Here is a 144,179-nt window from a genome sequence, read left to right on the forward strand (position 1 = left end):
ACATTTACTCATGTGATGAATTGTTTATTCTTGAAGCACCAAAATTTTGTGGTTGTTTTCTTTGGTGACATCTTGGTCTTTTTAGCAAAGACAAAGAAGAGCACGAGAAACATGTAGAGATGGTATTCAACCTTTTGGAAGAAAATCAACTCTCTGCCAACCCAGACAAGAGTGAGTTTTATCAAAAAGAAGTTAAATACCTTGGATTCAAAAGGAATTTGTATCGATCCCAAAAAGATAGAGCCCATTAGATCATGGCCTAGACTAAAGAACATTCATGAGTTGAGATCTTTTGTTGGTTTATATTCTTATTATACAAGATTTGTGAAAAAATTTGCTTACAAAGTATATTATTTGACAAATTATTGAAAAAGGCTAAAGTTTTTCTTTGGATTGACATGCATGAAAAATCTTTTCATGCACTTAAGTACACACTTACCCATGCACCTGTATTAACATTACCTAATTTTCTTAGACCATTCTTTGTGGTAGTAACTTATGTATAATACAACAGTGCAAGTTAAAGTACAAAGGAATGGGACCATTCCTAGTGTATGAATTCACTCCTTATATGGATTCGCATGCATCAAAACACTTGACGGTGTGGAGATGAAAGGATTCTTCAATGATAGCAAACTTAGATGCTACTATGGTCCTTTAACTGCAAATTCTTTGGAGGCCATTCACCAAAAGAAAGAGAATAAAATAAAAGAGGCTACAATGAAATACGAGGCCAAGTGAGAGGCTAAGACTAGGCAAGACAAGGTGCACAACAAACACATCTCTATTAACATAGACCAAGTCATTGACCTAGAAGAAAAAGATTGGGAGGTGAAGCCCACTAGGGGCATGACCATAGAAATTAGTCTAGAACAAAGCTAATGCTCGTGGGGACACGGGAGCTAGCCATTATAACCTAATGTTCCATAAGACTTGGAACAATTATCATTAATCCTCACAAAAGCATGAGTGGAGGGCGTGAACTCATTACTAACCACATGCATATAGGAACGTTCACTACCATGTTTCACATTGGGAATAATCCCTTAGAGGGGAAGTTTTATGGCATGCCTGCTCTGCAGGTACTACGCATGAAAAAGTGCTTCTTGGACGAGGCACAATCGACGATGCCAAATTGAGTGGGATTCGCGAACTGCTACCTTGCAAATAGCCTCGGGACATGTAAGTGTCCTACAAAACCTCAACACTAAATACCCATCCTCCTAGAGCAAAGAAGTGCTAAAGCTAATCAAGCCACAAAGGGCACCCATACTCCAACCATAACACTCAAAAAGAGGCTAATTCTTTTGAAGTAACCAAGTTCCTTCAATAGCCTTACCCACGATAGATCAACCTTTGTCTTCGTATACCTCCCCAACATGTGGCCAAACCTAACTAACATTATTGCTACTAACATTCCCAACCTTGCAAAATCAGACCCAGCAGGTGCCCAAGCCCACCAATCCCCAACAACACCAAAGTTTCTATAATGAAGTGATAAATGGTGGGTGACAAAAGAGATACTTTGGGCACAAGGATACTATGACAGTAAAAATCAAATTTGGATACCTAAGAGAAAAAGGCCCCTCATAAGCAAGTAAACCAACTTTGAAATCCTAAGATAATCATTTACAATTAGTTTCTCTCCACGTGGGGCGAGATGGAGCCCCCCTCGTCTCTCAAATTTACAATCGTAAGTAAGAGGATAAAGAATCCATCATAGATTACATTATCAAAGAAAAGTATCTCCCTATGAGAGGTAACCCAAGAGTGGATGACGACGAGGACACTCATCTCCTGATTCCTGTATTGGGCTAAAAAGTAATAGACTTCATGACCATATCTACAGGTCTAGACATTACTTATTTTGATGAATGTTGCTAAGAGGCAATCAATCTCATAAGACATATGTGAAGTGGATGAAGACGAAGACACTCATCTCCTGATTCCTTTATTGGGCTAAAAAGTAATATTCATGACCATATCTACAGGTCTAGACATTACTTATTTTGATGAATGTTGCTAAGAGGCAATCAATCTCATAAGACATATGTGAAGTAATCGAGTAACCAAGAGTAGGTGGAAACATCGTCTAAAGCATCCATGTTAAAAGGGGGTGTAATATCCAAAGCAAGAAAATTCCTTAGTCAAGGACACAGATCAATTGGCATACAACTTGCTAAACCGATTAGGCCAACATTGGCAAGGCAAATCTCAGAGAGATTAGGAAGGACACCCTCACCTCTACCCCAAGAAGAGATATGGACATCCTCACCTCTACCCAAGAAGAGATATGGATATCATCACCTCTACCCAAGAAGAGATATCGACATTCTCTACCCAAGAAGAGATATGGGCATCCTCACCTCTACCCAAGAAGAGATATGGTTCGGTGTGCGGTATATATGTGGCCAAAATTGTGTGCATTGTCAATGATGCTATGCGAACCATGAAACTTCTTAGTGTTAAAATCAAAGAAATCTTCAAGGATGGAACCTAGGATAATGTCCTAAGCTTCCTCCACCTAGGTATCCTCCAGCACTACCAACACCCCTAAATGCACCAGAGTAGACACCTATTGTTGTGCCAGTCACTCCATACCCCTTGTCGAGAGACCTATACCACCTCTGGTATTGTCGAGAGACCTATACCACCTCTGGTATTACCACCTTCACTAAGACCTAGGTTGATCCATTAGTATTTTATGACATTACTAACTGACTCCAATACTATTGACTATGACTAATATGAGAAACTTGACCAATATGGGTATCCCAAACAGGGAGAGCCCATATATTATAACTATACCGCGTTCAAGGCAGTTGTTCAACATAGAGCTAAAGATAGGAACAACATGGTGGGAAGGTAGATGCTTCAATGATTTAATTACAAAGATCTACAACACATTAGTGAATGTCCCCATAAGCCTCCAGCCTAAAACACTACAACTCATGTCCCCAATATGAACATTATTATCCACCATGGAGGACATGCTACAAATGTGGGTTCAAACATGCATACAAGGATAATCTAAACAAAGTGACCATTTTCCTAATTAGAAGTGTCACATGCAAGCCTAAATCTCTTGTGTGCAAGGTGTACTTCTTCAAAGGTTCTGTTGAGAATGCTATGGTAAGACTCTAGGCAAAGTCACGGTGATGAGCAGTAGCCAAAGAGGTAACCAAGGCCGCTCAAAAGCAAAAAGCTCATGCTTTAACTTCAAAGAAACCTACTCAAATGTGTAGGATGCAAGCCTCAAAGGCTAAAGAAAAGAAAAGGGCCAAAGAAACATGCCCAAAAAAAAAAACCTCTAAGAGCACATAAAAACACAACATTCGATAAGTGTCAAGAAATATTTTCACAATTAAGAGAGGTTCTAATGAGAATTTAGAGGCAGACTCCTAATTAGGCCTTGAAGAAGAAATCACACTCAAACTAGCTCTGGATAAGGGGAAAACCCCAATGGATTCAACACAACTTCCCAAATTTTTGAGAGAATACCCAAACCCGATGATGGAGAAAGCCCAAGTTAACCAAGCTCAAAAGCTTGTTAGAAAAGCCCAAGTAAACAAGCGGTTGAATACAAACCACAAACTCTTCTTGAACACATCCTAGATCGAATTTTAGAAATAGTCAGAGGCCCTCAAAGTGAACAAAAGGCTTTATTAGATTGATGTTTCTCTAAGGGAAGATCTTAGGGGAGAATGATTTGAGAACTAAGCCCTAGAGCCACCCAAACCAAACAGAGCATTACTCCTTATTGCAATAATAGACGTAATAATGAGACAAAACACTCAATGGTTCAACAAATAATGTTCTTTGAGGTGATCAGCCCCAACGGTGACTTTCTTTCATCCCCTTTAGAGGCTCAACAAATCAACACGCATATACTATTTAAGTTTGTAGGTCCAAGCTTACCTTAGAGTAAATGCAAACTTTGTTCAAGGTACATAGCAAGATTAACAACCTTCTTATCCTTAAACCTAAGAGTATGTTAACCACATTGACTCTAATATTCCTCCAAACGCGCGGCAACATTTTCGGGCCATACTTTTTGTACCACACAAAGCGCTTCATGTAAATGATTATGGGAAAACTTCAAAGCTTACTACTTGTGTAATGCCAGAAGATAGTCAAAACCAAGTTTACGACGTGTGATGCCGGTAGTATATACATACGAAATTAACCTAGTATATATAGTATATACATAGGAGTCTTCGAAGCTTACTAATGTAAAGCCGAAAGATAGTCAAAACCGAGCTTACGACTTGTAGGACGTCGGTAGTATATACATAGACTAGGAAATTAGCCTAGACTAGCTTTTGGAGCCCTAAACTTCTCTCTCCTCACGCATGCTCTCACTCACCAAGGCATTGAAGTAGAGAGCTAAGCTTTCAATAGCTCTCTCTCTTTGCTCCCCACCCATTTTCAAAGCTTCCTTGTAGTGACAACAAGGAAGACAATGTTGAGGACCCTAACTCTCCACAAGAGAGGGTTTCTCTACTAAGAGTGGGGGACAAATCTTGATGCCCAAATCTCTAAAACTAACCCTTGTTGAGAATTCGTTGACACTCATAACAATCAATACCTTGTACTTTATCGTCGGACATCACCAAGGTTTCTCGATGGGACCGAAGGAACTTTGACATTATTAGGATTCTTAGATTTTCCATCATGATCACTATTCAAGTATAAACACAAAAAGAAAATAAAGGTAAACAAGATTAACTATATTTAATAATCAAAAGTTGAACTTCAGGGGATTGCATTCCGAGAAAAAGACCTTTCTTCCATTCTGGAACTTCCCATATCTTGAGTTTGACCTTGTTGTCTCTTAGGCGGTGGAAAGTTGAAATCAGCTTTCGGAGCTAGAAATCTTTTGAAAGATGATGGTGTTGGCTTCAATGGGATCTTGACATCAAAGGTCTTGGCGAAATCCTTCGCCATCCGCACTACTTCGACCATGGAAACTGACTTGGCAGTCTTCACTAGGATATTCAAAGGTTCATTCAGTCCCTGTACATATTGCAACTTTATATAAATAAAGAAATATTTTCGAAGGAAAATTTCCTGTTGTATAAGTGATTGTTTACGGATTATGTGCTTTTGCCGCACAGGTCGTAGCTGGGGACTTGCCAAACACCGTATGCGAGCCACAAATGGCTGCAAGCATACAACCAGGAAAGCAAGCTCAAACAGAATGCAAAAGGTGTGTCACTCACCGCTCAACCGCCGCCTTGAAGGATTCCCGCGTCGCAGTGAAGAAGGAGCCGCCAATTGCCGCTCTACCGCCTCTCCGCAAAACAGGGAAGTAGAGTGAAAGTATGCTAGAATTCAAAAGATATAAAGTGTATAAATTCAAGCATGTTAGACCACAATGGATGTTGCTATGAGAACTTAGTTTAAGGGTCACATGAATGAGCTAGTGTAGCAAATTAACAGGAGTTTAAAATTATTAAAAGTAAATTAAGAGTTAGCAAGGTGTCAAAGGTTAATCAAGGTTTATAACTGGCTTAAGTCAAGAAAAATAACCAAGCTTAATAAATAAACAAATGACCACACTATGTCTAGCCTAGGGACACAAGAAACATCAGAGTTACAGGAGCCTTTTGCCTTTATTTCTTTACGCACGTGATAATTTTTATACACAATGGCGACCTTCTTAAGGCAAAACTAACATCGATCCTGGTACCATGTTTAACACAAGGCATTATCCAAGAATCTATTAGCTCACTTTAGGCAAGGCTACCTCCTATCAACCAAGGCATTGGTGTGGAGTAGAATACTCCTCGCCTACCAAGTATCAATAAGGCGATAGGCCAACATTAAAGCACATCATAGACTTGTATTGCCATTTATTATAGGCTCTTTTTTTTTAATAATTTCTTTTAATCTTCGCTCCTGAACTATAATTTGTCTTGCATACTTTCGACAAAGGGGTAAAAGCTATGTCCTAGAGGTCAACACACACATGGCCAGGTGTCAAACATTAAGATGGTTTGACTCTAGACCTAAGACAATCGTATTCCAAGGTTAACTAAAGACATCATGCATTCTCAGGAATATATCCAATAAGGTTAAGCTCATTAATAATTTACACTAGCACGTCAAGTAACTTCAAAAACTAAGTAGTACATTGACAATTTCCATGTGGTCATGCATTATAGTTCATGCAATTAATTGAACAGAAAAAACGAAAGAGAGTGGGTATGAAAGAATTACACCTGTATTTTGGAGATCTCCTTGATTCGATGAGAGAAATGCCCGTAATTTGATGAGATATTTATGTATGAGCGTTGCGGCTATCTCAAGACTTGAAAGCGAACCCACCTCAAACTTTTCAACCTATACAATCAACTAACAAGCACTATACCTCGAGAGGCACATCAGTGTGAAAAATTAAAGACTCGTTTAAGGAATCCAAACTAGAAAAAACTTGAAAACACTAACCTACCTACCAGTCACCACACTACTACTGAGGATACGGTAAGAGGATGTTGTAGAGTCTTGGCTCTAGCCCTAAGGCTAAGCCTCTATCCGCATCATCCAAATAAATAAAGTCAACCTCAGTAGTGCCATGAGTTTCATCCGTCCATTCATCATTGTCAGATATTTCCTTTTCATTTTCCCATCCGCATAAACTCATCAAGAATATAACCATGTGAGGATAGTCATCTTGTGGAAAAGGAAAGCATTGGGCTATCGGGGATATTTTCTCTACGGAGTAGGGGTCAATCATGGTCAATAGGCGAATTAACCATTCTAATTCCTCAACATTTTTCTCTCTGGCTAGTACATCTATATGATCCCATTCAGTTTCAATTACATGATAGCACATGTGAAATATCTGAGAAAGGTACAGATGATACCTCTCACCAAAGGTGGGAGTGGATGAAGTGTATGATGATCGTGCATCTGCCATATCTGCAAACACAGATATAGCATCAGTAGGTTTGTGACAGGTCAATCTAGTTCTTGATTGTATACGGATATTTATCCTCTTTTTGTGCTCTTGCTCTTTTACTATTTTTTGTTTTTCTTTTCTTTGTTTTTTTTTAAATGTATGAAGCTATATATATATATCCCCTTGAATTTGGCAATTACATGGTCAGGGGAGAAGGTTAAGGAGGAAGCATTAGAATGTCGAGCGTGAGTACATGCTCCCCCTTTCCTTGGGTAGATCATATTATTTGCAATGATGTTGCAGCCTCTTGGAACCAATTTGTCCAGCAGGTCATATGTTGTGATGTGGACAGATAGCTTTTTATGACCCTTGTGGCCACATCCAATTGTAGAGATAGTAGTGTACGCTCCCATTGATGAATGGAGGAAATAATTTCCAACGATACTATTACAAGGGGAGACGTAGACTCATCGGTTTTTTGTTGGGTGTTGACAAGAGTAGGTGTAGAGCATGTAGAAACTTCTATATGAGTGCATGCCTGGCATGAGGAGCTAGAAGCTTCATGTGGCTCCCCCTTCCTGAGCTAGGTGGTAATGATCTATATCGTTTGGGAATCCAAACTAACTCTGGAAGAAGTGGTGCGGAGCACTCTGTTACCTTTCCCTTACCACGGTCTTGAATTGTCATTGGGGTGGCAACAATTGGTTTGCAAGGTTTTACAGGTGATGTAGAGGGATTCAGCTTATGTTTAGGGACCCAAATCTGGTTATTCCCCTCGTAGTACCCTTGGGCTACTAATAATTTTTTAGGGATCCATCGCGATATTACATTGCCCTTTCTCGGGTGGTTAGTTGCTTTCCTTTTACGAGGCTTCTTGGTGGGGCTGAACGAGATTGAGCAGGGGAAGTAGCTGTTAACGAAGCTTTTGGGACCCATTTGTATATACTCTTTGGCATAGTAAGCAGAACCTTAGAGACCACCTTGCCTGTTTCCACTCTTGGTGTTGAAGCGTTAGAGGGATGGCAAACAATCAAAGATGGTTTTGCCACTGGACTTTGTGATTTTTCATTATCTAATATTTGAGTGGATGACTTAGGTGCGGGATTTTGAGCGGTCAGACCTAGTGTTGGTTCTTGTGTTGTGACTCGTCTAGTTGCCCAATCGATATTGCACTTGGTGGCCATCATCCATTTGCGCCCTAAGTTTACAGTCCCTTCCATGGTACCCGCAGGCATAACCAAAAAGCTTTGAATTATGGCCCCCTTGTCATAGGCAACCGGAGTGTGCAGAACTCCTGAGACAGGGGTTTTTTTCTTGTTGATTCCTTGAACTTGGATAGCACTCTTGGATAAAGGTGGTTTTCCAAGTTGACACCGCACGCCATATGATAGCAAATTGTGTTGAGCTCCTGTATCCAATAATGCATTATACAGCACCTCCCCGTAAGAACTCTGTAACTCAATTGGGTATCTTAGAGGCGGGTCAGATTCCAGTGCATCCTCCTCTGCTTCCTCGAAAAATACTTGCGTAATTCCCAAGTTGGCTTCTCGTTGTTGCCTAGCACGCTGTTGACGTTCTTTGGCTTCGACTCTCGCTTGTATCTTTTTAAGCTCAGCTTGTTCTTTAGCTGCCTTCTTTTGATGGATTGCATGTAACTCCTCTTGGCTCAGGGGGTCATAGTATCTTTTGAATTTATTCCCATTAAGGAATCCAATGGTTTCAACTCCGTCGAGAGTCTCCACTCTAATGGTACCTTGCGGGGTAATTTCACATACTCTATACGGTCCCTTACCAGCATATTTGAGCTTCTTCTTTTCGTTACGCACTCCATACATCAGAACTTTATCCCCAACCTTGATGTCCTTGTCTTTCAGGTGGCGATCAAACCATTTTTTCCTTCTACCCTTCTCCACAAGGGCATTGTATACAGCCAATTGTCTTTCTTCGTTTAGCCGCTCAAGGATATATAGATGCTCTACTAAGGGATTACCATCCCAATCCTCTTGAGTAGCAACACGAAGACTAGGAATGACAAATTCCCACGGCATGACTGCTTCTTGGCCATATACCATTTTGAATGGTGTGCAATTAATAGCCACTTTGTATGCAGTACGATAGGTCCATAAAGCTGTCGTAAGCTTTAGATCCCAATCCGTGCGATGTTCTTCATATCATGAAATTTGTTGTGAGCTCCTTAATCATGTCATTTATAAAATGTGTCCCATTGTCGCTCACAAGTTCAAAAGGACAACCGAAGCGTGTGATTATATGTGTCCCATTGTCGCTCACAAGTTCAAAAGGACAACCGAAGCGTGTGATTATATTTTCAAAGAGGAACTTGGTTGTTGTCCTCGCATCTGCCTTACGTGTCGCTTTCGCTTTAGCCCATTTGGTCATATAGTCAGTGGCCACAATAATATAGCGAGATTGTGTGTTTCGGGCCGCTGGGCTAATTGGACCTACAAAGTCTAAACCCCACTTTTCAAATGGTTGGTTTACTTTGATTGGATGTAGGGGCATCTGATCTTTCCGTTGGGGTTTCTTGTATCGTTGGCATTCATCGCAACCCTTCACAAAGAGTGATGCATCTTGGAACATAGTGGGCCACCAATACCCTGGTTGTAAGATCTTTCGCGCAGTTAAGTCTCCTGAGAAGTGACCACCGGCTATGCCCATATGTGCCTCTTGCAAAATGTATAGATACTCATCCTCTCGGGCACAACGCCTAAGAACGTCATCCTTTCCTCTTTTATAAAGAGTCCCGGCTATCAGGCAATAGGGTTTGCATTCTTTGATCAGCTTTCGAGCTAGATCTTTACGAAGCTCCTTGGGTGGAAAGCCATTAACCAAAAAGTTAACAATCTTCTCACTCCATTCAGGCATTGTCTCCACCATGAACAGGGAAGTGTCAGGTAAGTCATCATCAACCCCCGTAGGAGCCTCACCATTAGGTATGCGAGACAAATGATCAGCCATAACATGTTTTTTGCCAGGTCTCACAACAACAGTGAAATCAAACTCAAGAAGAATCAATAGCCATCGTGTGATTCTTCCTGTGGAGCATGGTTTGTTTACTAGATACAACAATGCTTGATGATCCACATAGAAAACAAACTTGGTGGCAAGGAGGTAATAACGAAATTACCTTACTGCATATATCATTGCCAACCCTTCTCGCTCCGTAGTGGTGTAGTTCATCTCAGCATTGTTCAACTGGCGACTGGCAAAGCTAATGGGGTAGTCTAGCTTGTGTTCTCCAGGTTGAGTTAACACACACCCAATAGCAAAGTTTGATGCATCAATATGCACGTGGAAGAGTAAATCCCAGTTAGGCATTCTCAAGATTGGAGCACTCGCCAAGGCCTTCTTTAATAGCTCATAGGCACGGTCACATTCTTCGGTCCAAATAAACTCAATGAGAAGCTTATACAATGGTCAAGCTATCTCGGCGAAGAAGAGAATACACCTTCGATAATAACCAACGTGGCCCATAAAGCGTTGGACTCCCTTGTAGTTGGTGGGTGGGGGGCAATTCTAGAATGACCTTGATTTTACTCTCATTAGTGGAAATTTCATTTTTGGACACTATATGCCCTAAGATAACTCCATGTTTAACCCAGAATTGGCATTTGAAAGGATTCAATGAGATGCGATATAATCTACACCTTTCAAATATTTTTCGTAAACACATCAAGTGCTCGTCCCAAGAGGAATGAACACAAAGATCATCTAAGAAAGCTTCACAGAAGTCCCTTAGATATTCCTTAAAGGCCGTGTTTATCAATCGTTGGAATGTTGCAGGTGCATTGGTCAAGCCAAAAGCCATGACGCGAAAGGCAAACACTCCAAACTCCGTGATAAATGCTGTTTTAGCTTGGTCCTCGACTGCAATTGTGATCTGATTGTAACCCGAGTACCCATCTAAAAAGCTATATGCCTCCTTGCCTGCCACTCTTTCAAGCACATGTTCAAAATATGGCAAGGGGTAATGATCCCTTCTGGTGGCTGCATTAACCTTTTTGAGATCAACGCACACTCTGAGTTTCCCATTCTTCTTTGGTACGATGACTATCGGAGAAACCCATTCTGAGTGCTCAATAGGGTATATGAGATCAACGCACACTCTGAGTTTCCCATTCTTCTTTGGTACGATGACTATCGGAGAAACCCATTCTGAGTGCTCAATAGGGTATATGAATCCACATTTTACAAGCTTTTCAATTTCCTCTTGTACAATCTTTGCGTACTTAGGATTCATTGGGTAGGGACGTTGCTGGACTGGTTTAGCAGTGCTAATCATTGGAATCGTGTGTTGCACCACCGAGGGTGGAACACCCTTCATATCATGATATGTCCAAGCAAATATGTCCTTGAATTCTTTAAGAAGCTTCGTAAGTGCAGCTTCTTCCGCCTTGGTGAGGTCTTGAGCAATAAAAACTGGTTTAGACTCCTCACTCGGATCTGCTAAGTCTATCTCCTTAACTACTGCAGGGCCATCGTAGACACCGCTACTCCCATTGGTAGGCGTTCGTTGGGCTTTTGTGTAGACCACTTTACGTTCCCCTATGGTAAATGATTTGAAATTCTCGGGTGCGGGGTGTAAGTCTACTGGTTCTTGTTGTGCCAGGCTTTTTTCTTTCAATTCTGCTTCCTTTTGTTTTGCTGAGCCAACTCTTGGTTTTGTCGCCTTCTTGCAGTACGACTTAGTTTTGGCTTCTCTTCGATTTCTAATTGGGCGACGTCATGAGGTTGCGGAATACACCACATGACACTTTGGAGGTATTGTCCCCAATTATCCGCTAACTTCCGCATCAATGGATCCTACATAACTAAGCCATTCTGCAGTGGATCTTTCCTTGTTTATTGCAGTGCGTACATTAGCTCGATAGCGTTGGCGCTTATGTCTCGTTTTCGTCTTACCAAGTTTTTGATTTTTGTTTCTATCAGATTCGGACTCACTTGGTCGATCTTCACTTGTGTCCCCCTCACTTTCGGATGAACTGCAGGAGGTCACTGTCCTAGGCCTTGAGCACCTTGCTTCCACATTTGGGTGAATATTTGATTCATCCCCCCCATCAGGCTCAGAGTTAGTTTCTTCTTGAGATTTATACTCAGAGTTGCATTGGTCAGAGTCTTCGCTACTTTCGGTGTCAGTGGAGTTTGCCACTTTCTCGCCATCAGGAGTCAAGTGCATAACACCTACCATGTTTATTGGCACTAATGGTGGCATATCTTGCCCCTCAGGTGTTACCCAACTTGTGCCTCTATTTCCCCATGTGTCTATGGTTGCCGCTAGGTGTACCCAATCCATGTTATCCGACTTAGTCATACTCGGTAGGACATCCATATAAGGAGAATCTTTCCCATCATCAGTCTCTTTTTTGCATGTATAGCAATACCTTAATGGGGCAGAGTGAATAGTGGTATCCGATCGATTATCAATGATAACCTTGCTTCCTAAAGGATGTGCATGACCATTCTCAAGATCAACTCGAATGATAGAGTCCTGGAATTGTAGATAGACATGGTTTTTCGACCAGTCATGCACCATTTGTGCTTCCCTCATGAAAGGACGTCCTAAGATCATTTGATATGACATAGGATGCTTGGAGAAATCCATTACAATGAAGGTATGTCTTACCTTGTATCCCAGAACCTTGATCTTAAGGTCCCTTAACATTCCAATAGGTTTAGCAATAGTTCCGTTTGCCATCTTAACCATTATGTTTGTGACTTCGAGGTGAGGTCTCCCCATAGATTCCCAACAGTTTTTAGTCACAATGCTCACTCCAGCACCACCATCAAGGATTCCCTTTAGAGTTAATCCCTTGGTAGTAATGGGGAGGGTTGCATTAGATTCGTCACCTTCAAAGTACTATCCCAACTTGTTAACAGGTATTTCAACGACCAAATCTTCATCTAAGTTGGGTTGTAGATCCCAATTCTCCCCTTCATCTTGAAGCGTGTCGGGTCTATCCATATTTGCAAATTGTGGTAGCCCCGCCTTTAGTTCTCCATTGAGAAATGCCCGAAGAGCTAAGAATAGCTCCGGATCTCCGTATAATTTGGATATGATCGTGGTTCTGATTTCAGAGGACATGAAATCCATTAGCTTAGACACATTCAACGGTACTTTTCGAGACATCGCCCCTTGACTAGGGACTGGTGAAGATGGAATCACTTCCTCTTCGATGGGGTCAGGCATTCCCTCACTAAACATTCTTTCAAGCAAAAAGGGTGGTTGCCCACTTCTTCCTGATGTCCTATCCTCACTTTCTTCCCGAACGATACTAGGTATAGCTAACGGTTTATGGTTCCTGTGAGGCTGAACTTGCGTAGGAAACACTGTGTCTGGAATTTTGATTTTTCTCGGGTTTGGCTCCAGTTCTCTTTGTGTTTCTTCCACCAAACCCCGTAAGTGTTGCACTTGTTCAATCTCCTCAACTAGGTTTGGGTAAGTTCCAATCTTTTTCTTAAGGGTTCTTGGCCCACGTGGCTTGTCTTGGGGAGTCACAGTCAGTTTGGGTGGTCGAGAGGGCATTAACTGACATGGTTGTGGGGCCGAGGAAGTTTCCTTCTATTTTCCCTTATTTATGTACTCGCTTGATTCTCCTTCATTGAGCTCCCGAGAGTGGGTTCCTCCCTTAAGGTAGTGGCTTTGGTCCCCATGGTTTCTATTGAATCAGAATCATCTTCAGGATCATTCATATACACGGGGTCGTCTCCTGTCCCTATGTTAGTCTTTGAACTAGGCTTGGAGCTCGTGGCATTAAGCGATCTCTTCCGCCGTGTTTTCTTTTTCTTTGCCTGAGCGATTGATGCAGTATCCCTCTCTTCAAGAATGTAGTTTTGATTTTGAAGCATTGACCGTGTAACTACATTTGCGGGTACAACGGGTGTGGTTCCTCGTGCTTGGTTGGTGACCTCAACCAAATTCAATGGCGTAATCTTGGGTGCATTAGGATTATGTAGACATTGAGCGATCAAATGATCTATGCCACAACGATTACATGTAAGTACCGGCATTCCCGATGTGCTCCCTTGATTTGGTTGCATTTGAGTAGCGATCTTCTGTAACCTATTAGAGCACTCCGCTACACGATGCAGTCCACCACAATCGTAGCATTGAAGAGGTGGTCTCCTCGCCAAGTTTTGGCCTCTTGTGGCGAGAGCAGCCGCTTGATATACAGGCTTGACTTGCTTGAAATGATCCTCCATGTAGTACTGGGGAATCATTTCAAACGTATCAATCCCATATGGAGCGGTAGGGTCTATCTCCTCTTCATAATCCCCACACGTACTATGTGACTCACCACCCATCTGGTTTATTGGGGTTATCCTTGGATGTGGAGGTTGTGGTCCTAGCACTGGCGGTGGTAACGGCACAGACTGGACTACATTCGGATTCCTTGGAACTATGTGCTGTGACGGTTGCTCGACAGGTTGTGCAGGCATTAGCGCGGGTACTTGAGGTGTGTTTGACCAGGCTAGTGGTGCCTGGTTCGCCAACATTCGCTTAAGTACTAGGCAATCTTTAGATTGATGGCCATACTTACCACATGCATTGCAATTCCCATTGAATTTGACTCTGAATGTGGGACATTCACTCGTGCTATGTGGTCCTAAGCACACCGAACACCATTGTTGCTCTCTCCTTGGGTACATATGGCTATTCTGAGGAGCTCGATTACCCCTAAAGCATTCTTGGAGAGCCTTAGTAAGGTCGGTCTCATAGACATTTCAGATATCTTGGACTCCTTGGCAATAGGTTTTACCGTCATTGGCTCGTGCCCAGATACTTGCGAACTAACGGATTTTGTCTCCGAAGACACCTTTTTACCTGCAATCATCAAGTTGTCTTCTAACTGGATTGCATTGGCAGTGACTGCTTCCCACGTTGTAAGACCTCTAATGACTAGGCCATCGTGGCACAATCCTCGGATGAATCTATCGAGCAGTTAGTTATTATTGAAGCGCTCATCGGGAGTGCAGCGAGAATTTAGATGCTTCAATCGACTTATAAAGTCTCTCACTGACTCCCCTTCCTCGCGTTCAGCTTTTTGGAGTTGAGATGCTACTCCCCAAAGCACACCCTCACGTATGTATTCTTTCAAGAACAATCTCTTGAGAGTGGGGTAGTGAGTGCGCTCTTCAACCCTCCTTAAGGTTCGATACTAATCTCCGGCCTTCCCACTCAAGGTTAAGCCTAAGGCTTTACACTTATGCAGCTCATTGTGTTCTTCCAAGGAATCACACACGTGTTCAAAGACTTCAATGTGCTTCCTAACATCCTCGTTTACCATTGAAGTTTTGAGTGAGCTTAGTCACTTGTACTGCCTTGCTTCTAGGTTCTCTCTCAGGCATACCCCGCATGTTTTCCGCAATAGATCGTCCGATCGTCTGAGCAAACGCTGCGAGATCACCTAGGTGAGCAGGCATAGCTGGTGGAGGCACTTCTGGGATAGCTTGGTTGATAGGAGTTGGCATTGGTCTGGGTATGTTAGCAAATGACGTAGGATATAATATGTGACTAGGCCTAGCTCCTCTTGGATAAGGGTTGTGATAAGGCGGTCGTGGAGCATATGCCATTGGCATACTAAGAGGCGTAGGAGCTACATGAGCATGAGTAGCGATAGGTACATATGGTCGATAGGCACTGGCACGCACTGTTGTAGGTACTGTTTCACTAGGTAGCGGTGTCATACTAACTACAGTGGTAACAGGTGCGCTTTCTGTCATGCTCATCATTGGGGTAAGCATTGTGGATTCCTTAATGGAAAGTTAAGCCAAGGTTGGAAAGCTAAAGTTATTGCTCGTGGGCTCAACCTGCATTGAGACTTCAGGCGAAACAACATACGAAGGGTCTATGGGACTCACCGAGGGAGTCTCCAATTGTGATAGGGTTGGTTGTTTGGCCTTGCCCGTATCCAAAAATCTCATAGGGCCAGTGGAAACTAAGTTCACTCCTCCCCTATTTTGCCTCTCAATTTGGATAATTCTATGAATAACCTCACATATCATTTGTTGTTGCTCCTCTAGATTAGTGGCGCTAGATGTAGATCGTAGGACTTCTAACCAATCTACATGGTATGTGTAACCCGTGTATAGGTCAGTTAGAGTCTCTGTGTGTAGATCATATTTCTAATTTTCATTGAGAAATATCCCATCTAGACTTGGTGTGCCAAACGGTTCTCTTGAAGTGGACGCAATGTCACTTCTTATGGATTGGCTTCTAGGGACCTCTACTTTAGGAAGAGCATCGGAATGTGGTAGCTCAGTAGGGCCCTCATTAAACGAAGTGGATAGAATATCCACATGGACACTCTTTGGGAGGGTAGGGTCTACATAAGATGTGAATGACGAATCTACTACCCCTCCTTCCTCATTTACTTCGCTTATCGCATGTTCAGAGCGTGTAGCTCTACTAAAGGTCTCTATTAGATGACTAAACATGCTAGATCCGGGTTGTGGGGCCCAAACTGGCATGTTTTGGCTTGTCTCCTCAGGGTTCTTGGTAGGGTGCCCTTCCATGGCTTCTGAGTCAGAGGACGAGTCACTATCCACTATTCGTGGATCTTGGGTTGCACTCCCTTGGGTTCCAGCCAAAGGCCAAGATGCCAACGTGGAGGGATGGTGTGAGCTTGCGTAAACTGAAATGCTTTCTAGTGGTTCAGGCTCTAGCACCCGACCAGAACGTAGATGCATGTGACGTGGGTACCTTACGGGCGTTGGTGACTACCCTTGAAGTCCACACAAGTGGTTTCTTAGGTGTTTCACACCCCGTTTTTACTTATTTTTAGATTGTTTTTAACTCGTTTTTGACCCCCTTACTTACGGTCGAACTTGGACTAGGGCGTGTGATAGCTCGAAACGAGCGTATCATTTAAAGGATCCTAGCATGCTTTACAGCACTGTGTTCGCCTATCCAGAGCTCCTGTGGTCCTCAAAACAGTCCGTTTTCCTATGGGGGAAGGGGGAAAAGCCTATTTGCTTGTGGAGGAAAAGGTGAGGGCTTTATCCCACATGCTCACTTTACTCCTTGGGGAGTGGGCTACATATAGGGCACAACTTCCCATAAGCTCTCACTTGAAAGAAAGCTATGGAGGCTCACTCTCCTATATATATATATCAAAAGACCGAGACCGAGACCGAGGCCGGGGTCGGGGTCAATTGGAGGTTTTTCTCCACACGTTTGGTTTTTCTTTAGAAATAAAATTTAATTTTTTATTTTTTATTTTTCAAAATTAATTTTTTTTCCTTTTTTTTGAGATAAGTTTTCTAGGGTTTCTTTCTAGGGTTCAGTCTTGGCCGCAGCGCAGTTCGCACACAGCACAGGTCTGGGGATTCAGAAATCCCCCCACGCAGAAAACCAGATAATAGAACGCACGCCCATACACGGAGCGAAAAAATAACAAAAGAAACAGAAATGCAGAAGACAAATTGCAAAAATAGATTGCAAAACACGGAAACACCTCAACAACAAACACACAATCGCTTTCCTACAGTGTAAATTAAACTTCACGCAGCAGCCCGAGCTGCAAACTGGAGCTTGGTGCAAGGCAACTCCCCGACAGCGGCGCCAAAAATGTGCGCTTTTGCCGCACAGGTCGTAGCTGGGGACTTGCCGAATACCGTATGCGAGCCACGAATGGCTACAAGCATACAACCAGGAAAGCAAGCTCAAACAAAATGCAAAAGGTGTGTCACTCACCGCTCAACCGTCGCCTTGAAGGATTCCCGCGTCGCAGTGAAGGAGGAGCCGCCGTCGCCTCTCCGTCGCCGTGCCGCTACACAGTGCTCGATCGCTCTCTCACTCACTCTCTCTCTCTCTCTCTCTCTCTCACGCAGGAGAAGGAAACCAAGGAGATAAGGCAAAAGCACTCTTGTATTCACAACACATGAGAATGAGGGTTTTAGGGTTACATTTGACTCTTATAGGTGACTTGGCCGTTCACACATGGGCACCCATACATGGCCGACCGATCCTAACCCTTACCCTGCTGATATTCAAAGTGCGCCTCTCATCGGCGATCACCCAATCCCTTTATCCTTAACATATGGTACCGACAAGCCCGGCCCATGACTCAGAATATTTAAATTAATGACGTAAAACATAGTACATCTCAATGTCCGTCTCATAGGTTAACACGGACAATCTGATAAAGAAAAATCTGTTATCGGACATATGTCATAGATCTCTAATAAGATCATTGTCTTTTTTAAGAAATTGTTTTCCGAACCTCTTGTCTTAGGATCTCGTAGATAATATCAAAATAAAAATTTTATAATATATAATTTTTTGGCAGAATCATGAGACGAGAAAACCGTGGCCGTCAGCCAGACCCTGTCTCAGAAGATGACGAGCTTGATCCTGATGTTCGCAAGGCTCTTCATAGGACTCAGCCAAGACCCTTCAAAAGAAGAAGAGAACCTGAGCGAGACTGTGGAGAAATGGGTGGAAGCCATGGAAGAGCATTTTGACGTCACAGGCTACAATGAACGAAGCAAAATGGCTCTTGCCCGGCTGAAAATAGTGGAATCAGCCAGGGTAGCATGGAGGAACCACTGTGACACCAATCGTCTAGACAGAAATACTCAGTCCTGGAATGATCTAAAAACCTATTTGAGTAAACTCATTTAAGATAAACAAAATGTTTTTGCAAGTTACAAAATCAACATCTTTAATGTTATAGAAGATATACATTAACCGTATTTAGTAATCACATGCATTCAAACCCAAGAAGCTGAGATAAACATTTCACTAGCAAAAAAAGATACACACAATACGTTAAAGATGTTAAGTCATTTAAGATATACAAAATGTTTTTGCAAGTTACAAAATCGACAGCTTAATGTTATAGAAGGGTACAACTCTATTCGTCATGTAGGTAAGGACGAAGGCTTGAAGTTCTAACAATAGAGCCACCCAAGCTTTGAACACCACAAATAGTGTTAGATGTATCATGATCTATAGGTCTCGTTTTAAGATCTAGATATTCAAGCCTCATGTATAAACTTTGACTATTCTTCACTAAAACCCAAGTGGTGGTGGTGGTGGTGCATTCATCTCCTAACAAAGAATAGATTTCTTGGGCTTTGGAGAAATGGGGAGGGTGTGTTGAACCACTCTGAATGCGACGTGGCAATAGTTGTCACATAGCACTCCCTCAGGTCACTGGCTTGTCATCCGGGAGTGGTGGTGGATATGTCTTTCTTTGTGGCCTTCCTTGATGTACTACTACATCATGCCCAAGTGCACTAATCCAATATAAATATCATCAAACTTTCTTGATCATGATGTTCCTAGCATGCAAGTCATTGTGTAGCAACTTGTTATCAATGGATATACTAATTAGTTTCCATCAATCCATTGATAATGTGAAAGATGTCTTTTGTTTGAAGCGTGCGAGACTATTTCTTCACCTAGCATGTTCTCAATGTCTTTTGATGTCGCCTTTGAGCCATCTACATTCATCAAGTACAACCACCTAGCCAAGTGGCCATCATTCCAATACTTGACATGATCATGGGCTCCTCTTCGCATCGGACTAGACCAAGAGAAGAATGCATAACACCCTAATGAAATATATAAAGCCAAGTAGCCTCTCTGCTGTCGCATGCATCTCTTTGTGGTCAAAAACCATCACTTTTGACTATGCACTTCGCAACATGCGTGTCATCAAATAATTTGGAATAATTCATATAGAATTATTACATTTAGAGTTATTACATCAATACACATTGTTGAATGATAAGGTGGTTTTTTGGCTTGCTTCCTGCCACTCCGTGTGTCCCTGCCCATCAATCTCAAAATCACTATGCGCGTATTGGCTGGTATATAGTTATTAAATGACCCGAATCAAATAATTCTTATAGAATTATTACATGACCCAAATCAATGCAACTTAGCATGGCATGACATGCATAGTCAATCTCATTGCCATTCAATTCGTCAACCCACACATAGTTTTCCAACCTCAGAGAACAAAGAGATGTTTTACAAACGACCAAATGCAATACGTTACATCCAGCCAGTAAAAGACCATGGGGATCAAAGACTAATAAAATCCTGTTGTGTTTGGCGTGTTAAATGAGGATTGATTACCAACAAATTCGAACTTTAATAGCACTGTTTCACTGAGTTGTTGGAGCTACCCAACCCCCACTTACACCAACCTTCTAGTATCCCTCTAGTGATTCTCTGACTACTCAGATTTTGCAGGCTTCAACTTGTTATCTATAGTTGCAATGCAAGCTTCGAGTTCATGAATCTACCATCTTAGGATGATAGTCCATTGCATTTGAGAGTGAGTGGCAATGACAAAGGCTTTTCATTGTCTTGCTAGAGCACCCACAAAAGTCAGCTTCCTCTACAACTTTTGTTCTCACTTGCCCACATGAATCCCTCTTCTTCAGGCTTAGTCTTTGCTCTACTGTCGTCGAGCCAAAACAGATCAAGGGGAGGGCCACTAAATTGGCCATAATTTGAGGTCCAGGGTGGACTGCTTTGTAGATGAGGGGAGAGTTTTGCCGGAACTGGCTAGAGTTTCTTGTTGAAGTGTGCCTGAGACTGGCATTAAACCCCCCACAGGGTGGCCCAACTGGGAGCTGAAGAGAGAACCCTGGCGCTGGTTCTGGCACCGGCACAGGAGAGGGTGCAAGAATCCATGTATGAGACCAAATACATAAATGAAGACCATAGAGGCCTTATGCCAAATCTGTGCTTGAGGACAAGGGAACATCAAATAGTGTTCTTCCTCTATTATACCATTGGGAGATAACATTTATAAAAAATACGACAGAAAATATTTCAAAGTTTAAACTTGGGGGGGAAAAACAGTTTTGACCAAGAAGAAAATGCTCGGCGAGCCTACCATGGCAAACCCACAGCTAGAGAATAGGACAAAGAGGAATAACAAGACAGCACCAAAGGGTAGAAAAAGGGTTCAAATTATTAATAACTGTGGAGCAGTGTGTCATAAGAAGACGACTACACAAATTACCTGCCCAAACTGAAAGCAGTTGGCATTACACTGCAATTCAAGAAACCCTTGTACAAAGAAAGCATCAAAGTCCAGAGCATTTCTCTATATATCAAATTCCATGAAGGGTATTTACTACCCTGATGGCATCTATGATCTACTTGTACACATGTTTCTTGTAAAATTAGACAGTATATGTCTATATATTCACAAGTTAAATGTTCTAGGCAAAACTGAGTTTCTATCAGTACATATCTATGTATTCACACGTTAAACCAATATAAGCAAAGCTACCCATATATACATATTTATTTACATGGTTCACAGGAATCTAAATATTTACTCCCTGCTCGTACGGTACCACACCTCATAGCAGGGACACTGTACAACACATAGTAGTGCTTTCCAGCTGCTCTTGGAGACTGCCTTCAAGTAATAATGTGCAAAGAATTGGCTGGAATTTATGAACATTACTGCACGCGTACAACCGTAAGATTTGGAAGGGATGAAACTTGGAGTTTTTCCACAGCTGGCCATGTCACTTTGCATGCTTGCAGAGCAAGAGAGGTTAAATTACGGAGTGGCCTCAAATGTTGGAGTCCGGAATTTGTAATTCTTGAATTTGAAATATTCAGAGAAACAAGGCCAGTCATACCTGCATGTACAAGACTTTATTAAGAATCTCTCTCTCTCTCTCTCTCTCTCTCTCTCTCCACAATGCACAAATTCCCAAGCCTATTGCAAGATCCACATAGAGCTTACTACACTGTCGTCCAGCTTTGTACGGGGCACCTTATGGGGGCCTGACCTTGGACAAGGATTTAAAGGTTGCAAATTATGATGTTTTCAGGCCCATTAGAAGTAAGTTTTCACTGCCGCCTGATCTTATCCTTGTAGAGTCTGGAGCTTCACCCCTTGAAGTCAATGCAATCTATCTTAAAATCAATTATCTGCCTAGCATCGCACTTGCTTCATCCATACAATTGGCTAGCAGTGGGACAAAGTAGTATTATACAACTAGTATATGGCTTCTCTCTCCATGTCATATAGACCACAAACTTGGTGCCACATGAATGTCTGTAGATTCAAGTGCAAGTCCCAATAACTATTTTGGGGATTGGTAATGAGCAATGAGCATGTTGCGAGTCCCAGTCAAAGGACCAGCCACAAGTTGCCATCAGGATTAGGTAATAGGAGTTAAAGTTGGTGTGATGCAATCAACTAGGATTATCACTTGTACAAGTGTCCAGGCAGCTAGCTATGCCAAGACTTAAAATTTACAGTTTAGTGCTTTGCCAAGCAAACTTGGGATGCGCTTGCTATGCTTTACCAAGTGCGTAACGAGGCACGAGTGGCCTACTTGGGCAAGCAGTTAGAGTCCGAACATATGAATTGAGGGGGATTTAATGGATGAGTTCCTCACAAGGATTAAAGATCTCAAGGGGCAGCTTGCATGTATTGATGAGGCATATCCGGACAATTCATTGGTGTCTACTATTCTCACAGCTTTACCAGATTCATACCAAGATTTTGCATCCACACTTCGGCTCATTAGGAAGGGTAACCCCAATGCCCTTACGTTTGATGAGTTAATAGCAATGCTCTTGCAAGAAGAGCAATCTCAATAAATCCAAACTAGTATGCATGTCAAAAAAGCTAAGGCAAAGCCTTTTCTCCAAGTGGCAGCCGAGTCTTTTGGCAAGATTTTGTCTACTATTCTCACAGCTTTACCAGATTCATACCAAGATTTTGCATCCACACTTCGGCTCATTAGGAAGGGTAACCCCAATGCCCTTACGTTTGATGAGTTAATAGCAATGCTCTTGCAAGAAGAGCAATCTCAATAAATCCAAACAAAGCCTTTTCTCCAAGTGGCAGCCGAGTCTTTTGGCAAGCATGCCAAGAAGAGGGGCGATGTCACCAGCTTGAACATTTCCCAATATGAAAGGTGCCAATTGGCTACATAAACTTCTCGTGGAAGTATTCTTTTGTATGGCTATGGTTGGATACTACAGATAGGCACAGGAACTATAGATAGGCACAGGATCTGCTACCTTTAAAGAGTATGGTTGGATACTGCAGATAGGCACAGGATCTTTTCGGTACTAGACTTTTGGAAAAAGCCGACACACAGAATGGAACCAAGGTGAGAGTGGGGATTTTCCACAGAAGAAGGGGTGAAGCTAAAGGATTCACTGGCATGGATATGCCTGAGAGATGGTCACAAAGTATGAGTATCATGGGCATTGGGATTTTAAGCATTTATGTGACTTATAAGGTTTATGAGTCAATGTGTTCAGACATCATTAAAGTTTGGCCGGACATCTTACTGTTTGGGCATGGATTCATGGACAAACGAGGGCGCCTATGGTTGAGGGCCAAATTTGGTATACAAAACTTGGGCATGAAGATAGAGGAAGCTAAAAGTAACTTTCCCATGTATTTTAGAGCTGGCCAACTGAAAAGGGGAGGGATGAATTGTCAAAGGCATGAAGGGACAGTTTTTTATCAAATCCTGGCTTTATAGAGTGTCCATCACCCCGTGATTCTTGGAAATCCCCCGTTCTCATCTCTCCACTCGATGTCCATCGTCCACCATCCGACGTTCTACAACTGCAAAGAGGACCAAATGGTGACATTCTACTTGGAAGGCAGAGGGGATGTCACCATTTTGGCCTTTTTACCAGCTTTGATCAATGTTTTAGGAAAAGCCCACACAGAACGGAACCAAGGTGAGAACATAGATTTTCAACAGAAGAAGGGGTTAAGCTGAAGGTTTCACTCGCATGGATAGGCCTAAAAGATGGTCACAAAGCATGAGTATCATGGGGTTTTAATCATTTATGTGACTTATAAGGTTTATGAGTCAATGTATTGAGACATCATTAAAGTTTGACCGGCTATCTTATTGTTTGGGCATGGACAAAAGAGGGGGCCTATGATTGAGGGCTAAATTTGGCGTACAATACTTGGGCATGAAGATAGAGGAAGTTAAAAGTGACTTCCCTAGGTATATTTAGAGCTGGCCGACTCAAAAGGAAAGCGTTGAATCGTTAAAGGCATGAAGGGGCAGTTCTTTTTGGGGGAAGGCGCATAAGTGCACATACCAACAGCAGCTACTGTTCTCTCTCTCTCTCTCTCTCTCTCTCTCTCTCTCTCTCTCTCTCCCACATGATATTGTACCCCCTCACTGTACTCCACTCACCTCCATAGCGTACCCCCCCCCCCTCACTATATTCACACCCTATAAGGGTTTCTGTTTACCTTCCAGTTCCAGTTTCATTTTCTAGGTGCCAGTAGTAGTATCTTTATTTTTCATTTTCTGGTTTTTAATCCAGACATTGTATCAGATCCACCATGATGTAACTTTTTGGTCTCATAGGTCACTATGGCCTTTTGAAGACGTTAATATAACATTTCATTTCTCTCTCTCTCTCTTTTCTCCCTATTGGCTGACAGCAATGTTGTGAGCCCTCTTCTTGCTAGCAAGCTGACAACAATGAGTATCTCTCTCTCTCTCTTGTTTGATTGGTTGCTACAGAGGTGTAGGCCGTATAGCAGCACTCCTCTCGCAAGGAGGAGGCCATACAGCAATAGAGCCGGGTCTTATCAATTACAGTGGTATCAGAGCTCAGCTTCTCTAGTTGACTAGAGAAAAACAAAGATCTTGGATGGACCCGACTATTAGCATAGGCTTTCTCGGAAGCAGAGGCTTCCTTCCAACAATGAAAAAGAAAAGATCAGAAGAGGGGACCACATTAACCAACAGTTTCACTATTGAGCATGGCCAACTTATTCGCTTATGGAAGCAGTCATGAGAAGACAACATATTCTAAGGATTCATGGATATCCTCGAAGTATGGAGTTGACTTTATGTGCCCATGTTTAGCACTCTTTCCATATGGATATTGTGGATTATAAATCGAGCTTACAAGCAAGCTATATGGAGATATATCTAAAGATATCTTATGGATATGGTGACGAGATATTTCTTTTGGCTTCATGACGAACCTGGCAAAGAAATGCTGAGAATAATTTGAGTTTGAAAAGTTGGTGCTTTTGATGTCTATCATAAAGTGTTTTTGATCATCACTAATGCTGGTATACCTGTACAATGAGAATAGTCTGTTGTTTCTTGTCTTGAGATGGTTTTAGGGAAACTTTGTTTATAGCTCCCTTTATTGGGATGGAGTATGTTTTTGGCTCCCTTTATTTGGGATCTTATGGAACTCATGGATCAAGGAATTTTCTATGGATTTCTTTTCGCAGCTGAAATGCTTGTAAAAGTATTCGCAACCGGAATGCCTGTAAAACTATACGTCACATAAATGTTTATGGAACGCCAGCATATCTATGCATGTGACTCGTTCTTATCTTATGTTCAATACTTGAGCCCACCTCTCCTTCTAGGTCTGTGATCAGAATACCACTATGGAGTGCACGTAGTAGAGTGAACTTGAGTCCACCTCTCCTCTAATGTGTGGTCAGAGTACCGACACGGAGTGTATGTGGTAGAGTGAACTTGAGTCCACCTCTCCTCCAAGGTGTGTGCTCTGAGAACTGTCACGAAGTGTATGTGGCAAAGTGGACATGACGCCTCGTTTGCAAGAGACTCTACCGAAGCCTGGCCTTCTCAAATTTCAGCAAAACCCAATCACCTTCTTTGACTTGCATGTCCCTTCTATGCTTGTCAGCAGCCATTTTATGCTTATCTTGTGACCTTGCAATGGCTGTCCGCACCTGACCAAAGGCTACATCCAAGTCGCGAACATATTCATCAGCTGCAAAAATCTCATCCTTTGTACGAAGGATGGGTGGCAATACCACTCTGCCATAAATAATCTTAAACGGAACCTTTCTCGTGGAGGCATGGATTGTATTGTTGTAGGCAAACTCAACAAGTGGAAGATACTTCTTCCATGCAATCTTTTGATCTGCCACATAACACTTCAATAAATCCAAGACGGCTGAATTTGCAGCTCCACTTTGGCCATTCGTTTGGGGATGATAAGCTGATGAAAACTCAAGTTTAGTACCCATATTATCAAATAAAGCCCTCCAAAAGAGGCTTGTAGTTCTGGGATCTCTATCCCCAACAATGGATTTAGGCATACCATGATGCTTGAAAATATTAGTAAGAAAAAGCTTTACCATATGATCAACTTTAATGGTTTTCTTGACGGGCAAGAAATGAGCTTGCTTGCTAAACCTGTCCACAATGGTCCAAATAGCATCATTCCCATGCTGGTATCTAGGCAAATCCATAATAAAATCCATAGTAATACTTTCCCAAGGTTGTGAGGGAATAGGCAATGGCTGAAGCAAACCTGGAGGTTTTTGCCTGTCAAATTTCACCTTTTGGCAAGTAATACATGCACGCACATACGCCTCAATGTCTTTACGCATGCTTGGCCAAAAGAAATATCTCTCAATCATGCGTGTAGTAGGCACGATACCTCTATGACCAGCATAAGGTGGAGCGTGACATTCCTCCATAACCTTTGGACGCAAATCCTTCACCACACATAGGCAAGTATCCTTCATAAGATAACCGTCGTTGGTAACATAAGAGGTATGTGAATGACCAACCAACAAATCAGTCCATATATGGCAAAAATCAGCATCCAAATGATACAAATCTCGCATAGCATATTTGTCCCCATGAGAGGCGGGGCTCAAGCCTATGATGCCATGGCTTTGCCCAACAATGCATCACATCCATTTAGTGGTGCAACTAAGAAATGTTCATTATCAAGGTAGCCCTGGATATGTATGCGCAACTTCTCTATCAATGGAGTAACTTGCACCTCTTTACCAACAAATGGAGCTTCGGCTTCAATCTGAGGTCCCATGTTCTCAACCTCAATACCCAATGCAGCTGCCATTTGTATGGAGATGAAATTATTGGTTGCACAGTCATCAAACATGAATAAGGCGGTCTGATCCTTGATTTGATCCCAAGCCTTGCATACCATTCGCTCTTTTGCATCATGTTCAGTGTTTCCCTGCACATCGGGAACTACATGTACATTAGCCTTGGTCTGCTTGTCCTCATGCTTTGGTTTGCGGTCAGGGCATTGTTGAGACATGTGCTCCTTGCTACCACAAGAAAAACATTTTCCCTCCTTGGCATATTGCTCTCTTTGCTTCGGGGTCAAGCCGAATTTGTTCTTCTTTGGGTCCTGATCTTTAGATGAGGTATTTTCAGCTCTATCTCCCTTGTGGGTCTCCCGGAAGTTCTTTTTAGGTGGCTGTCCACCTTTTTGCAGATTCGGGACAGCCTTGTCTTTCCCCTTTAAACCGCCTTAATCCTGCTTAATTTTGAACACCAATTGCTCCGTAGCAAGAGCAGAAGCTGTGAGCTGTTGCAAAGTATGTTTCGGATGCAATTCAATGCCCGAACGATAAGTTGGTTGCAATCCGGAGCGAAACTTCCTCTTTCTTTCATCCTCAATGATTTGCATAAAAGGAGTTACCTCAAGCAACACTCTCCATAACTTGTTAACATACTGTTGCACACTTTCATTATCTCTTTGCTCAAGTCTATCCCACTTTTGGGTGAGAGTTTGCTCCGCATTTGGTGGCAAAAACTGAGCATAGAATCTGTCCTTAAAATCCTTCCAGGTGCAAATGGATCCTTGGTGATCTTTTCAATGATCCACCAATAAGCAGCGGTTCCTTTCAAAAACATGCTAGCAAGGCGTACTTTAGACTTCTCAGTGAAGTCCTCATCGCTAAAAGCAATGTCAAACTGTGCCACAAATGCTAACACTTTGGAAGCATCATGCTCTCCATGAAAAACATCAAACTTAACAGACTTGTCACCTGCTTTAAATTCCTTGAGCTTTCTGGCATAAGGCTCATGGTCTTCTCTTTTTCTTTTCCCCTTATTCAACGGGGCAGTCCTATCTGCATGGGCTCCATGGGCCATCATGGAAGCTTCATGAAGCACGGTGGCATGTGCTCCATGAACTTGAGAATCAGATGCATGTGACTTTCCTGCATAAGGCAATGTCTCTCCATGAGACAACTCAGAAGGCAAAATTCTTCTAGTGGGAGACCTGTCACCCCTACCATGGGATACATGTCTTGAATGCATATGACCATCATGCCCTCCATGGGCATTAGCATACATATACCTATCAGGCTTTGTACCTTGTGGAGAAGATGCATGACGAGAGGTGACTGTCACCTCTTCCTTTTGCATAAAAGACCTCAACCTTTGAGATGCGGGATCTCCATGCTTCAAGCGAGGTGGATTTCTGAATTTCAGCTCTCCGACTTCCCCTTCTTTGATGTCACCTTTGCGGAGGAGGTAGGAAAGTGCCAACTCCCTTGGCTTCTTGCCCACTTCCCGTGCCATGGACTCAAAAGTCACATCAACCATTGCATCAGCTTTCCTTGCTTCAATGGCACTTTGCACATGGGGATCTTCATGCAAAAATTTTAGCTCTTGCTCTTGTGCCTACAAAAGCTTTCTCATATGCTCCAATTCAGCCCTCATTGCATCAGGCTCTTCTTCTAGCATGATTGTCTTTCCTCGAGACAGTTGACCCTTTGAGTCACTATCATTCACCCTTTCAAGGGGCTTGTGCCTTCCTCGTAGAGCATCAGAACCACGCGAGGCACTTCATGGGCCCCTCGAATTAGGCACTTCCAAAGGCTTGCCTTGGCTGTCCATTGTGTTAAGTGTGCTAGAAGCGGGGTGTCCATTACACAGGTCGTTTCCCCACTAGGAAGAACGAAACAACCGTGCTCGGATACCAATGAAACCAATCCTGTCAACTGGGATTAGACTCCGATGGACACCCACGCGCGTAATAGCACAACTTAATATCACAATTTGAAATGGACTACTTAATAGCAATTGGAATTTGAAATGAAATAGATGGACACCAGCACTGGGGCCGGAACGGGCCGACCCCCCCCTCAATATATGATATATTATTGGGAGTATTTAACAAATACAATGCTTCATGGGTTCAAAGAACCAGATGATGTCCATGTACAAATGAATACAGTACCAAACAAGAGATTCGAAGTCGACGTTCGAAGTAGAGCGACCACTTGAGTGGTCCAGTCTCTACGGTCCTGTGCCTTCACTGGACTCCGCGGAGAGCGCCCCACTAGTGTTCCAGGACCACGCACAGAAGACGGGCGTTCCTGTACTAACGCCTGGCTCTCTCGATCTCGGCACCTTTGGACCACGGTTCTCCAAAAGCTTGGACTACCCGGCACCGAACGGGTGTTAGCCATAGAGAGAATCCCTTATCAGATTTACCACAAAGTTCTTTACTTAAATCTGAAATTCACTTACTTGTAGATTGCAGATGGAAGACCAATACCCATGGTGTCTATGTGCAGTTACTTGAGAGGGACACCAAGGTGCAGCAACATGTCGAGAGGAGTAGCTGCCTGGGGAAAAGTAAAACCTCCTGAAGAAAGGAGATGCCGCCTATGTAAAGGAGGCACAACCGCCTACCAAGGAGAACAGCCACCTGCTGTGCAGGACACAGCTACCTGCTGTGGATGAAGAGGAGGCGTAGCCGCCTATGGATAGGTGGAGCAGCCCGCTGGAGATGGAGAAGTAGCCGCCTGTTTTTGTAGAGCACAGCCGCCGGCCGCCTAGCTGTAGGAGCACAGCTGCTGGAGATGAACACATAGCCGCCTGCTGTGGTAGGCAGCGCAGCCTGTATGGCTGCCTGACTGGGGATGCACACACAGCCGCCTTGCTGAGAGGAGATGGAGGCGCCTGCAGTAGACAGGCGCAGCAGCCTGCTGGACAGAGATGAAGCAGCCGCCTTGTTGAGAGGTGTAACACCTGGCTGCAGCTTGCGCAGCCGCCTGCTGTGTAGTGGGCAGCCCACTCGATAACCAACGCAGCCACCAGTAGAGGGTACAGCCGCCAACAGAACAGAAGCATCCTAAGGGGTTGCAGAAGCGCAGCCTGATGAGAGGAGGCGCAGCAGTTCTGAAGTGGTGGAGGCACCAGTATGCAGAGCACAGCCGCCTATGGAGTGGCTCAACCGCCAATCTGAAGGGGAAAAGTGGCGCAGCCTGAAGAGACGTGGAGGAACAGAGTCGCCGGCTGTTGAGGTGGTGACGATGGAAGCGCACGATTGTGTCTCTTTTTTTTAGAAGGGTGGTCGCCATCTTTTTTAAGGTGTTGGAGGGGGAGTTGCACGACTACAATTGGCCGGCTCCCCAAGGTTGCATGGGGGCGGCCAATTATATGGTGTGGTGTGGGTAGGTGGCCATGCGCCCACCCCCACACACACAAGAGTTAAGTGTGGCTCCCCACCTTGGCCCATAAATGGGTGCCCACTTTTAAGTGAATGTGAACATACAACCTTATAAAATGAAAGGTTAGAGAAATAAACTATTAAACCAACATGTGCAATACACTTACCACCTGCAAACTCGTCAGAAGACAGCGCAAACTTCACGACTCACTGACAGGCGTTCCCACTCAGTAAGTGACACGTCAAGCAGGCAAACACAAAAATACAAGTGATGCGAAAACAGTTTCAAACATGCAAAACATGAGTGCATGTGCAAATAGTATCATGGACATATATCCCGTTCATGGAACAAGTACAAAATATCTGTCGGTACAAAAATGGCACGACGTAAAACATAAATCCTAGTCTTCCTATGGAGTGACAGTCCCATAGGTAAGACACAATTCCAGGCACGAGCCTCCCTATGGAGTGACAAACCCATAGGCAAGACACGGCACGAATACTGGTTCTTCCATGGCGTGACAATCCCATGGGTAGAACACAGTCGAGGTCATACACGGGTGGCACCAGTCTGGCTCCCGTCCATACGACACCTTCCTGCTAACACACGGGTTTCACGAGTCTGGCTCCCGTCCATGTCAAGCAAAAATATTGGCCTCTTCACATGAGACACCGGCCTGGCCTCAAGTGAACGAGACACAAAAACTGGAGATGGACCAAATGGTCGGCCAATTGGTGACAGCTGCACACCTGAGGCTGAGAAAAAAAGGCGGTGGACTGTTCTAAGCTATGTTAGAATGCTGTAAATGCTTATGAATGATAGAATACCTTTACCAGATGGCTGGTGTATATGCCTGGATGATGCACTGAATGCTAGATACTTATGTAGACTGATAAACCAAGGCTGAAACTGCTGGGAATCTGCAAACGCAGGCCTGTAGGGCTGAATACTGGTGTAGGACTGATGCTGGACTGAAACGCACACTATAGGGCTGATGCTGAACTGAAACACAGACTGTAGGGCTGCTGTAGATCTGTAAACGCAGGGCTGTAGAGGACTGAACTGCAGGCGGTTGGTTTATATGCAGAAAACGCAGGTGTGTTTGCTGATTTGGGCATGTGGATGTACTGTATGGCTGTGCTTATGGCTGTAGGGACTGCTGAACTGCATGCGTTGGAGAACCAAGGCTGGCTGAAGCAAAACTCAAGTACTCCAAGGGCTGGATGAGACTAGTCTAGTGCTGAAGGCAAGGGTACTCCTAGGGCTAAGGAGGAAAGCTCTTAGCAAACTGAAGACTAAATGAGAAACTAAGCCCTATGCAAGCCTATTTATACTAGATAGGGGTTGGTCAAGTTGGCTGGTCATAATTTAATAAACTTTATGTTTATAAATGACAATAAATGCTAAATAAATACCATAAAATATGAAAAAAATACCAGATAAATCCTAGTAAATTCCCTAAGGCTTCTGGGCTGTTCTAAATGATGCACAGGCATATGAATGCATATTATGCAGGATGCAGAGTGCTTTCTAATGCAAACCCTAAGGCTTCTACTGACTCTACATGCATGAATGATTCTCTCCAAGTGGGTTAAGGGACTTGACTGACTGATTGACCTGCTAAGGCTGAGTAATGACCTACGTAGCTCGTGCCTGACTTATCCTGGACTGAGGATGTACAATGGGGTCACGACGTACGACAATTATCATCCTACTGGGTTCTAATAATGTACAACTGTTGCACTGCTGATGATGAGCCAGTTTGTCACCATGCACTGAGTGCAGAGTGCAGGTGACATGCAGGTTCATGGCTTCCAAGTAGTCCGCCCCAACAACTGGGGGTACTCCTGGAAGAACTCCTCGTCAAGCCATACAGCTTCGTGGGTACCTCGATCTCGGAATTTCGTATAGAACTGACGTATCCGTCGACCGGAACCATGCTTGCATCGATGAAGAAGGATCTGCTCGGGCTCAATAACTTCTGCTTCGTCTACCATGTCTGGTTGCTGTTCATCTGAAACATCAAACACTTCTGGACCAACATATGGTTTTAGCCAAGAAACTTGGAAAACATCATGCATTGTCCAACTGGTAGGCAACTTCAACTTCATGGAGAAATCACTTAACTTCTTAACTATTGGAAAAGGGCCAAAACTACGGAATGAAAGCTTGGGACAACGTTTGCCCACTTGTTTCAATCTCTGATACGCAATAGACCCAATCCCCTTCCGTGAAGTGGACATCTCCTCTAGACTCATTAGCCTGTCTGCTATATGCTTCCTGAGCTTTGGTCGAGCGTTCCTTGACTGACTCAATGATCTCGGAAAATGCTTCCGTGGTTTTATTAGCCTCTAAAGATGGACAGACCATTCTCGTCAAAAGAGAAGAAAAACGGTGACCAAAGGCTGCTTCATATGGAGTCCGTCCGACACTGGATGAATGAGTGTCGTTCAAGATAGCTTGGACCAATGGAAGATAATGTTCCCATTTGGACTGCTGGTCATGATAGTATGACTCGAGAACATCAAAGGCCAACTGGTTATAAATTTCTGTTTGGCTATCTGTCTACGGATGGAATGCACTAGACAACTGCAACTTAGTTCCGAAGTTTTCAAATAATGCCCTCCAGAAATGCGAGGTAAACTTGGAATCTCTATCTGATGTTATGGTGCTAGGCAAACCACAAACTGGATACCAATGCTTGAGAAACAGACGGGCTACGTCCTCGGCTGTGGCCGTATGCTTGCATGAGATGAGCATGCCGAATTTACTAAAGCGATCCACAATAGTAAAACACTGAGTGTTACGAGATCCGGTGGATGCTGGTAGAGCCCTACAAAGTCCATAGATATGTCGATGAAAGGTCCGTCGGGGATAGACAAAGGTTGAAGTAAACCTGCCTTCTTTGTATAGGGAACCTTGACTTTTTGACAAATCTTGCAGACTTGTACATGTGCGTAGATATCACGCCTCATCTTTGGCCAATAAAAGAGCCATTCTAATTCCTCAAGGGTACTGTTAATACCGAGTCATGGGCATCGTGGAGAAGAGCGGAACGCTTTTCTCGAGTAACACAGAGACAGTTCTTGTAGAACAACCAACGCTTCTGTACTGAATAGTGACCAGGCTCGGAATTGAGGGCCAAACTGTACTGAGTACCAAACTCAGGGGAGTCGACATATTGGTCTTTCATACTATCTAAGTCCTTCCTCGTGATTTCGAGAATGGTAGATTCTTGGACTCCCTGGATGCTGGACTTTCGACTAAGAGCATCTACTACTCGGTTATGCTTACCAGGGATGTATTCAATTATACCTCCAAACTGTTGGAAGATTTGACTCCACCTGGCCTGTCAATCACTCCACTGGGCACTTGGCATAGTTTGAAGCCACTTAAGTGCTTGGTGGTCTATAGCTATTTTTGAAATGTCAGCTTCAAAAATGCGGACTTGATGGTAACCACTCTTGAGGTCAATCTTAGTAAAAAACTTAGCACCATCTAAACACTCCAAAATGTACTCTATCCTTGGCATAGGAAACTTATTCTTGATAGTGAGTTTGTTTAATGCCCTATAGTCTACACAAAGGCGTGCAGACTTGTCCTTCTTTTGGACAAATAGGATAGGTGCAGCAAATGGAGAGGAAGAAGGCCGAATGAATCCGGCTCGGAGAAGCTCAGCTAACTGCTTTTCTAACTCGCCCTCTAAAGTCTTGGAAAGACGATAGGGAAACCTGCTAGGAGGATCTGATCCAGGGACCAAATCAATGTGATGGTCCTCAAGGCGAGAGGGTGGGAGACTGGGCGGGAGATCGTCTCTAAGCATAATGTCCTGATGTCTGGATAGGAGGTGTGCTAACTGAGGGACTGAAGATGTAACGGATGCTACTAATGAGGGAGGGACTTTTTGAGCACAAACATAAAGGAGTGCCCCTTCTTCTCCCTTGCGGATAGCTCGTCTGGCCTGGAGACGCGAAATCAATGGGATGCCAAAAATGCTTCTATCCCCACGAATCATGACAGGCTCAGGAAAACCTTTACAAATAGTAAAAGTGTCCTGCTCCCAAACCGGAATAGGCTCATACTGACGGAACCAATGAATTTCTAAGATCATGTCACACCCCAACAGAGGTGAGATGATGAAATCTCGTTGAAATGAGGCCTTCTGAACTTCAAAGGCAAATTGCTGTGCCTTCTGGGAAATGTGGGCGCGAAGACCAAGTGTAAACCCATCCACATCCAGATGATATGGGACTAATGTTGTGCAATTCAATTTATTAGCCAACTGGGGAGAGATGGCGTCTTCAGAACTACCCATATTGAAAAGGCCTACAAACTGTCGGCTCTAGACGAGCCATAAGCTCAGATGAGGCTCTTCTGAGCAGCATCGCTCTCACCCTCCTGCTTAGCATCAAATACCACGGATGGCATAGGATGCATAGAAGGTAAAAGTTGAACTGCATTTGAGGTAGTAGGCGGGGCTGGAGAGGCTGGGGAGGCTGTGGCAACTGTGGCAGAAGGAGCTTAGGCAGCTTGTGCCGCTTGCCACTTGTGGCAATCCTTCTTACCATGCCCTATAATATGACAGAAAAAACATCTATTTTATGACTGGTACTTCCTTTGCTCCTCTGGAGGAACCTCCAGTAATGCCTGCTTTAGCCTTTTCATCAGGGGTTTTCTTAGGTTTAGATTCTTTTCTTTCTTACCCCCTGAACTGGAGCTATCACTGCCGTCCTTCGTAGCATCTTTAGAAGAAGCGTTACCTTTCCCTGTCCTTACTGGAAAACTGAAGCACTGGGGATCCGTTCTGTCTGAGTCCATAGAACTCGTCTTTCAGACCAGTCATGTACTCGGGCGAGAGAAATCTGGTCTTCAAGTCATGGACAAAGATGTCCCAGTCAAAGGCTATGACACCTATGGCCTGGTTTGTATGAATACTAGACCAATACTGCCACCCAAGTGACTGCCTCACCAGTGAGATAGGGATCCGCTAAGTGGACTTTATCTTGTGGGTCTGTGATCCTAGCTAATGGAAAATGAGCATTAAACTGATGAATAAATTGATTAACTGATGAATGATCACACTTACCATCATACTTACTGAAGTTTGGTTGATTGCGAACGACGGTGGTTGATGCTGCTGCGGACTGTTGGCTGGTGACACCTATGACTGGGGAGACTGAGGAGAGCTGCTCATACCTCAAGTGTATGGCCTCCTTTTCCCGTTGGTGCTCGAGTAACATACGTTCTCGATCAAGCTCACGTTGGTGTTCCCGAGCGACGAGTTCAACCTGACGCCGGTCTTCGTCGATCCAGCGTTGGGCTTTCTCATAGTCCAGACTTTTTGCTTTTTCTTCTTTCCTTCGGGCCTCATCCTCCCTCCTTTGTTGTTTCATCTAAAAGAAGAGGGAGATGTAGTCAGGTGCTGCTGGAGGCGGAGAAGGACGTGCTGCTGCTGCCTCCAAGAGTTGGAGACGCTCCATGAGCAACTGGTTCTTAGCTCTAAGAAGAGCTATAGCGGAAGAACATGGTCTCCTTCGGGGGAGACGTCTTCCGGCTGATGAGTACTCTCTTCTGTAGACATGATGTTGAGGTCGGTGGTCATGCCGGAACGCAATCTAACCATCCAAGGATGCCCCGATGCTAGGATACGGTGTGTGTGGACAATCTAAATCTGATACCAATGTGATACGCAGCGGAAGTCTTTGTATTGGAAGATCCTGTCACACAAATGCTCACACCGTCTTCTATATCCTGAGTTTCGTGAGTTTAGCAATCCATTTTAATACTTCAAACTTGAAAGAGATGAGAGAGAGAGATATGAGAACTGTACACCAGATTGGGTCCCAAATTACCCACTGAAGGGCCCCCTATCCCGACAACAAGATAGTATTTGCTTTATTACTTTAGAGAGAGTGACTGTGGACTGTAGATAAGCCAAACGCAAGATCTCGGAGGATCGGAAGCCTGGCTGAACTGTACACGGCTGTAGAAACACCTCAATGAACTGATCTCGAGCCTATGCACTCTTCCCAAGGGCATGAGGAAGGGCTGCACACCTGAGGCTGAGAAAAAAAGGCGGTGGACTGTTCTAAGCTATGTTAGAATGCTGTAAATGCTTATGAATGATAGAATACCTTTACCAGATGACTGGTGTATGCCTGGATGATGCACTGAATGCTGGATACTGATGTAGACTGATAAACCAAGGCTGAAACTGCTGGGAATCTGCAAACGCAGGCCTGTAGGGCTGAATACTGGTCTAGGACTGATGCTGGACTGAAACGCACACTGTAGGGCTGATGCTGGACTGAAATGCAGACTGTAGGGCTGCTGTAGATCTGTAAACGCAGGGCTGTAGAGGACTGAACTGCAGGCGGTTGGTTTACATGCAGAAAACGCAGGTGTGTTTGCTGATTTGGGCCTGTGGATGCACTGTATGGCTGCGCTTATGGCTGTAGGGACTGCTGAACTGCATGCGTTGGAGAACCAAGGCTGGCTGAAGCAAAACTCAAGTACTCCAAGGGCTGGATGAGACTAGTCTAGTGCTGAAGGCAAGGGTACTCCTAGGGCTAAGGAGGAAAGCTCTTAGTACACTCAAGACCAAATGAGAAACTAAGCCCTATGCAAGCCTATTTATACTAGATAGGGGTTGGTCAAGTTGGCTGGTCATAATTTAATAAACTTTATGTTTATAAATGACAATAAATGCTAAATAAATACCATAAAATATGAAAAAAATACCAGATAAATCCTAGTAAATTCCCTAAGGCTTCTGGGCTATTCTAAATGATGCACAAGCATATGAATGCATATTATGCAGGATGCAGAGTGCTTTCTGATGCAAACCCTAAGGCTTCTACTGACTCTACATGCATGAATGATTCTCTCCAAGTGGGTTAAGGGACTTGACTTGACTGACTGATTGACCCGCTAAGGTTGAGGAATGACCTACGTAGCTCATGCCTGACTTATCCTGGACTAAGGATGTACAATGGGGTCACGGCGTACGACAATTATCATCCTACTGGGTTCTAATAATGTACAACTGTTGCACTGCTGATGATGAGCCAGTTTGTCACCATGCACTGAGTGCAGAGTGCATGTGACACATTGAGAGCAAAGTCAAAGGTTTTTACATGCTTTAGACACTTTGTTTCTATGGCTGAAAATGTGTCTGCATGTAAAGTTGACACCCTTCATATAGATCAAGGGAGAGAGTATATGTCAAAGGATCTGCATGTATGTATGTATGAACATGGCATAAAACATCAATGTAAGGTGCCTTACACACCTCAACAAAATGGTGTGGTTGAGAGGAAAAACAGATCTCTCATGGAGATGACACGTTGCATGGTTAAAGGCCAAGATTTGGCTCATGTTTTTTTTGTAAGAGGCAATTATGTATAGCAATTTTTTTGTTTTCCGAAAAAGAGTTTCTTCTATTAGTTACCAAGAAAAACAACCATGCAAGCGAAGTACAAAATCAACTCCTTCGAGGCAGCAACGATAATCAAAGTGACAATAAAAAAGGAGAGGGTGCTCTCCTTCCTAGGAGAGCACCCTCCCCTCATTCTAGGGAGAGGAGGTTACCTCATACAATGTGTGTGTGTGGAGAGAGAGCGAGAGAGAGAGAGAGAGGGAGGCGAGAAAACTGCCACTGTCAATACGAAAAGGACCATGACGCCAAGTCTGCACGAAGACCTCACGGTGCTTCTGCATGCGATCAAAGCCACCCTGAAGCTTTCCTAGTGGGCACAGAGGAGGTGAATGATATCGAGCCATATTATGTGTGCCACTGATGTGCTAAACAAATGCTCCACCAAGGCCTTGTAGACAATTACCCTTTATGAAGCTTGGAATGACAAGAAGCCCTCTGTGGCTCATTTGTGTGTTTTTTGGTTGCCTTGCTTATGCTCTTATGCCTAAGCAACAAAATAAGGTAGATAATAAGGTAGTAATATGCATTTTTGTGGGATACAACTCATAAAGCGAAGAGTATAGACTCTACCATACATCCATAAGGCGGATTTTGATGAGTGGAGATGTTTTTTTGTTGAGAACTCAGTTCAGCCCATGCTTTTAAAAAAACAGCAAAATGTATTGCTCTCATAACATCTTTAATACACTCCTACCTTTGTATAATGCCGGGCAGCCATATGTGTAGGAAGTGAATACTCAACAAGGTGCAGCAAATCAGTCCATACCGGCTGAAAATTAGCTCAAATTTCAGCCCACATACCAACCTATTGATGAGGCAATTGTGGATGATGCACCCGATGAGAAAAGGGGAGACATACAAGGCAACTACCAGTAAAGGAGAGCCACTGCATGTCGCAAAGTGTGCACAATCAAGCGGATTATATGAGTTGCACAAGATACTCAATGAAAAAAGGAAACCAACTCTCCTACACTCTTTGCACTCTTGACCATAGTCACCAGAAAGGAGAAACAGGAACAGAAACGTTCGAGGAATGGAAACCGGGAAACAAGTTTTTAGGGGTGGAAATAGCCATTTCCTGGGACAATATCACATGGGAAATGAGAAATGGACATGGAAATGGATGGGGTCCTGAAACGGAGAAACGCGTTTCTAGGGACTGAAACAGAGAAACACGTCGTTTCCTGTGACTATGCTCTTATGCTCTTGACACATACACATGCGTTCTGCTCACCCAACAGCCAACCTGCCTATGTATCACTGTCTAATTCACTCAGAGTTCCTCATGGTGAGGAGGCTATTCCATCAAAATGACAAGAGATCGAAGAACACATCACTAAATCTTTAAAGTTCCCTTGCATACCCCTCCTCTCTACCCCCCAGTCCCCTCCAAAAAACAGAGAATAAAAAAGACTTACCACTAAGAAACTCCAGGGCATGGTCTGTAAGCAGACAGTTCTGTGACAAGTTCAAAGAAGTCATAGCTGTGAGGTCTTTAAGGTTTCTCACACCCGAATCAGTTATCCCTCCTCCACACAGCTCCAAAGATTGAAGCTTCTTGAAATCTGAAATTATAAATTGGCATGCATTAATGATTATGTTGAAAACACACGATGCAACACTAAGTTCCCTTGAAGTAGTAACAAGTCTTGAATGCAGAAAATGAAGACATCTTGATCCAAGCAAAGGCACATTAGAGTGATACATTTCAAATAAGCTGCACCATAGTCTGTAATCCTTGCTCCAAAAAGATCCAGGTGCTTCAGGTTAATCAAACCTTCATTTCCAAAAAGCACGTTAACAAAGGTTTTTAAAATCCAAATATTAAATCGATTATTCTAGACAATTTTTATCCACAATTGTAGCCATCATACTAAGAAAATGCACTTTATATATTTAAGTTTATCCTGCTTTTACAAGCATTGTTCAAAGAATTTTGGATGTTAAACCATGACCGCATGCTGCATTGACAGCCCCTTAAGAATAGTGAAGATAAGCCTTACTTGTAAGAGCAGCAAGTCCTGTGTCTGTCACTTGCCGTGTGTCAAGATTAAGGGAAGTAAGAGAGGTTAACCCAGCTATCCTTCCAAGACCACCATCCGTCACACTTGTAAAAGACAAGTTGAGGCTTGCTAGCTTTTTCATGCCTGAAAAACAAGCATAATTCATTCCTTAAAAATACTGGTTCAGACCTGGGCATTCATCACTTCACCAAATACTCAAAGATGTGTTCCATGTACTGGCATCAATGAATCCAAGCAATGTTGCTTTTCCCAGCACAATTAGCACATGACCAGGACAAAGGAGAGCTTAACCAGATATATAACGAAGGCCATTGCTGACTACTTCTGAGTCTGAGAGATCCAAACTCCTTAGATTCACAAGACCTGTCATTATCATGCCCAACATGTCAATATTATGCCCAGCTGCTTTCACACATGACGATGAAGCACACCTCCCCCCTTTGGCTCAAAGCCCAACCCCCACCCCATAATCTATGCAAAGAAAATAAATTAAGACATGTACTTTAGCCAAACATTAATAAAGAGACTCCATAGAGAACCATGTGGCTATGGCTACTAGCTAGAAAGGAAGAGAACTACCTTTGAGATTTTCAAGACCACTGTCACCAATTTTGCACGAGTCGAGATTGAGGTCCTCTAAATTAGTCAAACCTATGGCAAAAATAAAATAAAAATTATGGGATTTCAACAATCAAAACAAGAACAAAAAACTAAATTTGTCAAACCTATGGCAAAAATAAAATAAAAATTATGGGATTTCAACAATCAAAACAAGAACAAAAAACTTGATCAAATATCTTCTCATAACACCGAGTTCTGCAAGATATCCAACGCAAGGAAACTTCAGCTGTCACACATCCTCAACTATACAGGTCGTGGGTAAAGCCATTTTTATTGTTTGCAACCTCAGGGGACCGTGACACATCCTTAAATAGATGCGAAACTGCCAGTCATCCAGTCTAGGGTGGTGGGCAGCACAAATCCACATACATGTCCTCGTACTCATCCCTTGGCTTCTGGTGCAACTCAAGGTTCCATTTCTAGAAAATCTATATCCAATGCTCCAACTATTCCTTGGAAAAAGTCTTGGGATCACCTCGCAGTCTTGAAATCTATGCGGCATGCAAACCTATACAAAACTATGCTAACCTAACACAAAGACCTACTGCAAATGACATTGGCAAAGACCTTTGCTGCATGAGCACTTGGCTACAGAGAAAACCCTTAAAAAAACTAGTTCACGACACCTGATAACGCACCTAACACAAGGACTCATTGCAGATGACCTAGTGCTTTGATACCAATGCTATATACGGATGCAAAATTATGCTTGCTTAGGTAGTAATTAACACTGACTAGAGATCTAATTAATGCTACTCAAAGACATAACCCTGCAATTACACAAAGACCAGAGAAGTATTCACCTAATCTATTGTATATTCCAAAGATGAACTGCTCAATGGCTGTACATGTAAAGTCCTTCCCAAAATTTGCCCTAAACACAGCTGAGAGCACGATTAGTACCAAGGTTGGATGTAGGTCATGTACGGAATCAGGCAGGCCATACAGTTTGTACGGTTGTACAGCACGTACGGAAACCGTACAGGTCGCGTGTGTTTCAACCTGAAATTGGACCACATTCTGAACAGTCCGAACGTGCTGACTCATTCTGCACGTTTTGAAATTCTTAGTTTTTTTTTTTCAAATGCCCAAAATCTGGTCGCGATTAGCTTTAGATGTGTAGGATTTGGGCAACGGCCAAGAAAACCCAAAATTGAGGCTTTTTTCCAAGAAATCCCTAAAATTGGGGATTTTTTTCTTGGAATGCTCGCGGGTAAGTGGACGTTTCTTGCGCTGCTTTCCCTTCTGTGCACTTCTGCCGCCTGCGCTCTGCCTACCCTCTGTGAGCTCAGCAGCTTCTTACCCTTCTCTACCGGAGCCCTCTCTCTCATCTTCTCATCTTACCCTTCTCTCCCCGAAGCTCTCTTACTGCTCAGGCTTCAGCCTCTTCCTCTCTCTTCTATTCGCCTCCAACCTCCTCCCTCTCTCTCGCGTGAGCACTCCTTACTGCTCAGGCAGCAGGCTTCAGGCCCTGCCTCTCTCTTGCTCTCTCTTCTATTAGCCTCCAACCTCATCCCTTCTCTCACATGAGCACTGTCGGCCATGCGCAGGAAGCGCCATCCCTATTGGAAGATTCGCGCATTCACGGATGATGAAGGTAGCAATGGCCAGCACATGAGATGGTGGTGCCACAATTGCAAAGGCGGGTTTACAAAAGGCCTCATGTGAATGATCGCAGCTCCAATACAGGTGCAGGTTCTTCTTCTATGCATGGTGCTGGCACACGTTTATCAAATACACAGGTCTTTGGTAGTCATCAAACGACTTCTCCATCTCACATTTAATCGAGTTCGTGGGTGAAGGAGCGTCAAAGAGTTGTGGAGATAAAGGTTGCAGGCACTCTTATTGAGTGCAACATATCCTTCAATGTTCTCCACACAAACCAATGGAAGAGAATGGATTGTCAAATGGTTGGACTGATATAACGAGACACCATATGATCAACATATTGGTGTCCTCATGTTTTGGCACATGCTTCCTACATGAAGGACGTATGGATGCACCATATTGTCAGATGGTTGGACTAATGTAAAGAGACGCCATATGATCAACAATTGGTGTCCTCATGTTTTGGCACATACTTCCTACGTGTCGTAGATGCACGGAAAGCGGGACAGGCGGTCCAAGGTGAATCCGCCATATGATCAACAATTGGTGTCCTCATGAACAATAAATTTGTGCCAAGTGACTTGAAAAGTGATGTCCAAAAATGTCTTATAAACTTAGGATCTCGATCTGAAATAATGGACTTTGGCAATCCATGTACCTTAAAACATACTGAAGAAATAACGAAGCAATATCCGGAGCTTGAGCTATCTTCTTGCATGGTATAAAATGTGCCATTTTGGATAATCTGTCGACCACCACCATTATCTGTGTATTACCTTTTGAAGAACGAGGTAAAGATATAATGAAATCCATACTGATACTTTTCCAACGTTCATTTGGTACTGGAAGTGGTTAAAGAAGACCGGCTGGAGCTTGTCTATTTGCTTTCATTTGTTGACAAGAGAAACATGCTCTAACAAACTTTATAACATCTTGCTTCATTTGAGGCCAATAATAAGAAGCTGTCAGCAACCGATAAGTCTTATTGATACCAGGATGAGCTGCATAAGGAACCTCATGATGTTCCTTCACGAAGAGTTTACGCATACTTGTGTTATGAGACACACAAATGCAATCTTGATAATATAATAATCCATTGACGAGAGGATAAGCTGCATAAATCTTTAAATCAAAAGGAGTAGACTGCGGAGTCGTAATCACTCGAAAAGCATTTACAAAATCCCGATCGCCTGCATAATGATCCACAAAAGATGTTGTAATGTCAATTTGAACTGTAGAAATCGCCATTACTAAGGCTTGAGGCATTCTACTAAGAGCATCGACAACCACATTAGAAAGACCAGGAGCATATTCAATAGCCATGTGGAAGTTTACCAAATACTCCACCCATCGCCTTGTCATCCATTCATAACTGATTGAGTGAAGATATACTTCAAGGAATGATGATCTGTCTTCACAACAAAGTCTGCTCCTAGAAGATAGTGTTTCCAAGCTCGATAAGCATGAACAATTGCCAAGAATTCCTTATCGTATACTGGATAACGTGTTTAAATTGATTGTCAAAGGCAATGGCACGGCCTTGTTGCATGAGAACTGCGCTAGTTGCAATATCAGAAGCATCTATCATGACTTCGAAAGGAAGACTGGGGTCTGTAATTGCCATTACTGGGATTGTTGTCAAAGCAACCTTTAACTTATCAAAGGCGTGAGAAGCATCATTTGTCCATCGAAATGCAAGGGCTGACTTTAAAACCTCTGTCAAAGGTGCTACAATTTCCGAAAACTTAAAGACCTTTGTATGATAAAAATTAGCAAGACCCAAGAATAATCTGACATCATGAGTGTTTTGCGGTGTCGGCTAAAATCTTTGAATAACTTGTATCTTCTTAGGATCCACAGAAATGCCATCAGCTGAAATGATGTGTCCAAGGTACTCTAGTGATGTCTTGAAAAATTCACTTTTCTCTGTGTCAAATCCCCACCGGATCACCTCGTGATCGTTCTCGGTACGAGACTCGAAACCTGCAAACAAACAAACAAACAACAAGGGGGTGCAAGCCTAACTCACCTCCCAACCATGACAGCCGTGGGCAAGCCCGCAGACTTGGCTGTCCCCACCGAGCCGCGAGCTAACTAGGTTGACGTACCGACCAGCCTCTACCTCATGACATTCCATATTGCCACGAAGCTACCCTCGCGGGCCTCGAGACTACTGCCGGCCTCAGCTGCATAAAGCAGGTGCACGTCTGCACTAGATCCAGGCTCCAAGACCATAGAGCTCTCACAAACTCGCGAGACTCTCTATATCACTAATGACTAACCTTGGCCACCCTTTTATGGCCGGTCATCAGGCGTCCACACTTGGGCGCCCGCCCATCCATACTTGGGTGCCCGCCCGTAAGTCTATCACTAACTGAGCTCGCCAATCAGCCTACCTAGCTCCAAGCTTCCCCAAACCTCGAAGCTAGTCTTGCGTGCGTGTCGCACACGATAGATACACCCTGTGCACATGACATACTCTCCTTCCTCTAAGAGCTCACTCCTGAGCTCACTAAAAAGCTAGGGTAATCTCTCTGAAGAGTAGTTAATGTCTCCCATGTAGCGTCCTCCTCAACATGATCCTTCCACTTGATCTTGTATTCCGTAATAAGCGTATTACGCAATCTTCTTTCACGAAAGCCAAGAATCTTTTCAGGTTCGTGCGGAACAAATGTCATGTCCTCGACATCTATAATTTCTTGAGGAGTAACTAACTGATCTGTTCCACCCAATACTTCCTTAAGTCTACTGACATGAAATACAGGATGAACTTTCACATGAGATCCCAAGGTGATTTACTTGGACGGATCTAGCCCATCCTCAAATAATCTTCGAGTTGTTTAGCCAACTCATCTTCCTCAGCTTGGCTCATGCTGTAAGGTGGAATACTCACAGGATGAGTACCAGAGATCAAGTCAATACGATGATCTACGGCCCGTTCAGGTGGTAAACCAGATGGCAGTTCCTTAGGAAATACGTCTTGAAACGAATCAGGTATCTTCTGTAATTCTTTGCTTTCAAACACACTTAATTCATTGACATCCATAGAAGGTATGAGAAATGAAGAAAGTGGAATCAATACACAATGGAAAGCGGTATACAAAGAAGAATCCAATATATTTCCAAAATCAATTGTATTTACAAGAGGTCCCTGAGAGGGATGTATACAATCACTTAAAATACTATACTAGGTGTCCTTATGCTGAAAAGAAAAAATATGACTAGACCAATCTATTTGGACTTGAAGAGTCTTAAACCACTCAATCCCTAATAACAAGTCCACATTTTCTAGGTGCATTACATAGCATTCCAGAGTATCTTTGTAGTCCTGAATCTGGATTGGAAGCATCTCCACCTTTCGATCCCATACTTGCCTTCCCACAGGTAGGCGTACCTCATAGGTGTGATCGTTGGGTGTTGTATCAAGACTCAATTTCTGCACAAGTTTGTAATTAACAAAGTTGTGTAAGCTACCAAGGTCTAGAAGAATGTGAATCTTATGGCCATTCACTTCTCCATAAACTCGGAGAAGATCATGCAAGCCAAATACTTTAGAGTTGAATAGACAATTAGAAGAAGTACTAGAGCAAGAAAGTACAGTAATTGGCGTACCTGTCAAAGACAACTGATTAGCTGCCTTTGGCTTGGGTCCTGCGTTGGTCTTTGCACCCTTTTGCTTTGGGCACTCGTTACGCATGTGTCCTTTTTCTTCGCAGATAAAACAACGTCCTTCCTTCTTGAGGTTTAAAGCCCTAAGGAGTCATTTCTTCTTCGCTGGAGTCGAACTTGAATTCTTCGAAGATTGGTCCGAAGACTTTCCTTCAGTCGTGTTAGCCATAGGTGCGGAGAACTTTCGTTTATGCTTGCTCCCTGCTTGGTAACGGGTTTCGACTTGGAAGAGATCATTGTATCATCATAGATACGAGCTGAATGAATGGCCTCGTCCAATGTTTTGCATTTGTTATTTTTAACCTATAAACGGTATGAGTCTGGTAAACCAGCTACGAAGAACCCACTAAAACCTGTACTCGTATGCTTAGTACTGTTATATGCAAATTCTAACATAGGAAGATAATCCTCCCATGAACTCTATCTTTTGGATACATATGCTCAAAGCATATACTCCAAAATCTGAATCACTCTTTCAATCTGGCCATCAGATTGAGGATGATCAGAGGAACTCAAATTCAAAGTTGTTTCCAACTTCTCAAAAACAAGTTTCCAAAAATCACTCGTAAACTTAGAGTCCCTATCACTAACTATGTCCTGCGGTAACCCGTACAGTCTAAACAATTGCTCAATAAACTGCCGTGCTAATTGCGTAGCTGTAATAGTCTTCCGGGTCAGTAAAAATCTAGCCATTTTTATCAAGCGATCTACCACAACCCAAATAGAATCGTGGCCTTGATGTGTTCTTGGCAATCCGGTAATAAAATCCATGGAAATACTTTCCCATTTATTACCTAGGATTTGTAAAGAATGCAACAACCCAAGCTGTCGAAAGCGTTCAGCTTTATTTACCTCACAAATTTGACACTTGAGAACATAATCTTCTACATACCCTTTCATCTTTGGCCAATAAAAAGTGTGTTTCACTAACGATAGCATCCTGTGTACCCCAGGGTGTCCAGCAGAAGGGGCATCGTGACACTCCTTAAGAATCTTGGACCTAATGTCTAGGATCTGTGGTACACAAATTTTGTCATTACGGAATAGTAAACCATTCCGAATCATCCACTGGCCTCCTACAGCCTGAATGGTAGACTACTCGATCATTGAGTCTTGGTCAATCAATGAGCTCCCGTCCTGGATCTTCTGCCAAAATGGACCAAAATAACTATCGGTCCTGCAAAGCCCTCTCAATGACTGAAATAAGTCAGTAGAAATCTCGGTGAACGACAAAGTATTCACCTCTCGAATTCGACTAAGCACATCTGCAACATTATTCATGAACCCTTTCCGATAACGAATCTCAAAATCAAAATCTTGCATTAACTCAGCCCAACGAGCTTTCCTTCCTCTCAAATCATCTGCATCACACATACTTGATTGACTCATGATCAGTCAATACCACAAACTTGGAGCCATATAAATAATGTCTCCAAACCTTGAGAGCATGAATCACAGCATAAAGCTCTTTCTCAAGGGTTGGCCAACGAGATTGAGTGTCGTCTAGCTTTTTACTTTCAAAAACAACCAATCTACCATCTTGAAATAGAGCAGCCCCAATGGCATAGTCACTGGCATCAGTTTCAAGAACATAAGGCCGACTAGGATCGGGTTAAGGCTAGGATAGGTGCTTCCTTGACTTTATTCTTCAAAAGTCTGAAGGCCATATTCAAATCGTTATTCCAAGTGATAGGCTGATTTGACTTACGTCCACGACCTTTCAATAAGTCGATCATCGGTAGTGTGAGCTCAGAGTAGCACCGCACATATTTCCGAAGAAAAACAACAAAACCGAGAGAAGAATGAAGTTGTTTCACTGTGCGCGGTATAGGCCAGTCCAGAACCTTCTGAACTCGGTCATAGTCAATGCTCAATCCATCTCGAGTGATCTTGTGTCCCAAGTAAATGATGTCGGTCTCATAAAAAACTCACATTTACTTAACTTAGCATATAGTCGATTCTGTCTTAAAATAGATAAGACAATCGTGAGGTGTCTAACATAATCCTCAAGAGTACGGCTATATATCAAAATATCATCCAAGAACACCACCACAAATTTTCCAGAATGGTCACGAAAAAGATCGTTCATCATTTGCTGGAAAGTGGCTGGAGCATTGGTTAACCCAATAGGTAATACGAGAAACTCGTAATGGCCATACCTAGTCCGAAAGGCGATTCTTTCGACATGCCTTTCATGAATACGTATCTGGTGATAGCCAGTATGTAAATCTATCTTCGTGAAATATTTCGCTCCTGCTAACCGGTCAATCAGGTCATCTGATCGAGAGAGAGGATAACGGTTCTTAATTGTCAGCTTGTTCAATCTCTTGTAATCTATACACATTCTCCAGGTGTTGTTCTTCTTTCTTCTAAGCAACACAGGTGCACCCCAAGGTGATTTACTTGGACGGATCTGGCCCATCCTCAGATAATCTTCAAGTTGTTTAGCCAACTCATCTTCCTCAGCTTGGCTCATCCTATAAGGTGGAATACTCACAGGATGAGCACCAAGGATCAAGTCAATACGATGATCTACGGCCCGTTCAGATGGTAAACCCGATGGCAGTTCCTTAGGAAATACGTCTTGAAACGAATCACGTATCTTTTGTAATTCTTTGCTTTCAAACACACTTAATTCATTGACATCCATGGAAGGTATGAGAAATGAAGAAAGTGGAATCAATACACAATGGAAAGTGGTATACAAAGAAGAATCCAATATATTTCCAAAATCAATTGTATTTACAAGAGGTCCCTGAGAGGGATGTATACAATCACCTAAAATACTATATTGGGTGTCCTTATGCTGAAAAGAAAAAATATGACTAGACCAATCTATCTGGACTGGAAGAGTCTTAAACCACTTAATCCCTAATAACAAGTCTACATTTTCTAGGTGCATTACATAGCATTCCAGAGTATCTTTGTAGTCCTGAATCTGGATTGGAAGCATCTTCACCTTTCGATCCCATACTTGCCTTCCCGTAGGTAGGCGTACCTCATAGGTATGATCGCTGGGTGTTATATCAAGACTCAATTTCTGCACAAGTTTGTAATTAACAAAGTTGTGTGAGCTGCCAGGGTCTAGAAGAATGTGAATCTTATGGCCATTCACTTCTCCATAAACTCAGAGAAGATCATGCAAGCCAAATACTTTAGAGTTGAACAGACAATCAGAACAAGTACTAGGGCAAGAAAGTACAGTAATTGACGTACCTGTCAAAGACAACTGGTTAGCTGCCTTTGGCTTGGGTCTTACGTTGGTCTTTGCACCCTTTTGCTTTGGGCACTCGTTACGCATGTGTCCTAAGCGCCGGCCTACGTAGGCCTGGCCGACTGCATAGCCTCCAGCCCGCTTGTCTTCCCGCCTGCAACACATCACGACCAGCAGCTCCAAAACAAACGCATCTCTCTTCTCTTAATCTCTCTCGCGTTCAACAAAAAGCTACATGCTTTTTCTTTTTTTTTCCTCTGTTTTCTCCCAACGGTTCATGCGACTGCACAAACGAATTTTCAGCCTACTTCTTGCAAAGCAAATCGACCCGTCTTAGACCACCATCTCCATCATCATGGGTTACTTTGACGGAAAAAGCACATACTTTCTGAAAAATCAGCAGCATGCACAGAAAAAACAGCAAGCTTTTTTGAACACATACCTTTCTTCGATCTCATCTTCTCCACCTACCGACTTGCTCATTCACGAGGCATGCTCTGATACCACTGTCAAATCCCCACTGGATCACCTCGTGATCGTTCCTGGTACGAGACTCGAAACCTGCAAACAAACAAACAAACAACAAGAGGGTGAAGGCCTGACTCACCTCCCAACCATGACAGCCATGGGCAAGCCCACAGACTTGGCTGTCCCCACCGAGCCGCGAGCTGAGCTAACTAGGTTGACGTACCGACCAGCCTCTACCTCATGACGTCCCATACCGCCACGAAGCTACCCTCACGGGCCTCGGGACTGCAGCCGGCCTCGGCTGCATAAAGCAGGTGCACGTCTGCACTAGATCCAACCTCCAAGACCATAGAGCTCTCACAAACTCGCAAGACTCTCTATATCACTAATGACTAACCTTGGCCACCCTTTTATAAGCTCTTGGCCAGTCATTAGGCATCCACACTTGGACGCCCGCACTGTCAAATCCCCACCGGATCACCTCGTGATCGTTCCTGGTACGAGACTCGAAACCTATAAACAAACAAACAAACAAACAAGGGGGTGCAGGCCTGACTCACCTCCCAACCATGACAGCCGTGGGCAAGCCCACAGACTTGGCTATCCCCACCGAGCCGCGAGCTGAGCTAACTAGGTTGACGTACCGACCAGCCTCTACCTCATGACGTCCCATACCGCCACGAAGCTACCCTCGCGGGCCTCGAGACTGCTGTCGGCCTCGGCTGCATAAAGCAGGTGCACGTCTGCACTAGATCCAGGCTCCAAGACCATAGAGCTCTCACAAACTCGCGAGACTCTCTATATCACTAATGACTAACCTTGGCCACCCTTTTATAGGCTCTTGGCCGGTCATCAGGTGTCCACACTTGGACGCCCACCCGTCCATACTTGGGTGCCCGCCCGTTAGTCTATCACTAACTCAACTCGCCAATCAGCCTACCTTGCTCCAAGCTTCCCCAAACCTCGAAGCTAGTCTTGCGTGCGTGTCGCACACGATAGATACACACTGTGCACATGACACTCTGGATTGACAAAAAGACTAAAAGTGTACTATCTCGCAAAACCTAGAAAACTTCATGTAGATGCTTTTTGTGCTCATCGATTGAAGCACTAAATACCAGAATATCGTCCAGATAAATAATCACGAACTTGTCCAGAAATGGTCAAAAGAGGCCATTCATGAGACTCATAAAAGTTGTCGGGGCATTGGTTAACCCAAAAGGCATGAAGATCCGTGCGCAATGTGGGAGTAAGTCCCTCGACAAAAGCATGTAGCTTGTCGTCTTGGGACAATGTTGAAATCTCTAGTACCAAGCTGGTAAACTGTGAGATATAAGAGGCCAATGATCCAGTTTGTGGATCAAATGGCGTAAACGAGATCCTGCTTGAAAATCCGCATTGGCAGGTATGAACTGCTTACGGATGACACGCTCAAATTTTCCCCACGTGCTAACAGTCTTCCCATCAGACAGTCGTCGTTGCCACCATAAGAATGCATTGTCTTTCAGCAAAGACGCGACGAAGGTAATCTTTCTTGCATTGGTGAGGTCCATAGAATCGAAGTACAAGCGAAGCTTGTACAGCCATTGGTCAAGTGTATGCTTATTGTGTTGGCCAAAAAAGAGCTATGGTGGTTTAATGTCCAATTTCTTAGTTTTGGATGCTTGTAATAAACGATAAATAACTTTTAAGTCATCGGCTTCTACCTCTGGGGGTAAAATGTCGGCGTCTAGAACTGGTGCAGCGATTGAAGCCACCGAACTTGCAGGTTGAGAGTATCGGGACTGCATCTGTGATGTGAGAGACTCCAAAGTCTTTTGGAATTGACTTTGCATAGCTGCCATCTAGTTTTGCATCTCCTGCTACCATCAGGCGAGAACAGGTTCATCTTCAATGATGGGTTCACCCTCCATGGTAAGGAATGAAACTGGATTGCTCTGCTGCAACTCCTGTTGGCGCTGTTGTGCCCTAGTGAGAACCATCGCGGGGAGAGTGAATGGGTGCCATGGAGAAAGGTCGGGGCGAGGTTGTCAAGGGGGGAGTAGGAATAGACCACCCGATGTAGCGGAGACGACCATGAGGAGAGAGTAAGGGACCAGGACTGGCAGTCGGTGGCGAATGAGTGGGTGTCCGAGGAGTATATGTCGGTGTTGCAAGTCGGACACTCTAAACCAAAGGAGCCTGGTCCGAGTATGTACTAATCCCGTGGTAGATGAGAGATGCCTCTGGGATAGGGAGGCCAAGATAAGGGTGTCGCTCCAAGAGGAAACTATTATGTGGCAAGGCTCGTGGCGAGGTATGCACCCTAAAAATCCACACATCGTATTCTCGAGGACGGGATGTGGGTGTGGCTATCTGGATACAAAAATATGATAGAGGAGCAAGGCAGGTACAGGTTCAGGAGAAGACACAGGTGCACTAGAGAGTGTGTCCTGGATATAGCTCAACTCGTATGGGCCCTCGGCCATAAGCCACTGCCATAAGAAAAATTACTTAAAGACGATGAAGTGTGTCCAGCGGATATAAGGTGGTGTCTTCCGCCCGTAGAAGATAATGTTGGCTCCCGAAGAGTGTTGTGCCCGTAGAAGAATGAAATGCCGGGTTTCTTGAGCAAAGAAATACCACTTTTTTTGTGTATTTATACAGGCACAAAATGAGAAACTAGAAGGAGCACACTTGAAGTGTATGTGTTTGAAGAATCTCAACTATTAGAGATACTGTAGGTACGAGGCATGAACCAAAGGTTGAAAATGATGAAGAACCGCAACCACTGATTTCTGAAAGATATCCATCAAAGTAAGTGATCACCAGCGAGAGACCAGAAGGGGGGGGGGCTGAATCGCTGCCAGATGATGCACGAATCGGTGTCGTTTTTGTTCTTCGCATGTGCACAAGTGGTAAAAACCAATGGGTTTTGTTTTTTTTTTATTAAATCGGCGCTCGGGTTGGTCTGGCTAGCCGTTTTTTTTTTTGCTTTTTTGATGTTCACTATTTCTTTTCTTTTTTTTTGTGTTGGTCACGTCCTGGCCGTCGGCTGCATACGTGGCTGGGGAAAGGCTTTTACAAGCCTTAAGTTACAAGGCTTAGGATTAAAGCCTTTAAAGTTTGTTTTTTTTTGTTTGTTTTAAAAAAAAACTTTTAATATGTTGTAAGCGTGGCGTTCCAAAACGGAAGGAGGCGACTGTAGAAGAAAGACAATTCAGTTTGGAGAGCCGCCATCACCACTCGACGCTTGCAAAAAGGTGGGAGAGAAGACCCAATATTACGCTATGAGTACTTTGGTGAGACTACAGCTTGCGATCATTATTATTTTTTTGTGTGGTGGAAAATTTGGAGAAAAAGCTAAAATTGGGCAAAATTAGCAAAATTGAATGGATCACTCTCTCCTTCTCTTCCATACAACTCTTGCTATACCTAATTCTAAGGTTAATTTTTTGATTTAGGGTTTCTGATTTTTAGGGTTAGGGTTAGGGTTTCTGAATGTGGGCATCCTACAGGTTGGAGCTTGTTTGCTCTGATACCACTATGAGGGCTTCCTAGTCTATTAATATTTTAAGAGACATGACTAAGATTGTATACAAGAACTAAAGACAATTGAGACGCAAAGGTACAAATGAAGAGGCACATCCCTAACGAAAGGGTGTGACTCTTGAATGAATAGTTATGTCCTTTGGACGTAGAGATGTATCCTTTGATCAATAGATGTGTCTCCTTGAAGAAAAGTGTCCTTTGACGATGACCCATGTGATAGGGTGTGCCCCTTCACTGGTGTCCCATCAATGATTAAGAGTAATTAGGAGTAATTTAAGGATAATTAAGAGAGATTAAGTCACAATCGTGACAACGCCAATCTACGTACTCGCCATGTGCATGGCATGAGCATGTCAACTCTCCTAGCCCAAGCTAGGCCTTCACTAATGCATCCGCACAACTGTGTCTCATAATAACCCAATCTCTCACTTATATAGTGATAACTACACCATAAATAGCTAACCTGCTATAAACAACCGTTAAGTCTCTTTTACTAATCCATGAAGTTTAGCCTACTATCTGTCTTCTAATCCCTAATCTTGAGGCCCCCTAATCTTGTTGAATTAGGTCCCTAATCGGTAAAATAGTATACCGGTTCATAACATACTTCTCCCCTTCAAACATTTACTCTTAAATGAAATTAGGAAAGCGCTTACTCAAACTAGCTACTGACTTCCAAGTTGAGTCCTCCTTCGCCCTACTTATATTCATGGATCAACGTGTTTCTAAGTTGTCGTTCCTTGAAATCTATCACCCTCTCAGGTTCATGTGGAACATAGGACAAGTCCTCAGCCTCAACAAGATTCTAAGAGGTAACAATTTATCCTAAGCTCCCAACATCTCTTTCAGTCAACTAACATGAAAGACTGTATGAACTTTCACATTCGGAGGCAACTCTACTCTATAAGCAACCTCCCCAATCTTTTTCAAGATGTTGTAAGGTGCACAATACCCAGGGGTTAACTTCCCAACCTTCCTTGTGCGTAACGTCTCAAAACTCTTGGACACTCAAATAAACCAACATCCCCTTAGTAAACTGCCTCGATGAACGCTACCTACTATCAGTATAAAAACGTGCATGATCTTGTAGAATCCTAATAGCCTCTCATGCACTCACTAGCATTTCTTGCATATCTACTAAGAAGTCTCAGCCGCATCAATCTGAATACCCATAAGTCCAACTGTTATTGGAGATCTAGGTCGGTATCTGTACATCAGCATAAACCGATTGTAACTAGCAACCGCATGCTTAGCACTATTACAGTGCAAACTCAACCATCGAGCTGTACTTCTCCCAATCTGATGCTCCCTTGGAGACCTAAGCACGAAGCATATCCTCCAAAACCTGATTCACCCTCTTTGTCTGCCCATTAGACTAAGGATGATCATAGAAACTCGTACTCAGCGTAATCTCCAATCTTTGGAAAACTAGCTGCCAAAAATGTCCAGAAAACTGCGAGTCCCTATCATTAATTATATCAAAAGGCAGCCCATACAACCTAAAAGGCTAATCAACAAACTGTTCCGCCAATTCGCATGATTGTTGATCACCAGTCTAGAGTTGGTGGGCAACACACATCCCCGTAAGATGTAGCACACATCCTTATAAAAACACCCCAACCGTGTAAGGTGTTCTACACTAATTAAGCATAATTATAGATATTTAATACTCATTAAAGCTCATTAACACGAGAGATAATGATACGAGATGAAAAGTTGAGATCGTTTGCATTGAGCCAGAGGCCTTTCTTAGAAAAGGCCCGAAGAGGTACTACAACTGAAGAGACACACCCCTTCGTGTAGGGTGTGGTCCTTTAGTGAGGACCTATGTAATAGGTGCGACCCTTCACTGGTGTCCCTTCAATGATTAAGGGTAGGGGCATCCCTTCCATTTAAAATAAGATCCACAATGATGAGAATGATTGTTGTCTTCGTGCTCTGACTGTCAATGCAATCATGTATTCTCACAGATATATGAATGTCATTTGAATGAAGTTCCATGCCAAAAGTAGTGCACTGTTCAACAAAGCTATCAAAAGCATTGAAGATAGGATCATCATTGTCAAGAACAGTATCCAACACTATGTTAAGCAATCTTTGTTGTGTCAGCTCTTCAAAAATACGTTGAACAGGTGCTATGTCAATCTTTGTTACTTCATAGGATTCATACAGTAGGTCAGGAATCATCTTCTTGAGATAACGAATCCAAAAACTTTACAATCTCATCTAGTTGTTCTTTTGAAGCCATGCTAGAAGAATCTTCATTTGTATCCACTGGTATCCAAGGAGAAGCTGGTAACTCTGAGATCTCTGGGAAAGTCTGAAGCAGGGCTAGTACAAGCATGAATTCCATGAGCTATTGCATGCTTGCCTTCTAAATTATGTGAGCATTGAACATCCGACTTGTCTTCTAAAGTTGAAGGTTCCACATTAGTATTCTGACAGGCATTCGAGTGCTGCGCGCACTCAAAGCATCTATGGTTACAGACCAGGTAACGAAGCATCTTTTGAGTTGTGGTTAACTTGTCGGTTCACTTGGAGGTATTGCCATGCGACGACTACTGTTGGGATTGAGAAAACAATCGCTTTTGTCATAGTGTCGACGATCTTGATTTTGATTTAGAGAGAAGGTCAAAGAGAATTTTGATGCTGAAAATAATAAGAATTCCAAGACTCGTCAGAGCTAGAAAACTTGCTATTGAGATAAGAAGATCATCATCACCCCCTATCCACACTAATGATTTCTACAAAGACATTACTAAAAGAAGAAGTTTGTGCCAAACTCCCAATCCGAAGGACCCCTCCTATCAGCATAAAGGAGATCTGTAGGCCCCATATCCTTGAAGCTTGAGCCCCCAACATGAAGGCATTTAGGAATGGGCAGATTGAGTAAAGAGAGCACCTTGCACCTCTCTAGTTCACTGCTTTGTCCCCCATCAAAATGACAAGTTTGAACAACAGAGGCATACCTTTCAAGTGAGCCATTCCTGCATCAGTTATATCATTGTAGGCAAGATTCAGGATCTGCAAATTCACAAGCCCTGCATGTATTCAAATACCGGAGTAAGTTAGACAGATTCAAAGCCACAGCAGGTCTAAGAATGACAGAGAATATGTTAATTGGAATCTAAAATTTAATGAACACAATGGACCTCTCAAGGCCTAGATTCAAAAAATCTGAAATTCATGTGGCTGGGGTGTTGCAAGAGACACAGACTGAGACTTTTTTTATAAACGGGTTACCTCTGGACTACCGGAATGAGTGCACGTTCTCTAGGCTTCTACAAGAAAGACATTATAGTTGTCGAGGACTTTCCATAAGCAGCCCAACAACTAAGTCAAAAGGAAGAAAGTTGTGGATGAATGAAGGCTGAGGTACTCCCACTATTGCTAATTAGGGTGCCTTACATTCTCTTCATTGCAGAACGACAATGCTTCACTATAAAAGGCAGAATGGCTCACTACACCACAGGACAGCCCTGCACATAGGCTCAAGACAGCCCTGTGCATAGGCTCTTACTTTTTGAATGTCATTTGCACAAATTATAGTTGCACGTCAATGCTACTCAATATGGAGGGAGAGTAACACTGAGGGCCTATAGCACCATCTCACTTCTGTTCTGTAGGTACAGCTTGTGGAGGACAAAAATTGTCTAGGAGAATGAAGGCTAGGGATTAAACTGCCACATTTTCCCATAGCATACCTAGTCCACAGAGCCTGCTACAATGCTTTTCAAGCATTGATAAAATGAATCACTAAGCGTGATAAAATCCAAGAACAGTCCCGCATATACTAGAACCCCAAGAATTCCTATTCATACCTTTGAGCTTTTCGCATCCAAAATCTGGTATACCACATGACTTGATGTTAAGGGACGTCAACGAAATAAGACCTGTAAAAGGAGATCAATAAATATCAAAGCTTTTGCAAAAGGGACCGAAAACATGATAGACCCGTGGGGGAAAAAAAAACGTGTTTCCTGTAAAACATTTCTATCCCAAAATGTTTTTGAAACCCCCAAAACAAAGTTTGCGCAAATTTTTACATCAATTCTTTTTTGCTTTTTGCCCCATTTTCAATCACCAAATTCGTTTGCCTGTTTTCAGCTTGTTTTAGCCCGTTTCAAGCTTGTTTGCAGCGCATTACCTGTCATATCCCATCTCCTCTCTCCTCCCTTTTTCTTCCTCTCCTCCCTTGGTGTTCCTCCTTTTTTTTACCTCTTCTCCCTTCTTAAATCTCTTTTTTCATCTTTATTTTCTCCCTTTTCCTTCTCTTTCTCTTCCTTTCCTTCTTTTTCTTCTTCATTCTTCAATTTTCTCTAAGGTTTCAAGAATTCTCATCTCTTGAAATTTTTCACGTCTCCTAGTGCCTCACTAAAATCCAAGTGATTGTACAGCATTGCCATAGTCCAAGTGATTGTGCAATCTTTTTTTTTCAAGCTTCAAAGTTGAAAGTGACATATGCATCCTGCACTTGGATGCTACTTGGACATACTGTACAGACAAGTGCAAGGATCTAAGGCCGGACACTAGGCATTTTGTGAGCCTTTGTCCAAGGACGAGTCGCCAGTGTACCACAAGGGTGGTCAGCTCCAGTAGTGCAAGTACCGTGTTGAGTTTAGCACAGTCCATGGAACCCATGAGCAAAATCTAATGATGTACAGGGTGTCAATCTAGTCTAAGCAGATGCTGGCTTGAGTATGAACACTCTCCGGAGTCTCTAAATGTCAGTGTAGGGAAGACATGGAGCGAGGGAAAAGGCTAAAGCACAGAGGCCAAGGCAAAGGGCAAAGGCTGCTCACTTAGGTGTCCATAGACCAGGCCAGTTGGCACCCCTTGACAAGGTTGTGCTGGTCCGACCAGCTGACCAGGCCTCCCAGCCCCTATAAAGGGGAGAATTCCAGCCTTATTCTCCCAACTCATCCCCCAGCAAATCAGCGTTGAAATCCACCCTTTCTGTCAGCCTCGGGCAAAAATAAAAAGGTAATCACAAGGGCAAACTGAGGTCAAACACAGGCAGCCATCTGGCAGCCAGGCGAGATCGTCGTGATCTTCCAGAGACAAAGAACGCAGGTCCAGTCCACCCAGCATTCGTGTACTCATTCATTTGCAGCTACAAAGCAAATACACCATCCAAGGTTGGATTCAATGGGTGATTGGGACACAAACTCGTGCACTATGCAGTATATCTATCTTTCTCTTTTCTCTTGGATAAAAATGAATGAATGTTCAAAGATCCGCACATGTTACAAAAAGTAATTTGATTTTTGTTTGGTCATCTATGTGTGTAAAGGTTTCTAAAATCTTTAAACATTTGAATTTTTGAAATGAATGTCTTTTTGCCGAGAAACAAAAGGTTTCTACATGAAGTCTACAAAACCTTGTAACATTTCTTGTGACTGCGGATAGACCTAAATTTGTCATTGCAAAGTTGACAAAGCAACCCATCACACTCCATGCTCATGAGCCACCTTCCCTTTACCTATTGCACCTCCAATGAATGCATCTTTATTTACTACAGACTTAATGCTCCACATTATTTACTCAAAAGGAGAAGCTTGTTTCAAATTTCTTATTTAAGAAAAGCACATAGAAACACACACCTGCAATTGTCTCCATGCACCCCAGAGACACATGGCATCCTTCCATATGGAGGATACGAAGCTTCTTCAGACCTAAATAACGGCAAAGAATGAAACATGATGCAGTTGAGATATAAATATATATTACGTGTCATGTGATATGTATCTTCAAGCATGCCTTTGGCATTGAGGTATCCAAACCAGGTTTGGCTTTTGAGATTGAACATTGTGTTGTAAAGAATTTACTAAATATTCAAAATATAAAAATCTTCCTTCTCTAATTACACAGTGACAAGCCTCACAAAATCATAGGTTGTGTCCAACCACATGGCCCTGTATATTCAGGATAAGATACCTTTCAGAAATTCAATTCCTGGATCTGTGACTCCGCTTCGTGATATCTGCAACTCTTGCAGATTCAACAACCCTGTGTCAAGCATAATGCAAACCTTAAGACAAGTCCATGTGCAATAAATGTGTGTACAAACCAGAAAGCCAGCACATTTATTACTTGAAGACCATGATTCTAAGATTTGCATTACATACAAGATACATTCAGGCATCAAATACTCTCCTCTGACCAGAGCTACATCTAGGTAGTGAATCAAAGAAAAAGTTATATCCACTCTATTGGTCTCTCTACCATCATTACCCTGATTCAGGTCTACCCTAACAATTGTGAAACACCCTCCCCCCCACCCCCCCCAAAAAAAAAAAAACAATTCTCCTTTCCTTCAGCCTCATCCTCCTGTTTTCAACGTCCCCCTTTTTCCTAATCTACCGCCTGCCTGTTGTATACCAAGGACACCTGGATGTTCTGAGGAAGTTCCCTGCACCCTCGCATGAGATCCACCTCTCAGCCTACCTCTCACAGTTATCAAAGCATCCCAGCTAAATTACACCAAGAACCCTCCATACGTTTTGAATACAGCAAACAATCAAAACGCCGCACCACTAATTCACAACATAGGGTAGGAATATCAACATGAACACAAGTATTTCAGAGTTAATTTTCCTAAAGCAAGCGAATTGAAAATGCATGGAAACACAAAAGTGCAAATGTTTATGCAATTGAGTGCAAATGCTTTGTTTATTTGTTCAATTTGGGAATAGTTGTTTGATTGAATGCTTTGTTTATTTGTTCAATTTGGGAATAGTTGTTTGATTGAATGCTACTGCAAGGGAATTAGGTGTGTATTTCTCGTGACCCCTAGGCCTTAGTGGCCCTAGGAAACTTTAATAAATATTACAGTTTGGGCCCTAGGATATTTTTGGAGGGAGGAAACTCCACTTTTGGTACACGCCTCCCTCATCCCTTTCTCTCACTGCTTTTGGGAATACGTGCAAGTTTCAAGCGTGGAAGCGAGGAGAAGCTAGTCAACTGCATAGAAGAGTGCTGACTGCTGTTTTCCGTACAGACAGTCCGTACAGTCCACGTGGAGGCTGCCCATACAGTCAGCTCCTGCAAGTACAGCGTACGGCTGCTGCAGGTACAGGCGGCGCTGTCAGAAACTAAAAACAGGTACAGTCTGCGCTGCAGATTTTGGCGACAGTTGTACTGCTGGTACAGGTGTACGGACAGGTGCACGGTCTGGCGGCGCTGGTACAGTCTGCGCTAGCAGGAATAGATAGCAGGCGGCTGCTGTGCAAGTGCTGTCCTGTGTACGGTACAGGTGGCTGCAGAGGCTGTACGGACAGGTACAGTAGGGTTTTGCTGACCTGTACGGACAGGTACATCCGATTTCAGATCTGTTCAATTCTGAGCAGTAGCAGGCAGTGTATCTCTAGTTGCAGGCAGAGATTTTATCAGAGTTTATTTGGTGCAACAGTCAGGTGGTTGCAGGGGGAAGAGTACAGACAGTCATTGTCAAGTACAGACTGGTATGAACTGTCCCACGGGTGCAGAACCACGCACTCATTTGGTAAGCTCTGAACTTGTCCATCTTTCTTTCTTTCCATTGGCTTATGTCTGCTACAGAGTTGTGCTATCTGGCCCCTTGTGAGAGGAGGGGTATGGCAGATCGAAAGGGTGGAAACAGAGATTGGACACTGGATGTATATGTGAACTGAATTGTGGAACCATGTACATGGGATATGCTAGATGTGTGCTCAAGGCTGCCCTGCTAAATGGTCTTGGCTGATCAGAGAGAAACACAGAGTGTTGCTTTTGTGGGACACAGATCTGTGTGAATCCTCTGTGCTAAGAGGTCTTCTGGGCTGCCAGATTGGACATTCAGGTGTATTCTCCTGGCTGGTTGTGTTGTACTCGGTTTTACATCACTTTGAATTTGAGTAAAGAAATACCGAAAGGGGCGCCAAACTTTGGCGCCAACAGGTGTCGTTCTCATTTCAGTTTTGGGGCACTCTAGCTCCAATTAAATTTGTTTTTATATTTGGACTACAAGTGGAAGGGTGACTGCTAGTCTACCGCACTTTGGTTTTTACCAGAGGCCGGTTTCAAGGTTCCGTTGCCGGGACCCATCATCAACTTTCTTAAGGGGGTGAGCTCGTGGTTGACTCGAGGAAAGTCATTGCTGAAAAATTCAGCAACATGTCTGATACAGAAGACGAATATTTTTATAATGAAGAGGAAGAGCAAGAGACCTCTCCTGAGAGAAATGAATCTGAGGATATTCTTGCAGGAGAACAGGCTGCAGATGATGAGCAATATGAGGATGTAACACAGCCAGAAGATATGCCTAGTAAAGAGGAAAATGATGCTCAGTTTAAAAATCGTTTGGCCGGTGTTATGGATGTGTTTATGCAACTCACACAAAGTGAGAAGTTTGCTGAATTTATGAGATCCCGTACTGAGCCCGAAAAGAAGAAGAAGAATGTTGGGTTTTATGCTGTGTATGCACACAGAGGAGTGCTAGTGATCATCAGTAGGTTACTGGGGCACTTTTTACTTCAGTTAGTGGAGGTTTTTTCCCCCAGCTTTAGCTTAGTTCCACTTATAATAGTTTATAAGTGATTTGGTCCACCTGGCACACTTTATGACCGGACCATGTGAACACACCTTTTAGGTCACTTCTTTATGTGGCTATTGTACTTCATTTTATCACTACTCAATACAAGAGAAGTCGTGTTCCTCTCTCTGTCACTCACGTTTCTTGCTGAAGTACCCTCCAAACCCTAACCCTAACAGCTGAGCTCCTTCATTTGGTATCAAAGCACCCAGGTTGGCCTGCCCTGCCCGTACTGCTCCACGCGCCCTGCCCGTACTGCTCCACGCCATCAGTGTCCGTACAGCTAGTCGCCTTCAGCTGCAACCACGTACAGGTAGTCGCCTTCAGCCGTACACTCGTACAGGCACCTGTACTGTTCCGTACTCTGCTCCGTACATTAGTCGACCAGCTACTGTTCCGTACACAGCACCGTGCAGGCTCGCTATCAGCTATAGCCTTCAGTTGTTCGTACAACCAGGCGCCTGCTTTGCTCCGTACACAATCGCCCAGCCCCCGTACAGTACCTACAGGCGACCTACACTCGCCGTCAGCTACTCGCCCAGCTCCGTATAGTACCTGCTACCAACCTGTCGACTGTTGTTTTCGTACAGTACCTGCTGCGTGTACCTGCTCCGTACAGTCGCCGTACAGTCGACCTGTTTCCGTACAACTGTTCCGTACAGCGTGCAATCGACCTGTACCTGCACTGTACCGTACACTTACTCTGTACAGTCTACAACCGCCTGTACTTGCAAAAGTCACATTTGTGGTAAGCTTTACAAGTTTTGAAATTTGGGCATTTTCTCTGTGAAAATTTTCTGGCAAATACAGGCAAATTTTCTTGCAAAGAAATCTCTACAGGTTTTTTGCAAGGTTTTGGGTGCAGTAACTTTGGGCATTTTTGGGCATTTTGGCAATGTAAGCCATTTTTGCTGCTCTACTCAGTCAGTGGTGCATTGTGTTGCACATTCAGAGGATTGAGAGTGCAAGCATATTTGGGTTAGCTGTATTCAGTGGAGTACAGTGGCTTTCAGGGTTGTTGCTATTGGGTTTTTTGATACACAGGTACAACATTGTGCATTGGCATAATGGCAAATCAACAGCAGAGTGATGTATTCACGTATTTGTCTAAGGAAGACAAGTTGGACGGCATGAACTACTCCTTGTGGAGTTTTATGCTGAGAAATGTGCTCGTGGCAAAAGGTCTTTGGGATTTTGTTAGTGATGATGAACCACGTCCAGGTCCATTAGCTCCAGAGACTTCTCCCCAAGGGGGTGCTCGTGGACGAGGACAACAGGTACAGGCACCAGGTCAGCCATTGCCTGTTCAAAGAACAAATGCTCAGAAGACATGGGATGCCAGAGATGCACAAGCCTTGTCACTTATTGCATTGTCAGTACAGAGGTCTATTATACCTCATATTCGTTCAGCTGGCTCTTCACGGAATGCATGGGTGACTTTGGAGCAGATGTATGCTGCTCGTAATGAGGCTCGGATCTCATTTTTGAAAAGAGAGCTGGAAAATCAGAAAATGCATGAAGGAGATGATATGTCTAGCCACTTGAACAAGCTGCAGGATTTGAGAGAGCAACTCATCAATGTGGATGAGATTATTCCTGAGACACAGCTTGTGTCCACCATCTTGAACTCTTTGCCAAGATCTTACTTGGCTTTTCATACCTCTTTGAACCTCAGCATGAGGAATGCTGTTGAACCCCTTAAGTATCAGGAACTTGTTGCTCTCTTGCTACAAGAAGAGCAAATCAGGAAGAACATGAATATGAACACAAGTGCTGAACAAGCATCTACTACAGGTCAAAAAGGGAAAGGCAAATCTCAGCCAAAGAGTTCAAATCAGAATTCAGGTGATGGTGGTTCATCTCAGGATACCAAGAAAGGTGATGGACAGCCCAAGAAGAAGGGCAAATGCCATTACTCTAAGAAGCCAGGTCACTACATCACAGAGTGTAGGAAGAGGATTGCCAAAGAGAAGGCAAAGGAATTTGGGATGTCTGTAAATGATGCCTCTAAAGCTCCTCCGGAGACTGCTTCTTTTGTTGAGGACAGGGATTACTCTTTCTACACATGCAGCTATGATGCCTCTTGGTCTTCACAGGCACTCAGTGTGACAGAGCATGCATGTACTTGGTATTTTGATAGTGGTGCTTCAAAGCATATTACATCTCGCAGGGATTTGTTTTGTCATGTAGGCCCTGCCCCTGTTGGCAAAACTGTTCAGTGTGCCAATAATGCTTCATATCCAGTTCGTGGCATTGAGGAGTTTCAACTCACAGCCATTGATGGCTCTATTCTTCGCCTTACAGATGCCTTATATGTACCAGGGATAAAGAAGAATTTGTTGTCCATTTCTTCTTTAGCACAGTGTGGTATGCAAGTCCACTTTGATGATGACAAATGCATGGTCAGAGACAAAGCTAATGCTTTGACCTTGATGCTTACTGGTACATTAGGTCATGGACTTTATCAATTGGATGCATTTCAGCCAGTGGATCAGTCTGCTTATAATGCATTCACTCTTACTCCAGCTATGGTTGATGCGGAGTTATGGCATGCTCGCATGGGGCATGTAAATTTTGGTAGTCTTATGCTTATGCAGCGACATAACATGTTGACAGACCTACCTCTTATGGAGAAGCCTCCAGATCACATATGTGAAGGATGTATTTTGGGAAAAATGCATCGGTTTTCCTTCCCACGTGATCAGGCTCTACGAGCAACTGCAAAGTTGCAGCTTATACACAGTGATCTTTGTGGTCCCATGTAGACGAAGTCATTAGGAGGTTGCTTCTATTTTGCTACATTTATTGATGACTTCTCTCGTATATGCTTGGTCTATCCGTTGACACAGAAATCACAGGTATATGATGCATTTTTGGCCTTTGTAGCACTTGCTGAAACAGAGTCAGGATGCAAGGTTAAGACTCTCCGTTTTGACCGAGGGGAGGAATATGTGTCACACATGTTGAATTCCTTTCTTGAGAGTAGAGGTATCAAACATCAGTATACTACTCCTTATACTCCACAGCAGAATGGGGTTGCAGAAAGGAAGAATCGGTCACTCATGGAGATGGCCAGATGTATGTTAAAGGCAAAGAAGCTACCACATATCTTTTGGGTGGAAGCTGTTATGTGTGCTTGTCATATTTTAAATCGATGTCCCACAAAGGCATTGGTTTCTATTACTCCTTTTGAGGCTTGGCATGGCCACAAGCCTTCGGTATCACATTTTCGTACTTTTGGGTGTCTTGCATATGCACACATACCCAAAGAGTTGAGGAGGAAGTTGGATGATAAAGCCACAAAATGTATTTTGTTTGGGTATAGCCGTGAGAGCAAGGGCTACCGGTTATATGATCCACTATCCAAGAAGATATTCACTAGTCGGGATATGATTTTTGATGAAAAATCAGAAATATCCATGGCTGGTTATGATGTAAATCAGGCTGAAAATGATGTGTTTGAAGGTCTACTACCTATGGAGTTTCATTCCACAGTTGGTGATCCAACCCATGAGGGTACAAGACAGCCAGCCAATCATGAAGGTGGTGCAGAAATTCAGCAGCAAATTGAGCCAGAAGTTGAGCCAAATATGGGGCAGCAGGCTCCACAGGTCAGACACATACCTAGATGGTATTTGAGGACATTACAGGACAGCCATCTAGAGGGTCCTCTTGCTGGTCGTACTCGTAGGGAGACACGGACCAATGAGCATGCACACATCATGGATTTGAATATGGTTATGGCAGCCAGTTTACAGGATGATGATGAGCCTGATTCATTTGTGGATGCACGAGACAATGTGCATTGGAATAAAGCCATGCAGAATGAGCTTGATTCTATTAAAAGGAATCAAACATGGGATTTGGTTGATCTGCCCAAAGGCAAGAAAGCCATTGGTACTAAGTGGGTCTATAAGTTGAAAAGACATGCAGATGGATCCATTGACAGGTACAAAGCCCGTCTAGTTGCAAAGGGCTATGCACAGAAGAAGGGCATTGATTATGAGGAGACATTTGCTCCTACATCCCGTATGTCGACACTTGACTGTGTCATTGCATTGGCTGCACATCGTGGTTGGGTTGTTCACCAGTTGGACATCAAGACTGCTTTCCTACATGGGGACCTCGAGGAGGAAGTTTATGTATATCAGCCCATAGGTTTTGCAGAACATGGTCATGAAGGGAAAGTATGCAGGCTGAAAAAGGCCTTGTATGGTTTGAAACAGGCTCCACGAGCTTGGTATGCAAAAATAGATGCTTTCCTGCTCACTCAAGGCTTTGTGAACAGTCCATCAGAAGCCACTTTGTATGTAAAGAAAGAAGAGAAAGATCTGCTGGTCATCAGTCTTTATGTAGATGATCTTTTGCTCATGGGATCAAACGATGACAAAATTGCAGCTTTTAAAGAGATACTGCAACAGACATTTGACATGTTTGATTTGGGACTCGTACACTACTATTTGGACATACAGTTTGTGCAAGATAACAGAGGCATTGGGTTGTTGCAATCTCGGTATGTTGCTAAAGTTCTGGAGAAGTTTAAATTTCAGGGTTGCAAGCCTATTAGCACTCCTATGGAGCCTAGTATGAAACTGTCACTACAAGATGACAGTATTTTATTTGATGCCACTACATATGCTCAAGCTGTTGGGTGCCTTATTTACTTGTGTACTACACGGCCAGATATTCAGTATGCCGTATCTCAATTGAGCAGATTCTGTCACATTGGCAAGCTGTGAAGCGTGTATTTCGGTATTTGTAGGGTACCTTGTCTCTTGGATTGCTTTATCCTGAGGGGGGTGACATGCAGTTATATGCTTACAGTGATTCAGATTGGGCTGGTGATTTTGATACCAGACATTCCACTAGTGGAAATTGTTTCTTTCTTGGCTCTTCATGTATTTCTTGGCTAAGCAAGAAACAGACCACAGTGGCCACTTCGTCTTGTGAGGCAGAGTACAGTGCAGCTTACACTACTACCGTTGAGTGTGTCTGGCTGCGTCGTCTCATGACTGATATGGATATTTCAGTGGAGGAGCCTACACCTATCTATACTGATAGTCAGAGTGCCATTCCTGTGGCCAGGAATCCTGTGTTTCATGCTCGCACGAAACACATTGAGATTCACTATCATTTTGTTCGGGAGAGACTCCAGGCAAGTGATATCAGTCTGATCTACTGTCCTACAGATCAGAATGTGGCAGACATCTTCACCAAGGCATTACCACGTCCGAAATTCGAAGCATTCCGCACTGCTTTGAATTTGTTTCCTTTTGGTGGATGATGTACAGTGATCACATATCACTCCAGGGGGGTTTGTTGGGTTTTATGCTGTGTATGCACCCAGAGGAGTGCTAGTGATCATCAGTAGGTTACTGGGGCACTTTTTACTTCAGTTAGTGGAGGTTTTTTCCCCCAGTTTTAGCTTAGTTCCACTTATAATAGTTTATAAGTGATTTGGTCCACCTGGCACACTTTATGGCCGGACCATGTGAACACACCTTTTAGGTCACTTCTTTATGTGGCTATTGTACTTCATTTTATCACTACTCAATACAAGAGAAGTCGTGTTCCTCTCTCTGTCACTCATGTTTCTTGCTGAAGTACCCTCCAAACCCTAACCCTAACAACTGAGCTCCTTCAAAGAAGGTGCGTTCTAAGAACCTTCCTCAGGGTCATAGTGCTGCCTTCCCACAAGATCCATCTTTTGGACAGTTTCCGAACATGCAACATGCTTTTGGTGCTAATTCTCAGAGTTCTTTTTTCGAACAGCCATCTGTTCCTCAGCAGACTATGCATCCAGGTTATTTTGGTGGTGGCTCTGTGTTCCAATCCATGACTCGAGGTTATCCTCAGGGAGGCATGGGTATGCCAGGGACTTTTGGAGCTAATTTTCAGCCTGGGATGCAAGGAAATATGTATGGTGGTATGCAGTCCGGAATGCAAGGAAACATGTTTGGAGGCATGCAACCAGGGATGCAAGCAAATATGTATGGGGGCATGTAGCCCGGGATGCATAATGGTATGTTTGGAAACATGGCTGGAATGTATGGCATGCCAGGTGTGGGAATTGGTAATGTTGACCCTATGATGGGCATGAATGCTAGGGGTAGCAATCTTGTGAAGCCACTTCCTTACGATAATCTAACGCCTATGGGTAAGGCGAAGGATTATAAGAAAGGGGGAGCTGCTGTGAAATTTGATACATTCAGTGGGGCCAAAGATAAGTTAAAGGCACTTACCTTCTTACAGCAGTTTGATGCTGCTTTTTTTGGTGGTAATTACACGGAGTCCTCAAAGGTGAGAAAAGCTGCAACTTTTCTCAAAGGCAATGCATTGCAGTGGTGGTCTACTCTTCTTTTGCAGGGCATAGCACCATCTACTTGGGTACAATTTAAACAGGTGTTCTCTTCCATATGGCTCACATCTACTTTTGAGGTGGATGTAATGACCGCATGGCACAAGTTGGATGCATCAAAATGTGAAAATCTGGAAGATTATAATAAGAAGTTTTGGGAAGCTTTACTCCCAGTCACTTCTTACCGTGCAGTGCCTTTGTCTGAGCAGGTAGAGAAGTATTGTTGTGGGCTGCCCAAGGAAGTACGTGACTATTGCATCAAGACTCGAGTAACAAATATGTCACAGATGATAGAGAATGCTATGACAACTAATGCATTACTCACTGGAGTCTCCTCTAGATTTAAAGGCAGTAAGAACTCGAGCAAGAAATCTGAAAAGTCTGGGCATGCTTCGCGTGATGCAAAAGGGTCTACAGAGACGCAGTATAAGAAGTTGCCAATGCCCAAGAGAACTCCTGAGGAGAGACAGGCTTTGAGGGATGCTCGAAAATGCTTTTACTGTACAGAAGAGGGACATATGTCTTTTAATTGTCCCAAGAGAAAGTCCCAAAAGGACTCTGATACCAAAGGAGAGCCCAAGTCAAAGAAACCAAAACCTTCTGCAGGGTTAGTTCCTGATCTTGTTGGGGAACAGCCAGGTGGTGAAGAGACTAAGTTGTGCAGGACATGGGGCAAAGTAAGAGATCAAAATGCCTTGATATTCTTTGACACAGGTGCTAGAGCCAACTTTATTTCACCGGATTTGGCTGGCCGATTGGGGATTCGTGCAGAGGAGATGGGGCTGTTATATGAGGCTAACATGGCTTGTCCAGGGTATGCAGAACCCGTCACTCCTATTATTGGGAAGCTCAGCTTCATTTGCAGGGAAGAGTTTTTCATCATGCCACTTGATGGATGTGATGTTTTGTTGGGTATGCCATGGTGCCACAAAGTACATGCGGTGGTGGATACATACAATAGAAAGATTACTTTGACTCATAGAGGGAAAGAACATGTTTTGGATGTAAAACTTAAAGGGGAATCTGTTCCTATTGTATCAGCTTCAGCAATTTCATCAGTAATGAAAAAGCATCTTTCCGCGTACTTGATTTATGCAAAGGATGCAAAAGATGATGAGTCTAAGTCTAATTTGTCTATGTTAGATAAGGACAGGACTGATTTCTTATGTGGGTTCCAAGATTGTTTTTCGAGTCATTGCCAGGGGAACTTCCTTCGGAGAGGCCAGAAGATCATGCCATTGATCTAATTCCTGGTGGTACTCCACAAAATAGACCGCCGTACCGTGTTAGTGCAGCCCAACAAGAAGAAATTATGAGTCAGGTACAGGAGCTGTTGAATAAAGAGTTGATACAGCCTAGCTCATCACCCTTTTGCTCACCTGTACTCTTAGTGCAAAAGAAAGATGGATCTTGGTGCATGTGTATTGATTACAGGGCGCTGAACAAGAATACCATCAAGAATCGATTCCCCATTCCAAGGATCGATGACATCTTGGACCGCTTACAAGGCTCCACAGTTTTTAGTCGGATTGACTTGAAAAGCGGGTATCATCAGATACGTATTAGACCCGAGGATGTGCATAAGACAGCATTTCGAACCACGTTTGGGTTGTATGAGTTCTTGGTTATGCCCTTTGGTTTGACAAATGCACCTGCCACATTTAACAGAATGATGGATAGGATTTTCCGGCCTCATAGAGGGTTGTGGGCACATTCTTTGATGATATGATTGTGCATTCACAAACTGAGGAGGAGCATAGAAGGCATTTGGCCATTGTGTTTGCAGAACTCAGGAACCATAGGCTGGTTATTAATGGCAAGAAGAGTGAGTTCTTCTTGCAAGAGATACACTTCTTGGAGCATATTGTGTCTAAGAATGGAGTCCGTATGGATCCATCGAAGGTGAAAGCAATTCTTAATTGGCCAGATTTGAGGACCGTGCATGATGTATGCAGCTTTTTGGGATTGTGTTCCTATTACAGGCGGTACATACGGTATTTTGCTGAAATTGCTTCGCCCCGTCATGCCTTAACAAAGAAGGCAACTCCGTTCAGATGAGCTTATCAAGAAATTACAGCCTTCAAAAAGCTTAAAGAAAAGCTTACTTCGGATCCAGTATTGGTATTACCGGACCTCCGAAAGGCTTTTGTTGTCCAGTGTGATGCATGTGGAAACAGCATTGGGGCAGTTCTCATGCAGGAAGGACATGTGATAGCCTATGAGAGTCGAATATTGCAAGATACCGAGAAGCATTTACAGGTTTATGAGAAGGAGATGTTGGCTGTAATTCATGCTCTTTCTACATGGAAACACTATTTGCTTGGGGCTGATTTCACTGTGCAGACAGATCATCAGACCTTGCGTTATTTCCTCACGCAAACTAAGCTTTCAGAGAAGCATATGCGATGGGCCAACTTTTTGTCTATGTTTCACTTCCAGATTGTTCATGTGGAAGGCAAAAAGAATGTTGTGGAAGATGCTTTGTCATGCAAGCCCCACAGGTATCAGCAGTTTCACTTGCTTATCATCATGAGCTCGATGAAATGAAAGAGCAGTATGACTATGATGAGGATTTTGAAAGGTTGTATGATCAGATATATGAGGGTCAGCGGCATGAGCACTATACTCTCAGAGATGGGTTTTTGTTGATGCATGGTAGACTGTGTGTTACCAGGCACTTGCGCCTCAAGGTTATGATTGAAAGTCATGCTCCACCGTATGGAGATCATAGAGGTATTGACGCCACAGTAAAAGCAGTGGAGACTTTCTTTTATTGGCCAACCTTGAGAAGAGATGTTGATGCTTTTGTTAGGCAATGCATCGTATGTCAGAAGGTAAAGTTTGACCGTCAAAAGACACCAGGGTTATTACAACCTTTACCTATTCCAGATAGACCTTGGGAGAGCATTGCCATGGATTTTATATTTGATCTTCCACGGACACAAACGAGCAATGATGGCATTTGGACTATCATATGCAGGTTCAATAAGCAGGCTCATTTCATTCCCGTGCGTAAGACGATCAAAGTTGATCATATGGTGAAGTTGTTCATGGCGAACATCTTCAAGCATCATGGCTTGCCTACGTCTATCATTAGTGACCGTGATCCACGGATGACGAGTTTATTCTGGAGAGGATTGTTTGACAACATGGGTACAACTCTCAAGTTTTCATCTTCATTTCATCCACAAACAGATGGTCAATCGGAAGAGGCTAACTCTACAGTGTTAGATCTTCTTAAGTGTTATGTGTCAGAGCACAAGCAACAATGGGAAAAGTATCTTCCTTTGGTGGAGTTTGCATATAACAACACTGTCCATACCTCGACGGGCAAGGCCCCTTTTGAGATTGTGGAAGGGGGGAAGAAGGTACCACCCATTTTGCACACAAAGGATAAGATCTTTGAGGCTGATCAGTATGTGGAGAATATGGATGAAGCTTATCGGAGAGTTAAGTTGGCACTCCAGAAAACTCAACAGAAGCAAAAGAAAGCCACAGACCGTCACAGACGTGCTTTAGAGTTTGCATTGGGTGATTGGGTTCTTTTGCAATTTGAAAAGGCTAGACTCAAGAAGATGAAGGGTAAAGAGCGCTTATTCCCTAAGTTGAGCATGCGTTATTATGGGCCTTTTCAAGTATTAGAAAAGATTGGTGAGGTGGCCTATCGCTTGAAGCTACCAGATCACTGGAGGATTCACAATGCATTTCACGTGAGTCTCCTTAGACCTTTCCGTGGGGATGTGCCTGAGGATGTATTAGATGAGGCTCAGCCGGAAGTTGAGGAACTTGATGAGATTCTTATTCCAGAGCAGATACTGGCACATAAGGAAAGAAAGGTACGAGGTAAAGTTTCCCGTCGCTATCTTGTGAAGTTCAAGAACTATTCACCGATGGATGCGAAGTGGATGGAGGAAGGTGACTTAACAGATTCACCTCAGGTTTTGCAGCTTTATCTCGATACCTTTGAGTTGGAGCCGACGCTTGTTTTGGCTCATTCAAGTTCAGCAAAGCATGGGTCTCGAGCATTGCCTAATGCTCAAGAGGGGGGTAGCACCTCCACTCCCTTGATACAGACAGGCTCAGATGACATCTAGAGGTCGCTTGGTGCAGTTTTTGTCTCACCCGAAGGTACTGATGGCTGACAGTACATCTGTTTATGGGACTTCTATGATATATGTGTACTAGTCACATTGGATGTTGTGGTTGTGTATGGTTCACAGTGGTATACAACTTGGACTACTACTACGCCATTGGTTTGCAGTGAATGATGTTACATGTGCATGGCTTAGAGAGATTGGGATGCTGATCTTGCCATATTGTATATTTCACTTTGGATATTTTGTTGTATCACCAGAATGCAATCGAGGACGCTTGCCATTTTTCAAGAAGGGGGTATGTCATGACCCTGTGAAAATGGAACAGCACAAGTGTGGGCATGGTGGTTGCTGAGCAAAAATATTAAATGATTCACATTTGGGGTGCCCGGACAAAGAGAATGATGTGTGGACATCTTCAGGTGTGAAGGGGGACCAGAACATTAATGAATTTTAATGTTTTAACCTTGGGGTGGCCCCTAGGCCTTAGTGGCCCTAGGAAACTTTAATAAATATTAAAGTTTGGGCCCTAGGATATTTTTGGAGGGAGGAAACTCCACTTTTGGTACACGCCTCCCTCATTTCTCTCTCGCTTGCTTTTGGGAATACATGCAAGTTTCATGCGTGGATGAGAGGAGAAGCTGGTCAACTGCATAGAAGAGTGCTGACTGCTGTTTTCCGTATAGAAGTGCCCGTACAGACAGTCTGTACAGTCCACGTGGAGGCTGCCCGTACAGACAGTTGTTGCAAGTACAGGGTACGACTGCTGCAGGTACAGGCGGCGCTGACAAAAACTGAAAACAGGTACAATCTGCGCTGCAAATTTTGGCGACAGTTGTACTGCTGGTACAGGTGTACGGACAGGTGTAGGGTCTCGTGGCACTGGTACAGTCTGCGCTAGCAGGAATAGACAGCACGCGGCTGCTGTGCAAGTGCTGTCCTGTACGGTACAGGTGACTGCAGAGGCTGTACGGACATGTACAATAGGGTTTTACTGACCTGTACGGACAGGTACAGCCGATTTCAGATCTGTTCAATTCTGAGCAGTAGCAAGCAGTGTATCTCCAGTTGCAGGCAGAGATTTTATCAGAGTTTATTTGGTGCAACAGTCAGGTGGTTGCAGGGGAAAGAGTACAGATAGTCGTTGTCAAGTACAGACTGGTACGAACTACCCCACGGGTGCAGAACCACGCACTGATTTGGTAAGCTCTGAACTTGTCCATCTTTCTTTCTTTCCATTGGCTTATGTCTACTGCAGAGTTGTGCTATCTGGCCCCTTGTGAGAGGAGGAGTATGGCAGATTGAAAGGGTGGAAACAGAGATTGGACAGTGGATGTATATGTGAACTGAATTGTGGAACCATGTACATGGGATATGCCAGATGTGTGCTCAAGGCTGCCCTGCTGAATGGTCTTGGCTGATCAGAGGGAAACACAGAGTGTTCCTATGTGGGACACAGATCTGTGTGTGAATCCTCTATGCTAAGAGGTCTTGTGGGCTGCCAGATTGGACATACAAGTGTATTCAGAACTTTTGAAGTGATTTCGAGTACCATTACAAATCTTCATCACTTTGCCAAGTTGAATCCAACTCATCCAAACCTTTCCATTATACCAAGAAGTCTATGATAATCTTCTTTCTGTCATACATTAAGAATCTTTTCTGAAATTAAAATCATGAACTCATCTTCAATCTGGAGAACATAAGCTAGAAAACCAAATCTCCTTGAATATAATTCTTGATCCATGATAAGTGAAGAGTCGAACGAATTGTTTCCCATGAAGGAGGTGGATCCAATTTCTTAAAATTCATCATGTCAACGATGTTTGGTAGATGTTCATTGATATTGTTCTTGCTCTCAAACTTAAAGATTAATGTCTTGCATTTCTTGAACTAACTAATCGGCTAATGCCACCTTGTATTGAAGAACAAAGTTGGATGACACAAGTGTTGTGTTATAGCCCCACAAATCTCCTAAACACAAGACACGAAATTAGTACAAAACCCTGTAGAGGGGTGCAAGGCTAGGTCACCTCCCAACCGCAGGTTCTATGCTTCGAACCACCTCTTGTAAGTCCGACTCCCACATATCTATGCCAATCATTCGGCATGCCAATCTATGCTCTGCCACATACGTGGCTGGAGTCTTGATCTAACTCTGACCAAAAGCGAGGTTACCACAACAATAACCCATGGTTCACTTATATAATGCCCACTGCTACTATAAATAACCAAACTGTTAAATAGCCAGTACACATGGATTTATTAATAATAACCTTAGCCACCCATACTAGCCCGCTTTCTCCTAATCCCAGGCCTCCCCTAACCCTGTTGGATTAGTAGCCAAGTATATAATATGTTGTATGACAAGAAGCGACTTGAAAAGGAGTCACACCAATTGATGTATGGTGAGAATTGTATAAGAAAATTCAACAAATGGTAAGTAATCTTCCCAAGATATCTGATGTCAAGGCATCTCTTCAAGAGTTTGATTAACTCTTTCAATTTGTCCACCTGATTGTGGATGATATATTATACTGAATAGTAAATTTGTGCCGACAGACTTAAAAAGTGAAGTCTAAAAATATCATGCAAACTTAGAATCTCGATATGAAATAATGGACTTTGGCAATCCATCTATCTTGAAAATATACTAACGAAATAATGAAGCAATGTCGAGAGCTTGAGTTGTCGTCTTGCATGATATAAAATATGACTTCTTCGACAATTTGTCAATTACCACCATTATTATTATGTGTGTGTTACCTTTCGAAGAACTAGGTAAAGAAGTAATGAAATCCATACTAATACTTTCCCATTGGGTCATTTGGTATAGGAAATGGTTGAAGAAGACCAGTTAGAACTTGTCTATTGGCTTTCATTTGCTGACAAGAAAACTTCTACATCTTGCTTCATTTGTAGCCAGTGATAGGAAGCTATCAACAACCTATGAGTCTTGTTGATACCAGAATGGGCCGCATAAGGAACCTCATGATGTTCCTTTACCAAAAGTTTACGCACACTTGTGTTACATCCGTCAACCAATCTTGAAGGATCAAGAGAAATACCATCTGTTGAAATTTTGTGTCCAAGATAATCCAGCAATGTTTTGAAAAAATCAATTTTCTCTAGGTTGATAAAAAGTGCATTATTGCGCAATGTCTCACAAAATTGATGAAGATTCCTTTTGTGTTCATCGATTGAAGCATTAAAACCAAAATGTTGTTAAGATACTAATTCAAAAAAGGTCTAAAAAGGTCACCCATGAGACTAAGAAAAGTTCTCAGAGCATTGGTAAACCCAAAAGGCATGACCAAATACTCATAATGCCCATATTTCATGGGAAAGTCGGTCTTGTTCTCATACGGATCTGATGATATCCTAACTTTAAATCTATTTTTAAAAATACTTTAGCATGAAGTAATTAATTAAATAATTCATAAATCCGAGAAAGAGGATATTTGTTTTGGATAGTGATGAGTTTGTTAAGGGCACAATAATCCATGCAAAGTCAAATCGACTTATTCTTTTTTTTCACAAGCACAATTGGTGCACCAAAGGGACTCTTATTGGGACGAATATGACCCCAAGAGCTCTGTTAACCGACGTTGAATTTCTTGGGATTCCACATATGAGAGACTCAAGAAGGGGCACGAGTCGGAGGGGAATTGCCAGAAAAAGGAATTGGATGATCCACTAGTCCATGAGGACGTAAAACTGGAGGTAAATCTATCGAAAATAAATCCAAATGTGGAGCAAAGAAGAGTTGAGCCAAATATGACACCTTAAGACTTGGGATCGGGTATCATATCTTCAATAGAATATATGTCAAAAGCGTTGTAGAAGTATCAACCTTTCGAACCCAACCCTTTGCTTGAAGTGCAAACGAGGTCGATGCAAGGAAAATGCTCCATTTTCAAGAAGACACAATCTTCTTTCTTGTTTGCACATAAAATCCTTCTACTCTACCTAAAAAAGAGTTCGCATTGACATCATAATAGAACATGAGTTCTGTTTGCATTCATGCACCAAAAGTGCCTTCTACGGTCAAGCTATTTTCTCATGCCCTCCCTCTCCCTTCAACCTAATCAAACATAGAATTCTGAAACATTCAATGTTTTTACAGTTTGCAATTTTTACCAACAAGTGATTTCATATCATGGTTCTTGATGCTATTGCACCATCCCAAATTTAATCGCTCCAGCTTTGTCAGGCCTGTTGCCAAAAACCAAAAAAAAAATCAATATATATGTACTTTAGCTTCAATAATATTTTCTAGAAATGTAAGATTCCATGACAGCCTGCATACAACGTGTAACCAAAAATTACAAGAATGGACCACATGGCAGAAGGTGGTTGTGTCACTTGGCAGAAGCACGTAGCACCACTTGGAGGAAGGGACAAAATAGATAAACCTTTGATGTGATGAAGTCCACCATTAATCCGGGGACATCTCTCTAGATCCAGGTTCTTCAGATTTGCAAGCTCTGCCAAATGACGCATTCCTGCCGAGGTGATCGCATTGCTTCTCTTAAAGCTTAAGCTTGTCAAGTTTTTGAAACCTGAGATCATCAACATCTCCCATCTACTGTCAAATCAGACTTAAGAACACACTTCAAATACAATCATAATAGCAGAGGCACTAATAAAAAGTTTATCCTGCAATGTGAGATTGACCTGCCAAACAATCCAATCCTGCCTCCGAAATGTTGTCACAATAATTTAGATTTAAAATTTGCAAGCTTCCACACTGTTGGATGTGTGCTAGCCCCGAATCAGAGATGGCAGATCTAGAAATATCAACAGCTAAAAGTGAAAGCCCCTGGGAGCCAATCACCTCTAGCCAGGTGTCTTCAACCCCAACATAGTCGCCAAGAAGAATGTCCTTCCAATCAACCAAAAAAAAAAGTCGATTCAGTAGTAACAAACTCCTGTGCCTTCACAAAAGCCTCTTTTGTAAGCAGTCTAAATTCAAAGCATACAGGACATGACTACACACACCATAAGATGTGAAGGAGTTGCCTTCAGTTTATAAATAGCGATAAGCATACAGGACACCCACCCCCACCATAAGATGTGAAGGAGTTGCCTTAAGTTTATAAATAGTGATAAGCATATGATGGGATCCTAAAATGTAATTGTTCCATTCTCATACCACATTTCAAGTGGTAATGGAAAATTTCGAGTAGAGAAAGGATCCTTAAATATAATAGTCTCATAATTTTTAGTGCACAGAATTCTCTAGTTTTCCTTTATACTACATATTTGACAGACTTTTTTGTACATTCATGTCAATGTATAAATATCAAAATAGTTATAATGTAAGATATTACACTAACTGCTATAGTTATAAATATCAAAATAGTTATAATGTAAGATATTACACTAACTGCTACTTTACATTCGTGTCAATGTATAAATATCAAAATAGTTATAATGTAAGATATTACACTAACTGCTACTTTACGTATTCATCAAAGTATCAATGTATAGTTATCGAAATTATGTATAGGAATATAGCACACATTTTGTGCGTATGTAAAGAGGGGGGAAAGAAGGAATCAGGAAAGGGGGGGGGGGGGAGTGGGGAGGAGGAAATAGTTTTTGTTTAAATCAAGAAAATTTCCTATTGTTCCCTCCATGAGGCTCGGAATATTGCTGTGTCTTGCCTGTAAAGGCAAGGAAAAATTCATGGAAAAAAGATGGCAAGACAAAGATCATGCACTGTCATAGAGCTTAGAAAGTAACCTGTATGCTGCAATTCTGGAAAGCTTTCAGCACAGATATATTGAGTGACTCGCTCCGAATCAGCTCATTTAGAAGCTGTTGGGTCAGGTCTCTTGGAAGCACAGAAAGAGGACCATAGCTCTCTATTCTCTGCCATAAATAAACAAATAACTCCAAGTTAAACAAATTTGACAAAACTATAAACAAAAATAGCCAAATGTTTCAGCTTTTACCTCGCATATTTTCAAAACCGATAGCTCTAGAAGGGATGGAACTTTTCCCTGAGACTTCTGTTGGGTATCCACATCGTTATCAAAAGAAGATGACTTGTGAGGCCATTTAAAGCTGATGCTTCTACTGGACCTTGAAAAGCCAACCCTTTGAAACTCGTCTCCATCATTTTCTTGCTGGCTTCTCTTCCGCGAGCAAGCCCCTCCCATGAGTTGCTTTGAAAAAATATGATTTTAAAAAGCCTCCCTTCTCATGTTTGAAAGAAACCTGCAGCGTTAAAAGTGGATATGCCTTGTTAAAGGTTGACTTCCTTTTGCCAAACTAGGCTACAAATCTCGTCAACATGAGCAACACAAACCCTCAACAATAAAGCTCAACATAAACCCCCCAACCCCTATGAGGGCAAAAGGACGAAAGGACCAGATATATGAGAGATCAGAGCAAAACCACACAGCATGAAATATGTGAGTGAATATATATATAATGGTGAGTGCAAATATGTACAAGAGCCCTCAGGTGTAAGGTGACTCTAAGTAGAAAGACCAATGCAGAAGCAGAGATGATGTCAGAGCTCAAGCACAGTCGGTGACGAAGGCTCGCGTCGATGTGAGGCAAAGCACTCCGAGTGGTGGTCAGTGTCGAAGGCTCGCGTCGGTGGCAGCAGAGGCACTCCGAGGTGATAGTGGCAGCGGAAGATGAGGTGATGCATGCTCTGATGACAAGGGTGCTGTTGTACCTAAGGGGTCGATGAAGAGCAGAGAGGGCTGCCATCCCGAGTGATGGTGGTGGTGGAGCAAGCTCTGATGACAAGGGTGCTGCAAGACCTGAAGGGTGAGGAGCAAAGAGGGCTGCCGTCCCGAGTGGTGCAAGCTCTGGTGACACAGGTGCTGCGTACCTGAAGCAAAGAGGGCTGCTGTCCCAAGTGGTGCAAACTCTGGTGACACGGCTGCTGTCCCAAGTGGTGCAAACTCTGGTGACACGGGTGCTGCGTACCTGAAGCAGAGAGTGGGCTGCTGTCCCGATGGTGAGAGCTGAGGCAAAAACGCTGATATGCTCTATGTATAGTAGAGGGGGCTGCTGTCCCATGGGTTGTGGCAAAACGCAGAAGATATGCTGATGTAAGCACTGATGTGAGCCCTGATGTATGCCCTGATGTAAGGCTGATATAAACGCTGATATAAGCCTTGATAAAAACGTTGATGTCTGCTGATGTAAAACGCAGATGAAGTGCTGATGTAGGCGCTGGTCTATGCTGATGTCGAATGCAGATAACAGTGCAGAAGTAAGCCTGATGTAAGTGCCGATGTGAGCCTGATGTAAGGCTGATGTGAGACTGATAATAGCAGAAGAAAAACGCTGATGAAAAGGACGTAAAGCTCAGAGGATAAACGCTGAGGTAAGCCTGATGGTGTGCTGAAGTAAACGATGTAAGGCTATATATACAAGGGGGGAGTGCTGGTCGATCACCCTAAAAGGTGTAGGCCAGCAGCCAAGACAAAAAACCCCAAATAAAATCTAAAATACCCAGAAAAATCCCTTTTTAGGGCTGGGAAAAATATTGTTTTCTTCACAACCTCCAGTCTGACTTGGATGCAGGCAAGCTGGTCCTTCAAAAAATGTTCGTTTAATTTCTTCAGCACATTTCAATGACATAGAGCTAGATAGCCAAGATCACTTTGCACATGGCTGAAAAAGGGTGGCTGTTCTTGTGGGTGGCCTGCCTTTGGAGCAAGCTTTCCTCTTACCCACCAAGAGAGGCTTGATATACAGTAATACAAGTATAGTGATCATGTCTCCTGCCCTGTCTTACGTACCTAGTACTAGTCCTCAAGATTAGTGGCCTAATCCGACAGGGTTAGGGGAGCCCTAAGAATAGGAGAAAGCAAGCTAATACAAGCGGCTAAGGTTATTCCTATTAAATCCATGTGTACTGGCTATTTATAACAGTTTAGTTATTTATACAGCAATGGACACAAACATGGGTTATTGTTGTCATAACGTCACTATTGGTCAGAGTTCAACCAAGACTCCGGCTACATGTGTGGCAGAGCAAGGATCAACTTGCCGAAGGACTGGCATGGATCTATGGGAGTCAAACCTTAGCCCCTCGCTTGGTGGTGGTTCAAGGCATAGAGCCTACGGTTGGAAGGTGAGCTAGCCTACACCCCTCTTAAAGGGTTTGTTCTAATCACTCGTGTTTTGCATTTAGGAGATCCGTGGGGTTGTAAGTTGTAACACTTGGTATCAGAGCGGCATAAACGCAGAAGGTATCGTGATGCACGGGAGAAGGTTCGAGTAAGCTTTTTTGTTTTGCTTTTCATGGATTCGCAAGATCCATGTATTCTCTCCACTTTTGTGCTAAGGTTGATTGATGCATACTCGTCAGAAGGTATTTCTCTACGCCATGCCTAAGTTTTCATCTCAAGAAAAAAGGTTTTTACTTTTTAAGGTTCTACTGATATCTTAGGTTGCATGGATTATGAGAGGGGGAATATGCGAGATTCATGCGTGTAGAGGATGTGCAGAATTTTTTGGGAACTCTTGTTACTTTGGTCGACTCTCTTATGGCTGTGTTTTAATGTTGGAACCTAGCCATGTAAGGTAACATTAGGGCTGTGCTCAGCCTCGGCATCAAACAAGAGGGCTAGGTGCATGACGGGACATGATTAGTTGTGCTGCCACATGGTGGGCACCAGGCGCAGCAGCACATGATCCATAAGCATCGCATAGTGGCTGGCTGGAGGTGCAAATGCATGACGAGCAGGTTGCGCCAGCAGCTAGTGTCACGATTGTGACTAACTCTCTTAATCTCTCCTTAATTACTCCTTCATCCCTTATTAACTGAAAGGACACCTGTGAAGGGTCACACCCTTACACATGGGTCACTATCAAAGGACATGTCTATTCATTAAAAAACACACTCCTAAGTCCAAAGGACATAACCATTGATTGAAGAGACACATGAAGGGTCACACCCTTGGGTCACTATCAAAAGACATGTCTATTCATTAAAAGACACACCCCTAAGTCCAAAGGACATAACCATTGATTCAAGAGCCACACCCCTTCCCAGGGATGTCTCTTCACTTGTACCCTTTCGGCCTCTATTTAAGAAAGGCCTCTGTCTCAATGCAAACAACTCAGTCTTTTCTTGCAGTATTTGTCTTATGTTCAGTAATTAGGTCTTAATCATGTTAATAAAGCTATAAAAGCTTTACAGTGGTATCAGAGCAAACTTTTCCGCCCTGTGACATGCCCAAACCCTAACCCTAACCCTAAAATCAGTCCTAACCCTAACCCTAAAATCAGTCCGCCCAAACCCTAAAATTGGGTGTAGCCAGTGTTGAATGGAAGAGCACGAGAGAATGTCCCATCAAATTCAGCCCCAAACTCCCAATTTTTGCTAATTAATTTTGGGCCAACCATATGCAGGAAACTCTTGAACAAAGGCAAGACAAGAAGCAACCCTTCAATCCAGGAGGCTTACCTCTTCAGCCGGCACCCTTTCATGGACACGCACCCCTCCCATGAGGAGTCGCACGCCTTCGTGGAAATTCCTCTATTCGGCTGCCGTTGAGAAGCGCACGATTGCTTTGCTGATTTTTTTTTAATTAAAAAAACAAGGCAAACCCACACCATAACCTCACCCAAAGGTTATGCCTCTTAAGGCTTTAATTGCCACGTATACAAACAAACCCCAAAAAAAAACATTTGAAAAAAAAACAAACCTTACAAGCTCCTTCAAATCGGCGCCAACTGTTCGGGCCGTTTTCAGCCTGCGCTCGCCGCCACCCTACACACGCCTTCAGTGTGCCAATCTGCAGCCACCTCTCTTTCCACGGATTCAATACTCCTCAGCCCTCTTCATCGTTTGCTGCTTGTTGTCTCCTCCCGTTGTTTGGACCAACCGCTTGCTGATTTTTGTTGGATTGTCGGTCACCATCTCCTTGGTGCTTCTTCTACAGCAACAACATTCATTATGGCAACCTCCTTCAGGTGTGATTTTTCTATTTTCTTGGGCATAAAAATATCACATAATGTGGAGTATTAACATATCAGAAACCCGCCATTTCATTCTTTTGCGGGCTCTCCACTCCTCCGGGGCCAATATCACTTTTTACGGGTTCAAAAGCACCTCTCAGATCACCTGGACACACATTACCCTCTTCTCCGACGGCTTATGGCAGAGGAAACCTACGATTTCAGTTATTTACAGGAAACAGCCTCTCAGTCCATAGTGCCCTCTCCTACCCGTGTTTCTCCACCGGTCTCAGCCCCTGTTCCAATGAGCGTGCCCCTCTTTTTCCAACCCACTCATTACCGCATTCAGATAGCCACACCGACTTCTCACCTCCGAGAATTCGATGTGTGAGTGATCCGTGTTCATACTTCTGCACAGGATCTAGACCGTTACTGTTTTATACTCGGGCGTCATCCTTATCTGGGCACTATCCTCCCCGAGTGTAGCATCATTTTTCACGAATATTGCACCTATTCTAAAGACGTTTATCCATCTTCATTCACGGTGCGCCCCTCTACACCTGAATATACACCCTTGACACCAATAGCTGCCCCTACCCCTGTACCTTCTTCTCCAGTAGTAGCAGACTCTCGTGCGAGCCCAATCCCAGAGGATCGCCCTTACTATACTGGATAGTCTATAGCCGCTTCACCAGTACGTAGCCTCTCCTCTCGGGATTTCCAGATGCCGCACCCTCCAGTCGATGGTTCTTAAACTTGTTGACATTCCAGCCCCTCCGGAATGGCAACTAGCTATGCAGCAACTTCAGTAGCAATTCCAACAGCAACTCCAGGAGTCTATGGCATCCTTGGCTTCGCAAATCCAGCAACTCCACACGGATCGCCACTCCTACACGAGTTCCGTACCAGCAGCAGATGTTTCAACAACAGTACCAGCAGACGCAGATGTCATTCCTTCCAAGGTAGAAGGCGATGACCTTAAAACTCTTTATCGTCTTTTACAAGCTTATAAAACAAAGAAATTGGAAATTAAACCCCCTGACTCTTATGGTGGTCGGCGTAATAAGCGCATCTTAGACCAATGGCTCTACAAATTGCGGTTATACTTTGAAACCATGACCCTTTCTAATTTCCAAAAGGTGATTTTTGCGGTATCCCTCCTCAAAGACAGCACACCGGAAAATCGGTTACAACGTGGGAAAATTCAAGCAGGTCCTCCGTATGCAGTTCATACCTACCAATGCAGATTTCCAAGCCCGTACTCGCTTATGCCATTTGGACCAAACTCGTTCCTTGGCCTCTTATATCTCCCAGTTCACCAACTTGATACTGGAGATTGACTCTGTGTCCCCAGCGGACGAGCTTCATGCCTTCGTTGAAGGTCTTAACCCCACACTGCGTGCCGATGTTCAGAAATATAACCCAATCGATCTTGCCGATGCCATACAATACGCTGGGCACGTTGCAGACATTAATTCTCGAACTTCGGCCTCTTCCAATCGAGCTAAATGACTTTCAGAAAGCCAATGGATCTTGTATGACCCGAGATAGTCGCAAAAAATCTTCTGGCACTTCTACCTCCCGACCTAATCCCCAATGGAATAATTCTCAACACCCTCGCCAATCAGAAGGATCGTCCTCTTTTCGATCCCGACGTTCTCAATCCTTCCAACCACGCAGTTCGGATCGTGGACGAGACCAAGGACGTGACCAATCTCGCAATCCTCGTCCTTCCACTGTTCCTTCTGGACGAGATCAACAAAAGACAGGATTGTACACAATTTGTAATGGACCTCATCGTTGGTTTTAGTGCCCCAAAAGACCAACCCATCAACAGAATTCTAATGCTGAATCCTCCACTTCCGAGGAGAAACCCCTAGTTGCTGACAAAGGAAAGCGTGTAGTTAATCACCATGCTATTACACATGCTTCAGTGATCACCGCTACTGCCACAGCACAAGCTGCCTCTTCACCGTTGCCCCAGCAGTCTACTCACGTTTTGGTTCTTCAAGGTTCTATTTCTAGTCACCCTATTCAGGTGCTCATTGACAATGGGTGTTCTCATAACTTTGTGGGAACCACCTCGACTCAAAGATTGAAGATTCGGACTTCTCCAAGTGCTATTGTTTATGAGGTAGAGCTTGCCGATGGTTCCACATCCTTATGTAACACCGTTGCCAAACACCTCTCCTTTTGAATTCAGCACTATCGTGACAAATTGGATTTCCAAGTCATGAATTTGGCACATTATGATATGATCCTTGGTCAAGAATGGTTATATCAATATGATCTCCAGATCAGTTTCTGGAACCATTCCATACAATTTGCTCAAAATGATATGCTTGTGGCACTCAAAGGAATCAGAAACCAACGTTCTACACCAACCCCTTCAGCTCTTCAAGTGAAATGGTGGGTCCGCAAGAGTGGTTGTTCCTCAGCACTTTTAATGGTCTATTCAGCCAACGATCCTCCCGAGGACATAGATACAAAGGTGATGCACCTCATGCAACCTTTCTTTGCTCCATACTTGGATCTTTTTCCTCAAGAGCTTCCTGTGGTTCTCCCACCTCGGCGACCAATCGACCATGCTATTGATATCCTTCCTGGCAAAGCTCCACCTACTTGTGCTCCATATCGAGTTTCTTTTACGGAATCTTAGGGGATACAGCGACAACTTACTGAACTTTTGGAGAAAGGACATATTCGACCAAGCAAAAGCCCTTTTGAAGCTCTAGTACTTTTGGTGAAAAAGAAGGATAAGTCTATGCGCCTTTGCATCGACTATCGTGCCCTTAATAAGTTGACTATCAAGAATAAGTATCCTCGTGCGCGCATTGATGAATTGTTTGATCAATTGCTCCATGCAAAGGTCTTCTCCAAAATTGATCTTAAGTCTGGATATCATCAGATTCGCATTAGCAAAGGTGATGAATATAATGCCATTCGGGTTAACCGATGCCCCTGCAACATTTATGAGTCTGATGAATGATCTTTTTCGTCCTTTTCTGGACAAGTTCGTCATTATCTATCTTGACGACATCCTGGTGTTCAGTCACAATATGGAAGAACACAAGGCACATCTTAAGATCGTTTTCCAGGTGCTTCGTGACAATGCTCTTTATATTAATCCAAGCAAAAGTGAATTCTTCAAGACATCCTTGGAGTACCTTGGACATTTTGTTTCAGCAGCAGACGGTATTTTCGTGGATCCAAAGAAAATACAGGTTATTGTCAATTGGCCAACTCCCACAAACATCCATGATGTTCGTTCTTTTTTGGGACTTGCCAACTTCTATCACACAAAGGTTCATCGATTTTCCGAAATAGCTGCTCCTCTCATAGAACTTCTAAAGTCCGCTCCTGCATTCAAGTGGACTGAAGCCGCAACACAAGCTTTTGAAAATTTAAAGACAACTTTGACAACAACTCCTGTCATGGCTATTCCTGACCCTACTCTCTTCTTTGATGTTTACACGGATGCTTCTGATATTGCCACTGGTGCCGTCTTGATGCAACAAGAACGTGCTATTGCCTTTGACAGTCATAAGCACTCTGCAATTCAAATAAGATACCCAATATGTGACAAGGAATTTTTAGCTATTGTTCATGCCTATCGTGCATGGAAACATTATCTCCTTGGTGCGGATTCAATGGTGAAAATAGATCATCATTCTTTGAAATATATCTTCACGCAGCCAGTTATGAATGCTGGGCAAGCGCGTTGGGTCGAATTCTCAGCCAATTTTCATATGACAATTGAGTATGTTCCTGGTCTTACCAATGTGGTTGCGGCAGATGCCCTCAGTCGTATGCCGCCAGCTTCGGTCTTGGCTATTTCTACAGTTGAAATGAATATACCTCAAAGTTTCAAGGATCGTTATTCAAAAGATCGTGACTTTGGAAATGCATTTCGAATTCTCAATTCTCAGAGTGCAACTCCTTCCGACTTGAAGATTTATGGAGCATATACAATAGTGGATGGTTTATTATATTATCAAGACCGTATTTGTGTACCTCATGATACTCATGTTCGAAGAGTATTGGTGAAAGAACATCACGAGGTCACTTATGCTGCACACCCAGGCATCAACAAGACATAGCGTCTTTTGACAGCTACATACTATTGGCCTCAAATGAAGCAACATGTTATTACATTTGTTACAGCATGTCTCTAGTGCCAACGTATGAAAGCTAGCAGACAAGTTCCAGCTGGTCTTCTTCAACCACTTCAAGTTCCCAATGAACGCTGGGAAAGTATTAGTTTGGATTTTATCACTTCATTGCCACGTTCTTCTAAAGGCAATACAGAGATTCTTGTGGTGGTTGACAGATTTTCTAAAATGACACATTTCATTCTGTGCGCAAGAAAGCAGCCCAAGCTTTAGATATTGCAGTATTGTTCATACAGTATATCTTCAAACTTCATGGATTGCCAAAATCTATAGTTTCTGATCGAGATCCAAAGTTTACAAGACATTTTTGGACTTCAATATTCAAGTCTCTTGGTACAAATTTACTCTTTAGCTCTGCTTATCATCCACAGACAAATGGACAAACGGAACGAGTTACTCAGATTCTGGAAGAAATACTGCGTCATTATGTTCAGTCTCGATTAGCTTCATGGGAAGAATATTTATCTTTGGTGGAATTTGCTTATAATAATTCTTATCATTCAGCTATTAGAATGACACCTTTTCAAGCAGCTTATGGCCATACTCCCCTTGTTCCTGCCAACTTTGTTCTTCAACATAAAGTGACTTTAGCAAACCAACTCATTCAGGAAATGCAAGATATTTTATTACAAATTAAGGATAAGATGGTCAGCGTCCAAGAGAAATATCAGCGCACAGCTAATAAGCGTCGTCGTTACATTGAATTTCAAGAAGGAGACTTGGTATTATTATATATTGCCCCTCATCGATACAAGACAATGAAATCAATCTTCCCAAAGCTTCGCCCAAGATATTATGGACCCTTTTCAGGACAATCCATGAACAAGAGGATCATTACTTATGCATTGCATACTGATGTATGTTTCAATTCTTCGACTTTGTGTGCTGTTTTTTATGTATGGACAATGCTTGGATTTATGGCATGTGATAGTCCACTGTGCTCCAGACTACCTAGCCAATACGTGGAATACCCAGTAGACACGAATGATACATATACTTGTTTGTTGGCTAGCTTCTGTCTAGTTTTTGCAAAAGGTGAGTAAGCATTTATTATATCTAACCCATGTCATAGGCTGTGGAGAACATGTATCGCCAAGAACAAGGACATCGATCGAAGAAAGGCATAAAGATGTTGCCAGAGGAGCAGAAGGCACCACATATATGAGGAAACACCAAATGCACAAGAGCACCAAATGGGGCTAGTACCACGATCATATAGAATATTTGTACTCCACAATTGAGGACAACTGTGATATAAGAGGGAGGGAGAATGTAACTATTTGGTCCTCCAAGCTCTTTTCACAAGATGGAACTCATGCCCGGACATTTGGACAGGTTGATGGACACATGGGAACAGGGATCCTTAGGTTGGCACAGGAAAAAGCACTATCATTGGTCAAAAAGCAAGAAAAAGCAAAAAGTCAAACTAAAAACTCAGGGCCCCATTGGAAAGAGGACATCGAACTGGATCAAAAAGCTAAAAGCCTCTTTTTCAAAAAGCAGCTCCAAGGTCAAAAAGCAAGACCCTGAAGATTGTAAAAGCACAAATCAAGAACTTTGGCTATTATTAATATTTAAGAAAGAAAAAGCAAAGTGGCGAAGCAAAAGCAAGAAAAATAAAACATAAGCAAAGAGGCAAAGCAAAAGCAAGGCAAGGCAAAAGTATGGACCCCCCCATCAAGTATATAAAAAATCTTGTACCCTCATTAGTCTTAGCTTTGTGGAAAGCAAGACTAATCTTCAGCATCATCAAATTCCCTCTCTACCCACCGCTCCTGCGCTGCCCTCAGAAGAAGCGCCACCTCTGCCTCCTACAGCTGCCTTTGCTACTACCCTAGTCACCGCCAAAACCAACAACGCTAGTACAAGCGCCGCCTGCCACCTTTGCACAGAACCTCCAACGCTGCTTACGCTGCCATCAGGAGAAGACGCTAAGAGCGCTGCCACCAAGACAAGCCACCGCGGTAGCTTGCGCCTCCACTAGCGCGCCGACTCTCCCATCTCAGAGCACCACTACCCTAAAAGCTATGTTGCCGTTCTGCCACCTCCTAGTGTGTGCCTCTTGGGATTGCCTTTGTCCAAATTGGGTGTAGAGAACCTTGTGGATATTTGGGAGCATCAAATTTGATTCAGACATTGGATTTTGATACCCGGTGTAAGACTCTTGTGGGTCATCCTCGTGCTGAGCTCAACATCAGATATCTTGTGCCTCGACATCGACTTCAGCCTGACCTCAACATCGGCACTTTGTTTGATATTGTATTCATTTGTTGTATTGGTCCTAGCTTGGAAAAGCCCGTGGATTGTTCCTGAAATAAATTCCTAAAGAGGGAGCGAGGCCTGTTCCCCGCTCAACATGGTGTATTGTGTGAAATCCCTATACCCATCTTTCTCTCCCCTTCTCTCTCTCTCTATCTATATCTCTTGTACACATGATTGAATCTATCATTGCATGCTCCGTTGGGCTTATAGATCATGTCACATGCGGAGCTCTAGGAGTTTTCTTTCAACCCTAAACACCTTTCTCGAACACGCTGATGCAAAACGCAAGCAGGAGATGGAGAGAAGAGAGAGAGAGAGCTGAGTTTTCAGTATATTCATATAGTACAAAAAGGTAGTACAGTCTTGGCAAGCCCTAGGCTGCCTTGAAGAAAAGGTAAATCTTGGACTCCAAAAAGCCCTAGTCTAAGACCCACCCCATAAAGGACTGAATCACCAAAAGAACTTGTGGCTAAGCCTTTTATAGGCATAATGGACACTTATTCATGCCAACTTTAATGGACACAAAAATCCACTAAAAGCTGCCGACCAGCCTAGAAGGATTCCACTCCTCACCGACCAGAATCTGATCCCTGGGGATCTCTTCTCTTGTCCTCCTGCAGCCCTAATGATTCTGTTTATCCTACTGCCCTTAGAAGCATACTACAATTTCTCTTTCTTTCACTCAAGCTGAGTACCATGCTTATTTGGATACTTGCTACGAGCTATTATGTAGAGCTGAGTAATCTTGATGTTTTTTCGAACTCTCCCATTTGCATTCTTACAGACAGCTAGAGTGCCTAGGCATTCACAAGTAGTTCATCTTTTCATGGGGTAGGACCAAGCACATTGAGGTTCATTTTCACTTTGATCATGAGTTGGTCTGACGAGATCATTTCTCTGGAGTATTGTCCCTCTCAGGACAACCTAGCTAATCTCTTCACCAAACCTCACTCAAGATGCTATTGATTAGCCCCTTACCCGTATGGGAGACGGACTATTGTTCTCTCAAGATGCTATTGATTAGCCCCTTACCCGTATGGGAGTCGGACCATTGTTCTCTCAAGATTTTGTTTCCAAGAGTGGAAACGTCTGAGGAGGGGAAATGTGTTACATACCTACTACTAATCCTCGAGATTAGTAGACTAATCTGGCAAGGTTAGGGAGGGCTAGGATTAGGAGAAAGCACACGAATACAAGCGGCTAAGGTTATTCTTAATAAATCTGTGTCCAAGCTATTTATAACAATTTAGTTATTTATAGCAACAGTGGACACTATATAAGTGAAACAAGAGTTATTGTTGTCATAACCTCACTATTGGTCAGAGTTCGACCAAGACTCCAACTACATGTGTGGCAGAGCATGGATCAGGCTTGCCGAAGGACTGGTATGGATCTGTGGGAGTTAGACCTTAGCCCCTAGGTCAGGGGTGTTTTGAAGCATAGACCCTCCGATTGGGGGGTGAGCTAGCCTGCACCCCTCTTAGGGGGGTTCTAATCACTCGTGTTTTGTATTTAGGAGATTTACGGGATTGTAACACTATGAGATGCATGGTCACTAATTTTCAGCAGGGTAAGAATCTATGTTGAGCTGCTTGAAAGCCAGGGCACGTATCCATGAGTGGCCAAAGGGTGCACACTCAGCCCACACCAGTGCACACATTTTCTTTCTTGACTCAACAGGCTGCCTGGGTTGACTTGCATCTAGGACCTTTTCAGTGCCATAGTTACCAAAAAACGGGAATAGGGGAACGTTTTGGCCCCCAGGAATGGGAACGTTTTGGACCCCGGAACGGGAACAGGGGAACGCCATGTCAGCTAACAAAACTAATGGAATTCTAAAAATGTCATTTTACATGATGAATTTTAAGTAGGATAGGCTAAAACTTTGAAAATTTATGTTATGTATGCATAGTTGAGTGGAAAAAATAGAGGAAAAATGCTTTTTTTTTACATTTTGCCCTGGGGAACAATGTTCCCAGTAGCTATGCTGTTCACCGCTCATTTCCATCATTCAGCATTGATAAAGCCACAAAGCAATTTCTAATCTCCCCTCTCTTCCCATTTTCTTCCGTTTGCTTCACATTTGAACACATACCCCTCTTTTATTGCAGTAGAAACAAATAATTACCTCCTTTTTTAATCTAAAGGGTTACTTGAGTCTTTACCATTTCCCTTCTCCAGAGAAGTTGAGCCTTTGCTTTGCCAAACATTTAACCATAGTTTCTCAGCAACCTGACACACGACACACATAATTGTACTCACCATAGACTCTGCCTGAGGCAATCCACAGAGACAGGGGCCATTTTAAGCAGGCAGGTGCCCATACACCTCAGCGCTTTAAAAAGCAAAGAAAAGCACTCTTTTCAACTGATCCCAATGTGGGAGATTATTTGTCAGCTTTTTCACTACTCCTTTCTCTCGTTTAGCATACTAACAATATGTGAAGTCTTGGATGCATATATATGCAAGCTGCCAGCTAGGGATCTCAACATCCACAATAATTATAATTTGCTATTTCTAATCAGTTTTCAGCCATTAGTATAATGCTTCTGCTCCTTAATTTCTTTCATGAAAATGACCTGTGCAAACCCAATATCCCAACAACTCAGATTGTATGACCAGCATTTCATGCCGTACTAGTCCACTGTCCATTCCCCACTATTTCATTGAGTTGAGTGAACACTCTGCAAAGTGCAAATAACCTTACAAGACTTCGCCCCACTTCATATCCCCTTTTCTGCTTTAGCATAGACCACGCATCTCTCTGTTTCCCTACTGCTTTACCTTGCTACCTATAGAAACAATGCAAGGGCACCACCAATGCTGGAAGGGAATGGCTCAGAACTTGCAATTACCTGAGCTAAGGAGGGCCTCCCTCCCAGAATGAGGTAAGGGTATGATGAGACCTCAGTCGGCCTCCATGGAACGACTCGCCTGCAATTGGGGCCGCATGTTGATTTTCAAAGAAAGGCCCCATTTTGCTGCTCCTACCAGTTAGTGGCTTTGCTGCTGTTTGCAGCTTTAAGACTTGTAATTTCACCCACTGCTGCAGTGATTTGTACGCTTTCTTGCGAGACATTTTATTTCCTTATTATGGGTCGATCACATATAAAAATAGAAAAAGTGAATTTAAAAATATATATCTGAATTCATATAGCTCTGCTTCCCCTTTGTGTGAAGATTTCCAGACCACCTACAACAGAGAAATAGTAGGAAACCTCTGTTTGTCTTGCCCCCAACCCTCCCCCACCCACCCACCCACCCGACGAGCCGAAGAAGGGAACCTCTTGCGGGATTGATTACGAAGGCAAAACTTCAAAAGCACAACAATTAGTGGCAGCAAAAACGTAATTTTACCCTAATCTTCCCAGGTAGACTTCTTCTGAAGTGAAGCTACCGGCTATGGCTGGCTCAGCTCAGACGACACTGCAGGAAATAACGCAAAAGAAGAAGGAAACAAGGGGAGCCAGATAAGAGAGACAAGAGGCCACAGAGGGAGAATCGAATCCGAAAGAAGAAATATTGCAAAATGATCACAAAAATTGGGAAGGGTGATCACCTTTGAGCGAAGCGATGGCGAGTAGCAGGATTAATAAACCCTAAATAAGGTTTGGTGCTCCGCTTTGCAGCAGTCCATGGCAAGCAGATGTCGTGTCTTGGACGCCATTGTTGCTCCGCAGGAACGGAAGAGGAGAAGAAGAGGAAGAGGAAGAGGAGGATGATGATGATGATAACGAGGAGTAGGCTTTTAGTACCAAATAGGAGTGTCCTCTTTTCCTTCCTCCACAACAAGCCCACGTGGCATGTGCCACGTGGCCCCGAGCATCTCGCAATAATGGCCAAATGCGGGTTGCCCTAACTTTTCTCACACCATTATTATCTTCATTTTTTCATTATAATCAAGTAAATTTAGTGCCTTAATTCTGATCTTCTCCCTATATATACATTTGGTTTAATCGTGATATATTTTCACCACCACCCCATTAATTTTACTTTTAATCACTCTTCAGATGCATGTTGAAAAGAACTTATGACAATTGCAAGCATGCACACTGCACTTGCCAGGCTCACATAGCGAAGAGGAGTCTAATCTGATTGGATTAATAGCTTATGTCCCTGCCTAATCCAAAAGCTATTCCAATCACTTGATCTTGAAGAGCAGATTTGGTTCAGTGAAAATTGCTACCCCCCATGTCCTTTGTCTAGGAGCAAAGGAAATGTGGGCATGAGGTGGCTTGTTGACAAGGATGTGGAGAACTTTGGGCAGGGAGAAATGTGTAGACACTTGAAGATCGCGCAAGAAATCCAAGGGCTCCAGTATGTGTTGCATACTAACATGTAAACACCCTTCATAAGGTGCCCCACCACAAGAGGTTTGAGATTTCTCATTCATGGTAGTAACCCATTATGGTGACTGGTAGTAACCCATTAGACTTGATGGTTCATGGTAGTAGCCCATTATGGTCATCACTAGACTTGATGGTTTCCAAACCTCGTATAAAAGGCAAAATTTGGGGGGCTACTAAACTATGTGCATGTGCATCCATAACTTGTCATCATGTGCTCATACAGATGTATAAAATGTCATATACATGATCCAAATAATTGTTCCAAGTGCATATTCGACAAGTGCTTGAGTGAAGTTCTCTTTATATCCTTTACCATAACAGTAAGAACCACGAATACCACTATGCTTCTCCAAAAGCAATGCTTAACCTAACACCTTCTCCAAGTGTTTTGAATCCTTAAGAAATCCCAATCCTTAAGAAATCCCTTTACCCCACTCATTTTTACAAATATTCAAGTAAAGCATGACCTTGTTAAGGATAGCTTAAATGCTACCATTTCCCCCCTTTAAGAGCAACCACTTTTTTCCATGATTTCAATCTTTAGTTGTTTTCAAGTAACAACTATCCTAGGATGTTTAAACTTTGGTAAACCAAGGATGCCCCTTTTAACTGCACCTCAAAATTAAAAATAGCATTTTGAAGGTGCCGACCCTTAACCTAATCCTATAGCATGATGTGCAATTTTGATCCAAATAAAAATGTTGTGTGTGAAGTTTTGTTTAACTGATCAATGAGGCCATTTAATACAAAAAAGGATTTCCATGGCAACCTTCGTCCAAGAGAGGAGGTTGGACAGGATGATGTTACCCAACCTTTGTTATTTTGCACTTAAAATACAAGAATAAATTATATTGAATTTTATTTTTAGAGTTTGATTTATATCATCCCAATGTTAATCTAGTAAGCCGCTCATTATGAGAGCATCATAAGGATAGACTTTGCAGGGGCCCAATCTCAAAGCATCTTTGGCTTTATCCTTCATTTATTATTTATACTATGGGCGACGTTGTTTTGGAGCTTCATTCTCAAAGTACATGAACCAAGTCACTTGAAACTTTATTTGCTCTCCCCTTGTGCTTGGAAATGGTCCAAGCCTACATGAGCATATAAATGTGTGGCCCACCACATCTAAATACCTCATCTTGGTTTTGTGTTAACATCACCATACCATACACTCTTCCACATCTACCATAGCTAGCTATCTTATTTTATGCTAATACCAACACGCCATATGCCTTCATCCAAAGTAAGATCCTCCCAAGACTTCAAAAATTCCATGTGGAGCACCCATGTATTCCCCAACATGTCAAACGATATTGTGTGGAAGGTATTACTGAATCCTATGGGTGGTCATTCCTTTCCCAATAAAAATAAAGAGACCTCCAAAGTGCAAATATGCAAACACTAAGGCTTCTAAGCTCAAAGTCTACTTTTGAAATAATATGTTTAAAGATATAATAATGCTTTCATTAATGTGACTAGATATAATAAACATTAATGTGATTAGATATAATAAACACTCCAAACCTTATCAAGAAAGTGCTAAGACCTATCAAGATGACGTTGTATAAAAATAAATCATTTTTATTACATCATCCTATTTAATACATAAAGATCAAGTAAAACATCCTTAACTTCTTCCTTTGATCAAATGTGTTGTTTCAAGTATCTTCATCATATTTAATACATAAAGATCAACTAGATCATCCTCAACTTCTTCCTTTGATCAAGTGTGTTGTTTCAAGTATCTTCTTATTCATCCTATTTAATACATAAAGATCAACTATAACATCTTTAACTTCTTCCTTTGATCAAGTGCGTTGTTTCAAGTATCTTCTTGTTTCTATTAGGTTGGTGAGAATGAATAGTTAAACCACACTCGATAGTTGCTTGTCTATTGGAATCACAATGAGCAATCTAGGGTTTATGATTATCTTTTCATGAGCATGAAATCCTTGGATATTCTACATACATTCACAATGTGTATTAAACTCAAGGGTACAACATTAAAAGGATAGAACTTCAAAGAAAATGTGCTACTAATACATTTAACTCGCGCTAAACTTTGGCAAATATTTTCATGGTTTTCCTATGATAAAATGATCCTTATATATTTTGTTTTCTTACTCTTGCATTAAGTATCAAGAGGGATATATAGATGGCACTTCATGATGCCAATCATATGGCCCTCCATCAAAATTCATACTTATAAATCCATATATGCCATACAATTAAATTAATAGTGACAACATTTTACCAAAATCATGCTACCATTTTAGATGGTACAACTTGCATATCAAAGGCTTGGATGCCTGAAAATAATATTCGAATGATAGAAGTGAGTTTTGTAACTATATGTCTACATATTAGAAAAAAACCAAAATAGCTCAATTATAGCTAGTTAGAATAACATTGTTATCATTTTAGATGGTACAACTTGCATATCACAGGCTTGGATGCCTGAAAATAATATTCGAATTATAGAAGTGAGTTTTGTAACTATATGTGGACATATTAGAAAAAAACCAAAATAGCTCGATTATAGCTAGTTAGAATAACATTGTTATCATTTGGTTTTCTTACATCCAAATGCTAGATACCATAGTGAGTACAAACAAATAAAAATTTATAATTTTACTGTTTCATTAACTTTACTTTACTTCAATAAGGAATTTAAAACGACCATGGGAAATCAAATGTCTTGTAATATTTTGATTACCAAAGCTTTGACTCCCTCATAACTTGGGATAGTTTTGTGTTGCAAGAAGTGAATATGTCAACCTATGCTTACACTATCTTCTTGTTTCTACTAGATTAGTGAATGACACTTGATAGTTGCTTGTCTCATTGATATCACAATGATTAATCAAGAGTTTATGATTATCTTTCCATGAGCATGACATCCTTGGATATTTCAACATGCATTTACAATGTGTAAGATAGTGTTTTGGGACCATTTTATATTTTAATTTGAATATGTCAACCTTATAAACACTATGTGTAAGATAGTGTTTTGGGATCATTTTATATTTTAATTTGAATATGTCAACCTTATAAACACTATCTTACACCCACATAAGAAGAATAGCGCTCTAAATCCCAAAAGCACTTCAAGGTTGATCCTTACTTAAGCATGAACATTAAGGTTAGTCATCTCCACTACTTCAACCCATGCCATGTGCCACCATTTACTCCACCACTACCTTTACAAGAGAGAGAGCATGCACGTGCATCCGCATGTGTGTGTGTGTATGTGTGTGAATAAATATTGAGTACTAAATTACAAAAATATATATTCACAAATAATACAAAGAGACAGTAGACAAACCCCCTGATTATCCACTACCAAACTGAGGATGAATGATGTCGGAATGAACCACTGATCCCTAAGAGATTAAACATATTTCTATTCACATAAGTTAATGAATAATCTATTTGCTTAGAATCTACATTCACTAATAAACCTTGTTAGGTTAGCATTAGCAAAAATGAAAGAAAGTAAATAAATGTATATCGAAACAAGATACGTGAATATATGAATAATTCAACAAATAAATAAGAGAAGAACTATAAAAAATATCGAATAATTTAAAAAAATAAACGCATATTAAAATAGGATACAAGAATATATGAATTTATATTCTTAATCAATATGAATAGTTAAACAAATAAATAACAGAAGAACTAGGGAAAATCTCTTGGTCGAATAATGCCTTAGCAACATTGAATTTTGAAGTAACAAATAAGAAAGATTAAAGGATTTTCTTATCTTTATTGGTGTGTCGAAGAAGTCAATAAATGCCGTATTTAAAGCAAATATTGTTGTCAAAAATTTATAATACTGCTTCCCGTTTGTAAATAAGCCAATAAATTCTGAAAGCCAATAACTGAGATGGAAAATCGAAGCCAGAAGGATTTAGAAATATTCATAATGATGCTATGAATCTACCTTCAGATCATTGTCAAAGCTTGGGATCAATTTAACACTGCCTAGTTGATGGAATTTTCGAGCGAAAAAAAATCACGTTCAGTTGATTGGATTCACTCACAATCAAACTCACACCACATATCTCACACGTTGATCAAATTCAGTCACAATCAACTGAGCTTGGGCAAGTCTCACACATGTTACCGTTGATCGAATTCACTCATAATCAACTTAGCCTAAGATATTATTTTCACTTGTTGCTGGGTCACCCAACAATTAATAAATTAATTACTGTAACAGTGTGTGTGTGGTGTGTGTGTGTGTGTGTGTGTGTGTGTGTGTGAGAGAGAGAGAGAGAGAGAGAGAGAGAGAGAGAGAGAGAGAGATGCTTTCAATTCTAGAAGGAACAATTGTGTGTACACGCCAGCACACATGTCTTGGTTTTTTTTTGGGGGGGGGGGAGTGGGGGAGGGGATGTGGATAAGTTTGCCATATGGAGGATGGAGAAATTGGGCTTAGGCCCAAGTAGGTAAAGCTCATTTTGTTCAAAGGTTGAAAGGTGATTACATCAACTTTGATGCATCTACTCAAAAGTAAGCTTTGTAGGCATCATTTGATTTGAAATGATTTAAATGTGGGATCTAACTATGTTTTTCATCTCAATTCATTCTTGCTTTGCTAGGAAATTGCAAATGAATACATGTGTTCTTGCTTTTCTTTGCTAGGAAATTTCAAATGAATACATGTATTATAAGATTGATGATGTAGCAAGCTGGGGTTAAAAACTCAAGTTCTTTCTAGGAAAATCGAGCACCATGACCACTACATCATGCTTGGGTTGAGTACAAGATGAAGATTTTTATAAAAAACCCATATCACAAAAGGAGCCATTCAAAATGGCTATGTGAATTGGCCCTAATGCCATGGTTTCTTACTTTAGAGACTTTTTTACTTGGCTTTATTAGACTACTTTTTTAGTTGGCTTTATTAGACTACTTGTGTTGTTCATTGTTTTGCTTACCCTGTAGAGTCACAAGAAATAGTTTTTAGTAAATACACATTTTTAAGTGTCACAAATGTTGGAATTAGGGTTACAGGAAAGCACACAAAGCTTGGAGAAGAAGAAGCAAGAATGCACACAACACATAATGTATTAGATTGTGTCAATGTACAAAAGATAAGTTAGCCCTAGAATATTGGACGTATATACAAATCGGGGAAAAAAACCTCCTAAAGAGGGAAAAAGTGCCCCGGCGGTCCTAAGTGTGTTCACACACATCACTGCCCATATATATGGCAACAAATTTCCCCTGGGAGTGATAGTGTGAACGAAAGCTGGCACTCATGTATAGGGAAGTGCCATGCCCGAAGTAGATCAATCCACAAAGGAGAGCAAGCCCAAAGCTTTGCGGAAAGCTTCGGACTTCTCACGAGGAAGCGCCTTTGTGAAAAGATTGGCGAGGTTGTCCTGTGTTGGCACATAGGCCAAGCTGATCTCTCTTGCTGAGAGTCTCTCCCTGACATAGTGATAATGCACCTCAATGTGCTTTGTGCAAGCATGAAAAACTGGGTTTTGTCGCAACTGCCAATGCGCTCTGACTGTCAGTGTAGATAGAGGTGGCAGACTCCTGTCCAACACCCAAGTCAGCCATAAGCCGTCTGAGCCACACACACTCAACCGTAGCTGTGAAAGCTACCCTGTACTCAGCTTCACAACTAGAAGTGGCCACAGTAGGTTGCTTCTTGCTCAACCAAGATATGCATGAGCTACCTAGCATGAAACAAAAACCACTTGTGGACACTCTGGTGTCATAGCTACCAGCCTAATCTGAGTCCGAAAAAGCATGTAAATCTGGCGGCAACGTTCCCCCCGTGGGATAAAACAACCCAAGATGTATGGTGCCACTCAAGTAGCGGAAGATGCGTTTAACTGCCTTCCAATGCTGAGACCCTGGGCTATGCATAAACCTGCTCACCTGTGAGACTGTAAACTGAATGTTCGGCCTCGTAATGCATACATACATAAATGAGGCAACCAACAGCTGTCGATAGAGTGTGACATCAAAGTGATCTCCAGCATCATGAGGACTCAACTTCAAACCTGTCTCCATTGGAGTAGCAATAGGCTTGCAGTCTTCAAGGCCAAATCTCCGCAACAATGTCTCAATATACTTTGTCTGACACAAAGCAATACCTCCATCACACTGCTTAAATTGAATCCCCAAATAATGATGCAAAGGCCCCAAATCTGACATCTCGAAAGAGGCATTCAAATCAGCCTTAAAATCAGCAATATGACTTTCATTTGGTCCTGTGAGCAGCATGTCATCGACATAGAGAGCAAAGATTAGATGTACATCATCCACACGTCTAACATACAAAGTGCTTTCTGTTGGACTATTTTGAAAACCATGTGCAGTCAAATATGCATGTATCTTTTCATACCAAGCTCGTGGAGCTTGCTTTAAACCATACAAAGCCTTTTTCAACCTACACACTTTGTTTTCCTGCCCTCTTTGAACGAAACCACGAGGCTGCTATACATACACCTCCTCATGCAAATCTCCATTCAAGAACGCAGTCTTTATGTCCATTTGATGTACACTCCAACCATTATGAGCTGCCAATGCACAAATGCTACGAATGGTAGTCATATGACAAGTGGGAGCAAAGGTCTCATCAAAATCAATGCCCTTTTCTTGAGCATAACCCTTTGCAACAAGTCTAGCCTTATAGCGATCAACACTACCATCTGGCTTTCGTTTCAAATTAAAGACCCACTTACATCCAATGACTTTTTTACCAATAGGCAAATCACATAAAAACCATGTACCATTCTTCATTATAGCATCATATTCACTGCATTGCAGCCAACCAATTTTCTGATTTTTGTGCCTCATCAAATGAAAGAGGTTCTTTCTCTTCACACATACTAGACACAGCCAAAGCATAACAATCTGATGCATAAGAGGCATGTTGAAAACCTGAACGAGTACGACTAGACATAGGTGCATCAATTTTACTATCACGTAAGGTTTGCACCAGCCATTTAGGCATACCTCTAGCCTGCTCATTTTTAGCCCTATCCTCGTAAATTACATCCTGTAAATTTGCATCAGAAATAGGCTGATCTATGATATCGTTTGAAATAGACTGAATATTTGCCTCATTAGGACTTACATTTGAATTTCCACCTGTAAACAGAGGCAACAACGTATCAAACACATCCCGTGAGCTCACACCTGTCTCTTTGGTACATGATAACAAAGGCTGCACAGCATCTTCCACAAAAACAATATCTCGACTAATCAAGATACGCTTTGACTGCGGATGATACAATCTATAACCCTTGCTCTCAGCACCGTAACCAACAAAAATGCATTTGACAGCCTTATCATCCAATTTTCTATGTTGTTGCACAGGCACTAAAGCATAGGCCAAGCAACCAAAGACACACAAGTGACCAATCGAAGGCTTCCTGCCATGCCAAGCTTCGTATGGAGTAACAGACTGCAAGGCCTTAGTGGGACACTTGTTGAGTACATATGTAGCACACATGACAGCCTCAAGACAAAACACATGTGGTAGAGCTTGGCTCTTGACCATACATCGTGCCATCTCCATAAGTGACTTGTTTTTTCTCTCAGCAACACCATTTTGTTGAGGGATATACGGCACTGTACATTGGTGTTTTATCCCACGACTAGCCAGAAATGCATCAAACTCTTTAGACATGTACTCCCCCCCTCGATCAAAACAGAGGGTGACCATAGTACAATTGGATACATTTTCAACCATAAGTAAAAACTGTTTGAAGCACAAAAACACTTCGGACTTTGCCTTCAGTGGATATATCCATGCATGCCTTGAGTAATCATCAATGAAAGTCACGAAGTACAAGTGTTTACCAAATGACGGAGTTTGCATAGGCCCACATACATCACTATGTACAAGTTGCAATTTGTGAGTGGCCCACACAGAACCATCCTTTGGAAACACAGAACGCTACATTTTGCCTAAAATACAGCCTTCACAAACATGTTTCAATGGTGCCTCCAGAGGAGGCAATGAAGCAACCATATCAAATTTCTGCAAACGCAGCAAACTAGCAAAGTTTGCTGCACAGAACCATCCTTTGGAAACACAGAATGCTACATTTTGCCTAAAATACAGCCTTCACAAACATGTTTCAATGGTGCCTCGAGAGGGGGCAATGAAGCAACCATATCAAATTTCTGCAAACGCAGCAAACTAGCAAAGTTCAGATGACCAAAACGAGCATGCAATAGTTTTGCATCTGAAACTACCTTTTCATCTCAGAAACTGCATTTGCTGAATCTTCCACACACTTGTCATAAGAATTGAGCCTATACAGCCCACGAAACAAGGTGCTAGATGCAATAATCGTATCACCAGAAGTCAAATCATAAACAGTACATCTGTCATCCACAAATTTGACTACAAGTCCAAGTCTAGCAAGCGTAGAGACATACAATAGATTCTTCTTTATCCCTGGCACATACAAAGTATCTAAAAGTGTGAAAGCGTTGCCATTTGTAGTAGTAAGCATAATTTTACCAACGCCCTTCACTGGGTAAGAAGCATTATTGGCACATGTGACAGTATTCCCATCAGAGACAGCCTCAAGACAAGTGAACATATCATGATACGAGGTAATGTGCTTTGTAGCACCACTGTCAAAATACCATACATGAGAGTCAACAGAAACTGCCAAACATGCATCATGTACAGATGGGTCATACTGGCAATACGTGCTAAACGCCCATTCTGTATCCTGCACAACATTTGCAGAATCTGCATTTGTAGAAGCATCCGCTATTGTGGCTGCATTTGACTCTTTCTTATTTGCCTCTTTAGCCTTTAGCTTAGGGCAATTCTTAATGATATGATCAGTTGCCTTACAATAGTTGCACCTGATCTTTTTCTTGCCTTTATCAAGAGCCTTCTCAGACCTATTGTTGCTACCTGTGGAAGGAGAAGAAGTTGCAGACCTACTAATAGGAGAAGAAATAGTAGAAGGGGCTGCCTTACCACTTCTTCTTTGTTGGGCAGCAACAAATGTCTGATCAGCTGCACGCTGTGCCTAGCCCCGTTTTGCCTGGACTGTGCTTCTTGCAAGAGCTTGTTGACTAAAGTATCATACTTGACAACATCAGGTCTATCCACATGGAAGAAAAAGTCTGATATGACTCAGGTAAAGCATCAAGAACAATCTGCACAAGAGAATGATCAGGAATAATCTCACCTGCAGAAATCAACTGTTCCTTGAGATCTTTAATCTCAGCAAGAAAAACATTCATGTCATCATGTTCCTGCATAATCTTCGATTCTAACACTTTATGCAGGTAAGAGATTTTTGCCTCGTTACGACCTGCATACATACCAGCTGGAATATCCCAAGCTTGTTTTGCTTTTTTAGCTGAACGAATATGTGGAGTGATGTTATGTTTGATAGAAAGTGCAATCAAGGCATGAGCCTGCGCTTCTTTACCATCCCAACGAGCTTGTTCAGCAGTGGGTAAAACAACAGCAACAGTAGAGCTACTAGAACCTGCAACATCCTCAAACAGATCCTACATCCACAGAACCTGGACGTACATCCATACCCTGCACAATGTTCTACACTCCTTTTGCAACCAAATTATGCTGCATCATGTATGCCCAAAGTGGGTAGTTACTGTCTCCATCCAATTTGTTATCAGCCAGACAACATGCGAAATACATCATTGCTGTTATCAGCCATGGCCACCCCACTGATTGAAACTGATACAAAAGCTACCTGTATAATGAAGCAAAGACTGAACAGAAAACAACTCGTGCTTTGTAGCACAGTCCAGAATAGAATACGTATGCCTATTTTGCAAAAAACTGCACTGTCGAAATTTTTGCACAAAGTGACGAAAACACCTATACAGAACTTGTAATGCAAAAATCGAGACCGAAACGACCTCAGATGCAATTTCTGAGAACGCAAAGCACTACGGGCTTATCTGCAGAGTATAGGGACCTGCAAGCGCTCGTGAAAGCTCACCTCAATCGGAGAACGTGAGTCGGAGGGTGCTAGTGGCGTAGCCCTAGGAGCCGATGCCTGCTCTGATACCAATTGTTGGAATTAGGATTGCAAGAAAGCACACAAAGCTTGGAGAAGAAGAAGCAAGAATGCACATAACACATAATGTATTAGATTGTGTCAATGTACAAAAGATAAGTTAGCCCTAGAATATTGGGCGTATATACAAGCCGGGGGAAAACACCTCCTAAAGAGGAAAAAAGTGCCCCGACGGTCCTAAGTGTGTTCACACACATCACTGCCTATATATATGGCAACAACAAAATCATGTGGGCATTTAACTAAGGAAATTCATTATTTTTAATAGGCACGAGTAATCCCCCATTATTCTTTTTAATAGACACAAGTAATCCTCGTTATTCTTTTTAATAGGCATTTAACTAAGGAAATTAAGAATACTCATTATTTTTAATAAGCACGAGTAATCCCCCATTATTCTTTCCAAATAAGAAGATAGTGCTCTCTCTCTCTCTCTCTCTCTCTCTAGATGCGGATGGTGCTAGATGCGATAGATAGGTTACAGAATGGAAAGGCATAGGATCATGATGGGCTAGTTGGAGAGCACTTCTCACATATGCATGTGATACTTTGGCTCCACGGATTGTACATATGTTTAATCGTGCCATTTGTGAGGGTGGTAATCCCATTTTGGATTAACAAGTATGCTCCTCCAACTGAGGACATTAATAAGTGTCATGAAAAGACACTATAAAAGTTGTACATTATGAGATATTGGCCACCCAAGACCTTAGTTAAGTAAGTTTTGGACGCCCAAGTGTGAATAAGGGCCAAATGTATATAAGGTATTTTCTTATAATGAAAAGGAAAATCCCCCTTTGTGCTATTGAGAGCTCTTCTTTGTGTCTTGAGAGAGAGCATTCTAGCATTTGTGCCTCTTCTATGCTTGTATGTTTCATGCTTGTTGTGGGAGAGTAAGAGAGAGTGATTGCCTTATGCAACGTGTGAGCGACTCTACGGTGACAGCGTAGAGATGGAGCTTGAAGCTTTAGAGCTTAACAAGTGAGCTTGGAGGCCTCAAGGGACTCAAGTTCGAAGCATTGGTAAGTGCCCTACGATAGTTGTGTTCTATTGCACTTCCTTTAGGTCATTAAGTTCCCTCTTGGAGGTGTGGTAGGCCATAACATTTTTGGCACCGCTGTCGAGGAAACACCTTTGTTTCTTCCTTCCTCTTGGAGTTTCAGCTCCCATTGCATAAGATTCATGATTGCCTTTGCATTTTGGTAGTGCATTGTGTAGGAAATGAATGGATAAGAATGTGTGGAAGTAAAAAACTCGTGAGAAATTAGTTGTGTATTTGTGTGGTGGAGTGGTCTTGAAAGAGAGCTTCACTATTTTTTCTAGTTAATTTTGATATTTGCATCACTGGAATCATCAATGTGAACAAGCAGGTTGGTGTCTTGTTTTTTCTTCTTTTCAAAAATTCACAAAAAAAGGAGCCATTGACTGTGCCTTGAACTCATATTACACTCCTTAGGTGGCATGGCACAATCATTTTGGAAACAGTTGGATAAGTATTTTGCACCCAAAATCACATTAGTTGACATGGGAAGTTCCCACGTGAAACTGTAGGAGAATCGTTCACGACGTAAATTGTTTTCTACAACTTCACACCGTGAACTACTCCTAGCATCAATGCCGCAATTCATGGGATTACCTTGCCAAATCGTTCACGACGTAAACTATTTCAGAACCCTTCCCGACATGAACCATTTTCAGTTCATGCCGTGAACCATTTTAGAATCCTTTCATGGCGTGTACTATTTTTTTAGTTCATGATGTGAACCAATTACTTTTCACTATGTGAAACCTTATCTCTTCACGACGTGAACTTTTTCTATAATCTCATCCCTTAATCAAATCAAACTCACGAACTTGGTATAGTCAGATTAAGGCTAAGGAAGTCTTGAAAAATTTAAAACCCATAACAAGGTAACATGGAATTCTGATTCCAAAAGAAAATATTTTAAACACGTGAAAAGAAGATGACTATTGCCCAACGAAATGCCCTATTACGAAGAAAACTCACGGATGCCCAGTGGTGGCTGAGATACCTTGAAGCCACTAAGGTACACGATGAGTTTTCTAAGTATTGTGATGAGTAAGATATCAATGGAGGAAAAACATAAGGAGAAAGTCATCCTTCAAGAGCCAGAAAAACCTAAGCTTACGAAAGCTGAGCATCAAAAATGGAACAAAGCTTTGGCAGAAGCCGAGTGAGAGGCCAGAAAATTCATGGCTAAAACAAAAAGTGAGAATGAGGATAAACCAGCAGTACCAGACCACTTCAAAACCTAAACTGTTGATGATGAACAAAAGTGGTCTGATTGACGACAAAAAGGGTTAAGGAAGATGGGCTGTCCACATCATACAATGGCCCGATTGAAGTCAAGGAAGTTGATATTGCGGGACTAGGGGAGGAAGACAAACCTATATATATTGCTAAGGACTTGACTTCAGCTGAAGAAAATGAGCTCATTACCCTCCTTAAGGAATTTAAGGATTGTTTTGCCTGGAATTACAAGGAGATGAAGGGTGTACCACTTGAGGTGGTGCAGCATACGATCCCAATCATAGAAGGATAAAGACCAACCAGGCAGAAACCATACCAGATGAATCATAAGTATGCATCAATTGTAAGTGAGGAAATAGATAAACTCATTGCTGCGGATTTCATCTATGAGATAAAACATACTTGGTTGTCACCAATCGTAATAGTGCCAAAAAAGAATGGAAAACTTAGGGTATGTGCCGATCTTAAAAAGGTCAATGCAGCTACTAGGAAAGACCATTATCCATTGCCCTATACGGAACATGCTTTAGAGAGAGTGGCTTGGTGAAGAAGCTTATAGCTTCTTGGATGGATTTTTAGGCTACAATCAAGTGTCGATAGCACTAGAGGACCAACATAAGACAGCTTTCAATACAATGTGGGGGACATTTACATACAAAGTCATGCCCTTCGATCTCACCAATGCCCCAGCAAAATTCCAAGGATTGATGTGCATAGCCTTCAAAGACTACTTGCAGAAGTGATTGGAGGTATTCATTTATGATCTATGTGCACACTCTCGATGGGCAGACCATCTAGCTTGCTTAAGGAAGGTGTTTGAGCGATGTTGACTATATGGTATATCCCTAAACCCTTTAAAGTGCCAATTTTGGGTTAAACATGGTGTGATATTGAGACATTGTCTCAAAGAACGATATATCCACAAATGACAGCAAGGTCAAGTTGATCTTGGAGTTGCCACCACCCACTAATTACAAAGGTGAGCAAAGATTTATGGGCCATCTTGGAGTTGCCACCACCCACTAATTACAAAGGTGAGCAAAGATTTATGGGCCATGTTGGGTATTATAGCCGCTTCATAATCTTTTATGCTGAAATCGCTAAGCCATTGTACAAGCTACTTATTGTCTTTGAATGAACTGAGGAATGGCAGAAAGCATATGATTAATTGAAGTAGGCATTGGCTAGCGCACCAATTCTAAGACCCCCCAATTGGATGCATACTAGCACAGCCCCGGTGAGTTCAAATTGGACTATCCACTCTGCTTCGTTAGTCATCAATTGAATGATGTAGAGGTGAATTACACCACCACAGAGCGAGAAGGGTTGGCCATGGTTTATGCAGTTAAGAGGTATCGACATTACCTATTTGCCAACAAATTCGTATTCTTTATACTTGGTGAACAAGCCTTGCACCACAAGAAGAATCACACGCTAGTTGCTATTACTATTAGAATTCGACTTTACAATTACGGTAATAAAAGGAAAGGGACACAACATGTGTTGGACGATCATATGTCAAGATTTCCAAATGGAGAACCAGCAACAACTGGTGTTGATGATGACCTCCTTGATGCTTGTTTGTTCAAACGAGACATGGTGCCCGAATGGAGCGAGGAGATATCGGATTATGTAGCTTATGGTTTTTCGTAGGAAACACCCTTGAATAAAGATAAAATGTGGCGACTTATCAAGCTTGTTGTACCTTATCAATTAATTGCGAGAGAGCTATATAAGTTAGGTAAGGATAATGTCCTTGAGAAGATGAGTTCGTCACATGATATTGGATGAAGCTCATTCAGGGGGGATAGCCGAAGGGCATTTTGCGAGAGAGATTACGGCTCGCAAGGTACTTCTATCCCACCACAACAAAGGGACAAGATGCCGCTCACCCCTGACAACCCTTCGAGAAATGGGGGATAGATTTTGTTGGACCTATTAGTGTCCAACGGCACATCCATCATCACAAGCCCCGATATGTGATCGTGGCCACAGACTATTTCACCAAATGGGCAGAATCCAGAGCCTCAAAGCAAGCAGATGCGCACGGACAACAGCAAAATTCTTATATGAGCAAATTATCTTGAGATTCGGCTACCCATTAGAATTAGTTAGTGATCATGGCTCACATTTCGTTAATGAGGTGATTGATCATTTACTTGCTGGATTCTTAGTAGTCCATCAAAAATCATCACCTTATTATCCACCCACAGGCTAATGGTCAAGCAGAGAGTACAAATAAAATTTTTTATACTGTATCTGACGAAAACCTTGGAAGCAAGTCAAACAAGCTGGGAGCATAAACTAACAGCAGCCGTATGGGCATACCGAATATCCTATAGGTAGCGATTAGATACACTCCCTTCCGCCTAGCTTATGGTGTTGAGACAGCGATTAGATACACTCCCTTCCGCCTAGCTTATGGTGTTGAGACAGTAATGTCTATGGAATATCTAGTTCCGAGCTTAAGGATTGCAGTGCAAGAACGTCTAACGGAGAATGCATTAGCTAAAAGGCTAATCGATTTAGAGAAGCTTGATGAGACCAGACTAATTGCATCGCATGGGCTCATAGTCGAGAAACTACGTAGAAAGTGTTGGAATTAGGGTTGTAGAAAAGCACACAAAGCTTGGAGAAGAAGAAGCAGGAATGCACACAACACACGGTGTATTAGATTGTGTCAATGTACAAAAGATAAGTTAGCCCTAGAATATTGAGCGTATATACAAACCGGGGGAAAAAACCTCCTAAAGAGAAAAAAAGTGCCCCGATGGTCCTAAGTGTGTTCACACACATCACTGCCTGTATATATGGCAACAAATCCCCCCTGGGAGTGATGGTGTGAATGAGAGCTGGCACTCATATATAGGGAAGTGCCATGCTCGAAGTAGATCAGTCCACAAAGGGGAGCAAGCCCAAAGATTTGCGGAAAGCTTCAAACTTGTCACACGAGAAAGCGCCTTTGTGAAAAGATCAACGAGGTTGTTTTGTGTTGGCACATATGCCAAGCTGATCTCTCCTGCTGAGAGTCTCTCCCTGACATAGTGATAATGCACCTCAATGTGCTTTGAGCGAGCATGAAAAACTGGGTTTCTTGCAACTGACAATGTTCTCTGACTGTTAGTGTAGATAGAGGTGGCAGACTCCTATCCAACACCCAAGTCAGCCACTCAAGTATGGTGCCACTCAAGATGTATGGTGTCACTCAAGTAGCGAAAGATGCATTTAATTGCCTTCCAATGATGCTGAGACCCTAGGCTATGCATAAACCTACTCACTTGTGAGACTGTAAACTGAATGTCCAATCTCGTAATGCATACATAAATGAGGCAACCAACAGTTGTCTGATAGAGTGTGACATCAAAGTGATCTCCAACATCATGAAGACTTAACTTCAAACCTGTCTCCATTGGAGTAGCAATAGGCTTGCAGTCTTCAAGGCCAAATCTCCCCAACAATGTTTCAATATACTTTGTTTGACACAAAGCAATACCTCCATCACACTGCTTAAATTGTATCCCCAAATAATGATGCAAATGCCACAAAACTGACATCTCAAAAGAGGGATTCAAATCAGCCTTAAATTATATCCCCAAATAATGATGCAAATGCCCCAAATCTGACATCTCAAAAGAGGCATTCAAATCAGCCTTAAAATCAGCAATATGACTCTCATTTGGTCCTGTGAGCAGCATGTCATCGACATAGAGAGCAATGATTAGATGTACACCATCCACACGTCTAACATACAAAGTGCTTTCTGTTGGACTATTCTGAAAACCATGTGCAGTCAAATATGCATGTATCTTTTCATACCAAGCTCGTGGATCTTGCTTTAAACCATACAAAGCCTTTTTCAACCTGCACACTTTGTTTTCCTGCTCTCTTTGAACAAAACCACGAGGCTGTGATACATACACCTCCTCATGCAAATCTCCATTCAAGAACGCAGTCTTTTTGTCCAACTGATGTACATTCCAACCATTATGAGCTGCCAATACACAAATGCTACGAATGGTAGTCATACAACAAGTGGGAGCAAAGGTCTCATCAAAATCAATGCCCTTTTCTTGAGCATAACCCTTTGCAACAAGTCTAGCCTTATAGCGATCAACACTGCCATCTGGCTTTCGTTTCAACTTAAAAACCCACTTACATCCAATGACCTTTTTACCAATAGGCAAATCACACAAAGACGATGTACCATTCTTCATTATAGCATCATATTCACTTTCCATTGCAGCCAACCAATTTTCTGATTTTTGTGCCTCATCAAATGACAGAGGTTCTTCCTCTTCACACATACTAGAAACAACCAAAGCATAACACTCTGATGCATAAGAGGCATGCTGAAAACCTGAACGAGTACGACTAGACATAGGTGCATCAATTTTACTATCACGCAAGGTTTGCACCAGCCATTTAGGCATACCTCTAGCCTACTCATTTTCAGTCCTATCCTCATAAATTACATCCTCCTGTAAATCTGCATCAGAAATAGGTTGATCTATGATGTCGTTTGAAATCTGCATAGGTTGAATATTTGCCTCATTAGGACTTACATTAGGACTTACATTAGGATGTCGTTTGAAATCTACATAGGCTGAATATTTGCCTCATTAGGACTTACATTTGAATTCCCACCTGTAAACAGAGGCAACAACGTATCAAATACATCCCATGAGCTCACACCTGTCTCTTTGGTACATGATAACAAAGGCTGCACAACATCTTCCACAAAAACAACATCTTGACTAATCAAGATACGCTTTGACTGTAGATGATACAATCTGTAACCCTTGCTCTCAGCACTGTAACCAACAAAAATGCATTTGACAGCCTTATCATCCAATTTTCTACATTGTTGCACAGGCACTAAAGCATAGGCCAAGCAACCAAAGACACGCAAGTGACCTATAGAAGACTACCTACCATGCCAAGCTTCGTATGGAGTAACAGACTGCAAAGCCTTAGTGGGACACCTATTGAGTACATATGTAGCACACATGACAGCCTCAAGCCAAAACGCATGTGGCAAAGCTTGGCTCTTGACCATACATCGTGCCATCTCCATAAGTGACCTATTTTTCCTCTCAGCAACACCATTTTGCTGAGGGGTATACGGCACTGTACATTGGTGTTTTATCCCACGACTAGCCAGAAATGCATCAAACTCTTTAGACATGTACTCCCCCCCTCGATCAGAACGGAGGGTGCCCACAGTACAATTGGATACATTTTTAGCCCCATAAGCAAAAATTGTTTGAAGCACAAAAACACTTTCAGTGGATATACCCATGCATGCCTTGAGTAATCGTCAATGAAAGTCACGAAGTACAAGTGTTTACCAAATGACAGAGTTTGCATAGGCCCACATACATCACTATGTACAAGTTGCAATTTGTAAGTGGCCCGCACAGAACCATCCTTTGGAAACACAGAACGCTACATTTTGCCCAAAATACAGCCTTCACAAACATGTTTCAATGGTGCCTCAAGAGGGGGCAATGAAGCAACCATATCAAATTTCTGCAAAACGCAGCAAACTAGCAAAGTTCAGATGACCAAAACGAGCATGCCATAGTTTTGCATCTGAAACTGCCTTTTCATCTTAGAAACTACATTTGTTGAATCTTTCACACACTTATCATAAGAATTGAGCCTATACAGCCCACGAAACAAGGTGCCAGATGCAATAATTGTATCACCAAAAGTCAAATCATGAACAGTACATCTGTCATCCACAAATTTGACTACAAGTCCAAGTCTAGCAAGCGCAGAGACAGACAATAGATTCTTCTTTATCCCTGGCACATACAAAGCATCTGAAAGTGTGAAAGCACTGCCATTTGCAGCAGTAAGCATAATTTTACCAATGCCCTTCACTGGGTAAGAAGCATTATTGGCACATGTGACAGTATTCCCATTAGAGACAGCCTCAAGACAAGTGAACATATCATGATGCGAGGTAATGTGCTTTGTAGCACACTGTCAAAATACCAAACATCAGAGTCAACAGAAACTGCCAAACATGCATCATGTACAGATGGGTCATACTGGCAATACACGCTAAACGCCCATTCCGTATCGTGCACAACATTTGCAGAATCTGCATTTGTAACGATAACTTTTAGTGTGCTAGTCAAAAAACTGATTGTACCACGATAGACATAAATCTTGTTTTCCGTACATGTGTTTAGACTACTCAAACATTGGATTTAGAGTTCTATAGCTCAAGTTATAAACAGAACAAGATAAGGGTGCATCTAAACCTTGGCCAAAGACCTTAATGGCGTCGATGCCCTGACCACCACATCATTTTCACCACCTTTAGGCCACAGGCATCGAAATGTGCAAAATTCACTTGAAAGCTATGCTTTGTATGTTTTACATCTAAACCTTGGCCAAAGACCTTAATGGCGTCGATAACCTGACCACCACATCATTTTCACCACCTTTAGGCCACAGGCATTGAAATGTGCAAAATTCACTTGAAAGCCATGCTTTGTATGTTTTACACATGTGCTCACTCCTTATAAATCAAAGGTGCACCACTAGATTTTAGGTGTAGAGTGCTAGCTTTAGAATAGGTGTTTACACTAGCTAGGGTGGCTAAATGAGGTTGAGGACCAGAATTTTAACTTTGGCTGCTCAAGAGGGTGAACCCTAAAGGTCACCTACAAAACCTAAAATGTAACTCTCATGACTCGTTCTTTTATGCTAATTTAATAGAGTGCTCTTCTTCTTCTCTATCTACTATCTTATGTTATTGCGTGCTAGTAGAAGCATCCGCTATTGTGGCTACATTTGACTCTTTCTTCTTTGCCTCTTTAGCCTTTAGCTTAGGGCAATTCTTAATGACATGATCAGTTGCCTTACAATAGTTGCACCTGATCTTTTTCTTACATTTATCAAGAGCCTTCTCAGACCTATTGTTGCTACCTATGGTGGAAGGAGAAGAAGTTGCAGAAGAAGTTACAGACCTACTAATAGGAGAAGAAATAGTGGAAGGGGCTGCCTTACCACTTCTTCTCTGCTGGGCAGCAACAAATGCCTGATCAACTGCACGCTGCCTAGCTCTATTTTGGCTGGACTACGCTTCTTGTAAGAGCTTGTTGACTAAAGTATCATACTTGACAACATCAAGTCTGTCCTCAGTAATAACAAGTCTCCATGTGGAAGCAAAAGTCTGATATGACTCAGGTAAAGCATTAAGAACAGTCTGCACAAGAGAATGATCAGGAATAATCTCACTTGCAGAAATCAACTGTTCCTTGAGATCTTTAATCTCAGCAAGAAAAACATTCATGTTATCATCTTCCTGCATAATCTTCGATTCTAGCTCTTTGCGCAGGTAAGAGATTTTTGCCTCGTTACGACCTGCAATACAAACCAGCTAGAATATCCCAAGCCTGTTTTGCTGTTTTAGCTGAACGAATATGTGGAGTGATGATGCGTTTGACAGAAAGTGCAATCAAGGCATGAGACTGCGCATCTTTACCATCCCAACGAGCTTGTTCAGCAGTGGGTAAAACAGCAGCAAATAGTAGAGCTACTAGAACCTGCAACATCCTCAACAGATCCTACATCCACAGAACCTGGACGTACATCCATACCCTGCACAATGTTCCACACTCCTTTTATAACCAAAACATGCTGCATCATGTATGCCCAAAGTGGGTAGTTGCTGTCTCCATCCAATTTGTCATCAGCCAGACAACATGCGAAATACATCATTGCTGTTATCAGCCATGGTCCACTGACTGAAACTGATGCAAAAGCTACCTGTAATGAAGCAAATATTGAATAGAAAACAACTCATGCTATGTAGCACGGTCCACAATAGAAAAGTGCACTGTCAAAATTTCTGCACAAAGTGACAAAAACACATGTACAGAACTTGTAATGCAAAAACCGAGCCCGAAACGACCTTAGATTGTAATTTTTGAGAACACAAAGCACTATGGGCTTATCTGCAGAGTATAGAGACCTGCAAGCGCTTGTGAAAGCTCACCTCAATCGGAGAATGTGAGTCGGAGGGTGTTAGCGGCGTAGCCCTGGGGGCCGATGCCTGCTCTGATACCAATTGTTAGAATTAGGGTTACAAAAAAGCACACAAAGCTTGGAGGAGAAGAAGAAGCAAGAGTGCACACAACACACGGTGTATTAGATTATGTCAATGTACAAAGATAAGTTAGCCCTAGAATAATGGGCGTATATACAAGAAGCTAGGGGAAAAAACCTCCTAAAGAGGAAAAAAGTGCCCCGGCGGTCCTCCTAAGTGTGTTCACACACATCACTGCCTGTATATATGGCAACAGAAAGCATTGGTTCAAAAACTTAAAACAAAAAGAACTAGAAATGGGGGACCTTGTCCTCATGTATGGTGCAGGAAGCACCAGAAAAAAGAAACTTAAGTATAGAGGCCTAGGACCCTTTCGAGTATCTAAGATCACACCTCAGGGGTTGTTAGAATTGAGACAATTGACGGCGTATAGATGGAGGGTTACATCAATGGGAGAAAACTCAAAAAATATTTTGGACCATTGACCCAAGAGATGCTCTTGCAAGAACATCTCTTAAAATAACAAAAACAGCTCGCAAAGGAAAAAATCCAGTAAGCTCAAGAAGAGGCTAAGGCAAGGGAGGCCAAGCCAAACAATTACTCCAGAAGAGAATGGTGCACGTGAACATGGCTTCCTTAACTCTCTTCGACGAAGAAGAACTGAACATTGAGCCAACATGACTTAGGGTGGAACTCTCTACGACTAAATGCCATGCAATGAGCATTGCATTTATAGATACGGGATCAAGTCATAACCTGATCTCATATGAGACATTGGTAGCCTTAGATAAACTGCACCTTGAACCCACCAATGCACAAGTACACAGTGTGCACTTGACAACTACGAAAGTTGAGGGATTTTTAAGTGTTAACATTTCCATCAAAAATAATTCCTTGGTTAGAAAGGTGTTTGTCATGCCTGCAGGTTCCATGGAAGAGGAAATGATCCTAGGATGATCTTGAATTTGCACCAGCAATTGTAATATCCAATGGGAGAAGAGGACTGCACTGCTGAACGAGGGCAACAATGCTATATCCGTACCCTTATGGAGCCTGACAATCATAGGAAAGCAGGCCATGATAGAGGAGATAGCAACACTAAGCACGGTGACATCAACTCATGAAGCAAAAAAGATAGCAATTCCACAATCCCTGCGTAAAAAGCATCCTAAGTCACAGGGTATATGGCAATGGGTGCCCAAGGTTCAACTTAGAATCCAGCCCCACAAGGAGGAGAAGGAGGTTCATAAGGAAACAATAAGAAGGGTTCAAAAGGGAGTCAAAAATCAGAAATGGCCTTCATAAGCAGGTTGGCAGTACTCCAGACAAATCAACACTCCACAAGGCATTCGTAGGCAATGGATCCAAAAGGATTTGCTTATGGCACAAGGTTACTACCAAGGCAATACGATAGTATGGATGCCCAAACCCCACCCAATGGCCACCATTGCAAACAACTCCGAATACAAAGGAAAGGGTAGTAAAAGCATGCGAAACCAACTCCCAACTAAAACCAATGCTCAAACTGCACAAACACTGGTGTGGAGGAAGAAGACAACTTAACAAGATGGGTTAAATATTGCCAAGACAATACCAGTAACCACTTTGATCAAGGAGTTTGACAAGGACGTTGAAGGGAGAAAAAAAGAAGTTTAGAAAATGGACACGGATAAAAGCCCCAATCCATAGGACTCAGTAGTAAAATTGTTCAGTTGGGTGGAGGGAAGAATAAAACACTCCCACACAGAACTAAAACACTCCCACATAGAACTAAAATGTCTGCAAAAAACACCTACCCAGAAGTGCCAAGGTGTCACCTTAGTTCACATGGCAATAAAAGATGAAGGTATCCATTACTCACAAAATGGATACAAGGTAAATTGGGTATCATTCACTCCTTTATATGCATGTTTGAGTGACTGAGAATGAAGAAAAATAGAAGGTATTAATCTTGCACACTCATGATCCTAAAAGGTTCACATTGTGAATGGGTACAAAAAGGTTCACGCTATGAAGAACGGGTACAAAAACGTTGATGTCGTGAACTGGTCCGAAATGCTTCACGTCGTAAAATAGTCACTTCTCATGGGCCAATCACAAGATGACACGTGGTATTCTTCATTAAAGCACTTGCCCAGTCCGATGGTTGTGCCATAAATTCAAAAATCTTTCCTTTTTTTGTCATTTGCAATAGTCTTCCATTGTGTGCTCAACGCAATTAGTCTTCTTGGATCGCCTCACTCCTTGCTTCTTCGAACTCCAATCGACATTCATGCATTGAGGTGGGATATTGGGACCTTCTTTGTTTTTCTTTTCTTTTTCATCTTTTCAAACTTTGATCATAATTAATTCAATGTCTCGGGCACACAAAGTCTTACACGTTAAACAACTGTGTTACATTTTAATTAAATGATTTCCTGTGATTTGCTCTGTGTTCACTCTAAACTCCGCTAGGTGGTCTCATCACTCACAACATGCACTAATTAAATCATTGAGCAAAAACAAAACATAAACACGTAACTGCTTAAAACCTGTAGTTGCACGCTATTAAATCTTATGGATTTCCGTCTCACGGAAATCCCTCATCGAAATCCACTTCACGCTTTTAATTTTCACGCTTTTAACTCTCACGGATTTTCGTCTCACGAAAATCCTTCTTGGATTTCCGTCTCACAGGAATCCACTTCATGCTTTTAACTCTCACAGATTTTCTTCTCACACGGAAATCCGTCTCACGGGTTTTCCTCGACTCACAAGATTATTCCTCCAACGACCTGCACCTTCATGCTACATAATTGACCTCTTCAACTAACACACCTTGTTTATTGCTCACACCACTAACACCCTTCTCATCACTCATGATTAACCTTCTTGCCATTCATACAAAAAAGAAAAGAAAAAGGGAGTGGTACCTGCCCCACCAGTCTGGAGACTGATCTTCTTTACATGTACAGATGTCGACCTCATACTCCGAAGCCACAGAGACCCCCCCGTGGTAACACATGCCAGTGCTACAGGCTCCCCAATGAGCCAGAAGAAGAGGCCACACGGGGACTAAAGACGAATTACCTAGGCCCATATGCCCAAGCCTTCCATGGTGCCATCATCTCAGCAAGGAGATCCATACGGCACATGGAAAGGTGGTGTTACAGTACCACAGCCCGGAGTGCCTCCAAATTTTGGAAGAGGAAGAAGTAAAGCACAAACTGGAGAAGGTGGGCCTTCACAGAATGGCACAGATTCTTCCCAAGAATATTGACACAGAGCTTTGTGCCAAGTACATCAAAACATATGACAAAGCCATCAAGTGGGGTACAGTAAACAAAGGCCAATGGCACAACAGAGCAAGTCCTGATCACGGAAGATCTAATCCATGAAGCTTTGCAACTCGCACCACTAATCAAGATACACATCCATGCCTTTGACAAGATGCCCCTAGACGCTATGCTGAAGAAGAGCCCCTATAATTTCAATGGGGCTTAATATGAGAACATCAGAGATGAGGCAACAGCAAATGATTTTCTCTGCTCACCTATGGCTGCCTCTTCTTCTCCACGACTTCTTGCTGTAGGACCTTTGGGATAAGGTTATCCCCCCGAATTTGATTGAGGGCCAATCATTAAACGGCTGGGCCCGCTTTACACGCCACTCGCGATCTCGACGCCAAGCTCTGATACCAATGTTAGATCACCGTAGCACCACTACGGGCGCTACCACACAGGAGGGGACGGCCTCAAGCTCACCACCCAGCCATAGAGGAAGAAAGAGGATTGCCCCTCATCCCCCAGGCTATATAGTGTGTGGCCTGTCGTCGACACTAGCCTAGCCGCCCATGACTCCGCATGGGCATCCTCTCCCACTGAACCTCGGCGGATGGCCACGTCCTTGGCGCTCCAGCCGAGGCGTTGATGCTAAAGCCCTGTCTGGCTATCTGGTCTGCCATCGGTCATAGGCGTTACACCCTACGTGACACCATATGTACATAAAATAAGTGGACAGCTCTATGTGGAGTTCTCTTGTGTATAAGATACCTCTTGGAATTACAACGAATGTACTTCTGCACTCATGAGGGAAGATAAGAAGATTTCCAACAGCCCATACATTACTCCATAAGTGGTTTCAAGGACGAAACCTTTGAGTAGGGATGGCTTGGCCAAAAGTGTTAATAATGTTGGGCATGGGCTAGAGCCTTGGGCATGGTTTGGACATAAGGGACGTCCATGGGCATGGACATAGACGGGCAAGTGTGGGAGCTTAATATTAATAAAGTGTGAAAAGGCGGGCAAGTATATAAGTGAACTAATTATAATTAGGGAGGCCTAATTATTTTTACTAAATCAAATCATACTTTCTTGGAGCTTCAAGCTTTCCATGGCTATGGTGGTACTCCCTTGAGTGCCGTGGTACTCCATTATGAGTGCATGTCCCCATCACTGCAGAAAGACAAGCTATAATTAAAAATAATAGCTTATCTGTTGGTAATGTTTACCAAATATCCCTAGTCATTTATGTATGTAAGGGTCATATAGTCTAAGGTCAAAATTCTATGTAACATTGAGCATTTACATCTTTACTAGTCCAAGGGAATCCATGAGTTGTTCTAGGAGCCAGGAGCATTGGTGGATGAGTATGGTGGCTTGACTTTAGGACCTAGATTCAAGGGAGATAATATAGGAGATACTTGAGGAGGTGTATGACTTCATCAATGATATAGTCATACATCATTGACGATGTATGACTTCATAAATGATGTATTTTTTATGCTATATAAGAGGCACTCTCTCTAATGAAGAAATAAGAGGCACTCTATCTAATGAAGAAATATGCTTGTTTTACTCTCTCTAATGGAAGAAATACGCTTGTTTTACTCTCTCTAATGAAGAAATATGCTTGTTCTACTCCTCTAATGATACTTGAGCTTCATTAAGCTCCTTAATTATTTCTCTAATCATTACATGTGTGGTAATCATGTCTCTTATCAAGCTTATGTGTCTCCTTGAAGCTAACATGGTATCATAGGTCGCAGACTCGATGCCCTAGCCACTTAACACTAATCACGTCTTCATTATTTTTTCCCTTTCAACAATTTAGCTTAAATCTATAGTTATGGAGCATTCTACTTAGGGGAAAAGGATTCACACACCTTCTACATACTCCAAGTTGTTGAAATATGTAAGCTCGGGTTGTTTGGTTGAGTGTGAATACATCTTAGAGGTGCAAGATATTATGTTGTGAGTTGTGCGAAGACAAGAATGCCACATGAGATATTGTGTGAATGGTGAGAGCCACATAGAAGAATGTGGAAAAGGGATTCCCACATGCCAGATGATGTGTAAAGGCAATTGGTCTAGAGGCTATCTATATTAGAAGCCTTTCATTGTATAGTTCACAACATATTGTAAATACAAGGTGCTGAGTGTGTGCCTATCTTGTCACCTCTCATTAGTGTGAAAATTAACATCATGGCTTATCTTGATCATTATGAGCCTCCTTAAGAATATGTTTAATGTGTGATTAGCATTAGGCTTAACATAGTCTCAAATTCTTAACATGGTATCAGAGTAAGGTTTAGCTAAGCCTAGAGTGGTGTGTGCAAAGAGGCCGTGGAAATTGGCAAAGGCAATATAATGATGCACGTGAATGCTATTATTGTGGTAAGCCTGGACATGTGCAGGCAGAATGATATAAGAAGCAAGCTGACATGCAAAATGGGAAAGTGCAGCAAAACAACTATGCATCCTCAAGCAGAAGTAATGAGGATAATGAAAGGTTGTTTGTTATGCAGCATGTCGTGAATGCCATGTCTGAAAATGTTGATGCAGCACAAAAAGATGATGTATGGTATGTGGATTCAGGTGCTTCGAACCACATGACAAGTCATGGGGAGTGGTTCAAGGAGATGAAAAACCCGAAAAGACCAGGTTTTGTGGAAACAGGAGATGACACTGCTCATCCAATTGCCCATGTTGGAGATGTGCCATTGTCTATGCAGGATGGCAAAGTGAAGTACCTTGCAGATGTACTTCATGTACCAAACATAACAAAGAATCTGGTTTTAGTTGGCTAGATGATTAAGCAGGGTTTGCAAGTTTGGTTTAATCCTGATGGTTGTTATGTTGAAGACTTTAAAGACAAGTGCAGGTTGGTTGCAAAAGGCAATAGAGTGGGCAGAATGTTTACGTTGAATGTAGACATGCCTGAAATGAGTGCTGCGATATTTGCAAATGGTTCAGGGATTATTGCAAACACAGACATTTGGCATAAAAGAATTGGACATATGTGAATGTGCAGAGAATGAAGTCTATGCAGACTAAAGGAATTGTGACAGGGCTGCCAAAATTTAAAGTGGAAGGTATGCAGAGAGTATGTGAAGCATGCCAATTTGGGAAGCAAACAAAGCATGTGTTTCCACGTAACAGATATGTGAGCAGAAATGCACTAGATTTTGTGCATTCAGATGTATGGGGTCCTACAAAGACTATGTCTATGGGAGGCTACAGGTATTATGTGACTTTCATTGATGACCACACAAGGAAAGTGTGGGTATATTTCATGAAGGAGAAGAGTGAGGTGTTCACTCACTTTCAAAATTTCAGAGTTTTGGTTAAAAAGCAAACAAGGAAATATGTAAAGTGCCTAAGGTCAGATGGAGGGGGAGAGTACTTCTCCAATGAGTTCTCTGAATTTTTGAAGAAGAATGGTATTCGGAGACAGTTTACATGCAGATACACTCCGCAGCAAAATGGAGTTGCTGAGCGGAAAAACAGGCACATTGCTGAGATTGCACAGGCATTGATGGAAGAGAAAAATATGCCGCATAGCTATTGGGCTGAGGCTGTTTCTACAGCAGTATACATCATGAACAGGACTCCGACTGCAGCCATACATGATGTAACTCCAGAGGAGAGGTTTACTGGCAGAAAACCTGATTTGTCTCATCTGAAAGTTTTTGGATGCATTGCATATGTGCATGTGCCAGATGAGCTGAGAACTAAGCTGGATCCGAAAGCTGAAAAATGTGTGTTTATTGGATATTCCCTTGAGCAAAAGGGATACAGGTGTTATAACCCTGCTACACGTGAGTTGAGGGTAAGCAAGGATGTTGTCTTTGATGAGATGAGCAGCTGGTTTGCTGCTGGAAAAGAAGCTGTTGGGGCTGATGTGAGTGTAAGTGTGGTTGCACAGAATGCAGGTCAGCAATCACAGTCTTTGAGTGGACCAGGAGAGTCCTCATCTAGTGGGTCTGTTTTGATAGACCATGGAGTGGCAGGCTGCGTCATAATACCAGTCCTACAAATGTGATTAATACATCACGTAAAGGGAAAGAGAAAGTGGTTGAGCCCCTTGGTATGCCTGACGTTTCTGCAGGGCATTCTCATGTTGATGGAGAGTCTAGTGGCTCAGATATGAGCCTTGATGAGGAGCTTGGGATCCTAGCTATGAGAACACCTGGTGTAAAGAAGGCTATGGAAGCCATGAATGAAAAGCTGCGAAGATCTGGGAGAGTGAAAAACCCTGTGCAGAGATTTACATATGATGGTTATGTGGCACATCACTATGCATATATGGTAAAGGTTGTGCAGGTTATAGAGCCCACATGCATTGATGAGGCTGTTGGAAATGTGTATTGGGAGAAAGCTATGGATGAGGAGATGGATGCACTATATGGAAATGAGACTTGGGATTTAGTGCAATTGCCTGAAGGCAAGAAAGCCATTGGATGCAAGTGGGTGTACAAAGTAAAACATAATAGTGATGGAAGCATAAACAGGTATAAGGCTAGGTTGGTAGCCAAAGGATATGCGCAGACATATGGCATTGATTATGAGGAAACTTTCAGCCCAGTTGCCAAGATGGCAACGGTGAGAGTTGTGATAGCAGTGGCTGCATCAAAGCAATGGTCTTTACATCAGATGGATGTAAAAAATGCATTCTTGCATGGGGATTTGCAAGAAGAGGTGTATATGTTGCAGCCACCTGGTTATGAGGATGTGAGTCACCCCGAGCATGTTTGCAGGTTGAAGAAATCCTTGTATGGCTTAAAACAAGCACCAAGAGCATGGTCTGACAAGATTTATGAATATCTTGTCACTATTGGCTTTCATGTAGCCAATGCAGATTTCTCGCTATATGTGAGACATGGTGATAGAGGGGTTGTGCTTGTTGTCATCTATGTAGATGACTTGATCATTACGGGGGACCATGATACAGAGATCTTTGATGTAAAGATCTTGCTTAGACAGAAGTTTGAGATGAAGGATCTGGGGGAGCTCAGATATTTCTTGGGCATTGAGGTGATTAGGTCACCACATGGTATTGGATTACTGCAGAGATAGTATGGCTTGGACATGTTGTCCAAGTATGGTATGACAGGCTATAAGCCTATTTCCGTGCCATTGGATCAGAATGGCAAGTTGAGTGCAGATTCAGGAGAGATCTTGGAGGATCCTACTATGTATAGACGCATAGTAGGAAGTTTGATCTACATGACGATCACCAGACCATATTTGAGCTACGCTATTGGGTTGGTGAGTCAGTTTATTCAGGTTCCACGGAAACCGCATTTGGATGCATTGAGACGCATACTGAGGTATGTGAGGTCTACTTTGCATTGTGGACTATTCTATGAGAGTGGGACAGAGATATGTGTACATGGGTACACAGATGCTGATTGGGCTGGTAGTATCTCAGATAGAAGATCTACTAGTGGCTTCATGTTTTCTTTGGGGAGTGCTGCTGTGACTTGGAGCAGCAAGAAGCAACATTTGCTCTATCCAGTACAGAGGCCGAGTACAGAGGAGCTGCTATGGCAGCATGTGAGGTAGCTTGGTTGAGAAAGCTACTTGCAAATTTGGGTCTATCAGTGGATAGACAAGTTGTCATTTTTTGTGACAACATTAGCAGTATATAGTTGGCCAGGAACCCAGTCTTTCATGCTCGTACAAAGCATATAGAGGTCCACTACCATTTCGTTAGAGAGAAGGTCTTGGCAGGAGACCTTGACCTTGTTTATGTCAGCACCACAGAGGATCAGGTAGCTGACATATTCACCAAAGCATTGGGTACAGAGAAGCTCCGCAGATTCAGGGCTTCGCTTGGTGTACATGAGATGGAGTTGAGCTCGAGGGGGAGTGTTGAGATATCGAGCTCATCCAGTGAGGCGATATCGAGCTCATCCAGTGAGGTGGTGGACACTGATGACCCGCCTGGGGGATAGGCCCCACACTTACACCACTGGCATGGTTGGTGAGATCATGGGTGATATGCGGCCAGTGGGATGACAGGCTATGTGACAGCCATTCTAGAGACTGGCATAGTTATAGCGCCAGCTCATTTAGTTGGGTTCACACTATAGAGAACCCGTGTATGTATTTGGTTGAGTACCTTTCATATTGTGTGTACTCTCATCTTTGTATATGGTGTGTTGAGTATTGAGTGAAGAAGAAGAAGATTTCAATCTCTCACCTTGTGTGTTCTCTATTAGGGTTTTGTGAGTGTGTGTGTGTGCTTGCAAGAGCTCAAGCTCTCTTCCCCCTGCATCTTTTCACTTACACCTTGGTGTGCTTCCATTAATACTGGCTTGTTGCTCGTGTGTTTGGACACATTGGTGAATTATTTGATCAATGTCCATTTTATATAATTGACTCGCAATTACCAAAAAGGTTCTACTTCGGGGAGCTAAACGCTTCCAAAGATCTCTGCTCATACAATTTGGAAAATTTCCTTCTATTAAAAACATAAGTATTTTGTCATACCAATCTGGGACTACAGTAATCTAGAACAAATCTGCATCCAATAACTGATCTGATACATCTTTCGGAGCTTCTCCAGTGTCTATTCGGGATAGAGAATTGGCGACGAGTGTATTTTGATTGCCCGGTGTATGACGAGCAGTAAAATCAAATTCTTGCAATATCAGCATCCACCTTGATAATTCTCTTGATAAATTGGCGACGAGTGTATTTTGATTGCCCGGTGTATGACGAGCAGTAAAATCAAATTCTTGCAATATCAGCATCCACCTTGATAATTCTCTTGATAAATTGGGCTTATTGACCAAAAATACCAAAGCTTGACGATCTACATAAAAGTAAATTTATTGCCCAAAATATAATGTCTAAATTTCTTCACTGAATAAATCATTCCAAGTGCTTCTCGATCTACAGTAGAATAATTCTTTCATCTCTAGACAACATCCAGTTGGCATAATAAACTGGTCTCGAAACCATCTATCCTTAGATTCTTGCATAAGTACACTTCCAATTGCTACATCAGAAGCATCTACAAATACATGGAATGGTCTGAAGAACCAACCTTACGATTGACCTATCGGTGTACGATTGCCCCAACAACAGTTGTAAATACCAAAAAGCTTGTTGACAAGCCTCCGTCCACACATACAAAACATCTTTCTTTGTAAGAAGATACATTGGATAAGCCACATCCACAAGATACATTGGATAAGCCACATCCACAAGATACCACAAAAGAATCTATTATGCCATTTAATTTGACCTAAAACCTTTGTAATTATTTGATATTGTGGGGTGCCACTAAAGCTTTAATTACTTCCACCTTCATGGAATCTACCACAATCCCGACTGCTGCTGACACTACATGCCCTAACAAGATTCCACTAGTGATTGCAAATGTAGATTTAGTCGAATTGAGACTCATACGGGCGATCCAGCACCTTTTCAGATAGTGTCAAAAATAGTAGATGCTCGGACACCATTTTGATGAAGAAACTAAATTCATCCAAGATTATTTTCATAAATGTGACCAAGTAATCATAGAAAATTTCTTGAACCATTCTTTGAAATGTCGCTGGAGCATTCATCAGACCAAATGTTATCACATTAGAAGTAAATGGTCCCCATTCTATAACAAAAGATGTCTTTTCATGATCATCTAGGGCCATCAGGACTTGATTGTATCCACTGAAACCATCCAAGAAAGAATACATCTCATGGCTTGTGAGACAACATCTAACACGGAATCTGTGAATAGAAGTGGAAAAGGTATGTCTATGTTGTAACATTGAGCTTCCAGTAGTCCACACCCACACGGAGCTTTCCGTTATTTTTCACAATCACTATCGCGGTGATAGCCAAGTCACCTTATCCACTAGATATATGAATCCTACTTTCATGAGTTTATCAATTTCCTCCTTAACCTGCCTTGCATAATTCAAATTCATCCGGTACCGTTGTTGCTTGACGGGAATGGCATCCTTCGTAAGATTAATATGATGTTGATAAACTAAGGATCAACTCCCTTTATATCTTTGTAGGTCCAATAAAATACATCCACATATGACTTTAATAAGTTATGGAGTTTTTCTTTAAATTCTACATCGTCCGCATTGCCCAGATTCATGTCTTCCAGGTCATGTATTATGACTATAGTTGTGCTTCATTTCTCTCATGAGTTTCTTTTGCTGGGATAAGGGCTTGAACTTCCTCCGGTACACCCGCATCATCTAAGATAGTGCTCTCCAATGCAGAACACTAGACCATGTCTGGAGTTCCATTTCGATGAGAATCAAGCACGAGAATGGTATACAAGTGGAACTACAAAATATTTAGTTTTAGCAAACATAAAATGTAATGTATACACCTTATAAAGAAGATAAAAAGCACGATGTATACCTTATACTTGTTTGTACCAAATGTTGAGTCCATTGCCAATAAGTTGCCATTCCCAAACTTGTCATACATCTCTCTTTGCCATGGAGTTTGAATGCCAAGAACGAAATCCTTGTTGCAATCAAGATCTTGTTCTTGGTAGTACCAAAAGTCATAGAAGAGTTTTCTAGACACTAACGCTTGGTACTCTCTACATCATAATCATGCAATTGATATCTATCAATGGCAAGCTTGTTGGAGATATTCATGATATCTCAAATAGACAAGAAGTCATCCCTTGTCATAGGACACTTTGCATCACTGATTTGGCATGCATGTAAGTAATGGATGTGGCCATCTAATACTTGTTGTGGAGAGAAGCCTCTATACAACATATTTGAAACCCATAATTTTTTTTCTAATGAGATCCATGGAGAGAAAATAATGTGGTAATTTCGGTCCACATCCTTACAAGCAGCACCATGGCAAATCATATCTTCTTTGTTAGTATGGTATGGATTTATGTATGAGATCATTACAATAGAATGATCCTCATATAAATGATTTACCACAAAATAGCATTGACATCCTCGCATGCATTGTCGACTTGTAGTAGGTGGGTGCCTTTTTCTTACACCTTCCATGGAGGGAGATACTTCCTTCCTAGAAACCATCTCTTCATCCATTTTGTCTTGATTGTATGCATCTTTCGGCCCAAAGCCACACCAAAATCTGAATATTCATAAAAGAGAGAGAATTTACAACCATTAAATCAAGGAGCATATATGAATCTTTGATATTGAAAATGAACGAGAGAGCACTTACACTATTCTCTCTATCCATGCATCTTTTTGTGGCTTTTTCAATTGGCCATGTTGTCATCGATGGTGATTGTACGTCTTGAATGATGTTGGAAAGTGAACATTTTTTGCCTCGCCTTCTTGCACAAAGTCATCCACTCGTGACCATGGGATGGAAGTTTGCCCCCGCAAGCTTGTATTTTGATCTTTCATCATGACAATGAGGATGCAAGGAAAGGACCGCTAGGAGGGATTTGTGGTTGCATTTTAAAAACTATGGTTTTAGAAAATGAGATTAGCAAAAAAGAGATTAGAAAATAAGATACATTTGAAAAAGAGATTTGATTAGCAAGCAAACTGCTAGTGAGAGCAACAAGACTGTTGGGCGACCAAGCAAACTGCTAGTGAGAGCAACAAGACTGTTGGGCGACTAAGCAAACTGCTGTTGTACTGGAGCCATGCCCATAGAGCAGAGCAGCGTGTTTTTAGTTGGGATAAAAAAAGAATAATGTTTATTTAAGCAAAAAATACTAATCTCGTTTTCAAATGCTATAATTTCGAAATATATGTCTTTTTCAAAAAAGGGCTGTTGAATTATGAAAAGAGAGGGGCAAAATTACAAAGGCCACGTGTCCTTAGTGCCGCGTGGACATGCATGATTCGAAAAAGGAAAAATTACAAAAATACTACGAGTCAGGGGATCCGAAGAAGGCCAGCCACTTGGCGCACACCAAGCACGTGGCAGCATGTGCGCCGCGTGGGAGGGGCGCTGGGGATTGGCTAGTCTTCATCCTTGTGCATGCACGACGAACGGCCATGCATGTTGGATTCGACCGCCTTCTCGATCAGTTGAGCCTTCCTTCCTTCTCTGCTTATCGCCGGCACCTTCTCTCGCTCAGGCCGCCTGTTGGTGCTTGAATGGTATCTGCAGCTTACTGAATGGCCCTTCCTCCTTTGTCTCTTCCGGCTCGGTCTGTTCTGGTTCGGTCGTCGCCTCTCCAATCTGTGAGAGGGAGGCGTTGATCCTTGTTCCGATTTGCAGGCGCCCCTGAAAGTCAGCCTTCTGAGCTGCGTCTTTTCTTTCTTGCTCTTGATTCCAGGTGGTGGGCTCTCCTGGAGGCTGGAGGCGGAATACACCTGGGAGTCTTGTATATTCCATTCCCTTTGTGCCCGATTGGTATCGATTCTTTGAAGGGATCCCTTGTGGGACACCTGGATTTTCCTCTTGAATCACAGTAAGCCTTCCTCTCTTGCTGCTGGATATTGTGTTTCGTTCTGACCCTTTCCTTCTTTGCAGGTACAGAGAGGGTGCTGAGGCTGGCACCGGTCCCTTGATGATTTGGGGTTCTGTATTCGGTGACTCTGGCACTTCTCTGTCATGAGATTGTGAACATGCCTGCTTTGCTGATATGTGTTAGCCTCTCCTTGAATCCTGGTGGACAGTACGCCGGTGACTCCTTAATGTCGACAGGTCACTTTGCCTTAGCTGCCTTTTGACTTCTCTTGGTTGATTAATGAATGCATGTCTGGTGTTGCTCTCTTCTCCTGTGAGGGGATGGTTAGGGTATTTTACTGCATCCTTCTGATACCTTCTATTAATGCTCTGTCTTTTGAGAGGATTAAAAGGATCTTGTCTCTGGTTTTTTCAAGTTGATTCATTGTGTAATCTGATTTCCTCTTTTGTAGTTTAATCATCAGCCTATTCTCTAGCTTGAAAAGGGCTTGTGTTTGGTTGTTCCAGAATCTAATGCATGTTGTGATTAAGCATTCTGCTAGGGGAGGACCCTTCATTTCAGGATTATCAAAAGTGGCAGCTAACCTCTGCAGCCATGCATGCCAAATGTACTCGCACCTTATTGCATTCCAAAGAGATGTAGAGCATCCTATATTTTCCCCAAGAATTGTGTTCTTCCAGTTTATTTCTTTCCCCCAGCTTAGAATAACTGACTGTAGCTCTTTGTAGGATTCTGAGATGTGCTTGCAGTGAATAAAAATGTGTAGATCATCCTCGGGGAGGCCACATCTGGAACATTGGTCTGTGGCAATGTTGAACTTGGCTGCCTTGCACTGGGTCCAGATGGCTCTGTAGGCAATCAGCCATGCGAGACAAGATTTCTTAGGTTCTATGTGCTGACTCCACAACTCCTTGAGGCAGCTGTACCATCTTTTCCTGTCCCAGGCTATATTCCATCTGCGGTTCAGAGTAACCTGGATAGGGGGGGACTTTTCAAGAGTGGGAATGGGAAGGATGGGCTTATTTTTTATCCAGCGTAGGGCCAGGAAGTTGAATTTGGGGGGACTGCTGATTCTCCAGATTTCTTGGGTATTCCATTGGAATGTTCTGCTTTGTACTAGATCTAGTTCTGGGGTTCTGCAGTCGTATTTTCCTACCAGCTCTGCTCTTGTGAGCCAAGTACCGGTGAGGGGGTTAAATATATCTGCCCAAGTAGCAAGTCCTTTCCTGTGCAGATTGAGGGCAATTTTTTCTTCTTCTGGTTCTAGTAGAGGCTGAGGGAGAAAGGACCACCAGCAGGAGTCGGCAGCTATTATCCCTTCTGATTTCCTGTCATTGAGATTGATGGAAAGTGCTCCTTTAGCTCTGAACCAGGCTTTCCAGATTGAGGTAACAAGATGACTCCCTTTGGGGGTAATGGGATGTTTTGATGCTACTATGGTGATCATGGGTAGATTTACCCATTTATTGTGTCCGGTAATAGTAAATCTGGGGAGGTCTTTGACCAGAAGCTGAGCCCAATCTTCAGATGGGTTTTCCAAGGCTCTGATTATCCATTTAGCAGCCAATCTGTCTGCTAGCAGCCGGATGTCCAGAATCCCCAGACCTCCCTTGCTTTTGGGGACCGTGCATATCTCCCACTTAACTTTAGGTCTGCTTTTGATCCATGGATCCCCTCCCCACAGGTAGTTTCGGCATAGCTTAGTGAATTCGTTAAGATCAGCATCAGGAGGCCTCCAGCAGCTGAGGAAGTAAATTGTGGCAGGGATGATGAAGTGGTTGATGACCATAATTCTACCTGCTAGAGAAAGTTGCTTCCTTTTCCATCTAAGCAGCTTACTTTCTATTTTTTCCATTACCCATTTCCATATTTGCTTCATTGACACCCTGAATCCCATGGGAATTCCAAGAAGCCTGAAGATTTCCCCATCTTGGATGCTATGGCATCCTGTTTCCATGAGCCACGAGGGGGGGGGGGTACAATGAGAGTTTTGATACCTGTTTTACTGTGGTTGACTTTGGATCCTGAAGCCTCACAGTAGGTTTGGAGACAGCTCCACAGAACCTTGATATTCTCCTCTTCGTTTGCTATGAGGCTGTTGGTGTCATCCGCGAACATCTGTGTGCACATTTGCTCCCCGTTTGGAAGTTTGATGCCCACTAGTTCCCCTTTGTTTATCTTGTCCTTTATCAGCCAATTGAGTCCATCTGCAGCTATAGCATAGAGTAGGGGAGCTAGAGGGCACCCTTGTCTGATGCTTTTTTCAAGAGGGAAGGGGTCTGACAGCTCTCCGTTGAGGATAACTTTGGCTTTGGCATTCCCAAAAAGTGTCTGGACCATGTGGGTGAACTGTGGTCCCAGCCCCATATCTCTTAGGGATTGGAGGATGTAGTCCCACTGGATTCTGTCGTATGCTTTCTCAAAGTCTATCTTGATAAAAAGGAAATCCTGGCTGGTTTTCTCTGCATATTCGAATCCTTCCCATAGGGCGATTATAGAGTCCAGGATGTACCGACCTTTGATGAATCCTTTTTGTTCCCTTGAGATCCATTGGTTCATGTGCTTGCTCATTCTAGTGGCTAGAACTTTTGCTAAAATTTTGTAGACACTGTTTAGCATAGTGAGAGGTCTCCAGTTTCCCATGATCTCCTTGGGGCCTTTTTTATGAATCAGCTTGATGAGACCATTATTAATTGGAGTTGGCAGCGCTCCGTATTTCAGAGATTCATGCCAAACTTTGAGGATGGGGCCTGTTAGCACCTCACAAAATGATTGAAAAAACTCGGCTGGGAGACCATCCTCACCTGGGCTCTTGTTAGGTTGGAGGGAATAGATGACCTCTTTGATTTCCTCCTGAGTGATTTCTTTCTCTAGAGTAGCAGCTATGTTGGCTGGGACAGTTGAAGGTCTGACTTGTTTTATTGTTTCCATTGCCGCTGCCTTGGATGGGGAGGGAAGTCCTTCTTCCTTGAAGATGTTGCTGTAGTATTCAGTAATCAGCTTTCTGTTCTCTGCTTGGGTAACCGCCGGGATTCCTTCCTTGTTTGTTAGCAGGGGGATATGCTCTTGCCTTTGTTTGACCTTGAGGGTTTTAAACATTTCTTGGTTTGGTCTGTCTGCTTTTCCGGTCCACCATTCTCTGGTAAATAGTTTAGTGTGTTGCAGAGCTATTTCTTCCTCACTTTTGATCCTGGCTCTGATCAGGTTGGTATCGGCTGGGTTGCCAGAAGCCTCTTGCTGTTGCAGTTGTTCTTGGAGCTTTGTGAGTCTGCTGCCTCTATGGGCTGCAACCTCTTTTCTGACTTGCCTGAGAAGGTTTTGAGTTGACTTGACAGCAAGGTTCCAAGCTTTGGCCGGAGGGAGGTTTTTGGTGAAGAAGGAATCCCAGATGCTTTTGACTTCTTCTTGAACTAGTGGCAATTTGAATAGGGCTGGATCTGTATGAAACCAGCACGCTTTGTGTCTGTGTTCCAGGTTATCCATTGTTGTAATGACAGGGTAATGATCTGAGATGCAAGTGGTTGTATCTACAACACATTCGCATCTGTTGAATTTGGAGAAGAGTTCACCACTTGCGTATGCTCTGTCCAGCCTGGCTTTTCTGGCCAGGTCGCCTGAGGAGTAGTTCTGCCATGAAAAACTTCCTTCTTGACCTAGATCCTGCAGGTTGAATTTATGTTTTACCTTTTCCCAAGCTTGCTTCTCTGATCCCGCCAGGGCTAGCCCTTTGGATCTGAATCTATCTTTGAGGGTTTCTACCATATTGAAATCTCCCATTATCAGCAGTGGAGCTCTAAGTCTTAGCATAGAATTCCAGGTCCTGGTCCTCAGCTTCTGAGGGCCGTGGGCATAAACACTGACAAAGGAGAAGTTGTTCATGTGGCACACTATCCACTGGTTGTTAGAGTCTATTTGAAAGTCTTTAAGTTCCTGAATGCTGTCATAATGAATGCCTATTGCCAGTCCCCCGGCTCCATGCGGATGAAGTGAGTGAACCCAAAAGTGATCGGTGGAAATGGTGTGAAGCCTTCTTTTCAGTTCCTCCCCCGACGTTTTAATCTCCACAAGGGTTATGAAATCCAGATATCCTTTTGCTTTGATCCATTGTTTTACTAGCTGTGCTTTCTTGGAGTCAGTAAGCCCTTTGACGTTGAAACTTGCTGCTTTCATTATCTTTTGTTTGGGGGTTTGTGGGAACCTCCTTTCGCGGTGGACTGAGGGGTGGCTCCCAATTGTGCTCTGCCTCGCTTAAGTTCTTTGCTAATATCCATGTCGTTAGGGTTACCAGATTGTGGGATAAGGCTCTTTTCAGAGGCTGTTATGACAGTTGTGTCCATGTCAGCAGCATCCAGATTGTCAATTTCCTTGTCTAGCCTCAACTTGTTGATGGGGGTACTTTCAACAGTGTCATTTTCTTCTTCAGCTTCCCCTGGATCTGGTACAGCTGCAAGAACGGAGTATCTGTTAGGTTTGGCAATAGGGTGAGAGGGCTTGGGCTTGGTGGCTGGTTTCCTTCTATTGACTTGAGCGAATTCAGGTTCTTTTATGGCTCCGGCAGACTGAGGGGGGCCTAGAGCTGAGTTGGATTGGCTAGGGTTGAGGGGGGGGTCTTTTTCAATTACTTGGGGGAGGATTATCTGAGGGTTTTTTAAAGGGCAATTTCTGATGAGATGTCCCTGTTTACCACAATGAAAGCATGAATTAGGCAAGTGTTTGTAAAGGATAGCCTGCGAATGAGAGAACTCACCACATCCTATTTCTATCTTGTCTGGGAGGGGGAGGGCAAGGTCAAGTTCTACCAAGACTTGGGGGTGCCACGCTGGGTTGTAATCCGAGAAGGCTTTGGTTCCTAGAATTTGACCTAAGGGGGCTAGAATAGCTTTGATCCATGGGTTTAAGTGGATGGGGAGATTAGGGAGCTCGACCCAAACTGGATACACTGTCGACTTGGGCCCGTCTAGGTTGAAGTCCTTTGACCACCTCATGAAACAAAAGGGTATATGTCTGAACATCCATTGGCCAGAACTGATTACTTTCATTGCCATGCTTGCGTCTTTGAATAAAAAGAGGTAGTAACCTTTGGGAAGGGCTTGAGTAAGAGTAACCTCTATTCCAAGAGGGGACCAACTTTCTCTTATCCAGGCTCTCATGGCTTCCTTAGATGGTCTAGGCCCAAATAGGAGTCCCACCAGACACCTTTCTGAATAATCTTCTACTCTGCTCCTTACCTGATCTATTGGCAGGTTTACGTGGACTGTGGTGGCTGCATTGTTACCTCGGTCGGTGAGGTTGACTGTCTCTTTCGGCGGGACTGTATCTGCTGCTGCTGCCTGTTCTTTTGATGTCGGTCTGGACGCCTCTTTGTTCTTTTCCTTGTTCTTCATGTTTAAGAGCTGAGCTTTTGCATCTTTTAATTCCTGTATGAGTCTTGAGTTTTCGTCCATTACTGCTTCCATGACATTCTCTCCACTCCACGACTTTTCAGGGATGGGGTTCCACGGGTTGGGTGGGGGGGGTAACTGAGATGTTGAAGGAGATGCTAAGTTAAAGTGACTGCTGAGCATTGGACTTACTTTTGCAGGTGAAGCTGAAACGGTCTGTGGTCTGATCAAGGACGGGCTCCTCCGCTCAGTGCCCATGCACTTGGGAGGGCATCCGCTCCGCAGAGAAAGAGAGCCTGCGCTGCAGATTGAAAGGGCGGGAAACAGGGGAAAAAACAGAGCTTGATAGAAGTGCTACTAAATCTTCGTTTTCGAAATATATGTCTTGCCAAAAAAAATTGGAGAGCATTTACGATATGGTGAGCTGCACTGACTGGGTCGACTGTGTAAGCTATAGCTGGGGTGGTGAAATGGTGTTGGTGGGGTCCACAGTCTAGGAATAGTGAAAACCTTTGGTGAAATTGCGTTAGCCCCCGTCTCCACGGGCCTAGGCTCCGGCAGCTTCCGTCGGTTGACCCCGTCGGTTGGGGGCCATATTGCCATGGGGTGCCACGTACACGAGCACCCCGAAATCTATCGAGAGCCGTCTTCCCTGGACTGCTTGTTGTTACGACGATGAAGTGGGTGTTTTGCTAGATCATGGGCGGTGGCTGCGCCGCCACCTTAGCTCTTTATTGAATGCGCTATTAATTAATCAGAGGGGCGCTACAGCTCGGACGTTGTCTTTCTCCTCTTTTCTTTCCTGCCAAAGGGATAGTAACCAGTCCTTTAACGCACTCAAGATCTCAAGGAACAACCCATGCACAAGGCACCGCCTACCTTCCGAGTTCCGACGCTTATAAAAGCACCCTAAAATGTGCTTTTCGGACGCTAAAAGCAATCTATAAGTCCCCCTCTACTTTTTGACGCTTATAAAAGCACCCTATAATGCTCAAAGCACTTAAGCACACTTAATGTGCTTTTGCATGATAAAATTTAAAGGCCTTAGGGTTCTTCTTCTAGTTGAATGATGACTTAAATGCCCTTCATTATTTCGCCCTTTGCACACCATCACTACAACACCATGGAGGAATATAGTTAGTAGCCAGGCACATACTACCTAGCTATTAGCCTTGTAACTATGAGCATTTTTATTGCTCTTTGTTTTTTTTCTCAGTGTGTAACTGGCCCGACTATTGGCCCGCGCCCCACTAAACATGCCAGTAGCTGAGTTAGTAGCACACTTGAAAAAATCTCGAAAAATGCTTTGAACTGGGTACACTTTTCTCCCACTTCCTGTTTTGTCTTCCTCTTTTCCAAGAACCCACATTAATATTCGTGTTGCTGCACCTGCACCTCAATCCCTTCAATCTATCTCTTCATCCTCACTTCATCTCCTTGCCACACCCCTCATCTCTCTTCTTTCATCACAAAAGCTCATGTATAAAAGCCCTCTCTCTTCTCTCTTCTCTCTCCGACAAGCATGTAATAAGAGAAGGTATGTGTTTACATGAAGACATTTATTAGATGAAGAATTAATGTTAAGATTAATGCATTTATTACACCACCATTGTGGTCTCTCTTCAATGCCTACCATTGGTGAAGTTCTTGGATGAAGGAAAGATGCATAGTGGAAATAGAGAGTTGGTGTAGGAATTAATACAAAGGAGCAATGTTGTAGCTCTTAAAAACCGCTTATATATTTGCTTTCATTGATCATGCCCAATCCGTTGTCATTGCTTAAATGAAAATGATCGAAGGTAGAAGATAACATGATCGAGGTGCAATGTAGGTCATCAAGTAAGTTCATTTTCAAGGATGTGGTAAATGTAAGAGGTGCCAACATTATGGTCCTTTCACAATTATCATAAAAAAAGATGGCCCAAGTCTCTCACTAATCCCAATGTTATGAATAGATAATTATTGGTAGCAGTAGGTTCACACATGGCTAGTGGACTAGAGGTTGAATGAGGGGTGTCCTCCAACCATATAATGTGTTAGAGTTGGTAGTTTTCGATGTTGAGGTTAGATTCTTACCATCTTTGTTTAAACCATCACATGTAGTTAGCATGCTTATACCATGCACATTTCCTTGTGGGAATCAGCTAGTTTTTGGACTACAAGTTATACTGACAACACAATCATGGTACACAACCATAGGTGGAAACTAGAAAGACAAGACCATGGTGGTAACTAGAGCATTATCGTAATTGAGCAATGTGTTGATGAAAATTTGTGTGTGTGCACATGCGCACACACGCGGATGTTTATGTACGTATGTGTATGCATGCATATGTGTGTGCATGTGTGTGTGTGTGTGTGTGTGTGTGTGTGTGTGTGTGAGAGAGAGAGAGAGAGAGAGAGAGAGAGAGAGAGAGAGAAAGAGAGAAACACTAAAATACGTAAGCTCATCCATAGCACTTATTTAAAATGCTTATGTAATGTTTGTGGGTGAGTGAGTGACACTAAAATAGTCAAGCTTTAAAATGCTTATGCAATGCTTTACAAAATGTTAATATAAGTGCTATAGTAAAATACTTTGAAGAATTCTTATTTTGGGAGGTGGGGATATTATTACATAGTTTCTAGTACATCTTAATGGGCTGATTCTACACCATAGACAGTTGCACACCAACTATGACTCTAGACCTGCACGGTCATGTTATGGTTACCACATGTATACATATCTATAAAGATATATGACAAATCCCTTCTCCACACAGTTCATCAGTTATCACTATGAGTTTACTTCCTAGCTTCTACTAGCATGCATCCTTTGCTTTTAGCAGCTTCTCAGATCAACCATTGAAGCTCTGTCATAGGAGCACATGGGTGTGGGGCTTTGCCATATATTGTATTACTTCAATAATACAATATTCTTCTTAGATATCCCTATTATTGTATAATTTGAGTTTTTAAAGTTTTGTGCTGCGAAAGATCCTAGTGTTCTCCGCATGTTATATCCTCTTACAGTTATCACTATGAGTTTACTTCCTAGCTTCTACTAGCATGCATCCTTTGCTTTTAGCAGCTTCTCAGATCAACCATTGAAGCTCTGTCATAGGAGCACATGGGTGTGGGGCTTTGCCATATATTGTATTACTTCAATAATACAATATTCTTCTTAGATATCCCTATTATTGTATAATTTGAGTTTTTAAAGTTTTGTGCTGCGAAAGATCCTAGTGTTCTCCGCATGTTATATCCTCTTACATGTTCCTCTATGCAAGGGATCATAGGTTAGATCATACCACAATATCTAGGTTTCCTTTTACAAGTAAAGGACTACAGCCATCTGGGCTCATCTTGGGCCCTATTCTTGCCCCATAATGTCACTAAACATAGACTGCCTTTCGAACCCAAGTAAAGGATATGGGCAAGGACTGGATATCAACAGCAATGCATGAACCTTCATTGAAAAGGGCTGCCAAGGGAAATCAACGATTAGACTATCAATGAGAAATCCCACGCAATTTCAATTTAGGGATGCACATGCCCAAGGTCCCTTAGGAGCCTAGTGTTAAAACTGACTGAATGGCCTGAGAAGATTGCGAAGCACTTCGAATACTATATCCCCCTCTGGATATGCTAATAGAAGTAGCACAACTCCTTATGGCCTACAAACAACAGGAATAAAGGTGTTTTCCTAGGGAGCATAGTGAGGGAGTGCCTTGGTGGGCACGCACTCAATAGCACTCACTTACTAGATAGCACAAATTTGTGGGGTGCTATGCGCTTCCCCGTTGCATACGGCAAGTTGTCTAAGAGTAAAGTCTATCTATACCATGTGCACTGATCGTTGTCTATTGTAGCATGTAGCCTACCTGGTAATGTGCCAAATCTAATCCAAGCCATCTCTAGACCATCTAGCATCTTAGGCCACCTTCTTGTGTGAATACGAGGATACCGAGTGCTCGGGCTACTCAACCATATCTATTTCTCATAATGGGGACCATACAAATATGAGCTAGCTAGTACAATATGAGGGTGGAGCATTGATATCCAACACCCCCCCTTAATGTTCACCCAAAGGTAAAGTACCTCTTTGTTCCAATGCCAAGTCGATGAAGATGCCGCTCCATGTGATCCCTGCTAAGAGCCTCTGTGTGAAGATGTCTGCACAATTCTTTGTCATTGGGTAGAGACCATCTCGATCTCCCTAACCATGATGAGATCGTGCAACAAAGTGATAATAAATCTCAATGTGTTTTGTATGAGCATGAAACACAAGCTTTCAAGCAATGGCCATGCAACTCTGGTTGTTATCACATTTCAACATTGTAGGCTACGTTTACGTAACTCCCATATCCTATAGTGCCCTCCTCATCCACAATGCCTCACATGATGCAAAGCATGTAGCTTTGTACTTAGCTCATGTTGACAAGAGTGCAACACTGGGTTGTTTCTTATTCTAGAAATGCATCCCAAACTAAGAGAAAAGTAATACCTTGTTTCTGAGCGTCCGGTGTTCAAACCACCTGCCCAATGTGAGTCACAAAAGACATTGAAAGTCTTGCTTAGCAGTAGGATGATAGGTGATGTCGTTCTCCTACCTTGGACGTATGCAACACCCGCATATCTAGTTTCTAATGGTTCTCCCAAGGCTTGTTAGAGGGCCTTCTCAAAACACCAAAAAATAAAACCGATATCTTGTCTAGTATTACACAAGAAGATAAGGCTACTGTCACGTAGCTTGTAACAGGCTAAGTAGGGGGCTCGATCGAATATGGAGTCCGATCGACGGAGTGTGTATGGCTTTTCAAATCTAATTGTTTTTTTCAAGGAAGGGAGCGTGTTTTTTGTGTGTGTGTGTGTTGGTAGCCTACACAGCCGGCCTAGCAGCAGTCAGCTCAGCTAGGCGCACAGGGCCATAGAGAGACCACGGCCCAACACACACATCGCACAGCGGTGCCAACAGAGACCGTCGATAACATTAACAGACGGCACCGACACGCAGGCGGACGGCACTGGCAACAAGCAACGATGACAATGGCCCTGGAAGAATTAGTTCGCCATGGTGATGGGAGGGCACAACCACCTTCAATGAGCTCTCTCGCCTACCACCTCCGCCTCAAGGATGCACAGTCACCATGGCTCAAAATTAACGCTAAAACTCCTTTTAAAGGCTTAACCTAAGGCTTATTTAAGCCTTTAATCCACTTATTTGCTTGCTAGAAGGAAAGGCAAAGATATACAAGGTGGTTAGAAGAGGTAGAAATCTGACGTACTTGTCGTCGTAGAGGTCCTTCCAAAGGGCACCCACGACGATGCAGCTCGTCCTCGACAGCATCGATATCCCATTGGGCTGGTACACTCGCAAGAAATCTGGTAATCCGGCACTTGTGTTCAATTTTGCATTTTTATTTTTACATAATTTATAATTTGCACTCGTGCCATCAAGGGATAGCCAACCTCGACCTCAGGGGGCACCTTAGGGGGGTGTTTCCATGGTCTTGTCGGCTTGACACAAGTTGAGCTTGCTCATATGCGTCAAGAAATACATGCACATCATTTGAAGGCCATTCGTCCTCCGTCGTTGACAACCCGACTTGGCACGCATGAGACTTGTAGTTCTCATGGTATGACGCAGACCTTACCAATGTTGAGGAGAACGATGTCGTAGATGCACAACCCAATGAGGTTCCCACATAGGAGGTTTCGTATGAAACCTTCTTGGACATACACCATCATTTGGAGGGCCAGTTATAGCAGCTCCACTGTTTCTTGTTGAGTTCCCTCAACCGAACAGAGTGAATTTTGCCTCTACTCAACGAGATTCCATGCGATCTGCATGAAGGCAGTCCGTAGCATTTGCTGTACAATCCGGAGAGCCAGTGTTTGGGGGGGGGGGAGAAAAAAGAATGCAACAAAGATGCAGCCAATATATTTTTGCAAAAATAGTATAACCTACATAACCTTAGGAATATAGAGTGGTTAAGACCATCCTGACGTTGTTGGGCAAGGCATACAAATGGTGGATGAACCTAGCCGATAGTGCTAGACAACCTCACACTTGGGTCTTTTAGAGCACATTCCGCAAGAATTTTTACTTGTGAACAAGCTTCAGAGGTCATGGCATGAGTGGGTGGATGCTCCATGAGGGGCATAACACTCATGCAATATATTTCAAACTAAGAGAAAGTTTTAAAATTGAAGGGAATTGATGCATTCCGAATTTTGCATAGATTCATGCGTGGTTTAGAACCCAAGTATAAAAGCTATGTGCATTCCAAATTTTGCATAAATTTATGTGTGGTTTAGAACCCGAGTACAAAAGCTATGTGCAACCCAAGAACCTAAAGACCTCGACAAAGCGAGCACTCAGATATACAATGATATATCTCATAGATCGCAGTCAGTTTTCAGATGTCTAGCAATCTGGGGAGGGTGGACATCAAAATTTAAAAGAATCTTTTTCGGAGTGACAAATGATAAGGGGAACAAGGGGGTTATGGAGGGCAAGAGAGCAAAGAGGGACAAGGAGGACACTGGACCAAGAGACATTAAAAAAATATCACAAAGAAAGGAACCCCACACACATGCAAAAGAAAGAGCAATACAAGAAAGCAAAAAAGGATAATCTATGTTTTCACTGCTTTAAAATTAGACATAGTAAGGCAGCTTGTTGCCCTAAGCTAGGTGGACATAATTCCAATATGGCTAAGAAGGATGCTAAGCCTTCTAGTCAAGTACACACGGTGCAGGGGTTTCCTCTCCTCCAGACCATAGAGTTTAGGGAGGTGACAGCACCACCCACGCCTGCAGTGTTATATACAAGCAATGTGGTAGCCACCATTTGGGCCACATGATTTGATCCGGATGCACGGTTCGATCAATGACCGTAGAGTCATCATAATGATCGATGACAATGCCACACACAATTTTATGCAGCACAACAGCTTTGAGTTTATGCATGAGGCTAGAATCATTGCTTTGCATGGTGAGCATAATGTGTTGGCATCACTGTTGATTTCTTCCATTGGGTTGTACCACACCATCGAGCTTGACCAGGTTGATTAGGTATATTCTTGTACTCTTTATTTTGATGATATTATTGTCTTCGTTGTTGAAATAGAACACATTGAAACTTTGGCGGAGACCCCCTATTTGTAAAACTTGTTTTATTTACCTGTGATTAAAACATAGAACACTCCAAAGTCGAAAATGAAAATTTAAAAAATCAAAAGTATGTAATTACTTTAAACTTGTGAATACAAGAATATAAGGATGTTTTTTCCCAGATGGTGCTCCACCATCGAGGGCTGTTGATCTTACCATTAAGGTATTGCCTGGTTCAAAACCAATAAGTAAGCCTGCTTATAGGCTTAGCCACTCTGAAGCACAGGAGGTGAAGCGGCAGTTGATCGACTATTTGAACAAGGGTTTTATTAAACCTAGTTCTTCGCCTTGGACATCGCCCATTCTTCTAGTAAAGAAGAAAGATGGATCTTGCAGATGTGCAAAAACTAGAAGAATGGGCGATGAAGATCGCAATCCCATTGAGCTGATCACTTACAAACAAAAGGTAAATCAATTCATTGGGAAGAACTCCAATGAAAGAGCTTTGAAATGCTTAAGGTTTCGATTGCAATCGCACTTGCGTTAAAAATAGTCACCTGAATGAGCCATTTATTGTAGAAATAGACACGAGTGGGGAGGTTATTGGGGTGGTATTAATGCAAGGTGGACGCTTTGTTGCATTTGAAAGCAAGAAGCTTGTGTAAGTACTCAGCTTATGAGCAAGAGTTACTAGCTATTATTCGTGCTCTTAAAAAGTGGCACCATTACCTTTATGGAGCCAAATTTGAGATTGTTACTAACCATGAAAATTTGAAATGGCTTTCTAGTCAGAATGAGTTGAAAGGGAGAAAAGCTCGTTGAGTTGAAATTCTCCAAGAGTTTGACTTTCAACTTCATTACCAAAGAGGTAAATTTAACGTAGTAGCGAATACGCTGAGTTGCATGCCAATGGTGAACAAATTGAGCTTCACCATATTTAAGAACAAGTTCTTTGATTCACTACGTGGTTTGTATAAGCATGATCCATCTTCTTCAGAGGTTTGGCTTGTTGTACAAGCATGCGCTTGCCACCAACCCTTGCCTTCCTTATCAGAAAGGAGTGATTAGAAGAAGAAGAAGAAGAAGAGGGAGTTCTAGTGCAGAGAGACTAGACAGGTCTCTTGCGTTATGTATTTTTGTAAGAAGAAGAGGGAGTTCTAGTGCAGAGAGACTAGACAGGTCTCTTGGGTTATGTATCGAGTTGGAGAGCTCAGGGGTGGACCCTTCACAACCATTCAACATTGTTTCAAATGGGGGTGGACCCTTGACAACCATTCAACATTGTTTCAAATGGTGGTGGACCCTTCACAACCATTCAACATTGTTTCAAATGGGGGTGATAAAGTTTGTCAGAGGGAAAGGTTTAGGAACTTCTCTATCAACGATGAGTACTTGTTGTGTACAAAGGTAGAGTTTGTATACCATCTATTGGTGACTTTCGATGCCAAGTTCTTATTGAAAGCCACAATAGTCCAAGTGCTGGTCACCCTAGGATACAAAGGACCCATGCACCTAAAAGACAATTCTATTGGCTTCTTCAAGGACGTCCAAGACCAAGTTCAAGATGTGTGGTGAGCTCTAAAATAGGATGCCACTATGCATAGAGCATTTGGAAGTTTGTGCCATGTTTTGGAGAGAAGCGTTTGAGAAGCAGCTGAGAATGATAAGGTGCTCAATCTTCTTTCACTTCCCATATTGGACAAGGCTCAAGATAAATCATCTTCTAGATCTGTTACACATCTTCAAGAATGTGGCATCCAACATTTGGGACCACTTGATTGACAAGAGGTATATACTTGGGCACACAAAGACTTGAAGTTGATAGGTTATTTAGAGACTGCATGGCTGAGGGATAATGAAAACAGAAAAGTGAAAGTTCCCAAGGTGATATTGATAAAGAAATAAGAAAATAGGATGAAAGATCAAATCACTTTCCTTTTGTACAGTACAAGTGTCATGCAAATTCATAAAAGGGAGTCTTCACAAAAATAAAGAAGAAGGGGTATCTACATAAATATATGGTCTAAAAAGACATGATTGGCATAAGATGTTGCCAAGATGCAAGTGTTGATTTCTTTTTCAGTACATGAATGCATTATTGTGCTTCAAGACTTTTGTTGTGTGCTAATTGCATTGCTTTAATTTTAGGTATATAATTTCAAAGGAGATTGATGCAAATTCATAAAAGGGAGTCTTCACAAAAATAAAGAAGAAGGGGTATCTACATAAATATATGGTCTAAAAAGACATGATTGGCATAAGATGTTGCCAAGATGCAAGTGTTGATTTCTTTTTCAGTACATGAATGCATTATTGTGCTTCAAGACTTTTGTTGTGTGCTAATTGCATTGCTTTAATTTTAGGTATATAATTTCAAAGGAGATTGATCCATTTATCAATGTGGATCAAGTAATGGCAATGGAGAAAATGTGTATGATTGAGGAGAACTTTCCAAGGTCTATACTTATTACTCAATAACATGTGGTGGTCCATTTAGTGGATAAGGTGACAATATGTGGTGATGTTCTTCCTCAATGGATGTTTTTCCTTAAGCATATCATGAAGACCTTAAAGGAAATTTTTAGGCAAAGGGAAAGCCACATGGAAGCATGAAAAAGGATTGGTTGGTGCAAGAATCTCTAGTCTACATCTCATAGCATCTTTCATGAGAGAATCCCACCATGCCTTGATTGTGGTGGAGCGATGATGATGAGTGAATGGTGTCTTATGTGCCAACATGCTAAGGAAAACCAAGGAGGATGCATAGGGCAATGCAACACAAGGTGAATATGTTTTGTATTCTAAATAGTGAAGTCAGGACAAAGTGGGTGGAAAGTATGAAGAAGCAAAAAGGGCAAGAACTAAGGATGTAACACTGAGTCACCTAAGGAACAAAAGAAATAATTCTTGGACACTCCAAGGTGAATCAAGAAACATGAAATAGATGAAGAGGTCAAGACCCTCAGTTCAAGAAGCGAGGCACGGTCCACACAAACATGGTGTGGCATCAAAAATTAAAGGAAAACAATACTTTTCAAATTAGCAACACTTAAGAACAACAAAACCCTAGCAACAAACATCTCAAAAGAAGAGGCATTAACTACAGGCTTGTGGGCTGGAGTGCAGATATGTGTATCATAGATTTGCCAACTGGTTATAGCCTTGGAAGTAGTGACAATGTTCCATCATGGAATGTCCTGAGTGAGAGGACCACATTGTTTGCTCATCGGTAGCTATAGCATCTACAATCATAGATGACTCATAATGGACATTGGTTATGTATTCCCCTTTGACCATTAGCCCTTAAAACCACTAGTTTGGTGGATCGTATTTGCAGTTCAAATGAAGTTGGATGCTACCTCTTTAGGTGAGTGTCTATGATTTCTTGCTTCTATATTGTGGTTCTTTTATTGCTTGTGTTTCTTTCACACTATGCCGACCAAACTTAAAAATGGTATGGCCTCTAGATGTCAGTACTTGGATGGAGGCCTCTTATTGTTAAGAATCATACATTCAAAACCAGAAGCACTCTAATAGCTACGTGCACATATGGAAAGGCCTGCCAAAGGGAAAACCTCTACATAGGCTCCAAAAAGAAAAAAAGAAATATAGTATGTCACTCCCCCACTTGCAAAGAAGCCTCGAGTTCAAGAGGAGGCACAAGTGACTACCGAGAAGTCTGTAGAAACCAAGGGTCATAGGAAAAATCTAAAATTGAGTGGCATTGATTTAGTAATGACCACTAAATTAGGTATTGATATGGAAAGAACATGGAAAGAGCAAGGGCAAAGAACTCAAAGGCTAATCTGTCATCAGCACAACCCAAGCAACCACCATAGGGCAAGGGCTGCAAGAGAAAGTTTATAGTCGAAGGCTAGCAAGGAAATCATGCAATGCATTGAAACCACCCCTAAATTTGCTTTGTAGGATCTGCCTACCCAAAGAGATGCAGTCCGACTCCCACACCTTCACATTTTCTTTAAGGGGGGACGTGGCTTGGCTTGTGTTGGTAGCAAAGACATGGGGACATAAAACCAATTCATGCACTCTACTCATGTCTCTGGGCTTCACTGAAGCAACAACCAATAGAAACATGCAAAGAGATCATGTCGAAGGCCAACAAGGAAATCATGCAATGCATTGAAACCACCCCCGAATTTGCTTTGTAGGATCTCCCTACCCGAAGAGATGCACACCCACTCCCACACCTTCACATGTTCTTTATGGGGGGACATGGCTTGGCTTGTGTTGGTAGCGAAGACATGGGGACATAAAAACCAACTCATGCACTCTACTCATGGCTATGGGCTCCACTGAAGCAACAACCAATATAAACATGCAAAGAGATCATGCCAAAATCATCAATATAGTTAGCCTTTCATAGACCAAATATTATCGCGCTGCTATCATCCAAGTTTGTTTTCTGCACATAGACTAATCAAGGGTGTGGGGCTTTGCCATCTATTAAATTACTTCAATAATACAATATTCTTCCTAGATATCTCTATTATGGTATAATTTGAGTTTTTTAAAGTTTTGTGCTATGAAAGATCCTAGTGTTCTCTGCATGTTATATCCTCTTACATATTCCTCTATACAAGGGATCATAGGTTAAATCATACCACAATATAGGTTTCCTTTTACAAGTATAGTTACAGTCATCTAGGCTCATCTTGGGCCCTATTATGGCCCCATAATGTCACCAAACATCCACCTTTTAAACCCAGGTAAAGGATATGGGCAAGGACTAGATATCGATAGCAATGCCTAAACCTTCATTGAAAAGGGTTACCAAGAGAAATCAATGATTAGACTATTAATGAGAAATCCCACAAAATTTAAATTTATGCCCAAGGTCCCCTAGGAGCCCAATCTTAACTGACTGAACGGCCCAAGAATGTTGCGAAGCACTTCAAATGCTATATCCTTTGGATATGCTAATAAAAGTAGCACAATTCCTTTCGACTTACAACAAATAATAGGAATAAAGGTGCTTTCCCAAGGTGCATAGCAAGGGAGTGCCTTGGTGGGCACACACGCAATAGCACTTTCTAGAAGCATAAACAAAATTTAAATTTATGCCCAAGGTCCCCTAGGAGCCCAATCTTAACTGACTGAATGGCCCAAGAATGTTGCGAAGCACTTCAAATGCTATATCCTTTGGATATGCTAATAAAAGTAGCACAATTCCTTTCGACTTACAACAAATAATAGAA

At 42.6% G+C, this 144,179-nt stretch overlaps 1 protein-coding gene across 5 annotated transcripts; it reads right to left on the minus strand.

Moving 5' to 3' along the window:
- Window positions 1-20,835: 20,835 nt before the first annotated feature.
- Window positions 20,836-91,825, minus strand: LOC147618289 (uncharacterized). Of its 5 annotated transcripts, XM_086774746.1 has the most exons (18): window positions 91,638-91,820; window positions 91,436-91,504; window positions 90,244-90,310; window positions 77,666-77,930; window positions 77,454-77,582; window positions 76,383-76,590; window positions 76,121-76,267; window positions 75,846-75,920; window positions 58,640-58,711; window positions 58,306-58,377; window positions 56,524-56,595; window positions 55,672-55,743; window positions 40,171-40,242; window positions 39,883-39,954; window positions 39,571-39,714; window positions 39,273-39,344; window positions 38,986-39,132; window positions 20,836-21,541 (listed from the first exon to the last, which is right to left on the minus strand). In XM_086774746.1, the coding sequence occupies exons 4-18, from the start codon at window positions 77,870-77,872 to the stop codon at window positions 21,357-21,359; spliced, it is 1,746 nt and encodes a 581-aa protein (XP_086630872.1). In that variant the 5' UTR covers window positions 77,873-77,930; window positions 90,244-90,310; window positions 91,436-91,504; window positions 91,638-91,820; the 3' UTR covers window positions 20,836-21,356. The 5 variants fall into 5 exon arrangements, with proteins under 5 accessions (XP_086630872.1, XP_086630871.1, XP_086630873.1 ...); XM_086774745.1 differs by lacking the exon at window positions 90,244-90,310 and having other exon boundaries at window positions 91,638-91,825; XM_086774747.1 differs by lacking the exon at window positions 91,436-91,504 and having other exon boundaries at window positions 91,638-91,810.
- Between the last annotated feature and the right edge of the window lie 52,354 nt (window positions 91,826-144,179).

This window comes from Cibotium barometz, chromosome 35 (assembly GCF_041138505.1).
Source record: "Cibotium barometz isolate CiBa-2024 chromosome 35, ASM4113850v1, whole genome shotgun sequence".
NCBI lineage: Eukaryota > Viridiplantae > Streptophyta > Polypodiopsida > Cyatheales > Cibotiaceae > Cibotium > Cibotium barometz.

Bases quoted from the DNA above. Each gene is read 5' to 3' on its own strand.
- LOC147618289 (XM_086774745.1), bottom strand. From the start codon at position 77,872: ATGGGAGGGGCTTGCTCGCGGAAGAGAAGCCAGCAAGAAAATGATGGA. The intron at 56,596-58,305 runs GTGTGTGTTTCT...CTCCTTTTACAG, and splicing joins GTGCATGGAGACAATTGCAG to GTCTTATTTCGTTGACGTCC. The intron at 39,955-40,170 runs GTAGTTCTCTTC...TGATAATGACAG, and splicing joins TGGTCTTGAAAATCTCAAAG to GTCTTGTGAATCTAAGGAGT.